The following is a 144,179-nucleotide window of genomic DNA, read 5'->3' as shown; positions in this document are numbered from 1 at the left end:
TTTGCTGGCCAGTCAAGCACACCAACACCATGGTCATTTTGCCAACTTTTGGTGCTTTTGGCAGTGTGGGCAGGTGCCAAATCCTGCTGGAAAATGAAATCAGCATCTTTAAAAAGCTGGTCAGCAGAAGGAAGCATGAAGTGCTCTAAAATGTCTTGGTAAACGAGTGCAGTGACTTTGGTTTTCAAAAAACACAGTGGACCAACACCAGCAAATGACATTGCACCCAAATCATCACAGATTGTGGAAACTCAACACTGGACATCAAGCAACTTGGGTTATGAGCTTTTCAAACCCTTCCTCCAGACTCTAGGACCTTGGTTTCCAAATGAAATACAAAACTTGCTCTTATCTGAAAAGAGGACTTTAGACCACTGGGCAACAGTCCATTTCTTCTTCCCCTTAGCCCAGGTAAGACGCCTCTGATGTTGTCTGTGGTTCAGGGGTGGCTTAACAAGAGGAATACAACAACTGTAGCCAAATTCTGTGACACGTCTGTGTGTGGTTGCCCTGATGCCTTGACCCCAGCCTCAGTCCATTCCTTGTGAAGTTCACCCAAATTCTTGAATCGATTTTGCTTGACAAGCCTCTCAAGGCTGCAGTTCTCTCAGTTGGTTGTGCATCTTTTTCTTCCACACTTTTTCCTTCCACTTAACTCTTTTAACATGCTTGGATACAGCACTTTGTGAACAGTCAGCTTCTTTGGCAATGAATGTTTGTGGCTTACCCTCCTTGTGAAGGGTGTCAATGATTGTCTTCTGGACAACTGTCAGATTGACAGTCTTCCCCATGATTGTGTAGCCTAGTGAACCAAACTGAGAGACCGTTTTGAAGACTCAGAAAATCTTTGCAGGTGTTTTGAGTTGATTGAGATCGTGAATTGGTGGGTTTCTGTTAAATGCGAGACAAATCATAACAATTAAAAGAACCAAAGACTTAAACTACTTCAGTCTGTGTACATTAAATTTATTCGATTATACGAGTTTCACAATTTGAGTTGAATTACTGACATAAATTTACTTTTGCACAACATTCTAATTTATTGAGATGCACCTGTACACTTGCTGTTTCTTTGGAATAGTTGGTGAAATGTACTAGTAATTTCTGAGCAAAAATTGTTTCTACATCAAATTTATTCGAGCTGCATTTTTGAAGTTAAGAGGCACATTTTTCCAGTAGGCCTATGTTGTAGCCAAAGCTCTGCATTGGAAATTTCAACCTAATCTCTTAATGAAAAAGATGCCAAATACATACCAATATCACTGCAGTTTCCAACAGAAACACTAGAGGCTGTAAAACAGCAAGCACTTGTAATCATTTTATGATTACAGCTATATATATTCCGCTTTCCGAACATAACAAGCTTGCTCAGTAGCTTAGCCGGCACGGAATTGGACTTAGGATGCGAAAACCTTGGGTACGAATCCCGTGAAAAACATGACTCATGATAAAAGGGCTGAAATATAAAAAAACTAGCTTAAATGGCATGCTTGCAATTTTTACGTCACATTCGCTTTGGTTCACAGGTTCAGGTTTAGGTGTAGTGCAGATGGTACGTTATTTTAAAACATCACAGCACATTAGAGTTATAGCATCACTTTTCAGGTCAGAACTACCGTTATGTCCGTTCATCTGTTCTGGGGGAAAAAATAACTCTTTTAGTGCCATTCTGTGGACATTTCACATCGAATATGTCACAACTTGCGAAAAAGTTCCCACAGGTACGTTTTCGTCATGAGATCAGGTTGGGAAATTTGGTTCACAGCTGATTTGAATAGAGTGTAACATTAGCATATTGCTAAGCTAACTATTCATTTTCTGTAATAAGCACCTTGATGAGCATAGAAATTTACATATGTAAATACTGGGTAAATATAACCTTATGTACTTGATGCACTGTTGCTATGTTGGGCTGGTCAGGATATTATTAAAAAAAACACAGAGCCGGTGTTAACACTTTTCATGAAGTCAATCTACCAACAGCTAATTTAGAGTTGGCTCAGCATATTTAATCTGGGATATGATGTTTAAGTAAAAAATGGCACACATCACCTATAAGTCTTTAGATTTTCAAACACATCACATCATCGAAATTGCATCTCTGTCTAAAACATTAAAGGATTAGTTCACTTTCATAACAATAATGCACAGATAATGTACTCACCCCCTTGTCATCCAAGATGTTCATGTCTTTCTTTCCTCAGTCGTAAAGAAATAGTTTTTTTTTTAGGAAAACATTTCAGGATTTCTCTCTTTATAATGGATATGGATGGCGCCCGAAGTTTGAACTTCCGAAATTCAGTTTAAATACACTTTAAATGGAGCTTCAAAAGGCTCTAAAGTCTAAACTATCCCAGTCCAGGAGGAAGGGCCTTATCTAGCGAAACGATCGGTTATTTTCTAAACAAATTGACAATTTTTATACTTTTTAACCTCAAATGCTCGTCCTGTCTAATCTCTGCACAGCACATGCAAAGTCTGTGTGATTCAGGTAAATACAGTTAGGGTACGTCTAAAAACTCCCATCTCATTTTCTTCCCTAACTTCAAAATCACCTTAGATCGCTGCAAAAGTACCGACATAGTGTTTACAAAGTGAACATACAAAGAAACTCAAACTCCCTTTACAAAAAAAGGTGAAAACAGCATTATAGGACGATTTTGACATTGAAGACATAAATGAGATGGGAGTTTTTAGACATACCCTAACTGCATTGACCCGGATTCTACTGACTACACATTCACTGCGCAGAGATGAGACAAGACGAGCATTTGAGGTTAAAAAGTAAATAAATTGTCAATTTGTTTCGAAAATAACCGATCGTTTTGCTAGATAAGACCCTTCCTCCACGGCTGGGATTGTTTAGAGCATTTTGAAGCTGCATTTAAAGTGCATTTAAACTGCATTTCGGAAGTTCAAACTTCGGGGCGCCATCCATATCCATTATGAAGAGAGAAATCCTGAAATGTTTTCCTTAAAAAAAATACAATTTCTTTACGACTGAGGAAAGAAAGACATGAACCTCTTGGATGACAAGGGGGTGAGTACATTATCTGTACATTGTTGTTATGAAAGTGAACTAATCCTTTAAAGGGATAGTTGAACAAAGTGAAAAATCTGTCATTAATTACTTACCCTCATGTGGTTCTAAACCCTTAAAGGATTAGTTCACTTTCAGAACAAAAAATATAGATGTAATTAATGTACTCACCCCATTGTCATCCAAGATGTTCATGCCTTTCTTCAATCGTAAAGAAATTATGTTTTTTGAGGAAAACTTTTCAGAAATTATCTCCATATAGGGAACTTCAATGGTGCCCACGAGTTTGAACTTCCAAAATGCAGTTTCAATGCAGCTTTAAAGGGTTCTAAATGATTCTAGCCGAGGAAGAAGGGTCTTAGCTAGTGAAACGATCGGCCATTTTCTAAAATGCATACCCTGTGTAATCTGGGTAAATACAGTTCCCAACTCATTTTCTCCTCCAACTTCAAAATTGTTCTACATCGCTATTTTCCCTTTTTTGCATGTAAATACTGAGTTGGTACTTGCAGCGATGTAGGAATGGTTGGAATCGTTTAGAGCCCTTTGAATTTCTTTACAACTGAAAAAAGAATTATCTGTAAAGTAAACTACTCCTTTAAGACCTTTGTTTATCTTTAGAACACAAATTAAGATATTTTCAATGAAATCTGAGAGCTCTCTGACCCTCCACAGACAGCAAGGGTCCTACTATGTTCAAGGTCCAGAAAGGTGCCTACCATGTTTTAAAACCATGTATCCTTTCCGCATCACCTTAGAGCCTTTCTGGACTTTGAATGTGGTAGGACCCTTGCTGTCTATGGAGGGTCTGAAAGCTTTTGGATTTAATCAAAAATATCTTAATTTGTGTTTCCGAAGATGAACGAAGGTCTTACAGGTTTGGAACAACATGATGGTAATTAATGACAAAATTTTCATTTTTGGGTGAACTATCTATTTAAGACAGTACTAGTGGAACATACAGGAAGGCAGTCAGAAAAACACACATACACGCACACAAAGAAAAGTCTGCCAGCAATTAAAAAGAATAAGAACTAAATCATACTATTAGAGCAAAACTTTCTGACAGTGTGATTCTCTCTGGATAACACTATACCTTCTTGTTCAGACCTGCATAATTCAATCTAATGCAGTTTCAAGACAACAGTTAAGCCTTCAAACACATCCCTTCTATCAGCCAGTTGTGAAGCCAATTAAACCAACCAAAAGAGAAATATAGTTTAATAAAGTCCTTTCTGAAGTGTCCAACTGTTTTAGAACAGAGAGAACAGAGAGATGGGAAGATTAAAAGAGATTGATAAATACTGCAAATTCATCACACACATACACACACATTTGTTTTTTTTCTTCATGGTGAGGACTTTCCATTTACTATTTCTTTTATACAAAGCTAATAATATTTTCTATCCTCTAACCCAGGGGCTTTCAATCTTATAGATTCAGTCAAACTCGAAGCCAACCCAAAGAACCTCCAGTGTCAAAACAAGTTTGTAGTATTTGTATAAATTTCATTATGAACATCAGTGTTACTGCATTATACATAACACTTAAAATATTGGTAATTTTCTAAAAAGAAAATACAAATGTATATACTTTAACCACAAATGACATTGGCGGAAATACCAACAAAGCGAACGTGCAAAGAAAGTCAAACACCCGTTACAAAAAAAATGTCAAAACTATGTTGAGCTAATAAAATTTTCTATCCTCTAACCCAGGTGCTTTCAATCTTATAGATTCAGTCAAACTCGAAGCCAACCCAAAGAACCTCCGGTGTCAAAACTAGATTTTCTCAATAAGTCTGTAGTATTTGTATAAATTTCATTATGAACATCAGTGTTACTGCATTATACATAACACTTAAAATATCACTAAAACAGGTAGTTGTTAAAATGTCATAAATTCTCTACATGTTTTATATAGCCTTCTGCAGCAAACCCCTTAGAGTACCTTCAGGGCCAGTTTAGGACTGCTGGCTGGCTTAATGTTTGTGATTTCAGGTTTTACTATCCATGTGGGAACACACAGCAGCCCACAGAAGGGCAATAGCAAAAGGCATTCATGATTATACTATGACAATACAAACTACTATAATAAGCATGTTGGGTCATAAACATTGTTTAAAAAACAATATTTTACACAATACACAAATTTCAAGTTAAATTTCTTTTTTTTTTTTTTTTTACATCTAAAACAAAACATTAAAAAATCTTTTTGTTTTCTAATATTACATTAAAATCCACATGATTCAAGCAGGAACATTTAAAGGATGATTTCAACCCTGATAATTTACTCACCCCCATGTCATCTAAGATGTTCATGTCTTTCTTTCTTCAGTTGACAAGAAATTAAGTTTTAGAGGAAAACATTCCAGGTTTTTCTCCATATAGTGGACTATAATGGGGATCAACAGGTTGAAGGTCCAAATTGGAGTTTCAATGCAGTTTCAAAGGGTTCTACACGATCCCAGCCAAGGAATAAGGGTCTTGTCCAACAAACAATTGGTAATTTTCTAAAAAAAAAAAATACAAATGTATATACTCTTTAACCACAAATGACATTGGCGGAAATACCAACAAAGCGAATGTGCAAAGAAAGTCAAACACCCGTTACAAAAAAAAAGGTCAAAACTATGTTGGATGATTTTGAAGTTGGAGGAGAAAATGAGATGGACTTTTTCACCCTACCCTACGTTTTTGAACCGGAGTACACAGGTGAAAAACGTCTCTAAGTTACGTATGTAACCATGGTTCCCTGAGAAGGGAATGAGACACCACGTCCCCTAGGGGTCGCTATTGGGGAACGCCGCAGCGTGACTCGTGTCTGAAGAATGCATATGAAAAAACTACATGAAATGGCCGGCGACAGCGTATGACGTCACCGCGACGGGACCGCCGCTGCTGGTGTGGCACTACCAGGCGTCACTGTATAAAGAGGCGCCGGTGTAAACACACATCCTCTTCGACGTCTGAAGCTTCTCGTCCGAAGCATGGCAAGAAAGTGTAGGGGATGCGGTGTCTCGTTCCCTTCTCAGGGAACCATGGTTACATACGTAACCTAGAGACGTTCCCTTCTGAGGGAACTCTCACCGCGTCCCCTAGGGGTTGCTATTGGGGAACGATTATACCCACGCTACCATGCTGAGGGGAGTGCATGCTATGACAGCCAGCGCTAAGCATCAATTCTGAGGAGAATTGCCCCAATTAGGACATGGTGACGGCTGTCGGAACGTTATCCCCCACGGCCAATGGCCTGAACTGTTACCCACTTACCTGGATGGGTCAAAGGACCCAGGGCACAGCTCAGGCTTGGAATCAAGCGATTCCTTCGGGGGAAACGGCTAAGTATTAACTTAGACTTATTTAGAACAGGAACTGTCAATACTACCGAGTCTAGTTCCCTCGGTGAACTGACTCAAGATAGAGACTAGCAGATCTGTCCTAGGACAGAAACCGTTCTAGCAGGGGTTACCCTCAGGTAACACACCCTGGATAACAGATGGTTAGGAGATATCTAAGGTGATATCGAGTGGAGTTGGACCCAGGGAGACCGGGGTTTTTAGACCAACTCAAAAAATGGGAACGAAGGACCGCGTAACCCATACCGTATAGGATTTTAGAGAAGAACCACTTATGTGGATTTTAGGAAGTGCACAGGGATTGCGTGCGCACTTACCACTATTGTGGATTTCAGAAAGTGCCCAGGGTTCAGCGTGGGACACTTACCCTACTAAAGGGGATTTTAGAGACAGTGTTTTTCCCTTTTAGGGGGTTTCACCGCTAAAGCGTACGACCGTACGACCTGTGGCGTGGAGAGGACGAACACTGCCGTAACCATAATCCATAGGATCAGAGGGGGAGCATCCGCCGTAGACTAGTCATAATTTTCTCTGAGAAGCAAAAACACAACTCACAGGCCTGAGACAGTATAAAGTTCCTTTTCTTTTATTAAAAGAAAAAATGGATCGTACTCACCCATAAGTAACCTGCATTTAACTCAAACTTAAACAAAACCTGTTTAAGGAGTTAAAATCCGGACCGTCAGTAATGGAGGTTCTTATGGGACATAAGAACCGCTAAGAAGTCACAGGTTCAAGGAGCGTGCAGGGAGCTTGTGTTGTTGGGGCTCAGACCTGGGCCTTCGTGGAATGAAGGACTTAACGGCAGTGATCTACCTAGTCCATAGTCACATAAATCCAGAAAGGCCAATGAGCCTGGGAAACTAACAGATCAGTGAAAGACCTCTGGTTTGTCCTCCTAAAAACAGCCCAAACCAACAGAGTGGGCTGTCTACTTAAAACCCTAACAGGGGAGACAGCACCATCTAGGCAAGAGCCTGAAGAGAACTGCTCAAAAAACCCCAAAGGGGAGCATTCAGTAAGCCAACACACCTCAGATATCTGTGTGTGTAGGAAGGACCACCAGAGGTGAAAACTGACCGAAAGCCTCCAGTCCCTAAAGGGGACGAATTAACACACAGCTAACAATAAGACTGTTCTGCCATAATCATGGATGAACTAGTCTCAGGAAATCACCCCCCCCCTTTTTTTTTTTGGCGGTTAATTAACTCCACAATCGCGACGCGCAGCACATATTCGGCTCCCGCGGAAGCTAAACATACTCCGCCCAAGCGCCGAATTCCTTCAGGAATAAAGCAAGCAAGGAGCCGCTGGTGACGCCGCGGATGCGTTAGTTAATGCCGCGAGAGGCAAACACACTCATGCAAAATGAGGAACAGAGAAACTCACCTCCCTCCTTTGCGAATGCGTTTTCGCGATGAGCCCATTAGTTCCCTCGGGAGCTGGATGTGCTGTAATTTACCACACCCACGTAGCTGAGAGTCGCGCAAGTGGGTATGAGAGCGTGCCTCTCCTTACAAACAAGCAATGAATGCACCGATTGCATTCTACTCTCTCAACAGCTCGGACCGTGTGAAAGTGCGGGTATCAGATTACCACACACGTCACACACAGGGCCTCCGGTGAGAGAATACATGCACTCTTAGACAAAGAGAAGCTGAAGACGACGAAGAGGATGTGTGTTTACACCGGCATACGCTGTCGCCGGCCATTTCATGTAGTTTTTTTATACGCATTCTTCAGACACGAGTCACGCTGCGGCGTTCCCCAATAGCGACCCCTTGGGGACGCGGTGAGAGTTCCCTCGGAAGGGAACTAATTGCGTATGACTGTGATTATGTAAGGTGTGAAGCCGTAGACGCTCAACGCAAAGCTAGTGCAATTTGTGGTTGAAAAGTATATATATTTTTCTCTTTTTTTTTTTGGAAAATAATTGATCGTTTGACTAGACAAGACCGTTATTCCTCAACTGGGATCGTGCAGAGCTATTTGAAGCTGTACTGAAACTAAAATTTGGACCTTCAAACCGTTGTTACCCATTGCAGTCCACTATGGAGAAAAATCCTGGAATGTTTTCTTCAAAAACCTTCATTTTTTTTCAACTAAACAACTTGAATGACATGGGGGTGAGTAAATTATCAGGACATTTTAATTCAGGAGTAAACTAATCCTTTAACTGCACAAATATTACATAATGCTATTAGTGTTATTACTGTGAGCTATCAAAAATGTTTTGTAAATTTAAATAAAGGTGAAAGAGAAAGAATTACAAATATTAGATAAAAAAAGTAATAATAAATATTGCCTTGGCAACTAACTGAAATAAGTTTAAACTGAAGTACTAAAATGACTAAAACTTGAATAAAAATAAAGCGTAATAGAATTACTGAAGCTTGAACTAAAATGTAAAATAAGAACTAATTCAAAATCTTAACAAATACTAATAGAATATAAATAATACTAAGTTAATGCTAGTCGATATTTTGAATGAAGACAAATCATAGATCTCATAGATCTGTGGTAATAATTTAATGAACATATATTGCTAAATGTCCTGACTCATTTGTTGAAAGAGTTCAGATGAGGCAAAGGTACTCTGAAATCCCTTGAGAGGTCTAAATGTGCGTGTGTGTGTGTGGTCGCATGTCAAGTCAGATGAGTGTCAGGCTGCACTTGAACATTTGGTCATTTAAATGAGGGTAATTATATATGATCTGACTCAAGTGCATCTGTATATGGGCTACATTTTCTCTTATGTATGTGTATGCGATGGTAATTATGTATGATTGGACTCACCCCTAAAAGCATCCACACATCAATAATTTCTCTAAAGGTCCCAAGACACGCTCATTCATGTTCACATTCATACACACATATCTATACACACAATACAGTAGTTCTATTTTCCTACAAAGAATGGAGTCTCTTATCAAAGGCATATTAAATCCGTGCTGGCACAGGGTCACAGTAAACATCACAATAACGTCATCCACAAAAAAAAAAAAAAAAAATACAGTGAAATATTGTGAGATTTGAAATCAACAGATCTTGACCCACATATAATATCGTGTGCAAAATAAATGATCTCTCCCCCACAGCACACGTATACACGAGACGCTCTCGTATTCTCTTGTTATCATTCACATATTCACAGGAGTGAGAGAAAGAGACATAAAGCCAGAGGACGGAAATGAAAGAGAATTATTTCTGCACAACATTCTCTCATATAGCTGTTGTAATATTTCAGACATCCTCGAGCAGCAACGTGCCAATCTCCTTTACGTGGAGGGAAAAGGAGAGTGAAAGAAAGAAAAAAGCAGAGGGAAGGAGAGAGATAGAGAGAGTAGTATGAGGTGTTTGGGGAATTTAGACGAGAGAACATAACAGCACTCTGCTCCATCTGTTATTCATGTTACTGTCTAATGTTGTCTGTCTGAGGCTGCCATTACACAGGCCCTGAACTAAAGCTGCATCTTGCCAGCAGTCGACTTATATAATGCCGTGCGTCCACAGCGGAGAAGTTAAGAAGAACTGTCTGGATGCAGAGACTGGGACGTAGCCATCTGCAGGATGGCACTTTTTGTTGGATCTAATGTGGCACCTGCAGCGCGGCGCAGAGCGATTTACAAGATACTTACATGAGTTTCAAGCCTCTAGGATGAACCCTCGTGCAAAGGGAGGGGGATCTGAGCCGTGTTCATCGGTCACTATTTTTCTTCATGCACAAGTCATATCGACCAGTCATTGACCTCTGATTGCTGGGGAAGGGTTAAAGTTAGGAAAAACATAAAGGCTATGATGGGTTGATAGGAATGTGGCTCAAAAACAAGCTGTGCAGGTGCAAACCCAAGTGCTGCTGACCCTGGAAATGAGGAGCGACTGCTATCACAGTCTGGTTCAATCAACACTGAGCCCTTTTGGAAAGCACTTAACCTCAGCTATCAACAGGTTGCTACTCTGCAGTGTATTGCACTGTAGCATTGTTTTGTTGATCTTAAGATATTAAAATGTTGTATGTGATGTCAAATATTTAAATTTAACAATTAATTACTAATAGAATTTTACCAACATCAACAAAAGCCATCTTTAAACTGCAGTGGTGGAACTGAAGCTCTATCTCCCAAGGCTTTTTTATCCATTCTGTCACAGATGGAGTTTTGTTTCCTTGCCACTGTCATCTTTGGCTTGCTTAGTTGGGGTCGATGACATTACTGTCAGATTGTTTGTGTTGGTTTTGCCCATTGTCTCACCCTGAAATTTATCTTTTTGTAGTGAGAATAACATTAATAGATTCAGAAAAGAATTTGGTGTTTAGTATGCACTGAAGATTATGCATGGAGATGACCGTGAGTATGAGGGATGTGACAGTGACTCGGATAAAGACATTGTAGACCGTGATTACACTCCTAGCATTTCATATTTCTTGTGGAAAAGCAAATGAACAGTATAAACTGTTATGCAGCAAATAATCCTGACAAAATGTATTTTTTCAATTGTTAAAAATGTATCATAAACGTACAATGTCATATATATGTAACATTCCAATACATTGGACAATTTAGCTTCCTGACTGAATCTAAGAATAAACATAAAATAGCATATGTAGCATATGTATAACATGTTGTATTTTGGCATAATCTGCTGAAATTTTATTCAGTTCATTATAAAAAAAATAATTTTATCTAAAATGTAAAGTTTAGGTATTTCTCCCCAGTACATTTCTTTTCTTGAAATTGAGACACTCACTAAGGAATGTCATTATTTCTCTGGCACAATTTTTTTCTCAATTTTTACACAAATTGTAGTGTTGATTGCATTAACCTCATCCTAATATTATTTTTAGAGATACCCTGCTAAAAAAACAACTAAAACCAGCCTAAGCTGGTTGGCTGACTTTAGCTGGTCAGAAGGCTGGTTTTAGAGGGGTTTTGGCCACTTCCTTAGCTGGTCAGGCTGGGAAACCAGCTGGAACAACCACCTAAAACCAGCTTGACCAGCCTAGCCAGGTTGTTTTTGAACTCCCTGTCTGTCCTAAAATGACCATGGAGGTCTGCTTGGAACTGTCTGTTTGTCCTGTCACGACCATGGAGGTTGGTTTTGAACTGTCTGTCTGCCTGCCTTTAAGTATTGTCTGCCTGTCTGTCCTGTTATGACGTTCCCCTGTCGGTGCAACTCCCTGTAATGGGTATTGCCATTTGGTGTGTGTGGGCTGTCGATCATCCACCGCCTCGGCACTCCACTGCTCCGGCTTTACCTCCTCACTCCATCCCTTTGGCTCTGTCAGGCTCCTCCAGCTCCACCTTGGTTCTCTGTCACCCCAGCTCCACCGTGGCCTTCCGGATCCCCCCTGTGCCTCGGTTGCTCCGCCTTGGTCCTCCAGATCTTCTGCGATGCCTTGAGTCTGCGGCTCTCTATCTCCAACCTGGGCTCCTCTTCCACCTGCTCCACCGCTGTCAGTCTGCCCCCTGGAGTCAGCCCTTCCTTCACCATGGCTCACAGCTCCCCCATCTCCACTGTGGCCTGACCAGCTCCGCCACACTACCTCGTCCCTCCGGCTCCGCCTTGGTCAGTTTTCACCTCGTCACTCCGTCCCACTGGCTGTGTCAGGCTCCTCCTTCCTTCCAGCTCCACCTTGGTCCTCTGTTGTTTCGGCTCCACCATGGCCTTCCGGGTCCTCGCCAGTGCCTCGTTCACCTGAGCCATTTGTTCTGCTTGGTTCTCTGGATCTTCTGCGTCGCCCTTAGTCTGCGGCTTTCCGTCTCCACCCTGGGCTCCTGAACCTCCTCCTGCCTATCACCATCCTCTGCCATCTCCTGTCCCTTCCTTCTCTGCAGCATGAGGTTGCACCTTCCAGAAGGGGGGCCATCTGTCCCACCTGTAACTGTTTGTACTCTGTTTGCACTGTTTTCACCGTTTAGTTTGTTTGTTGTCATGATTTCTGATTTGAGTTGGTCATCATTACATTTAGGTGTGTCTAGTTAGTTATTATTTGCTTGCGTATTTAAGTTCCAGTCTGTTCAGTTTGTATTTGTCTGGTAACATGGTAGTTGCGTTGTTGCCTATGCAGGGTCAAAAAGCTCTTGGATTTCATCAAAAATATCTTAATTGATGTTCCGAAGATGAACAAAGGTCTAATGGGTTTGGATTGCATGAGGGTGAGTAATTAATGACAGAATTTTTATTTTTGCGTGAACTATCCCTTTAAGAAAAACGATTAGATAAATATTTAATGTAATGTATTGGAAAATTAAAACTAACATTTTGGTCCCAAGCTGTCTCGCTCTTAATTAGTGACATATTAATTTAAGATAAATCTGCAATCTTGTTACCCACTCAGCTGCTCTCTAAAAGCATTTGGACATCAATAATTACTCTAAGGGACCAAAACACACATATTCACTCACATGCACACATGTAAACAAAGACACACATGCATGTATACACACTAGTAAGCGTCTGTTATCTGAAGCATATTAAATCCCGACTGAGCAATAGCCCAGCAGAACATGGCATGGGGTCACGGTAAACATTACAACAACAACATCAGCTGAAATAAAAACCCCACGGTGAAATATTGTGGGATTTTAAATCAACAGATCTTGACCCAAATGTAATATGGTCCGTGCAAAATAAATGATCTCCCCCACAGCACACACACATATACGAGACGCTCTTATATTCACTTGTTATCATTCACATATTCACAGGAGTGAGAAAAAAAGAGACAAAGTTGAAAAGGAAAATGAAAGAGAATTATTTCAGCACAAGACATTCTCTCATATAGCTGTTGTAAGACCTCAGACATCCTCCAGCAGATCTCAGATCTCCTTACACAGAAACTCTGTTACCTATTCAGGAGTATTTTTCTTTAATATAAATATATACTTCAGGGCTTAACTGTAAAACATGTCCCCGAAAAAACTACAAACCTCTCAAATAAACAGAAACAGCACATATAATATTTTGTGTTCCCAGGGTGAAAATCAACATTTTCTGAAGGCAACATACCTCACAGACTAGTCTGTTCATTTTAGTTTTTAAGAGTTTATTTTAGACCTTTTTGTACCACATTTGTGGAAATTATTTGTAAAAAGAATCTAGATGGCATTTCAAAATGAATTACTTTGTTGTGATTCGCACAGAATATTGCTACTTATAGTCTGACAGCTCACCTGGCCGTGGCATCTCTTTAAGGATAGCAATTTTAAAAATCTAGCAACTCATAATGCAAGATATGGAAGCACCACTAGTTCTCAACAAGCTAACAAAGCTCTGTGTTTCTGTCTAGTACATGACAAAATCATCCTTAGATTTGCACGCTTATGACCTGCAATAGCTTTTCCGCAGTCTTCCCCATATCTGCTCTTAAAACAGTTTTTTCAACTCAAACTCAAGTTTTAAAACTGGATTAAACTGATTTCAAGACTGGATTACACTGATTAAGGACTGATGCAATCCAGACGGGTCTGACTTTTCAACACCCTGTTGTTTTAATAATCATTAGAGTTTTTTACCAGCCTCTCAGGCCCTGTGAACTAAAAAGACTCCCTGCTATTCATTTTGCTCTGATATCTAGAGAGTGGAAAAGAGAGACTAAAAAGACTGACATTTGCTCTGTCCTATCTCTCCTTCTCCATGCACTGGTTTAAACTGATCTGGACTCTAGGGCCTGAATCTATCGATTTTTTTTTCTTTTTATCAGGGCAGGTAGAAGGAGGACTTTTACCAGGACATTGGCATTACATGGCCAGGAGCTGTTCCAAAAGATCCTGTGCAGTGCTTTGCTTTGTGTTTTGTGCTAAAACAACATTTTCACTACTGACTTGTGATCTCATACATTGGGCAAATTCTATATGCTTTTACATATCAACGATTCAGATTTAAAGGAATAGTTTACATTCATAATTTACTCACCTTTATGTCATCAATATGTTGTTTCTTTGTAGTTTTTCTTCTCCCAGACTCAGATCCAATGTGGTTTGGACCTCAAACTATCTTCAAAGTGTCTTCTTTTGTGTTCTGCAAGTTTGGAAACGACATAATGATGACAGAATTTACATTTTTGGCTGAACTATCACTTTAAAGGTCTTACATATTTGCCCTTTTTAACAGTGACTATCAGCGTTGTGCACTAGCGTCACTACAATTAGTTTAACTACATTTCTGAGTTGGGAGCTTTACTTTATTGATGAAGCAGCAGGGTACTGCTGACAAACACTATAGCATTAAATTTTCACTGACAATATTTCAGCGGTGAATTTGCTTGTCCAGTATTTTCGTCAGCTGTTTTAAATCAGAACTAGCAAATGTGAATCATTCAGACAGCTCACACTCAAAGTAATAGCATAGTTAAAAAAACACACACACAAAGAACAAAATGAGCACTGCATGAAGTGGATATTTACCTACAGTCCTCTGAAACCTGCAAATGCATTCTATCCTTTGGCAGAGATTAAGATTGTCTTCATTAGGTTCAACACCTGCATGCACAGCTTGTGAAGAATGACTCTGCAAGTAAAAACATTTTTAACCAATCAAAACACACAAAAACACTTCAAGTAACAAAAATAACATTATCATGTGCCCTATTCACCTTATTCTGCAATGCGGAATAAAGCTATTTTATGTAAATACACAAGACTTCTGATTGACTACAAGGATAACAAAGTGCAATAAATTGCAAAACTATTCACACTACAAACCAGAGTACTTATGAATATGATAATAAAGTAATATGATAAGTAATACTAGTTTACCATATTAAGCAGCATAACCAACATAGGTTTATTGGAAATACTTGCCTCTATATACATTTGTGCAAAATTTTAAAAAGATACCTATAGTCAAGCCCGAAATTATGCCATGACTGTCCACAAACCAAGAGTAGAGAGCTTCTGTTTTTCACTTGTTGAGTTGATTAAAACAGCTGTTCCCAATGAATCAGGGTAATTAGGATGCTTTAGAAAAGCTTGGACTATTTGGAATGGTATAGAACTTTGGATTTTCCCATAGACTGTGACAGTTTGCAAAGGGTATGAGTAATTTTGGACATGCCACTTTTTGTTTAAATGTAAATAAAAGCTGAGAAATATTTTTTTCCACAAAGATGTCTCTTGTACATCGTCTTATTATCTTTTGGGAGAAGCCTGTGTCATTTACGGTTAAAAAAAAAAAAACTTGCTGGTTGAATAAAAGTAACTTTAAGTCAGAATTTGCCAGGGGTATGAATAATTTTGAGCTTGACTGTATATGTTTGAAACACTGCAGTTTCCAGTTGAAACTAACACTACAGGCAGTAAAACTCCCGACAACTTTTATTCCTTTTCACACAAAGTATGATTTACACATACAGAGTTTTGATCAGTAAAGCCAAATTCTGATACTTTTAAATGTTGTTTCACATATACATCTACATATGCATGAGTTTTTTAATTCAGTAGGTTTGCTCGGTAGCTCACCTGATATGTCATTGAACTTGAGTGATAAAGAGCCTCATGAAACTATGGTTCGACAAAACAGCTCAAATCTACATAAGGAAATTAAACTAGCACGGCATCAACAAATGCATTTTTATATCACTTTTGCATTTGTTAACACTATCAGGTAGGTTTAGGCTTGGGTTTGTTGTAATATTTCCAACTTTATTAGTTAAATTTCCAATACGATACAGCACTAAACTTTAGCAACACTCCCCGGATATTTGAATTCTGAACAGCTGCAATACGTACCTCAAGCAGCGTAATAAAACCGGAGCAGTATGTGCCTGTAGCAACGTAATAAAAACATGCCACGGTCACATATTTGACGTGTGTTTAGCACCACTCCCTGGACATTTCCCTTTGCAACTGCTGCGAAACATGCAGTAAGGTACATAATTACCGGGTTTGCAAAAATGTATATAGAGGCGCGTATTTGCATGAGCCTGGGTAACAGACTATTTTTCAGGCCATGTCCATACTCCACATTCAAAATAAGGTGAGTAGATATGCAAATATAAATCTGATCTGACTTTACATCTGGTATTAGCATCTGATACCATCACTGTATTAAGGTACTGCCACAGTAGGCTGCTTTTTGAAAGCCAATTTTGAGAAACTTCTGCTGAGTCATATGAAAAGATTTTTTAGATGTGGTTGTGTTTGACAGTATGCACCTGGCAACTGGTTCATTTTTAACAATTCGCTTTCTCTCCTCATTAACACACACATCAACTGCCAACATAGATTTTTTTAACTTCTTTGGGGATTCTTTTGTAATAAATATTATACGAAATTACAACATAAAAATATAGTAAATATTAATCTAAAACATATTTTGCCATGTAGCTAGTGTAAAAATAGCTTTCAGTTCACCCAAAAATGAAAATTCTGTCATTAATTACTCACTCTCATGTCATTCCAAACCCGTAAGACTTTCGCTCATCTTCGGAACACAAATTAAGATATTTTTGCTGAAATCTGAGAGCTTTCTGACCCTGCATATACAGCAACACAATTACCATGTTCAAAGCCCAGAAAGGTAATAAGGACATCGTTAAAATCAGTAGTTCAACCATAATTTTATAAAGGTACGAGAATACTTTTTGCACGCAAAGAAAACAAAAATAATGACTTTATTCAACAATTTTATCATTTTTCATGTCTCCACCGCGTGTTCTGAAGAGTACCACGACTTTTCAGTCATTACCTTCAGCAAGTATTAAAACAAACACAACCCTGGCATTTTAGGCAATTTAGAAATCCCGCCCAGGACATGTCCGGGAAAAAGTGAGTATGAGTAAATACAATTTAACCTGAGGCACACAGCATCTTTTAAACTCCTTTTTTTAAGCCTACTTGTCATTATTTGAACGAATGGTTATAGTGTGAATATAGATGTATGGTTCTTACACATATTATTTTAGCTTTTCAATAACAGAGAGGCAGACATCACTCTCTCTCCGACTCTCTTTTAATCCATTGCACATCTCATAGGCTCTTCTTTTGATTTATGTCTATTAAGGTGCTCATATAGAAAACAACTTATTTATTGATTTGTTTTCCCAAAGAGCCAAAGTCAATCTGATAGTATTGATTCATGCTGCGCCTTGAAAAAACATTAGACTGCACAAACTGATTCAGTTCATTCTATGTATCTGAAGAATAGTACTCTTTTCTGTCTCAAATGACACACTTCTGAACTTCTGTCTGGAGCATGTGCATGTGTAAGTCTAAGAGAGAGTGAACGAGACTAAGTGGGTCAGAGAGTTTGTTCATTAACAGATGGTGTTTGCTTTCCAGTGGCAATAAACAAATGCACTCGGCAGAGCCATAAAGACCTGTGAATATTTGTGTGTCTGCATGTGTTTGTATTGCTAATATGCATGGATGCCCGTATATAAATGAATAGGCTGCTCTCTGATTAAGATTTTGAATGGCGAAGCTGCAGCGGTAATTGGAGAGCGAGGAAAAGGAGCGAGGGAGAGAAAGAGAGTCAACATTAAAACACAGAGAGAATGATTCCAAAACCCCATTAAAGACAAACCACATCTTGTGTGCAGTGGTCTTCATTATTCATTAATAGTTAATTTGCCAGTGTAATTGTAACTGATAGTTTGGTTTCAGACTGATTGTGGTTATTGCCCTCAAGATGTGTGTCACTGTTTTCATATTTGGCGAGTTTAACAGGAGATTTATTGTAACAGGTACCAATGAGTTACCCTTATTCCTAATCTTGTTGATTATAATTTTGTTCCGTAATAAAATAGATGTTTTATTCATCAATCACATAATTGCCACTACGATGGGTCGATAAGGCAATCAAAACAATGCGTAAATGAAGCATCTTTAGCTTTTCTAGTGACTTGACCTCTAACCATTGGGGAAACATCAGAATGAAATTGATCCCACTGTTGAGTAATCTGTACTGGGTTGCTTTTCAGAACATCTTTATCTTATGCACTTCAGATAAAACACCTGATTAAATGATTTTTTTGGAGCACTGGATGCAGTTTCTGTGATTTTAAAAGAGAAACATTTTGCATAAAACCTCCAACCTTGCTATTTGACAGACTCTCCTAGAACACTTCTCAACTTTTTCTCTTCATATATATGTCTAGGTAAAGCAATTCATAGGATAGTTCAATGAAAATTTGTAATTTACTCACCCTCATGTTGTTTCGAATCAGTTTGACTTTTACACATTACAGCTGTTCCAAAATGCCCAAAGTGCCTTGTGTTTTCACTACTGCTTTGTGAAAATTCATAGTACAAAAACAAACAATGCCAGTATTACAAAAGTGTATAAATCACTTGTTTTTCTAAAGAAACATTGCCCAACAGTGACAGCAGCAGGTAAAGTTCAGCGGGAGTCTGATGATCTGAAAAAGTAGTTTAAAGTTAACTATTAAAAAGAATAGCTTAACATAACTTCACAAATACAATATATTGTTTACATTGTTACTGCCTTGAGTTAATATTTTTGGAATAAATGTAAAATGCTTAAAAACACTAACTTGATGAGATTCACACTTGGCTTTAATAAATATAACATTGATTACATTGTTAATGTAAACATATTTTAAAAAAATCTTTATTTCTTTTTCTGACAGTGTAAGTAATGTTTATTTAACCAAGAAAACATGACTGGGACATGAATTCACATTTGATTAAAACAACAAAAATTTCAGAACATTACCACACATCAGATTTTTAAATACTTTTACATTATTGGTTCAGATTTAAAGGAATAGTTCACCCAAAAATAAAAATTCAGTCATCTTTTACTCACCCTCATGTAATTCCAAACCAACATGTGTTTCTTCAGTGGAACCAAAAGAAACAAGGTGTTAGGGAGCATGTTCAAAATGACTCATCTTAAGTTTTGTGAATGGCTTTTTGATGTATTATTTAAAATCATTATTCACTGAAAAATCTCTCACGGCATATTAAAATGTGTCACACAACCACTGGTTACAAGACACATGAGCATCACTGATGTCAAACTGTGTCAGGGTGGAATATTTTAAGCAAATAATGTGGTTCATTTGTGTCTGTTCATCACAAAAATAACATATGTGACTCTGGACAACAAAACCTGTCTTAAGTAGCACAGGTATATTTGCAGCAGTTGCCAACAATACATGGTATGGGTCAAAATGATACATTTTTCTTTAATGCCAAAAATCATTAGGATATAAGTAAAGATCATGTTCCATGGAGATATTTTGTAAATTACCTACCATAAATATATTAAAACCTAATTTTTTATTAGGTCAAATTAGATTAGGTTTTGCTTTGCTAAAAACTTCATTTGGACAACTTTGGACAAGGCGATTTTCTCAGTATTTCGATTTTTGTGCACCCTCAGATTCCAAATTTTCAAATAGTTGTATCTTGGCCAAATATTGTCCTATCCTAACAAACCATACATCAATTGAAAGCTTATTTATTCAGATTGCAATTTAAAAAATACCCTTATGACTGGTTTTGTGGTCCAGGGTGACACAAAAGACTTGAAATATTGGATGTGAGTTGTATGGATGTACTTTATGAGACTTTAACTATGCATTTTAGGGCTTAATAGCATCGGTCCCCATTGTATGGAAAAGAATTGCATAAACGTGCCAACACTTCTTTTTTGCACCAAAGAAGAAAAAATCCTATGGCTGGAATGACACGAGGGTGAGTAAATAATGACAGGTGGGTGAACTAACACTTTAAGCTTCAGACTTTCACTTGAGCCCTACCATAACCGCCAAGAGAAAATGCTTTTAAAAGTTCAGTCTATAATGTTGCCACTGACACGCTATTTTCAGTTCTGCAACAACAAAGGCTTTTTGTTGATCAGGGTAGACCTTTGCTGACCTTGTTGGAAACTCGTGCCCATGTGTTTACCAACAAAAATCCAGGCTCTGCAGTTTAAAAATGCATCACGTTGGTAGTTTGAGAATGTCTTTGAATTGTTTTTGAAATCCGGAGATTTGTTCTGACTGTGAACATTGCCCAGATAATGAGCCATAATGAAGAGAAAGAAAAAAAAACGCACAGATAATGAGCCGTAATGAACAAAAGAACATTGTCTTCGTAAAAACAATTAATCTAATATGGATTATTCAGTTTCAGGACAGTCAGGAATTTCATTGCTCTTCTCTCCCTTTCCTTTGTTCATTTTTTAAATAAATCCAACTAGTGTGAGTGTAGCTGCTTCATTATGTCAGTTTCTGGTCTTTCTCTCTTTCTCTCAGTTGACTGTTTCTGTGCAACAGAGAAGCCCATCCACTAGGACCAATGAAAGTACGCTCGTGTGTGTGTGTGTGTGTGTGTGTGTGTGTGTTTTCCACTACACACAATGGCAACTGCAGTGATAAAAGCTCTGCAGCACTCTCTTTCACATGTCTGCATAAGAGTGTGTGTGTGTGTGTGTGTGTGTGTGTGTGTGTGTGTGTGTGTGTGTGTGTGTGTGTGTGTGTGTGTGCAGGAGGAGGCCATTTCAGTGTCTGTCAGATCTCATCCCGGAGTGTCAGAGCTAACAAGCTCCTGCATGGACTGAGAACACTACAAATGGGACACTGCCTGGAGGCTGCGAGTCTTTGCACACGCATGTGTTTGAATGTGCATGAACATACGTCAGTCTGAAGAATGTGACATTAAGTGTCTATATTTGCAGCAGTATATTGTAAGCTGCAGAAAAGACTGTGTCTATTTGTGTTTGAGTATGACAGAAGCGTGATATACTAGGGATGTGAGTGGACTAAGAGTCATGAGCCGTATGTATATATATATATATTAAGTCATACCATTGTGAACCAGAGGAGTCTTCGAGGCTGGATTCATAGGGAAATCCTGACACAGTCTGCCCTAAAGTAAAAATGTCACAGAGGAAAGGGTTATTGATTTATTACCCTTGAAACGGTCAGAAAATCTGACAAAGCATTGACACAGCAATAAGTGATTAGTGAAATGCCAATTATCCAATACATGCAAACCATTCCCGTCAGTCACCTTCACATTGCGACTACACCAGGCATTCCGCCAGGAAAAGCTTCCTTTCAAAACACATACAAATGATTTATGAACACAACAAGGGGATGGAATCCTATTGAAAAATCTGATGCTGCAATTATTCATGTAAAATGACACACCTTTAGTGCATTTAAAAGACTGAGGTTTTTTTTTTTTGACAGATGATTGTCTTTGTTGAGAGGTACACAGTCATATCAATTGCATTCAGATGGTGAAACAGGGTGGTAATCATATTGAAAACTCACATGCATATAAACATGATAAATTGTAAATTATCAGTGAATATACGGTACCATTCCTCTACACAACTGTGAAAAGCTTAAAGTTTGGATGGATAGATGGATGGATAGATAGACTTCCATTGTATGTTTTTTCCATTTGTTTGTTTGACAGGTGATCTGACCAACCATAATGGCTAATCTGCCATTTTGTCCGACAAACAAACTAGACTGCTGTTGAAACAAGATACCTTCTGATGTTCATTCATGTTAACTAGTAACTAGTAGAAATGTAACAGTATTATCAATAGCGTGGTATTGCGATAGCAATACTGTCTCGATATTATCGTGATCACATGACGATATGAAACGATAGGTCTTTCAGGCAAAAAGTGTAGTTTTTAAAATATATTTAAACTATTATTCTAACTTAAAAGGTCTTTAAAGTTGTGCTTGGAGCATTATGCTTTGGCACAGTATTTGTCAAATAAACTAGAACCCTTCATCAAGCGTGCACTTCGTTTAGGCGATCAGCTCGTGATCCGGTATTTTGAGTGCCTCAGAACGGCTCAGTTCACAGTGAATGCACTGAACTTGTTTATTGCATATGCTGAGTTTAGTGCGCATTTGGAAACGCAACGGCCATATAGTTATGCTTTATTTTTGCAGCAGATGATTACAGCATTTCACTAGATTTGTAGTGAGATGCATTTTTGTAAGCCTGTTTTCATTGAAGCTGGAGCTTTCCATCAAAATAAAAGCTTAAAAGTGCAGTATGAATTGCTGAAAGCTAGCGGTTTAAATGGTAACGTTACTGAAGTCCAAATTCAAAATATCTCTTTCAAATGTGGAAATTAGGAAAGAAGTATTATAATTTCCCTACTGTAGTGTAAAGCAAAAATAATATACCTATGAAATATTCAGTGAATATTTACAGTGCAATAGTTTTACTGTCATAGAAATAACAATAATATAAAATGTATATTATATTTTATACATTATATTATATTTCTAATTTGTTTGGCTTCCTAAAACACCGATGTGAATGTAATTTAAACTGAGACAGTATACCGCAAATAAAAAGAGGGTTGAGTCCCCTTTAAATTTCAGTTACAAGTCAATTCCTTGACCTTTTTAAGTTGTCTTAGTTAAGAACATGGGTTGGAGCTCTTAATTTTGAACTTTCAAAGTGCATTAAATAGAGTAATTTAATTTAAAATGTACAAAATTTAAATTTTTTGCAAGTCTTCATTTGTCTATTTTAAATATCACAATATTTGTGGATGTCATATCGAGATATTATTGCACTGTGAGATTTTGATTTGTTAGATCCCTAATGACTAGTAAAGTGAAAGAGATGACTGATTCACAGGCCGCTTGAGCTGAGGCACTATACAGCGATCTGTCACGACACATTAAAGAGCCACAAAATGGTGTTTATTGTTTGAATTTCTTCTAAAATTACAACATTTGAAAGCTGAGACTTTGTTTCATACCAAAAGTAACCTGATTTTTCTTGTCTGTAGGCACACTGTCAGTTTCTTCTTTGCTTCGCAATGTATTTTTCACTGCATCAGAAAATTATTATTTGGAAAATGAGCATCACACATGCAGTAACATTGCGAATTGCATAAAGTGTTTATTCAACCTGAATGTGCTAATAAATTAAATCAGGTCAACTGAACAGGTAGGTCAGCTGATGAGTTGAGACAGTGACTGCAGTACAGTTCAATAAATCATTCTAGCTGTTAGCAAGGGTTAGAGGTCAGCTAAAAGTGCTGGAAAATAAAGATATCTGTGGCGCTTACGTAAATCCTCTGGGTTTTCTGTGATGGACAGAGCTAGGGTAATTTCCAGATCACCTTAATCGTGGTGAAAAAAGGAGACCAGATATTTCTGACCTTCCTCATGTCAGGCTGAACATGCATGTTTATATGTGCGTGTGTGTCCGTGTATAAAAGTGTTCCAGTTTATACAGAGAGCCAGTTGTAATTGTGCATATTTTAACTCTGCTGCATAAAGAGTTTTCCTTACCCCCTCTTGCTTCAAACACACGCCACTTCCTTCCCAAAGGAGAGGAAAGACATCTCTTGCCCTCTCTCTCTCTCTCTTAATATCTGTTTCTCTCTCTAATCATGCAATCGACAGGTTGTTTTAAATTAATCACAAATGCAAATCTCTTCATGCTTGCTTTCCTATTTTTTTTATCTTTTTCAAATTGCAGTTCACTATAGAGATGATTATGATGTTTACACAGAGATTCTAGATGCTTTAACATTTATAGATTACTGTTTATTGTGTCTTGCAACGGTTCAATACTAAACGTCTTATTTTCAAGTTTTAACTTTGAAATTAAAGGAATAGCTTATGGAAAATGAAAATTCTGTCATTATTTACTTTGGAGTCATTCGAACATACACTGCAGGAAAAGGCCATAAAAATAGAGCCCAGCAAACTGTGTTAATATGAAGGCATTTTCTGTATTGATTTTCCACAGGTGTTTTGAATTGCACATTGCAATTCATTGCAGTTTTAGGGTTAATGGAAATGTCTGTAAACTTAACAGATAATGTCCTAGCAGAAAATTAAGTGCTTTTTAGGTTTGTACGGAAGCCAGATTCTTTCACTGAGGAAACAACTAAGGTCTCACAATAGCGACCTTATTTATCACAGTTGGGACACACAATTGCGAATTTATTTCTTACAATGTGACTTTATTTCTTATTCTAAACTTATCAAATCTTTTTTTTTTTAATCTGAGGCAGAAGCTTCTATACAAACCTGTGTTATTTATTCATTGAAACACAAAAGGAGAAGTTTTGAAGAGTCTTTTCTACTCCAAGAGTTTTCTTAATGACCATTAAACTAATCCACAGTATATTCTGATGTGACTCATTCTGCTTCTTATATCCTTATGTTGTCAATCAATCTATTGTAAACAAGAATTTAGACTCTAGCAAGTGCCTTTATAAACTTTCAAATTGGGGCACAGATGACTCAATTTCCTGCAACACAATTATGCAGTCACACGTTAAGAAATCATTGGTATTTATGAACAATATTGCAGTATAACACACCATGCAGGGCCAATATCTTTCTGGATGTTTTTTTTTTTTAATCATGAATATTCTTTGTAAAATCTTCTTTGTTCTGTATTTCTGTCAGCTTGAGAGACAGAAGAAAACTTGAAAACTTATAAGCGAACATATCAAGCAAACTAAGTTTGATTTTAAAAAATGGTGAACTGTTTATATTTTGGTACATTGTGTAAATCACCCCAAAACCTCTACACTGTAAAAAATGATTGTGGTTTTTACAGTAAAAGACTGTAAAAATGGTATCACTGTAAAAAAAAAACTGTAAATCCCAGGATTCTCTGTGTTACCTTTCACACTTTGTTTTTTTTTTTTGTTGAAATAGTTTTTTATTCTTAGTTTTTTCTTACCACTTATGTTCATTAGAGTTGTATGTTACAGCTAATGTTGTTAAATTAATGTTTATTGGATTATTTCAGTATCATGTGTGTTACCATGATGGTGTTTAATATTTGTGTGAATGACACAGCACACCCTATGTTAGTATTTTCTTTGTCAGCTTGTGGAAAAGCTGCTTGTGGTGAGTTTTGGATCATCATGTGACTTTTTTCACCACCTACTTTTGGTAGTTGTCAGTGTATTACAATGGTACTAGATTTCAGTATTTCAATAGGTCATTACAGTATATTAACATTAAATCAGTTAATGAAATGCGTTTTTCAAATGTAAATTTAAGTTTAATTCTAATAACCTCAAATGTTCCAACTGTATTTTTTACCGTACTATACTAGCAACCACAGCTTTTTTTTAACCATAAATTGTATGGATTTTTTTTATAGTGTAGCTTTCTGTGAAACAAACTAAAACATAAAAAGTTAACGCTATAAAATCTAATTTGTATCCGCATTTAGATGATTCCATGTCAATCCACCTTGCTATCTTTGACACCATTTACGCCAAATGGCATTGATTATCATGTGTTTTCAAAGCAACTCACCACTTTGAATCTGCAGAGTTGATAGTGAAAATAAACAGCTAGAGTATACGGGAATAACAATCTCAATTTTCATAATCAAATGACCTTTAAAAAAGTAGTATGGGCCACTTATGTACTTTTATGGTATTTTTCAAACTGATACAGATGTGGTCACAATTTTCCCATTCACAATGGAAAGGTAATGCATACAGATTCTCTACAGTACATATACTACACAGTAGGTAGAGTAAATGATAAAAGTGTCTTTAAGGAGCGTCAGTCACTATTAAACTCATTTCTACTTCAAATTAAGACTTATCAGTGGTTATCATTTCTGTATTTCAAATCTGTCTCTCACTGATGTGACGGCAGGCGAGGTTATCTGTTTTCCTGCTTACATATTAATATGAAAAGATGCAGTCTCGACTGCTCCAGATGTCTCTGCTCGCGGATACCCTCGGGGCCATCGCTATACCCCGTGCGCGCACCTGTCACACACTCTGCTCCCGAGCTCGATCCAAGCCGGAGTGAGTGAGTGAGTGAGAGCGTGTCACTCAGCGGCTCCACCCCTCCGGTAACTACACCCCGCTCAGAACCGACCGAACCCGCACATCAGACACATTCACCATTATACAGGTATCCCCCCAACGTCACCACCGTGGCGAAAAGTTAATTTAGGTGTTTATGTTGGGATTTTAAAGGAACTTACGCGGACTTGGTAGGGTCTAAAAGATAAAAAATGAGAGGGAGGATAATTAAGATGAAGGATGTCTTGGGGTTCGAGTCGAGCTGGACGTACTGGACGCTGTTTTTTCTCTGTGCTCTGTTGCCGCTCCCAGCGAGCGCAGATATCACTTGCGCCTCGTGTTTCGCGCCAATACGCTGGAATGAAGCGCAGGCAAAGCCAACGGCTTTGCTCAGTCGTGATTTTGGAAGCTCACCGGACGACAGTCCTGATAAAAACTGGAAATGGAGACTTGACGGAGCTCAACTTTCCCCCGAAGCGTACAAAAAGTCTCCTTACGTGTCCTGGAGTGAGAAACCGCAGAACGCACACATGCCCAGAGCGGAACGGACGAGCCCAGCTGAAGAAAAAGACGGAAAAGTTTATCCAACATGGTCTCCAGAGGAAACCAAAGTGGTCAGGAGAGAAAAGCGCAGTCTGTTTCCGTCTGACAGCGCGACCGGTTCTCGGTTCGAGTTCAGACGTACCGGAGGAGTTGACGGTGCTGGGAAGAGCCCGAGGCAGAATGAGCCACACCTGATCACATCCACCTTTGCGCTGGCCGGAGATTCGGCTCATAATCAGGCCATGGTGCTGTGGTCCGGACACAACAGCAGCGTGAGTGTGAACTTTATCCAATATCCATACTTTGGTCATTGTTACTATGTAGACTTGTAAAGTTAAAACGGAGCAAGTGGGTCATTTTACCTGGTGTTTTGCATTGTGATGGCTTTGATATTCTGAAGTACTTCACACACGCAGGACTGCTGCGCGGCAGCTGCAAAACCAGCGCGCGCACGCGTGCGTCACTGTTCTTTCTTTATAGCAAAACCGAAAAAAAAAAACTTTGTTCATTAACAGAGACTCTGCAACCAAAAGCATATCATCCAAAGTGTCAGTAAAAAAGTGCACACATTCCCTGCTCAAGCATTTGACAGAGCACACATTAATAGGCAGCAGGAACACATCCATAAATGAAAACTAAAGGTCAGGCTTAGTATTAAAATTTCTTTTAGGATTATACGTATTATTGTAAACCACTGGTTTTCATTTACAGTCAAACCAACATTTATTCAAACATCTACAACAACATTTCTCACATTATCACAGTTTATTCGCTATATTTTAGAAAATGGTAATCAAATATGACAAGAACTGTTAAACTGTGTCAGAACAAATTCATCTTGATAATGTCAGATATAACAGAAATAACTTTGATAAAAAGGTATGTAATGGATTACAATCAAAAAAAAAAAAAAAAAAAAACTGTATGACAATACTATGAATACTATGAAGGTCACATTAGCAATTAAAGAAAAAACACTTAAGAAAAACATGGTCAAGTCAAAGTGTCTGAATAATTTTTGGGTCCCAAATTTGAAAGAATTTTTGGGTATAATACGTAACAGTTTACTTTATTTTGTTATCCTCACTTACATAAATAAACTTTAGTGTCCTGCACCCACTAACAAAATAATATAAAAAATTATATCTGGTGTCTGAATAATTTTTGGTTTGACTGTAACACCCATCCATTAATTTTTCAATTATTCTGATGAATTTAAACTATGTGTCTTTCATTTTCCTTGTCATTATAGAGCTGCTCATAATTAACTTTCTCTGAAACTCTTTATTTATATGGTAGATTTGATGGTTTTTAATGGAAAGATGGTATGGAAGATTTTTCTGGCGTCTCATGTCCTCAGTGTAGTCATTGTGTCTTGTTTGTGGTGCTGGGCAGCGATTAATCACGATTAATCACATCCAAAATTAAAGTTTTTGTATAAAATTAAAGTGTTTATATATACATGTGTGTACTGTGTATATTTATTATGTATAGATAAAGACACAGTATATATCTTGAAAATATTTACATGTATATATTTATATAGTTTATATTATATATAAATATATTTGATATATAACCATTACAGATTTTTCTGAAATATATACATATGCGTGTGTGTGTGTGTGTGTGTGTATGTATATATATATATATATATATATATATATATATATATATATATATATATATACACACACACATACATACATACAGTACACACATATAGATGATGTACACAAAAACATATTTAGGATGTGATTAATCATTGCCCATCACTAGCAAATATTTATTTCATAAGAAACAAATTTCATATAAAAAAATTATTGTTTCTAGCATCTCAAAACGGAGACATTTGCCCCATATCTGAATGTGTATTAATATTTGTGCTTCCTTACTACACACTATGCAAAAAGAGTAGGATGTCAGAATATGTAGTATTTATGAAACTGTAGGCAAGCAATACCCAGATGACCTACTGCATCTGCTGAGATAATGAAGTGTGCAGATACTAGACACTTTTCTGCCCATAAGGCCAAGGCAGCTGAAGTAGAAACGAAGGCAAAAGAATTGTGAGGCAAAACTTTCTTTTGGTAAGTTTCTTAAGATTTAATTGTCTATATTTAACATATTATTTTGCAATTGTTGTCCATAAATCACAGGTCAAAAGACTATGTCAGCATGATGGATGAAGTATGGAGATGCAGGACAGAGCCTTAGTCTAATTTTCTATCACCTGTGGTTTGATGCATACTTCATTAGGGCATCTGTTCTGGGATGCAGATGTTTCAGAAGAACCTGCCAATAAGTGTACGGTTCAGTGAGCGGTTCAGAAGAATGAATTGATATTACTTTAATATGACTGTCAATTATCTGCCTGCACCACTTTACTTTAAAAACAATCAATTTCTTTCATCAATAATCTACTCGCTGCATCTGCTAGATATCTACATCTCTGGCACTCAGGGTGCTCTGTTTGAATTTCTCCATATGCTGCTGTGTTTTGAGTGTGAATGACACCTATTTTTTGTAACCCGAACTCATTCCTTTTCCTTCACAATTTCTGTGCCTCATCTGAAATATAAATGACTGACTCTGTCAGCAGACTTTTAGATTGGCAGGGTAATACCTGCAGAATTTATGTGTGTGTGCGCGTTTCTGCAGTGCTGCTGATGCCATCGGTGTATCTTTTTTACCAAACCGCATGAGTGATGTTTTGCGATGCCACAGATGCAAACGGAACGTCAGAGAACAGATAGCATCCGCAAACTCTTTTTGCCTGTGTGTCTCTATCTCACCTTGGCGTATACACGTCTATTGCATTGCACATAGACATTCACTGTATTGATTTGATACTGCTATATATAATGAAGCACCAAATAGTTTAAAGAACAACACTCAATAATATATTAAAAAGAGCAATCATGACGTTCAATGAAAAATGAGGCCCATATGGTATTTTCAAAAGATCCGTTTAGGAAATGATGTTAGCGCGAGAAGAGATGACACCGGTAGCCTCTCAGCGGCAAGCAACAAATGAAGCCCTCTGTCATGCCAGTTTTCATCAAATGTGAAACCTTTCCCGTTGCTTCCTGTAGACACTCTGTCTTATTACCACACAAGTGATAAAGCTAATGTCTGGCCCTTCGCACCTCTGTTGTACCTTGCTCAATCACTGACACACACACATAAGGGCGCTGTTTATGCACTAAGACGCATGGGCGATAATAACGATGCAAATTCTTACTGTTATTATAGTGCAGCCTGTCTTAAATACCCTTGTTTGCTCCAGAAGGTGAGAGCAGATGGACAGATACCTGTAGAGTAGGCAGATACCAGGATACAGCTACACTCAAAGGTGTCATAGAGAGCATGTTGCAGCCGTGCATGTGTGTGTGATGACATCACGGAAGAATTAGAGATGAGGTGTTCCATTCAATTGTAAAGTGCCCTAAGAAGTGGACTTTACAGGTTATTACGCTATCTAAAAAGAATAGATCACCAAAAAATGACAATTCTGTCATCACTTACTGTCAATCTCCACACATAAGTCTTTACTTAATCTTTGAAACACCAATTTTTTTTAAATGAAACCTGAGGTTTTTGTCCCTCCACTGAAAGTACATGTATCCAAAAGGTTAAAAAGTCATTATAATCCATATTAATCAATCCTGTGAAGAGATGTGTTGAGAAAAGTGAAAAATCCAAGGCAACATGATGTATTTAAAGGGATAATTCATCAAAAATGAAAATTCTGTCATTAATTACTCACCCTCATGTCGTTCCAAACACGCAAGACCTTCATCTTCAGAACACAAATTAAGATATTTTTGATGAAATCTGAGATCTTTCTGACCCTGCTTTGACAGCATTGCAACTGACACGTGCAAGGCCTAGAAGGGTAGCAAGAACATTGTTAAAATAGTCCATGTGACATCAGTGGTTCAATCTTAATTTAATGAAGCTACGAGAATACTTCTTGTGTGCAAAGAAAAAGAGAGCTTTATAGCTTTATAATATTACGATTAAACCACTGATGTCACATGGACTATTTTAACAATGTCCTTACTACATTTCTGGGCCTTGAACGCGGTACAGTAGTTACATTGCTGTCTATGCAGGGTCAGAAAGCTGTCAGATTTCATCAGGAATATCTTAATTTGTGTTCTGAAGATGAACGAAGGTCTTACAGGTTTGGAACAAGACAAGTTAGTAATTAATGACAGAATTTTCATTTTCGGGTGAACTATCCCTTTAAGTTCTATCAACTATTGTCTTAATAATTGTACTAAATAATATTACTTTAAGTCAACTTGAATTTGTTTGTTTACTAAATGCAAAATAACTCATTTAGCCAATAAATTTGTCAGGACAACAGATTTCTTATTCAGCAAATTTTCTAGTGACACAATACATTTTTTGATAGCCATATATATAGCCGGTAACACTTTAGAATAATGTTCCGTCATTAATGAGTAACTACATAGAAACAAATGACTAATGCATTATTAACATTCTAGTAACTATGAACTAACAAGAAACTCAGATTAACAAATCAGTAAATAATAGCACTCAGTTGAAAGTGGTATTTCACTATTAGCTAATCAGTAACTATTTTCTTTTTTATATATTTCCCGGAGAACTACAAAGAGCTACTATATACAGGTTTATAATTAATTTGAATAATACTAAATGTATAATTAATTCTAAAGTGAAGATTGTGGTAACCCATTAGTAATTATTTAAGTATTACCAAATTTGTCAGAAGGAATTATTAATTATTTGGATCAGCTTTCTAAAGTGAAGATCATAACAACTCCTTAGTAATGACTAAAGTCATTGTAAACTTTTGAGGTTTTTGTAAGGTTTTAGATAGTAATACTTCAGATGGATTTGGTAACACTTGAGTCATTACTAGTGTGTCACCATGTTTTTCACTTTAGAATACTGATTCAAATAATTAGTAATTCCTTCAGAAGGATGTAGTAACACTTGAGTCATTATTATCCAAACCTTACATATACATCAAAAGCTTTCAATGATTTCAGGCATTACTAGAGAGTTATCATGTTATTTACTTTAGAATGCTGATCCAAATAATTAGTAGTTTTGGTAACAGATTTGGTAATACTTGAGTCATTACTAATGGGTTACAATGATCTTCACTTTAGAATTTTATACATTTTGCATTATTCACATTAATTATGAACCTGTATATACAGTATAGTTCTTAGTAGTTCTCCAGGAGAAATAAAAAAATACTGTAGTTACTGATTAGCTAATAGTGAACTTCCACTTCAAACTGAGCTCTATTTCTTACTGATTCGTTAATCAGAGTTTCTTGTAAGTAAATAGTAGTTACTAAAATGTTAAATGTTAATACATTAGTCATTTATTCCTGTGTAGCTATTCATTAATGACCAAACAGTATTTTAAAGTGTTACCATAGCCTTATAGGACACTTAAGATGTTAAAAGCATATCAAGAGCATAGTTTTTAATGTTTGTGCATACTGTAGGCCTTAAAACTTGACACAAAAACCTTGAGAATAGTGACAATCAAGAAATGTAAAAATGTGACACTTAACTAACAATAACAACAAAAAAACAACAAAAGTTTAAATGAAGTCAGCAAACATAATATTATGTAACTGCATAGTTTATTCATGCTGCATTGAATGCTGGAAATCAATTAAAAATGTCTTGCTCTAAAAACTGTTAGGAGAATAGTTATAAGAAAATTACATTTCCTAGTATTTGAGACTTTAAAGGTTTTGTAAACTGTAAAATATGTACAACCTTAAAAATAGAGGTTCCGAAAGGGTGTTTCTGCAGTGATGCCATAGAAGAACCATTTTTGGTTCCCCAAAGAACCCTTAAGTGAATAGTTTCTGAAAGAACCATTTTGAAGAAAGTTTTAAAAATCTAAAGAAACTTTTTCAACTACAAAGAAACTTTTTATGCATTTGAAAGGTTCCATGGATGTTTAAGGTTCTTCATAGAACAATTGGTGCCAATAAAGAACCTTTTCTTAAAGAATGTAGTTGCTTTTATTACACTGTATTTGATACAGTATATTTAATGAAACTAAATTAATTAGCAAAATGTTATATTAGACAATGCAACATTTATTATTCTGTTTAGTGCTTTAAAATAAGACAACTTATGTTAATTAAATGAATAATACATTTATATAAATATACTCAAGTTTTGTTCGTTTGTGGTGACGTTGCAGGGTATTGCAAATTAACGCATTTTGTCAAGTTAAGTGAACTTCAACAGTATGTAAGTAAAGAGAAGTGAACATTATAGGGGACCCTACTAACTGATATGCAGATATATTTTAGATTTTATGATCATACTCGTTTGGCTCATGCTGTACGCCTTTCAAATAGAGTAACGTTTGCATGTTGCTATATTTTGATGTTAGTGGCTTTAGCGACCAAATTGATCCGTAGCGTTCAGCAGTTTTCCTGAAGCACAGCGAGTGCGTGTGTGTGTGTGTGTTTGTTTTAGAGAGAGAGCAAGAAACTGTGTGTTCTGCTGAAAGCATACTCTCTTAGGCCTAATGTCACTGAAAGCTGAAAGCTTTCACTTTTGATTCACGGCAATGGAGAGGCTGTTTGGCCGCTTTCTCAATTGTAAAAACAATCAATGAAAATCCATAAAGATGATGGAAATGCAAGAGAATCATTTTGCGGCCCCTGCTACGCTTGCCCTTGGGTCCTGATCCATAGTTTGCCCTCCAAAGTCCACGATGACATTTTCTCTGAGAGGAGCCCCCGCCGAGCAAGAAATCATTGTGAAGGTGGGGTTTGTGTATTTTGTTGTCTAGACAAAACAGATCTTATGCAAATGCGGCTAAGGAAGCACATCTCCAGGGGAAGTCGCTCCACAGGAGTTTGATTGTGATCGAGCAGTGATTTTAGCGTTTTAAAAAACTCCCCGACCTGCTGTGAGAGAATCGCAGATTATGGCTGTACAATCATAGGTTGAGCAGGGCTTATTTTGTTTGCCTGTCTGTTGCGCTCGGGTTACATGTTGATGCTCTGTTGATGCCCTACAGGAAGATGGCAGTCAACTACGTCCAAGTGTGGGCTTGTGCGTGCGCCCATGTGAAACTTTCAAGGGTGTGTGCGCGTGTGTTCGTGTGGGTATTCATGGCCTGCGGAGAGCGTGAGGGATGTCCTTGAAGAGTTTGGCTGTCCATCCAAATGTCTACACATCCTCCAACAGTTTCACTCTGGAGTGACAGCCAAAGTGGTTGTGTGTGTGAGCGAGTGTATGTTCATTTGTGTGTGTATGTGTGCGCGTCCTCTCTATCTCAGGGCAGCAGAGTGGCTGAGCCTGTAGCAGTAAACACTCCGACTCGGGGACACATCAAGCCTGGTTAGTTTTAAAGGACTTTTTGATATTAGGGAGGTTTGAGAGGATGCCAATGTTTTAGTTTAGCAACAAGTCACTTTCTTCTAAAAAAAAGTTTCTTAGAAGAAAGTGAATTTTATTCAAAGAGTATGCATCCTAAAATGTTTAAGATGAAAACATTATGAAGAAGCAAATAAAAAAGGTTAACAGCTACCATTCATACACAAAAAGGATAAAAAAGTTATATACTATGTGGAAATGCTTGTAACAAAAAATGATACTGTTCAAAAAATTAGGCCTACAGTAAAACAGTAATATGTGAGCCTGGACCACAAAACCAGTGTTATTTACTTGGGAGAGTATCATATCGAAAACGTCTCTGTGAGTTGCTGCTGATACAGAATAATAGCGTACACTGTTTGCGTCCAGTGGATATTCTCCAACACTGCAAAAAAAAATGCTTTTCTTACTAAAAATTCTTCAATAAGGATTTTCTAGATGAGTAAAATTATTTTCCTGTTTTCAGAAAAAAACAAGTTAAAATTAAGTGAGTTTTTGCTTAGAACAAGCAAAATAATCTGCCAATGGGGTAAGCAAAAAAATCTTATTTCAAACAGAAAACAAGACTATTTTTCTTACCCCATTGGCAGATTATTTAGCTTGTTTCAAGCAAAAAAAAATTTGCGTACAAAGTAAAACTACGGTTAAACCACTGATGGCAGATGGACTATTTTGACGACATCTTTCATACTTTTCTGGACAGTCACAAAGCTCCCACTTTTACGGGTTTGGAACGACATGGTGATTAATGACAAACTTTTCATTTTGGGGTGGAGTAACCCTTTAAGTAGCACAGGTATATTTGTAACAATATCAAAATGACTGATTTTCCTTTATACCAAAAACCATTAAGATTAAGTAAACATAATGTTCCATGAAGATATTTTTATTTAATTTCCTACTGTAAATCAAAACTTAATTTTTGATCAGTAATATGCATTGCTAAGAACTTCATTTGGACAACTTTAAAGGTGATTTTCTCAGTATTTTGATTGTTTTGCACCCTCAGATTCCAGATTTTCAAATATAGTTGTATCTCAGCCAAATGTTGTCTTATCTTAACAAACCATACATCAGTGGAAAACTTATGTATTCAGCTATTGTGATATTATTGATATTTATTTATTTCAATTACTCCAGTCTTTAGTGTCACATGATCCTTTATGCTGATTTGGTGCTCAAGAATGTTGAAAACAGCTGATGCTTAATATTTTTAAAGAAATTGTGATTTTTTTCAGGATTCTTTGATGAATAGAAAGTTCAAAGGAACAACATTTACTTGAATGACATAAAAACCTTGTGTAACATAACTTTACTGTCACTTTTGATTAATTTAATGCTGAATAAAAGTGTTAATTTCTTAAAAGAATTTATTACTCAGATTCTCTCAGATATTTGAACACTAGTGTATAACCATGTTTTTTTGTTCCTTTATTCCTTTTCTGTAATTTGTTCAAAGATGATGAAAGATGTAAAAAGTTTCAGCAAACTTCTTTAATACAAAAATTAAGTTCTCTAAAGTTCATGTAACCTAAAGTAGAGTAGTTACCTCCTGTGACATCAACCTGTATTTATGATATTAGTTTGCTTCCTAAAAGGTGGATTTTAAAGCTTCAGTCCCTCTGTTATGGACAGCGAGTCATATCCGTTTACCTATGTTACTCTTAATAATGATATGAACAAGTGAATCTATGCTCATTCTGTCTTCTATAATTTGTCACCTAATGTTCAGAGCTGCTTGCATAACCTCAGGATTTATTCTCTCACACCCTGAAATCTCATAATCATTATTAGAATCTACCAGAGCAATGTGAATATATTCTGTTAAACTCTGTGTTTTACAGATTCATGTATTGTGCCACTAACTAATCATTTTAAAATCATATGATTTATGAGACACAGCTATTCTCAAACTATAAGATATCCAGTACCAATAAAAGTTTGAAACTGAAATAATTTGTCATTTGCTCAGCAAAGAGATTTATGTACAAAGTGGAGGGAAAGTGAAACAAACAGCCCTACTCTCAACCGGGGGATTATAAATATCTCAAATTAAAAAACTCTTTCAAACGTCAATGTACAAAATGTTAGAGAGTTTAGCAATCTTATATTAGAGGATTACATATACAAATCTAGTAGTGGTTCCTTAACGTCATCCTTAAACCTAAATAATTAGACTTCTTTTTATAATCCTGATCTTCCTTTCAGGTTATCCTGCTATAAGTGCACATTTCCAAAGTTCTGTCACTCAAATATTTGCTGAAACTCACAAACATGGTAGAGATAGTAAGTTCAGTCAAGTTCACATTTCTGACTGTCACTTTTTTAAAGGAAATGGCAGTACAACACTTTATTCCAATTCAGCCGTTTCAATGTGTAAAGTAGACTAGTTTTTTTGTACAACAGTAAATATTGCTCCTTTGAATTAGAAGGTTGACCAGTAAAAGATTTTACCAACACCAAGTTGGGAAAAACTCACTGAAAAACTCATGTCCTTGGTCTTTCCATAGCCTTTACATCTGTGGCAAGCCAGGCCAGGCCATGCATAGAGCCTACAGATGTGCAAAAGTGTGTTGAACAACCAAAATCCCAATAACATTCAAAAAAAAAAAAAAGAACAAAAAATGTAGAACTAGAACTAGAAAACTGGCCATAGAAAAGCTTAAAGGGATAGTTCACATAAAAATGAAAAATTACCCTATGATTTACTCACCCTCAAGTCATCCTAGGTGTATATGACTTTCTTCTTTCAGACAAATACAATTGGGGTTATATTAAAAAATGTCCTGGCTCTTCCAAGCTTTATAATGCCTGTGAATTGGTGTTCAGTCCAATAAGTGCATCCATCCATCATAAAAAATACTCCACATAGCTCTGGGTGTTTAATAAAGGCCTTCAAAAGTGAATCAAGGCGTTTGTGTAAGAAAAATCTCAATATATAAAATTTTATAAACTGTAATCTCTCTGTATTTTTCTGACCTAAATTGATTCACTTCAGAAAGCCTTTATTTACCATCCAAAGCCACGTGGAGTACTTTTTATGATGGAGAGATGCACTTTATTGGACTTCAAAATCTTGACCACTGTCCACTGCCATTATAAAGCTTCGAGGAGCCAGAACATTTTTAATATAACTCTGATTGTATTAGTCTGAAAGAAAAAAGTCATATACACCTAGGATGGCTTGAGGGTGAGTAAATTATGGGGTTATTTTCATTTTTGGGTGAACTATGCCTTTAAATGACAACTAATACCATGTACTATTAGATGTCATTTAAGCTGTTTATGCCTAATTTTCTTATCTTTTTTCATCTGTCAATGTGAACACGAGCAACCCAGTGGTAATAAATCATGTCCATGCATCCTGTCTTTTATATTAATAATTCTGCAATACTAATAATATTAGATTATAAAGACTGATGGAGGTTTATGTGGTACATGTAAGATTTATGATTTCTTGTTCCCAGATGAAGTAGCATCCACTGAAAGGGCACATTTCCATGTATCTGGATTTTTCTGGCATGCTTTGAGTTTAATTTAAACACAATGATTATATAATCAAAATAACTATTTATGAATTAAATTAACAGTAAAAATAAGAATATAAAGAACATTCACTTGTGCAAAACAAATATTGTAACTAATTTAAGATATTTTGTATACTATTTTAATATGTCCTAGAATTACATTAAAGGGATAGTTAACCAAAAAATGAAAATTCTGTCATGAATTACTCACCTTCATGTCATTCCAAACCTGCAAGACCTTTGTTCATCCTCAGAACACAAATTAAGATATTTTTGATGAAATCTGAGAGCTCTCTGGCATAGACAGCAATGCAACTAAAATATTCCATGCCCAGAAACGTAGTAAGGACATTGGTAAAACAGTCCATGTGACATCAGTAGTTCAAACATAGTTTTATGAAGCACAAGAAAACTAAAATAATGACTTTATTTAATAATTCTCCTCCAAATCACACCCTCTGCCATTATCGAGAGAAAACTCTGCACATAAACAGTGCATGCACTGCAAAAAATTATTTTCTTACTTAGTCTTGTTTTCTAGTATAATTATCTAAACATTCTTGAATCAAGATGCATTTACTAGTAGAATTATGTAAGATATTAATGCTTGTTTTAAGATTTTTAGCATTTTGATAACTTTTTTTAAGAGAACAAGACGTACTATCTCTTAACTGTCACCCCCCATTTTTTAAGAAAAGACATGAAAGTGCACTATCCAAACATTGTTGTAGTTCATTAACACTTTGGAATACAGATCTAAGGTTGGTCTCATTTTAAAGAAGAAAGTATCAATAAGTTATAGAAGTTTAAATTTACTGTTAAGAAAATGCACTGTACAATTTGTATTTAATTTGATATAAAACAAATATTTTACATAACAGGTTTTACCCTAAATTTGATATAGAATTGAAGCCTTATGTCTAAATAAGTTATGTTCCAAATTTGAAGTTGAGAAAAAAAATTGAGATTCCTGTGAAAGTTTATTTAGGGCGTTGCCATAAACAGTAACGGGGTACCACCCAAACTCCATAGAATTTTTTTAATGCATTTTTCTGTCACAAATTAAAAAAATTTCTGTCAATTTTACTTCTATCATTAAATACCACCACCACCAAATTTGGAATTCTGAGACTTAGACCTTTCCAATTATATGTTTTTTTGTCAAGATTCTAAAAAGTTGTGATTATAACAGACGTAATGCATTTTGTAATATGACACTTGACACCGCCACTAAGGGGGAGGAGACCGCCAAACGATTTAAAGTACCATTTCCATGGAACGTAATGATTTTAAAATGGTTTCAGATGACGATTCTTGGGATTCTAAACTTTCAAATGATATATAACTTGTCATGATTACTAAAAAACGATAGAGAAAAAGAACAATGAAAACGTTAAGGGGTTAAGTCGTTTTACTTGTAAAGTAAATTCATCTTGATTCAATAATTTTTAGATATTTATAATAGAAAACAAGACAAAAATACTAAGTAAGAAAATCATTTTTTGCAGTAAGGTACTCTCGATATTGGCGGAATATGTGATTTGGAGAATTGTTGTTTACGCAGGGTCGCAGAGCTCATAGATTTTATTAAAAATATCTTAAGGTCTAACAGGTTTGGAACCACATGAGGGTGCGTAATTAATGACAGAATTTTAGGGTAAACTATCCCTTTATGGTTCATTTTAGTGGATTTATGGGTGACATTGTGTTTTGATGGTCCAATCATTGAAGTATTAGTAAACTGTCTTTTTAATATCTTTATTTTGATTGTCTCCCAACAGATATTCTACTGACTGTAAATTACTTTACAAGTACATGTCAACTTATTCTACTAACCCGTAACCATAACAGTCTACCAATACTCTACTAATGAGAGTTAGTTGACTTGCAGTCAACAGGATTTCTAAAACAAACCGTCAAAATAAAACATCATAGATGTGGAAAGTCAGTTCCCTCAAATTTACAATAGTGTCAGGTGTAGTTTATCACATTAACTATTGCATGTTCCACTAGAAACATTTTGAATTATATATTTATTGTTTTAACAAACTACTTTGTTGTGAAATGTTTTGTCTGAAGTGTTTTAGTCTATATTAATTTCATAAATTAAATTAATCTTCTTTTTAATATTATGCAGAAAGATTAGAGTCCGAATATTTTTTGAGGCCACTGTATGTCTCAATAATAGTAAGATATGTGAAAGTGGCCATGCGCCCTTCACATTCAAATATATGCAGACCAGTGACCTGTTTCTCCCTCCGACGGGATTCGCGGTGACGGATTTATTCATTATGAGCTGCTATCCATGCTTTGTCACAGTACTGAATATTAATGAGCATGCAGATTAATTGTGGTTATTGTACACTTTCCAGGGATGTAGAGAGCAAGTGTCAGAAGTGACCTGGAGATGGGAGATGAGAGCATTTGTCATTGGTCTTTAGAGAGAGTGTGTATGTATGTGTGCTGGGCACTGATGTGTGTGTATGCCTGTGAATGTCTTTGAGACCTGTGTGTGTCCGTGTGTGTGTCTAATTATTGGTCTGTAGAGAGCCAGCTTGTCTCTCTGTCTTTTTAATTAAAGGCAGAGGCAGCGGAGGTCGAGTGGGTATCCAGACTCTAGAGAAACGCAGTGAAAGACATAGAGAAGAGCAAAGGAAGCCAGGGAACAAGAAACAAAGGAAGTCAGATCAAAATAAAATAGCATAACATAGAGGTCACACGAAATTTAGAGAGCAAGCTATTATAACCCAGTTCTGCCACAGAAAGGAAGTGACATCACAAAATCTGTGTTTAGAGAGAGCAGAGATACATCCAAGTCAAAGTTAAAACCCTCGAGTGTCTTTCATGTTAATGATGCAACCTTTTGTTTTAATCTGACTCTCTTTATTTTGACTTTGTTCGCATGACAGCTCAGCTCAGTCTATTTTTACCTCAGTGGCAAAACTTTCGCTCATATTTCTAGCCCTTTAACCCTAGTGACAGCTTGCGCTAATGTTCTGTGCCAGGTCTGAAAAATAAATCTCCTCTAAAAGGCTACATCCTTTTAAAAATGACTAACACCTCTGTTTAACATTGTGTGATGAAGGGCCATGAATATTTACCGCTTTATATGGGCCAATAATCTCACAGCAGGTTTTTTCAGAAAGCTAAACAGTGCATTGTTCATCTAATACTTTTAAAATCTTATTTTATTTTTTTAATTTCAAAGGCAAAAACAAAGCTTTTCTCCTTTTTTCATTCACATTTGTTTTTGCTCATTCTTCACATAATGTGCTGCAAGCATCTTTTGGTTTCTGAAATAAATGGTCTATCTTTGTCTTTACTGATTTTTTTGTTGTTGTTTCAGTTTAACAAAATAAAATGATGCATATAGCTAAACATTATATTTAGGCTGTGTTGAACTAGTTTACACAACCATTAGGGGGTGCAGTTTCCCTTGATTTTCCAAAAAAGAAGTGATTTCAGTTGATTAAAAATGCCATTGGTCCACAATTAGGAGCATTGCAAAAATAACCCATGTTAAACATATGCCTTTAAAATATGAAAAGCTTGTCTTAACTTTTAAGTAACCAGTTAAAGTGGTTTCCTTTTACTATGCATACTATGGTTATGTAAGTTTAGAACTCAATTTAGATGAAATCTCTTGCTTTATCACTGTATTATTATTACATTTTAATATGTGACCCTGGACCACAAAACCAGTTTTTTTCTAATAAATAAGCTTTAAGACAATTTTTGGCTGAGATACAACTATTTAAAAATCTGGAATCTGAGAGTGCAGTAAAATCAAAATTTTGAGAAAATCGTCTTTAAAGTTGTCCAAATGAAATTCTTAGCAATGCATATTACTAAACAGAAATAAGTTTTGATATATTTACGATAGGAAATTTACAAAATATCTTCATGGAACATGATCTTTACTTAATATCCTAATGATTTTGGCATAAAATTAAATGTGATAATTTTGACTTATACAATGTATTGTTGGCTATTGCTACAAATATACCCGTGCTACTTAAGACTGGTTTTGTGTTTTAGGGTCTCATACCAATATCAGTTTAATATCACTATAATTTGATTATCTAGGCTCATGTATCAGGTTTGATTCATCTTATAATGTTATTAGTGTTTACTTTTATTTTTTAGTCACTAGAAAGTTTACAGTACAGACAGAGCACCACCTATTTGTGTGGAGGTGCAGCAGTGGCTTTCTCCGGGTGAATAGTTGAGATCTGTATCTCACAGGGTACTTCAGAGGTTTTATTGTCTTTGAGGCAACCTGGACTCAGACAGACAGTCCTATTCTTATAGACAAAGAAACACTGAAAGCACATTGATTTTCTGAAGGAGAAAATGCTTCTTTCTTTAAAGGTAGGTTCTATTTACTGCTTTTGTTTTTGACATACAAATACACCCATACATCACATGTTCGCACCTGGTCCCCAAAGGCATTAGACTGAAGCTGTTTATTCACTCCTGTGTAAAACATCTTAGAAAATGCCTGGCACCAATAAAACTCAGCAAGACTAAAATAGAATGATTTGATTTACCCCTCACTTTTTAATGAAAACAAAATTAGTGTGTTTAGTAATGCAATTTAATAAGGTCATTCTACTAAAGTGTGAAGCATGTTTTATTGTTAAAGACATGGTTAACCCGAAAATAAAAATTACCCCATGATTTACTCACCCTTAAGCCATCCTAGGTGTATATGACTTTCTTCTTTCAGATGAATACAATCAGAGTTATTTAAAAAAATGCCCTGGCTCTTCCAAGATTTTTAATGGCAGTAAATGGGTGGTGAGATTTTGAAGTTCAAAAAAATTCATTCATCCATCAAGAAAAGTGCTCCACACTTTAACATTTTCAGATTTTAATGAAGATATTATTTGGTTATTTATGAACCTTTATTCAAGTGAGACCATTCTCAAAAATTAGTTTCAAGAGGATATTTTCAAGTCTGGCAACAAAATAAATAGTAAATAAAGTATGGCAAAACAAGTACCCAAAGTACTAACTAATGTCTTTATGATTTGTTTGTAAATGTATGTTGGCAGAAGCTCATGTGCCACTGATTCGTCAGAAAAATGGAGCATGGAACATGACTACAGATTTGAGGAGTTTTGCAACCAGAAGTCTGGAATTCATGCCCAGTTCTCTAAGCTGTAGAGAAGCTAGAGAAACAGTCAAAATAAACAAAAGAAAAAGTGAAAAAAAGCACAAGAATAGAAACAAAAAGAGCTCAAAATATGCACAAAATGTCTAAGTTTGGTTACACGTAAAGATTTATATGTGTGTGTGTGTGTGTGTGTTTGTTTGTGTGTATGCTTACATGAAGGTTTCTTTTTATATCATGCAGTAAAATAAACCTCCCAGCTGTTGGCAGTGTTATGAAGGCTGCTGCTCTCAGCAGAAACTTTATGCACCGCGCGTGTATGTGTGTTGCGTACGGATGTGTGCGCATATGTGCACCTGCTTGCGCTTTAGCTGGGGATCATCTCAGAGCGATGCGTACGAAGGTCATTTATATTCACACATGTATATTCATATGCAGATGTGTACTTGAGGATTATGTTTAAGGAGCTGGATAATGTACAGAGTTTTTATTATGGCCCTGTGTGGCCTCCAGGCTTTCTGGTGAATAAACACAAAATAAGATCCAGAAGTGTGTGAAAATGATTGAAAATTTTCAGCGAGGCAGAATCGAGCAATGCAATGATTTGTGGATTTTCCTAAGGCAAAGCAGTGAGCATTAATAAAACATAAATATGAATAAGTATTCTCCTTCTCTAGGTGTGTGTATGTGTGTGAGAGCGCACATCTTTTGCTTATTTGACTGATGAGAAAACGCCTCTCGCCCCAAAGCACAAACTCATTCTTGAAATTCATCTATTGTGTGTATTATCCCCATAAACTCTATTTCATGCTATGAGTGTCTTCAGTTCAAATCACTCTGTGAGAACTCCGACATACTTGCAGACAAAAACACTCAGTTTTTCATCATACCTTGATGGTTTATCATTAGAGTCTAAATCTGTATGATACCCTACAGCCCCAAATAAACCACCGGACACAAACAAGCAAATATAGTAGCACAAATGTATCTAAGATTTGATTACTACCGCTGAATTTATGATACTACGAATGCAACCTTTCCATTCAACATCCGCTTTTGCCCTGCCTCATTAAACTATTTTCAGACATGCGATGCATATGATAATACAGCGGTGTTTTATTAAAATAAACCACTTTAAAAAATCAATTTTACTTTTTTATCCCGTCCCCTCCCTCCATTTTGTAACATATTTTAATGCCTTGAGGTTTATTGATTCATACGGCAGTGTCTAAACATGATGCTCAGAGAGCACCAGAAGACAGATTGAGGAGGAAACACTATAAAAGGGAATGAAAAGGAGGGGAAAATGAAAAAGTGAAGAATGCTGGATTAATATTCCACACACTCCAAGCACACATCGAAACTGATTGTTTCAATTCCACTAGAGTTAAACTGATATATTATGCCCAGTCTGTTCATGATCACTGGATTTATGAGAGAATAAGGATTCCTCCGTCCTTTGTATTTTATTCAAATTGCGAGCATAAATTTCAGTTTGGCGCTAACTCAGGGGGTGTATTACAGTACACAGAAACAAATTAATGCCAAAAACACTGAGATATGAGCTGCAACATCCACCAGAGACAAACAAAAGTCACAATGTGCTGCATGACTCCTTTGAGAGCAGAATCGCAATGAACGTGCTTCTCTGCTCTCATAGAAACAGTATTCGGTGTTGTTCTTTGGGTTCTGTAGAATGTTCAGTGCTTTACTCTGACTGCATTGTGCGGTAGGAATGCCAGTGGAACAATAAGCAGGTAGTTCCATTTCATTTCACCATTTTAATTGAATTCAACTGAGTGTTTGAAAACAAAGTCTCTGACCGAAAACTGACACAGTACATATAGACTTTTTAATCACCTACCCGTGTTAATGTGATTTTGTTGTGCTTGGTTTCGGAAACAGTTTTAATTATGAGCTTCATCATTTGCAGTAAAATTACCACTTCAAATGGGTCTTCGTGTTTCCTTGATTGTTTGCGAATGCGGTCCCAGACTGCCGTTGGTTGCGCTCAGGTACGCGCGTGGTTTTGCTAGGTTATTTTTGCTTCAGACGACCTGCTGGGGAATCATGAGCCTCTACTAAGTTTTACTCTCCATAGGGTTGATTAGTATACCGGCACTAAAAAAAGTAATTTGGAAGATACCGTTACTTGGCCTAGTCAGTAATGTTCCACTCTTTAGCATAGTTTGGCATTTCAGGCATAAAAGTGAATGTGCTGATGTGTGAGATTCATTAAATGTGTTATGTTTTTTTTTAACACTGATAGCTGATAGCACTGGCTGATAGCTATGATTTTCAGAAATGAAATTTTGAGGAAAACGGGTTTCAAAGTGAGACAGGTTTTACTTTCACTTCACGGGTTTAACGAGAGCTGTCTGTCAAGTCAGGAGCGCTATACTGCATCAATACACAAACAGACTAACGTCTGTTTTCCGTTGTTTATCATGGGCATAATCTATCAACTTTTGATCACCCCTTGTATGTTTAGATAGCATGAATAGTGTACCTTGTAGTTTACATTAGAAAAGTGAGCTCAGCGCAACTGTTTGCGTATCTTTTTATATAACAGACTGTCATTGGACTCCTCCTCTTCAGTAACTTTAGTAACTAAATCGCTATTTTTCTGTACTAAACAAGTGAATTTTGCCAGTATATTTTCAGAGATGATAGACAAGTTGTTACAGAATAATAATTTAATGAAAAACTAAATATGTAGATGTAAATCAAATCCAGATGGGATTGACAAAAGTAAAGTCTCTTTACTATGTGTGGTGGGATTTCTTATCAAAGCTAAATATAGTGTTATTCTAGAAACATGACTTAAAGTGATAGTTCAAAATTCTGTCATTAGTTACTCACCTTCATGTTGTTCCAAACCCGTAAGAATTTTGTTCATCTTTAAGATGTTTTCGGTGAAATCCAAGAGATTTTTGACCCTGTATAGACAGCAACGCAACTACCATGTTTAAGGTCCAAAAAGGTAGTAAGGACATTGTTAAAATAGTCCATGTGACATCAGTTCAACCTTAATTTTATAAACCACGACAAAAAAAAAATTGTATGCAAAGAAAACAAAAATATTGACTTTATTTAACAAAGTCCCAGGCTTATATAGTTTATATAGCTTATGTTTGATTGGTTGCAGCTGTGTGTGTGTGTAATTAGTCCAATGGATGATGGGAAATGTAGTCCAGGGTGATATGCAACAGTCTGTGTACTGAGAGAGTCAATTTAATGACAGTGCGACATCTGGTGGCGAGTGGACCAGATTTGTGACAGTACCATGACGCATACATGTGGTGCCGCTGATGCAGTACTCACCATTCTGATGTAGACAGGGTTAAATTGGGATTTCTAATGTGGGGTGGGGTGGGGGGATCTATATAATATATGCTTTTTTTGCAAATATAATTTATTCTGAAGCAATATTCTCATCAGTTTTTTGCATTGTTTGTTTTATATTTAATCTAAGGGTATATTTACCTTTAGAGAGGGCATTTTCCCCTAAACTCATTAATACTACTTTTCATTTAAAATTCTTACATTTGATCTATAAACTCAATTACAATAATATGATTGCTGTTATCTACATGTTACCAAATTAAACCATTTACACTTGAAAAATACAACTGCATTAAATAATGTTATGAGATTGTTTTAAATATTTTTTTGAATATACAAATAAGAAATGATACTTTTAAACTAAATTAAAATGCCATAGGTGACGGCAAGTGAGCATCTAATGAGTGAGTCAAGGAGTCATTTATTCCAACGATTCGTTCAAATGGCTGATGCATCAGATGTTTATGCATGGGCTAACGGAACTTTGACTCAACCAATTGTTCTTTAGAACTTCCGCATAAAGATAAGGCAGCTCGTAAACTTCCGCTGAAGCTCATTTTATATGTGCTATATATTAGGTGGACACTCTTGAGACTGATCTAGTGCCTCGTTCTTATTAGAAACTGAGAAAAATTATAATTGCAACATTATAAACAATGTTAGCGGCATGAACATTCAGTTTCAAATTATTTAACAACATATAATTTAAATGCGGAGCCTGGTAATCCCGTACTCTCCATATCTGCATAGTTGTACATTTAAATGCTGACAGCTAAACACTATCATAATGTGTTTAGGCTAATGTTAGCAAGCTAGCGATATTTCTCTTCCAGGACATCGTATTGTTGATAATCACTAACTTGCCTTTATAGTCATGAACACATTTTTAAAATCTTGCAATATTTCAAAGCCTTTATTATTTTCTAACTCTACAGCTGTGAAATAAAATGTACTTCAAGGACTCACTTTTCATTCATAAAAAAGGCATCGGAAAAAATGACTTTTCACGGAAAACAATTTTTTTTTCTATTTTTGGCTAAAATAATATGGAATTACCCATATAACCAATAGATGGCAGCAGAGGATTATTTATTATGCAGCTGCCTTTTAAACTCCCTATATTTTTCAAGACGTCTTGCTTTTCGATTTATTATAAAATTACTAGTATAATAAATTGTAGTAATAAATACCGCCCTTAAGTAACATTATATAGTATAGCAAGTGCAGAAAGTCATAGCTCACACACAAACAGCCTATAAGGGTGAATTATTTAAATACTAATATATAGTTCACTACAAATACCTTAAATATTTATGGTATAATAATTAAATAATGCACTCAATATGAATCGATAGGAATTTGAAATATTTTATAAAATTGAATAACTACTTTTAAGTTTTATCTTGAACTGTAAAATCTATTAAATAGCCTATATTTAACCAACACATACTTGTTACTGCTGTAGTTTTGTTACTCTGAATTTAGTTTGAATCATTTAAGCTCTTTTTATTTACATCAGCTTGTCATTTGTTTGGTCCGGTCATTACTGTCAATCATAGCAATGACTCGTGCATATTTAGCCGATTTACTCGCTAATTTTTTTAAACTGGCATTTGTCATTCTTGAAACGGTGTACATGGATGTTTGGTCCTCTTGGACAAACAACACTTTTCTTCGATTGTGAATGGATTATGTAGAGAAAACGAACAAAGTACGCTCATATTATGGCACAGTACAGTTGACCGGAAATGACTAAGCTGGCTTGTCTAAACAAGGAAGTATTTCGTGCATATGGTCAATTAGTTTAAAACACAGCATCTCACAGCAACCAGCCAATTCATTGCTGAATGATTCAGTGTCTTTATTTGGAATTATTTTCGCTGCTGAAAAAGAACAAAAGCAGTCTGCAATACATGCTTCTCAAATGTAAGTGACCTAATATTATTGTACTTGCTTATTGAACTGTTTATTGAACTACTAAACAGTCGTGATGGTGAAAACGTTGTGTGATGTCGTCTAACTAACTGTATTTTAAATGTAAAAACTTTCCATTTTGAATGCGTGGGAAGAAATTGTTGAATAAAGTAATTTTTGTTTTCTTTACACAGAAGGAGTATTCTCGTAGCTTCATAAAATTACGGTTGAACCACTGACATCACATGGATTATTTTAACAATGTCCTTTCGACCTTTCTGGATCTCGAACGTAGTAGTTGCGCTGCTGTCTATGCAGGGTCAAAAAGCTCTCAAATTTCATCAAAAATATCTTAATTTATGTTCCGGAGATGAACGAAGGTCTTAGGCCCCGATCACACCGAACTCGTCTTTTAGTTCTAAAAACGCGAGGCGCATAGCACTGCCTTTTTTTTGGTGACTTTTAAAAAAAGAGCAGTGTGCTGCGGTTTTTTATGTTGCTAGGCAACAACCAAAACAGCTGTCCTGTCAGTCAAATCAAAGAATTATAGCGCGAGCGCTCTAAAATCTTTGTTTTTTGCTGTTAATTAAACTGTCATATTAGTAGAAACCCCAAAAAATACAGCTCCGGTTTACCCACGACAGACACCAAAAGTTTCTCCTCCATTTCTTGCAGTCTCCGGACTTTTTAAGCAACGGTAAACTTTCGTCACCACAACAGAAGGCCCGCCTCTCCATTCATTCGATTGGACAATGGAAAAAACGCAAATGACGTCAGGCGTTTTTCCGCTCAGAGTTGCTTTTTTTTTCAACTTCAGGTGCTCAGAGCGCTTCTGCAAAAACGCGAGGCGCAGCAGGCGGCGAAAACGCGAGGTGCCCGGGGCGCATAAGCAGCGCGTAGAACACTCACTGCCAACAGAAAACCATTCAAAAAAGGCGCCTCTCACTGCAAAAACGCGTTCGGTGTGATCAGGGCCTTACTGGTTTGGAACGGCATGTAAGTGAGTAATTAATGATAGAATTTTCATTTTTGGGTGAACTATCCCATATGTAAAATTGTTATTTACCCATTGCAGCTTTGCATTGGTTTAGAATTTGCATTTCCTGTGCATTTTGAGAAACTGTAGAATTGTTGCAGAAATTAGCTTTTTTGTATGCATTATAGTCATTATACCCAACACATACCCATTATTAAAGAAATGGATGAGTTAATGTGTTAACTGCAAGAAATGATTAGATTAATCATGAGTTATTGACACTGGACCTATCTGACAATCCTACAGTAGTTTCATTTCATTTTGCCTGAGGCTGTTTATTTGTTGCTTAAAATGTTGATTTAGTTGAGGTGCCAGAGGCTGGTATTCTACTGAATTTTAATACTGATGCAACAATACTTCCCAGTTCAAGCTGCATGTAGTTAAGCCAAGAGTGGTGTCATTTATGTTCTGTGGCTGGGAAACTAGAAAACCTCACAGGCCTTATTCTTTTCTGAGAAAAAAAAAAAACACTCATTCTATAATGGCTTCAAAAGAAAGATAGAGAAGGTAGGATTTTCAGTCAACAAATTGATTTAAAATGTCAACCTGTCCCATTCCATATATTATTTCATTTTTAAAAAGTTATAGCTTAAAAGCTGAAGTTTACAAGTGTATCATGATTTCCCATGAGTGGATTTTAAAAGGCTCATGGTCCTCTTTGAGAATAGCCTTGAGTCTTCTTCAAAATGTCATGGTCCACAACAACATAAATAAAACAGAATAATTTTAGTAAGGTAGTCACTTGGAAAATAGTAATCAATGGGAAAAATGGGATAAACAAACAGTTTTATGCTTATTTGTGCCTTTACTATAAATAGTTAGAAATTTATAAATAGTTAGAAACCTCTAATAAGCTTATATCAATATGGCAACATATGTTCAATGTGCTTAGAGCACTGCACTTTTATTAGTTTCTGAAAGTCTTTAATAAATGAGCATGCAATCTGTATGTTGTAATTCTGAAAAAAAAAATCTGCATTTCTGTGGATTTCTGCAGGCACAGATTCTGATTTAATTATGATTAAAAAGACTAATAAAATAAGGCATTGTTATTCAAGCCGCTGGGTATATATTACTTTGGCTAGATTAAAATGACTTAAACAGAATCGATTTCGGATCTTATTGAATATGGCTGAAACACAGTGTACATTAATTTTTGAATATTCTGAATTATTTCATTGTAGTTTAATATAATCACATATTTAATTACATTCTAACAATTTTAAATATTGAGTCCCAGAATAAAGGTTCAGGAGACACCATTTGTCTTTTTAATGTTAAAAATAGCTTTTGTAGGCAACTTAAAGAAAAAAATCTGGTTTATATTTAGTTTAAAACAATAATGTTGTTCTTATTGCATGTGCCTTTTTTACTGTGTACACCTGATGTCTTTTGTGCAATATGAAAATATACAGTTGAAGTTTACATACACCTTGCAGAATCTGCAAAATGTTAATTATTTTACCAAAATAAGAGGATCATACAAAATGCATGTTATTTTTATTTAGTACTGACCTGAATAAGATATTTCAGGAACACTTTACAATAAGGTTCTTTAGTTAACATTAGTTAACATGAACTAATAATGAACTGCACTTATACAGTATTTATTAATCTTTGTTAATGTTAATTTCAACATTTACTAATACAATATTAAAATCTTGTGAACATTAGTTAATGCAGTGTGAAATAGCATGTACAGTAACAAATGTATTGCTCATAGTTAGTTAATGTTAGTTACCTTTCTTTTTAGTAAACTCTGTGTACACAAACAATGTTCTCAATGCTCGAGTTAATGTGTAGAGACCCAGGCGATACTTCAAGCAAAGTGTCATGGTGTGTCGAGCCGCCTTAGTGTTGTAAAAATATTGATTTTGATGCGCTCAAAGTAGCTCCCCTAGCACTCCCATTCACCGGCCATTTGACCAAAAAAAAACAAAATCACGGTCAATCTTAAAAGTGGCTCTTTCGTCGTAATTATGCTTTTAGATAAAAGTTTGACTCGTTTACAATCCAAAAAACACCCCAGATTGCATTTTGGCGAAAGTTTTCCTTTAATGCATCGCGTTTTCTTCTGGAGTATCAGTGAGTATTTGAACCTTCAGTAATAGTTGCATATTAGTCCCTCAGTTGTCCTCAGTGTAAAAAAATTAATCTCAAAATCATATAATCATTGTTCGAAAAGGTTCAAATACACAAAAATGCTGAAAAACCAAAGAATTTGTGGGACCTGAAAGATTTTTCTGAAGAAAACTTTTAACTGTTCAAGAAACTCATGAACATCTATCACAAAAAAATCATCAGTATCAACAACACAGTATTAAGAATCAAGTGTATGTAAACTTTTGAAAATTTAGGTCAGTACTAAATACGGTGCAAATCTAAACTTTTGACTTGAACTGTACTTGCATGCCGTACACTTTTAGTCAATCCTACTGTTTTTTTAATGCTCATATGCACCAGAATATTTGTCTTGTTAAAAAAAAACAGTGGTATGTCTTGCCGTTTCAGTCACAAAAGCTGCAAAAAGTATTGTCAGCTTTCTCTGGAAGAAACATCTGCTATGTTAGTAGTACCATACCATCTGTCCTTACTGTTCTTATTGTTTTTGATTTCACTGCTACTTGTTGTCACTGTCAAGTGAGCAGCCTTCAGTGGATACTGATTGGTCTTAGCAGGAGTTGTTTCCATGGCATCACGCAGAGCACAACAAAATGGCCATACACAGCACTATAAGCTGCAATTTAGATAATCATATTTCATGGGCAAATGCAATAAAGTAAATGAAATAGATATGGGAATTATGGAAATGGAAATGTTCGGTTGTAGGATTCGGCGTGTAATACGGATTTTATGACACAGCGGCTCTAGCTGAGAAAGACAGGAATGTTGAGTCTTCAACAATGTTGACATGTTTCGCATGTAATGAAACATTTATTTCAGAGAGAACAAAAGGTAGAGGAACAAAAAAGATGAATGTAACGGTGAAGCTTTTTCATGTGTCTGAGGTTAGAAGAATAAAGCCACTGAGCAGACCTCAGCGTATTGACTGTAATATGACAGTAAGTCATTCATGTTTAAACTGAATCTGATCTTAGCTTGAACATGAACTGATCAAACCCACCATTCATATGCAAATGTAATTAAATCTGCATAACATCGCCGCACATATTATTGACCTCATAGAAACGGACAATAGAAACCTCGACTTTGATATTAATATTCATTTTCAGCCCCATGGACACCGGTCTCTCTCTCTCTCTCTTTCGCTCTTTCAGGAGATGTAATTAGTTCTAGTATCACGGTGGTTTTGCTGGTTCAGGAAGCTGAGTGAGTTTGACTGGGGTCCTGCTCTTTCAGATATGCTGTATTTGGATATGCTAATAGTTTGTCCTCTTCTGATTGGTTAATTAACCTCAGATGAAAACGTCCCGTCACAGGTGGGGCCGTGAGAAGTGAAGGTTGCACACACACGCGTACGCAAACACAGGACCCCGTTTCGCAGTGTGAATAGTCACAGATTGCCAATAGCTGGGATCGGTTTTCCTTTAACAGCTGTGTTTGCATCCGCATCCCTTTTGTGAATTATTACTCGATTTTCTTTTAGGTTAATGACAATACTCCTGTTGACTGAACTCTCATTAGGGAACAATCATGGCGTGTGAAATGAAATATTGGACCTTTTAGACTAATATTCATTAGTGTGTGGACGCGATACTGAAGACTGTGTTCTCACACAGACGCGGTCGCAAAGGGACCACTTACTGTCTGCTTTTGATTCAAAGTCTCTCTCTATCCCTTTTCTTTTTTTGTGGTAAAAACTCACAGTGGAAAGACAGATGCTCGTTTGTTCTGTTGTTTATAAGCGTGTGCTCAGAATGTTTTGTCAGGTGGGAAGAGCAAAGCATTTTACCTGCCACGTTTCGGCGTGACATTTGACAGCTTGAGCGTGTTTGTGTTTTAGCGTATGTGTGTACAGCATCATGGTTTTTTTCCCCTCTCTCTCTCTTCTGTTCTCTTCCCCTGATCATCATTACCTCCATCAGGCTGTCCTGGCTCTGAGTGCATTGCCTCTTATTCTGCTGTCATCTCAAGATAATAAAATTCACACCTGATATTTACTCTCATCCATCACTGCGAGGCTGCCTGACAGACATTTTATCATTTAGCGTAGCACATTAAGAGCGCTGTAGCTGGGGAAATCTGTAAATGGAGATTGCTGGGTGATTTGTTAAATGTCTGCGTGTTTTTCTTTTAGGTGATCCTGATTTTGACAAAACTGTTCGACTTTAACCTGGGAACCGTGACGGAGAGTTCGCTATGGAGGTAAACCTACTTCTGTTAGAAAACTCTGAGATTATTAAGTCTTTTGAGCATCAGTGCTCTTGTATCCCTTGTAGAAACAAAAGACACTTTAGTATACTTTTGACACGAGTACAGCAGGGTGAAAATATGTCTTCTTTTTGTGGATTTTTGTCTAAAATGTGTAGGTTTTGGCTTTGTTTTCCTATTGTTTTCATAGTTTCTAAAGGTAATGACTGAAAAGTGTTGGCCAATCGTGTTGTGCAAGAAGGTGGGATCTACAGAGAACGGTCAGAGTAATGCAAATACGTGTACATATAATCTATGAGGACTTTACTGAGCATGTAAATAGGAAAACAAATTTAAAACAGATATTTTAGGCAATTTAGAAAACCCAGCTGGGATACTGTACTTTAAAATAATATACTTACATGCATACTAAATGCATATATATAATTGCATATTAACCACAATTAAATTAATTATAGTTTAATACTTTATATTAAATGCAATAAGCTTGACTTAAAGTACATGTTTTTGACCCTTAAAGTAGGGTTTAAGTACATTTAATTACTCCTGTTATCCTTGAAATATGGTTAACGTCTGTTGCCGAATGTACTGATAAACAACTAAAATATACATTAATGTAATTTTGACTGACACTTGTTTAGCATGTATTTTTAATGATCAAGTGGCAGTTTAGTATGTAACACATTAAATTTAAACAGAGTATCAAATAAAATGCTACAGTTTTAATTAACTAATTATATTACAATTATTATATTGTCAAACTGTTTATAATTATTGAGTATATACAAATACTGTATATAAAAATCAAGTACTTCACATGTGCTTTAGTATGTTAGTCAACATGTAAAAAATTATTATTAAAGTTCATTAAAAAATTATTATTAAATTTATAATGAAAATAAATTATTAAAATAATGATTTAAGTTTACTTTAAAACTGTAAAAAATAATATTACATGAAAATGTATTCTTTAAAGCAGTGTTTCCCAAACTTTTTTTCTGGGGACCCACATTTTAAAGTCGATAAATCCTTGTGACCCAATAAACATTAAGCCCATATAGTTCATATATCACGAAGAGAATTTATGCATTAACAAAATATGTGTGATCATTTTTAAGGTCATGCTTCCACTTAACTATTTAAAAGAGATACAGATATTTGACAAAGCACATTTTTTTATTTAAGTAAAAAGCAGATTTGCAGAAAATGCTGTTTACCACAAACACAATATTTATCCGTTATTTTGATTTCAAATCCACAAGTGCTTTTTCAGCATTGTGATCCTCTTTTATCACAGTACACTAATACAGTAACAGACATTTTCACGTTTAAACTCAAAAAACAACATATTATTCAATGCACTTGACTTCTAGATTTGTATATTAAGTTGCTCAAGCAAGTTGCAACACATTTAAACACAACATAGGGAGGCTATAGCTTCCTTTTCTAATTGAAATTGGGCTATCAAAAAATATTTTAATTAAAACTTACCACAGACAGAAGCAGTCGGCTCTCATGCTTTTCTTTCGCATTAAATCTTTATTAAAAACAATGCTTTAAAGAACTTTTCTGCCTGGACAAGTGCACGTATTATGTTGCCTTTTTCTTTAAAACTGCACTTTTCCTTATTTTAAACCTAGCCAAAAAGCCACGTGTTGACTGTGAAAAAGTGGACTTCATTTATATGCATTTATGGGACATTTTCGTGTCAATCCATGTTCATTTTTACAGCGAACAATGCGCTGTCACTTTAATTCAGCACATGCAGCGCTTGCAGCACAGCAAAAAAATAGACTCTGCCGAAATGATCGCTGCTCTGCTGCAAACGCACTGCTTCTGGGACGCACTGCTGGACTGCAACCGCGTGCAGTGTGAACGCTCCAATCCGTTAACATGGGTGCGGAAAAAATACGCAACGCATACGCACTGCAGACGGAGTATGAAACAGGCGATGCAGAGCGCAGCTAAAGAACAACAACAAAAAAAAGAAAGCAGAAGAAGAAAACAACGAGCTCCCTCGTGCGGCTAATAGGTGAACTACACATAAATTTTAATCAAGAGTATATAGCGCACTGAAAAATAGTGCTCGACTTGGCGACCCATACAATATTTCCCGCGACCCACTCGACCCCGCCTTTGGGAATGACTGCTTTAAAGGATTAGTTCACTGTCAGAATAAGTCTTGATAATTTACCCCTATATCATCTAAGATGATCATGTGGGAAAAAATAGGGTTTTTGAGGAAAAACATTCTTCACCATGTAGTAGACTTCAGTTATGCCCAAAGGGTTGAAGGTCCAAATTGCCGTTTCAATGCAGCTTCAAGGGGCTCTACACAATCCCAGTTGAGGAATAAGGGTCTTGTCTGGCAAAACAATCGGCCATTTTCAAAAAAAAATAAAAATGTATATACTTTTTAACCACAAATGCTCATCTTACATTAGCTTGACCAGAATCATGTACATGTGAGGTGTAAGCACCGATCAGGTGTTTACACAGCGAACGTGCAAAGAAAGTCAAACGCCCTTTACAAAAAAGGCAAAACAATGATGTCGGATGAATTTTAAATTGGAAAAAAATGAGATTGAGTTTATCGCCCTACCCTACCTTTTTGAACCGAAGTACAAGACAAGCAAGATGAGCAGTTGTGGTCAAAAAGTATATAAATTGTTAAATCGTTTTGTTACCCTTTGCCTCGGCTGGGATCATGCAGAGCCCTTTGGACCTTGAACCCATTGTCCATAATTGAAGTCCTGGAATGTTTTCCTCAAAAACATTTTCTTTTCAACTGAAGAAAGAAAGACATGAATATCTTGGATGACATAGGGGTGAGTAAATAATCAGTAAAGTTTTATTCTGGAAGTGAACTAATCCTTTAAGTACACTTAAGTGGTCTTTTATTTAACTATTATTACCGTATATTATCTTCAAGTACAGTTTTTTTAATATATGTATAATTTGAAGTATACTACAAGTGCATGTTCAAAAGAATTAAGCTCACTTCTTTTTCACAAAGTTCATCATTAATTACTGTAAATGCATAATCCTCTGTTGTATGCCTTCTGTATGTAAAGTTTGCCATTCCTCATGGGTGTGTGTTACAGACTCAATATTTTTTACTCGGTATTTTATAGTGAGAGCACAGGGACCATTTTGTAACAGTGCTAGGAAAAGGGCAGAGACATAAAACTTGCATTCTTTCAACAGTAACTGGTGTGAACCTTCTAACTGCTACAGCACTGCTGAACCAGCCTGAATAAAATGATCTGATAACGCAGTGGTATTAGTATTACGCTTCCAGCCCATTACAAATCAACACACATTCTTACATTAGCCACAAGTGCGTTAATGGCAAGCACACCGGACTATATGTATGGCAAAGATCTGGGATGAAATTCTGCTCGGAAGCACTTTCACTGACCATTGCTGATATGCCCCGGGGTGAAGTACTTAATCCCTGTCTTCTCCTGGGACGCTCTGTACCATGACCCAGCTCTCTCTCTCTGTCATAGTGTGTAGACAATGGAAAGAAAAGAATTGCAAGGTAGCTGTGTTAGCCAGGCTTGTACATAGAGAAAGAAAGCACTGACTGTACATTCTGTCACCTCACTTTCTGAATTTTCCCCCCATTAATTTCGACTTCACATCACAGAGAACAATCATTTACTCATTTATAAACCCTCACTATTCACAAAACACTTTTTTCTGCCTTTTTACAAGTTGCTGAGAAGCTCGTCGTACTTTAGTATGCTTTTTTAAGTTTCAGATTAGACTGCTGCGGTGCATTTCTCTCTGGCTGTCTGAAAGGGTCTGTTTAAAAATTCCCTCAACTGGGGCGTTTCTCACTTGAGCATTTCCGAACTATTTTATCCATTAAAATGGCTCCCAGTGAAATCTACAGTTCACTGCGATTAAAGTACCTTTAATGAAATTTAAAAACCCTAGACCCTCAATTTTTTAATGGGTAACTGGTTCTGTCTGAACTAGTATAGTCCTTTTACTTTCATGCTCCTGTACTGTACTGTTCAGATGTGTTAAGATTGCAATGAAAGTGGGGTTTCAAAGATGATGAATTGATGATTCTTGTCCTTAAAGGGGTAGTTCACCCAAAAATTAAAATAACCCCACATGATTTACTCACCCTCAAGCAGTGCTAGGTGTATATGACTTTCTTCTTTCAGACGAATTCAATTTGAGTTATCTTAAAAAATGGTGTTGAGGGTTTGAGTGGAATGGGTGTTGAGATTTGTATAGGGACAAGTCCTGGCCAGGATTTCTATATTTGGCTTTGTTTTCCTGTTTTCATACATGTTGAAGGTAATGACTGAAAAGTAGTTTGACCAATAACATGCAGGCACGTGAGAAGGTGGGATCTACAGAGAACGGTCAAAGCCGTTGACTTAAAGCAGTGCTGCGCAGACCGATTGGTGTATGTAAATAAAGTACTGCGAGAGCGATACAAAAGCATAAGGAGCTGTCTGCTCTTTATAGCTCTTGCGGATATCATACAGTGATCTGTCTACACAGCACAAACAGCCAAAATCTGGATATTTTAGGCAATATAGAAATCCTGGCCAGAACCTTTTGGCTTATATCGAAATCCTCCAACATTTTTCTTTACAAATCCCTGTTTTGTACTTCTAATTCGTGAACCGTGTTTTGATTTGCTATCTCCACTGTGCTTCCACTCTCATCACTTTTGCGTTCATCTACAGTGAGGAAAAAAAATATTTGATCCCCTGCTTATTTTGTACGTTTGCCCACTGACAAAGAAATTATCGGTATAAAAACAAAAAAATCCAGAAAAACGTGTTTCAAAAAAGTTGATTTGCATTTTAATGAGTGAAATAAGTATCTGATCCCCTATCAGTCAGCAAGATTTCTGGCTCCCAGGTGTCTTTTAATGAGCTGATCTCTCTTAATAGCCAGCTGCAAATATGGCTTGACCCCAAAAAAATTCTAACAAAAGGTTTCTCAGTTGTTTACAGTAGTATCAGATGTACTTAAAACATACTAAAAGTTTACCAAAGTTTGACTCCAAGAAAGGCCCTATTTTCAAAATGGCGGGCATCAGGTCCTTAAAATGAGCATTACTCCTTTGTATTTCTCCTAGACCAGGAATACTGGTGCCATACATGTTTTGGCCATCTAATATTTTAATTAGCATATTTGCATGATAGATACAGGTGCATCTTAATAAATGAAAATGTCGTGGAAAAGTTCATTTATTTCAGTAATTTAACTCAAATTGTGAAACTCGTGGGGAAGACTGCTGATCTGACAGTTGTCCAGAAGACAATCATTGACACCCTTCACAAGGAGGGTAAGCCACAAACATTCATTGCCAAAGAAGCTGACTGTTCAGAGTGCTGTATCCAAGCATGTTCACAGAAAGTTAAGTGGAAGGAAAAAGTGTGGAAGAAAAAGATGCACAACCAACCGAGAGAACCGCAGCCTTGAGAGGCTTGTGAAGCAAAATCGATTCAGGAATTTGGGTGAACTTCACAATGAATGGACTGAGGCTGGGGTCAAGGCATCAAGAGCCACCACACAGACGTGTCACAGAATTTGGCTACAGTTGTCATATTCCTTTTGTTAAGCCACTCCTGAAACACAGACAACGTCAGAGGCGTCTTACCTGGGCTAAGGAGAAGAAGAAATGGACTGTTGCCCAGTGGTCTAAAGTCCTCTTTTAGTCCTCTTTTTGTATTTCATTTGAAAACCAAGGTCCTGGAGTCCGGAGGAAGGGTGGAGAAGCTCATAGCCCAAGTTGCTTGAAGTCCAGTGTTAAGTTTCCACAGTCTGTGATGATTTGGGTGCAATGTCATCTGCTGGTGTTGGTCCACTGTGTTTTTTTGAAAACCAAGTCACTGCACTCGTTTACCAAGAAATTTTAGAGCACTTCATGCTTCCTTCTGCTGACCAGCTTTTTAAAGATGCTGATTTCCAGCAGGATTTGGCACCTGCCCACACTGTCAAAAGCACCAAAGTTGGTTAAATGACCATGGTGTTGGTGTGCTTGACTAGCCAGCAAACTCACCACACCTGAACCCCATTGAGAATCTATGGGGCATTGTCAAGAGGAAAATGAGAAACAGGAGACCAAAAAATGCAGATCAGCTGAACGCCACTGTCAAAGAAACCTGGGCTTCCATACCACCTCAGCAGTGCCACAGACTGATCACCTCCATGCCACGCTGAATTGAGGCAGTTATTAAAGCAAAAGGAGCCCCTACCAAGTATTGAGTACATATACAGTAAATGAACATACTTTCCAGAAGGCCAACAATTCACTAAAAAGGTTTTTTTTTAATTGGTGTTATGAAGTATTCTAATTTGTTGAGATAGTGAATTGGTGGGTTTTTGTTAAATGTGAGCCAAATCATCACAATTAAAAGAACCAAAGACTTAAAATACTTCAGTCTGTGTGCAATGAATTTATTTAATACACAAGTTTCACAATTTAAGTTGAATTACTAAAATAAATTAACTTTTCCACAACATTTTAATTTATTGAGATGCACCTGTAAGTGATTACAAGTACAGTGAGTGACCATTTTAGAGGGTTCACACACAGGCCTCTGTTTGGGCTAATTCAGAGTTGTTTATGACCAAAGTTATACAACTCCAGTTTAAGGAACTTTTGGGTGCAATAACTTTTACATTGAATGTCAACTGTTTTAGCAAAAAAAAAAAAAAGCTGTATGTGTCCAAAAACACGTACTGAATAGGAGTTACATGACATAGGCTAAATCGTTTACATCTCTGTTTCACCCCAAACAAAGATAAAACCTTACAGTAATCTCACAAAATCATGTATTCCATAAGTATGTAATTAGACAAGTCCAATGGATTTATCGACCCAGAAAACATGGGGTTAGACACCAAGAATACTTATCCAGGTCAAATAATGAAGGACTTAGGATATTTTAAAGGTTTTCTGCCCATCTTGGACGCCATCTTGAAAATGACACCTTTCTAGTGGTCAAACTTTGGTAAACTTTTAATATGTTATTAAGGACACCTAATACTACAAAAAACAGATGAGAAACCTTTTGTTAGAATTTTTTAGGGTTAGGTGTTTTTTTTTTCCATATATGCAGCCGCCCATAAAGGGAGTGCTCATAATCTTAGTTTGTTACCTGCATAAAAGACACCTGTCCACAGAAGCAATCAGTCAATCAGATTTCAAACTCTCCACCATGGCCAAGACCAAAGAGCTGTCCAAGCATGTCAAGGACACGATTGTAGACCTACACAAGGCTGGAATGAGCTGCAAGACCATTGCCAAGCAGCTTGGTGAGAAGGTGTCAACAGTTGGTCTGATTATTTGCCAATGAAAGAAACACAAAATAATCTCCCTCGGTCTGGAGCTCCATGCAAGACCTCACCTCATGGAGCCTTAATGATCATGAGAACATACACAGGAGGATCTTGTCAATGATCTCAAAGCAGCCAGGACCATAGTCACCAAGAAAACAATTGGTAACACACTACGCCGTGAAGGACTGAAATCCTGCAGTGCCCACAAAGTCCCCCACTCAAGAAAGCACATGTACAGGCCCATCTGAAGTTTGCCAATGAACATCTGAATGATTCAGAGGAGAACTGGGTAAAAGTGTTGTGTTCAGATGAGACCAAAATCAAGCTCTTTGGCATCAACTCAACTCACCTTGTTTGGAGGAGGAGGAATGCTGTCTATGACCCCGAAAACACCATCCCCAGCGTCAAACATGGAGGTGGAAACATTTTGCTTTGGGGGTGTTTTTCTGCTAAGGGAACAAGACAAAAAGGGATTGAAAATGGGTTGTGGATGGGTATTCCAGCATTCCACCCAAAACACACGGCCAAGACAACAAAGGAGTGGCTCAAGAAGAAGCCTAGCCAGTAACCAGATTATTATTATTCCCCCGGACCCATGCGGAGTACTTTTTATGATGATGGATGCACTTTATTGGACTTCAAAATCTCAACACCCATTCACTGCCATTATAATGCTTGGAAGAGCCAGGACATTTTTAAAATAACTCAGATTATATTCATCTGAAAGACGAAAGTCATATACACCTAGCATTGCTTGAGGGTGAGTAAATCATGTGGGGTTATTTAAAAAAATTTTGGTGAAATATCCCTTTAATTTAATTAAAATATTAATTATTAAAGTTTTTGGGACAAAACTAAAATGATTAGTGCTTTATTCAAACTAGCTTAATATTACAAACATGTTATTATCAGTTTTAGTGGAATATAATCACCTCTCTGCAAATTGAATAGTTTTCATTTACTCTATTATAGTTTTGTGCTTGATTTTATCTCTTACTAAAGTTGTGGTTTACACAAAAACTCTATAAATACCACCTAAATGGAAAAGGAACTGAACTACAGAGTAATTGTAGCCACAAGCACAACATGATCATCATCAGTGCAGCTGATAGTTGGATGGACTTTTGTCCATTTTAATTAAAAGAATAATGAAAACGATGTTGCAGTAATTAAACAGACTACTTGATATGTTTTGGGAGATATGTAATATGACATCATCCTTTATCAACATGCCATCACTGCAAACACGCGCATAGACACAAACGCTCACGCACACACACACACACACACACACACACACACACACACACACACTGCAATCACCTTGAAGGAAGGCTTTGTTTAATTTCTTTTTGGCTGCAAGCCCTGATGAGATTTCCTCTCCTGGTGTGTGTCACTCAGAAAGGGAGGTGAGCTGGGGGGGGTTACAGAGAGAAAAAACAGAAAGCCATTATCAAACTTCCACAAACAGAAATGGCATAAACAGGAAATGAGGAAGACGAAAGTAGAGGAATGGGAGAGAAGGAGGAACAAAGAGAGAGTGAATGGAAGAAAGAGAGAGAAAGAGAGAGAGACAGTAGCGGAGGGAGGGATGTGGCGGCATGTTATTAAAAGAGGTGAATGTTAAAGCTCAGCTTGCAGGCTGTAGTAAATGATGTCGGTAATAACAGTATGAATGATTAATGAATGTTGCTGTTGGCGGCATAAAAGGAGAAAAAAATATGAAGACAAATCACGGCTCATTCAGAGGAGCTAGTTAATCACACTCTCCTGTGTTTTAAAATAAAGATACATGCTTTAAAAAGTATCCAGCCTGCCCATGCGATTGTTAAATCACACACGCGTACCCAGGCGTATTTGTCCTGAGAGGAGGAGTAATGTCCTCTTGAGTACAGAGCACGGGAGAGAGATGGAGAGGGAGGCTGACCGGACCAGAAACGTCAGAGGAGCTTTTTAGGGCAGGCACTCAGCGCTGTTCGAGGGCGCTCAGAGAACCATCTTCCTCTTCACCTGTGCCGCTACAGCTTGCACAACCCAAATAACCTCAACAGCTCAGAACGGCCGTGTAATTGTATCCGATGGTAAAAGTGTCAGAGTATGAGCACTCTCAGCGCATTCAGAGACGAGCACTCGAGGAGATAATGCTTCAGATGACACATACACATGTGCTTCTCCAGCAACTGTCTGGCCTAAAACCATTAGCGTTATTATACTTGTAAGAGTACGGCAGACTCTCCTGTCTCCTTTCGTACCTGCTGGAGAAGAGACAGTGTTAATGAGTTCCGATGGAACGGAGACGTGCGCATACACAACAGCTTCGGTTAATTACGCCAATGACTTCTGAAAAATCTCAGCTTCGCTGCAGATGTGGCGCGGCGTGCTCCTGACACGTCGAGTTATAGCGCTCGTGTGGAGGATGCGGGTTCTAACATGGCCCATGATGTTTCCTGTCACCCTTTATTGTGTCTGTCTAATAAAAAGCCAAAAGACCGTGTCCATGTGTCCATATTATTTTGAGTTTTTCTACTAACCGGCTGTGATGGCAACAAGGGACGGCCAACAAGACATTTTGGCTGTTTGGTTTCTGTTTCTGTCCTGCTGGGTAGCAGTGACATCAAACTGGTGCTAAATCTTGAGCCATATAGCTGATTCAACATCACATATGTGACCCTGGACCACAAAACCAGTCTTAAGTCGCTGGGGTATATTTGTAGCAATAGCCAAAAATACATTGTATGGGTCAAAATTATTGATTTTTCTTTTATGCCAAAAATCATTAGGAAATTAAGTAAAGATCATGTTCCATGTAGATTTTTTTGTAAAATTCCTACTATAAACATATCAAAATGTAATTTTTGATTAGTAATATGCATTGTTAAGAACTTAATTTGGAGAACTTTAAAGGTGATTTTCTCAGTATTTAGATTTTTTTGCACCCTCAGATTCCTGATTTTCCAATAGATGTATCTCGGCCAAATATTGTCCTATCCTAACAAACAATATATCAATAGAAAGCTTATTTATTGAGCTTCCATATGATGTATACGTCTCAGTTTTGTAAAATTTAACCTTATGACTGGTTTTGTGGTCCAGGGTCACATATGTTTTTAAAGGATTAGTTCACTTCCAGAATGAACATTTTTTGATAATTTACTCACCCCCATGTCATCCAAGATGTTCAGGTCTTTCTTTCTTCAGTCGCGAAGAAATTAAAGGATTCTTCCACTTCCAAAATAAAAATGTCCTGCTAATTTACTCACCCCCATGTCATTGAAGATAGTCATGTCTTGTTGCAAAATTTTGTGAGGACAACATTCCAGGATTTTTCTTCAAATAGTGGACTTCAATGGTGCTGAACAGGACAAGATGAGCATTTGTGGTTAAAAAGTGTATTTTTTTGTTGTTGTTGTTGTTGTTGTTGTTTAAAAATGGGTGATCATTTTGCTAAATAAGACCCTTATTCCTCAAGTGGGACTGTTTAGAGCCCTTTGAAGCTGCATTTTTAACCTTCAATCCATTGAGCACCATTGAAGTCCACTATATGGAGAAAAATCCTGGAATGTTTTCCTCAAAAAACTTAATTTCTTTGCAACTGAAAAAAGAAAGACATGACTATCTTGGATGACATGGGGGTGAGTAAATTAGCAGGATTTTTTAAATAATCCTTTAAGTTAATTAAGCTGAGGAATAAGGGTGTTATCTAGTGAAACAATCTGAACATTCATATACTTTAAATGCTCATCTTGCCATTACGTAATCACGTTGGAAAGTCACACACGGTTAGTTCTTTGTCTGTGTACTTTGTTTAAAAAAAAAAGTAGGGTAGGGTGCAAAACTCCATCTCATTTTCTCCTCCAACTTCAAAATTGTCAGACATTGTATGCTTTGTAAACACTGGGTAGGCCTTCTGCCTATGACACGTTGCGTGATTATGTAATGCATGAGGTTGTGCTAGTGCAACACAAAAGCATTTGTGAATAAAAAGCATATAAATTTGTATTTTTCGTAGAAAATAACCGATCGTTACGCTAGATAAGACCCTTACTCCTCAGCTGGGATCGTGTGGAGCCCTTTGAAGCTGCATTGAAACTGCAATTTGGACCTTCAAACTGCTGGCCACCATTGAAGTCCACTATATGGAGGAAAATCCTGGAATGTTTTCCTCAAAAACCTTAATTTCTTTTTGACTGAAGAAAAAAAAGACAAACATCTTGGACGACAAGAGGGTGAGTAAATTATCAGGACATTTTCATTCTGGAAGCGAACTTCTCCTGGCTCTTTTGTCGCTTTTGCACTTTCAGTGAGGACAGAAAAATTACATAATGCCGGAAACTTTTTGTGTCACATCCGTTTAGGAAAAGCTGAATGCCTTAAAAAAATCCTCAGCTCCTCTTTTGTGTTTTTTACTTTGGTTTGTGCTTTGTTTGAAATCGAATGTCTGTGTGGGTCAATGACACACGAGTTTCCACGAAAGGAAACAAAGAGAGAAAAGGAAACATCTCAAAAGTAAGAAAAATATAAAGACACATTTTAAGTGCCTAGAAATTTACTCTTTTATTGCATTCATATTATTTTGAAAAACTTCTATGTCATTTAGGTAAAAGCTTCAGTTTAATGACTCATGGTGTAACATTTTTTCTTAAACATGTTTTTCATGTCAGTGTACAGCTTACTGGTCTAAATCATTATTTTGGCATAATAAATAAGCTTTCCATTGATGTATGGTTTGTTAGGAAAGGACAATATTTGGTTGAGATAAAACTATTTGAAAATCTGGAATCTGAAAAAATCGCCTTTAAAGTTGTAGAAATTAAGTTCTTAGCAATGCATATTAATAATCCAAAATTAAGTTTTGATATATTTACTGTATGAAATTCACAATATAACTTCACGGAACATGATCTTTACTTAATATCCTAATGATTTTTGACATAAAAGAAAAATCAATAATTTTGACCCATACAATGTATTTTTAGCTATAGACCTTTTTCCTGAGTAAACGATGAGCGCCGCCATTACGAATTCTAACGTCAGATTGAATGCTTTTCTGTTCCGGTTTCCATAGGAACCCATTCAAATAGCGTCCATCTGTTTTTAATGTAGCTAACGTCCGCTGCTTCGTGTCATCTACACACTCATTAAAGTGAGGCACTGACAAATGACGGTCATTGCGACATTGCCAAGTGATGGCGCTATGGAGCCATGTGCTTTTTAAAAACATTTCAATAGGTTTAACATTAGTTTATTAGCTCGGAATATACCCTAATTTGACTAGAAACAATGCAGACCAGAAATGCAAAGCATTCTTTCAGTTAAGAGTCGGACTTACTTCCATCTATTGCTGCACATGTGATACTTAAGACTTGTGGTCCTGGGAGACATATAGTTTTTTTTGTTTTTTTTTGTTGATTCATGTAAAAGGGATAGTTTACCCAAAATGAAAATTCTGTCATTAATTACTCACCCTCATGTCGTTCCAAACCCATAAAACCTTCTTTCATCTTCAGAACACAAATTAAGACATTTTTGATGAAATCCAAGAGCTTTCTGACTCTGAATAGACAGCAACCCAACTGATACGTTTAAGGCCCAGAAAGGTAGAAAGACATTGTTAAAATAGTCCATGTGACAGCAGTGGTTCAACCATGATCTTATAAGGCTAAGAGAATACTTTTTTTGCACAAAAAAAAACTAAATAACGACTGTATTCAACAATTTTTTCACTTCCTAGTCAGTCGTGTCAAAGACTGGCATGGAAGAGAAGAAATTGTTGAATAAAGTCGTTATTTTTGTTTTCTTTGTGCATAAAAATTATTCTCGTAACTTCATAAAATTAAGGTTGAACCACTGATGACAGACTTTTGGATTTCATCAAAAATATTTTTGTGTTCTGAAGCTGAATACAAAGGTCTTACGGGTTTGGAATGGCATGAGGGTTAATAATTAATACTTAATTTACATTTTTTGGTGAGCTAAAAGAGCTTAAAGTGCTTAAAGTAAAGTCATAGATAAAATTATGAGCATCACATCAGTGATCTTTGTATGTATTTGTAGGTCAGTTGATTTTGGGACAACGTATGAGAAGCTGACGGATAAAGTGATGATCAGAACGATGCTGAGCTATCTGTACGTCTGTCCGACCAATAAGAGGAAGGTGAGTGTGTGCAAATGCATCAGAGATACGGACGTATAAAACTGTCAGAAAGAAAATATCAAGCTAATATAATTCTTCCTCGTCCTCAGATCCTGATTTTATCTGATCCAGAGGTGGAGAGCAGTTTACTTATCAGTTCTGATGAAGGAGCCACTTTTCAAAAGTTCAATATTAACTTCTATATCATGAGTCTTCTGTTTCACCCGACTCAGGAGAATTGGATACTGGCCTATAGCCATGATCAGAGGGTAGGTACACACACACACACACATACGCACACACACTTGCACCGCCTCAAGGGTTTCTACTTCTACTGAACAATTAAAAGCAGATAATGTGGATAATTAAGTGTGAGCAAGATAATTACCTTTGTTGGCTGTAGTTAGGGATCTTACAGGGAATGTGTCTATTTCTCTTTTGGCTGCAGCTTTATAGCTCGGTGGACTTTGGTAAAAAGTGGATTCTTGTTCATGAGAGAGTAACTCCGGGGCGATTCTACTGGTACGACTTACACACACACTCACACACACACAGGCCGAGTAATTTTTTTACTGATCATCAATCTCATATAACACGCCTACAGTGCAATTTCACACTGAAAATTAATCTGACTGCAAGAATATACCTGCATGCGCACACGCACAATCACACACTGAAAATTAATCCAATATTAAACCCACTCTCTACATCCAATACACTGACACTGATAAACTTACATACACACACTTTATATGTCTCTACCTTCTCTCTTTTTCTATCTACTTCCATCTATCTCACTGCCATGTCACTTCCTCTCTCCCCTGTGCTACATATTAGCGTATGTGTGGAATTTTGATCAGGTTTTATATTTTAATCCCATCAGTGTGAGTTTGTGTGTTTGTGTGAGCTGTAGTCAAAATAGCTGGTTGCCTGTCACATGCTCGATGAGCTGTGGAGACAACCAACAACATGTCTTCACCCCTGGGTTTAACGTCCCTATGCACACACACATTTCTCCTTTCAAAAATATATATAATACATCTTTTCTATGCTGCTTTGTACTGCGACACACACACACATACATACACTGTTCTGATTGTGTTTGTGTCGCTGAAGCCCTGCTGTGTTGGATTTGGTGACTACAGAAAGGGAAAATGGAAAAGTTTAACCACAGACTATAATAGGTCTCAGTATCAGACTGGGTTCGAGAGGAATGTTTAACCCCCCCTTCAATTATCCAAGTCTGAGTTTAACGTCTGAATGGGATTGAGAGAGATGTTGAATCTCAGACAGATAATTGAAAGAGGGGTTATTTTCAGACTGAAATTTTGAGAAGTGCTTTAAAGGAATAGTTCACCCAAAAATGAAAAGTCTGTCATTAATTACTCACCCTCGTGTCGTTCCAAACCTGGAAGACCTTTGTTCATCTTCAGAACACAAATGAAGATATTTTTGATGAAATCCGAGAGTTTTCTGACCCTGCAAAGACCAGAATAGTAGTAAAGACATTGTTAAAATAGTCCATTTGACAGCAGGGGTTCAATTGTAATTTTATGAAGGTATGAGAATACTTTGTGTGCAAAGAAACAAAAATAACGACTTTATTCAACAATTTCTTCTCTTCGGTGTCATACAGTGTATGCGGTTCAGTTTGTTAACATTAGATAATGCATTAGGTATCATGAACTAGCAATGAACAATACATTTACAGCATTTATTAATCTTGTTAATGTTAATTTATACACCTACTAATACATTTTTGATGTTTCAAAGATCTGACAATAATCTGGAACAATAAATGATGTGGGAAAAGATTGTAACTTCACTATACCTAATGCATTAGTTAATGTTAATGAATTAGAACTTGTTGTAAAACACTATTTTTTTTCTTAATTTTCTTGTCTCAACAAAACATTTTTATACTATTTAATATCTCATCTTGAGTTGTTAAAAATACAGTTAAACTAATAATATTTTAAAATGTTATTACAGTTTATACAACAGTTCTTTCTGAGCCTTGAATCTGATTGGCTAATAAGACTGCAATATTAGAGTCCAACAGAACTCCAACAGCCGCTACACTGTTTATAATTGTATCACTGCGCATGCAGTACTCACAGCAAGTGTCAGCGGACACCCCAAATCCACCATAATTTTACAAATATTACTGTTTTTGTGTCACGGAATGTAGTTTTAAGAGGTTTTGAGACAAGAATGTACTTGTTTATAGTTCAAATATGCAGTTTGTTAAAGTGCCCCTATTATGCCATTTTAAAGGTAGTTAATATTGTTGTATTAGTCTATTAAAACAGGTTTACATGTATGCAAGTTCAAAAAACACTTTAGTTTTCTCCAAAATTAGATATAATTTTACCCCGTTTCTAAATGATTCGTAAACGACTCGTGTGAAGTAGTTCGAAGAATCAGTCTCTCTAAACCCCTCCTTTCCGTGAGCCCTCACTGCTGTGATTGGTCAGATGGCGCAGTCCTTTTAGATTGGTCTACCGCTACAGCGCAAAAACGAAACGCCCATTGGCATAACTGAATGACAGCTGCGGAGACCTGTTAATGCATAGAAAAGATAGCCTCGATTTTACCCTATCAATTCGAGCCGGAGTCTGACGATGAAACGGTTGAAGTGGCACATAGACAAGAAACTGTTTCGTAAGCACGACTGGAGCAGGACGTTTCTCACTGGGTGTCATATGTTACCTGTTAAAAGTGCTTGCAATTTGCTTTTGTAAGCGAACCGGGCACACCTCTACGTTGTGAACTTCAACACTGTATAATGCATAACACTGCGTTAAGCCATCGTTTATCATTATCATTACTTAAACTAATAAGGCAGACAGACAGTCAAGCTGCATCAGTCACAATTTTTAGACTACATTGCACTCACAGCTGAACAACAGAACTACAGAAACGCAAGTTAGCTGGTTACCAAGACATGAGCGGGGTTCTTACACAACATAACGTACACAAAGACGTATTTTGAATGATCGCTAGAAAATACAATCATCAATTATTAATCATACTTACAGGTAGAAGTTCAGAGGAGCAAGCCGGTCCAAATAAACTGGGCACTGATCCATTTTTTAAAACCAAGCGTTTGGTGAATCCCGCGTTGTAACGTTACTCCCCAAGATTGGAAAAGCAGTCATCAGTAAAATGATGCGAACACAACACAAGACTGGAATTGTACTGCTGAGGTGTTGTTGAAAAAATTAATGTTAACCACTCATTCTTTGTAGATTACTCTTTCGGAGGGGCATATAAAACAAATTTACTCTCACAGCGCAGAATACAGCGTCTTCTTGACATGATGTAATCCACGTGAAAATGGTACTGTTTGTGGGCGGGCAAGTTGTTCGCGACATAGAACGTGGGCGGACATTATGCAAATGTGTAGTTCATGACATGTGGCCGTAACAGAAAAAGATTCGAATTGCTGACGACTCGTTTAGGCGAATGTGAGCCGACTCTGCACTGTCGGCGTCACAACTTTGCAGATAGTTTATGTTCACATACAGCTACATGACACACTACATGAAATATCATATTTGAAAAGGCATAATAGGGGCACTTTAAATCTAAACATTAGATATAATTCGTTTTGGGTAAATCTAACGGGCAGTCCTTGATCTCATTAATCTATTATTTGTTCCAGAGCAAATAGTTTTGGCAAAATATGTCAATTCAATGCTGTATATCAGAGCGCTGCCTATGTACTTTTGACTGAATTGCCTAGTAACTTTTATGATGGCTGTTGTTGTTGTTTATTAAATATTATTATTTAATAAAAAATATATTATATAAATAATAGTAGTATTTAATTAGTGTTTAGTATTTAGAAGCAAGCAGTGTGTGTGTTTGCGATGGTGATTTTAGTTACATTGTTCTGTTAGATTGCGACAAGACAGTTTTTACGAGTCAGCAGTAAAGAGTTTTTATTGAAAAATAAACACAGTTATAAACAGAAGTTATTTTTAGTTTTAACATCAGCTTGACGCAGCTATCAAATGTACTAAGCAGTGCTGTCGACAGAAATCACTCTCATCAGATGAAAGGATATTAACGTTACAACAAACATAATGTTTTCTTCAGTGGACATTCAAACTAATGTTTTATTGTGAATATGAGATTGAGCTGAAAAATGAATGCTGTATCAGATTCAGGTAATCACACTTGTCCAGTGCATCTCTCTCTCATAATACTCTACTACACATAATAAAGTCAGCTTTAAAATAAAGTAATACAATAAGCTTTCAATAAAGCAACTCAAAGTTCCTTCGTTACTATGTCTAAAGTTACGTTTTGGAATTAGTAACAGAGGCTTGAGCTCAGCTGTTAAACTGTCAAACTGAGATTTGAATCTGTGGTGGAAGGAAGTAGTTCTGCACAGAAGAGGGTTTTTAAAAACACTTGTTGTATAAACACAATATCACACTTGTAGACGTGAGATATAACTGTATATCGGCACGCTGTGATTACCTACATCTACGAGTGTGATATTGCCAATTTAAAATAGCTATTTTCTACATTTAATGTATTTTAAAATGCAACTTATTCCTGTGATGCAAAGCTGAATTTTCAGCATCATTACTCCAGTCTTTAGTGTCACATGATCCTTCAGAAATAATTTTAATATTTTGATTTGCTCCTCAAGAAACATTTTGAAAAATATTAGGAAAAAAAACTTTTTTTGTTAGGATTGTTAAGAATAAATATGTCTTTTATAAAATCATAAATGTCTTTACTGTCACTTTTGATCAATTTAATGCATCCTTTTATTATAATAAAGGTTTTCATTTCTTTTAAAAAAATCATACTAACCCCAAATTTTTTAATCTTAGTGTACATATGCAGTACTGCTGCATCGTAGTGCAAATTGGTTTTACTTTCATCAGGAGCCCACTCCAGCTGATATATCTCAATGTCTGTCAGTGATGGACCACTTCCAAATCACAGTCTGACACTTGAGATTGGGGCTACAACTTTATCTTTAATTTCATTGCCTGCCAACTCGAGGGACCATGACTTTTGCAGTTTGCGGTTGACCATAGTAATGGTGAGCAACATGCCGTTTTCAAATCAAGATCACGTGAAAGCGTTTCTGTCAAGATGACAAGAAAATTACATTGTGATCTCAAGAAAAAAAACCTTTTAAAGGAGTTTTATTGTCAGAACTGATAGAGAAGTTTAGAATGAAGGAGTTTAATATCAGACATGCAATGACAGATATGTTCAAATTCAGACTGAGATTAATAATAATCTCAGATTGAGAGTGTAAATGGGGCTCTGTAGAGGTGGAATATCAGATTTTTACTGAAAGGTTTAATTTTGGATTGTAAGAATGACTTAATATCAGATTGTGACTGTGTTCAAACTGTCTTAGAAGAAAATATGGATAACAAAAGACAAGACGTTAGGATGATTAAAAACCTCAGAAAGAGGATATGATGTGCGTCACAGGTGAAAATAGGTAAGAAATGAAAGTGTGTACACGACGGAGAATGGTTTTTCTGAGTGAGCCGTGTGTGTGCAAGTGTGTTTGTGTGTGTGATTAATTGCTATCAGAGCAACAATAAGGATTCACTGGAGACAGACTGTCTCCTACTGGAGCAGTGGAATTATGCTGTCCATCACTACCCCTCCATCCTTCCCCTCTCTTCTTCCATCACTCCATCACTCTCATGCTATTACCGTACTCATCCGTCCGTCCCCTGCTGGCACCTCCTTCTCTTTCCTTCCTTCTTCATCTCCTCTCCACTGGAGCCCTTCCTGATTGTTTTCCTCTCTTCTGTTCTTTTTTGTTTTCTGTCTTTTCTTTTTTCATTTTCAGGGCGCTGAGTGGTCTGGATAAAGAGGCAGACCTGGTGCACATCGAGGCTCGAACTGACAGTGGACGTTAGTCTCTTTCTTTTTCTTCTTTTCCCTCTTTTGCTCTTCCAATTTTGTCTGTCTTTCTCCTGCTTTTTCGCTTTCTCTCTTCCTCCCCTCCTAGCGCACTCACCCTGTCTTTCTTACTTTGTCCCCAGCCTCCTATGCTTTTTTTTTCTGTGTCGCAGTGAAAAATGAACAGATGAATTGTGGACAACAGTAAATTCAATAGTAAATGGTTCTGGCTTGGTTCTGGCAGACTGTTGCGCTTATGTTTTATCCTTGTGGGACAGTGTTGTGCATTAAAGTCTATTGATATGAGCCTGACACAACACAACAGGCCCTAAGCTACAGACAGTCTAACAACAACAATACATTTAAATGTGTTATGAGTGATGCAGTGGTTACAGCAAATTAAATTTGAAGCACAGGCAAATGGAGAAGGTGGCAAAAGCTTCTTTAGTTTCCAGGCGGTAATAATCAAACACCTTTTAAAACAAGGCTTTGAACCAGTTCTTTCAATCTGTTCAACAGAACAATTTAATAGGCCATCTTATCTGTCCATGCCTTCAAAGCAGAGCAGGCATGTGGATTCAGAGTTGGGCAAAATTCTGAACGGAAGAATTGGTTCCTTTTCAATTCATGAGCTGCAAAATGTCCACACTCTGAAGGAAGCTGAATTGGAATGACAGGAAGAGGAATTTAGTTAACTGCATTTCAGAGGGTGTCACTAGATCCTTTTAACAGTAGAATGCCCCTGTAAAGATTATTGATAAGTCCTCATACAGTGGGTACGGAAAGTATTCAGACCCCCTTAAATGTTTCACTCTTTGTTATATTGCAGCCATTTGCTGAAATCATTTAAGTTCATTTTTTTCCTCATTAATGTACACACAGCACCCCATATTGACAGAAAAACACAGAATTGTTGACATTTTTGCAGATTTATAAAAAAAAACTGAAATATCACATGGTCCCAAGTATTCAGACCCTTTGCTGTGACACTCATATATTTAACTCAGGTGCTGTCCATTTCTTCTGATCATCCTTGAGATGGTTCTACACCTCCATTTGAGTCCAGCTGTGTTTGATTATGCTGATTGGACTTGATTAGGAAAGCCACACACCTGTCTATATAAGACCTTACAGCTCACAGTGCATGTCAGAGCAAATGAGAATCATGAGGTCAAAGGAACTGCCTGAAGAGCTCAGAGACAGAATTGTGGCAAGGCACAGATCTGTCCAAGGTTACAAAAAAAATTCTACTGCACTTAAGGTTCCTAAGAGCGCAGTGGCTTCCATAATCCTTAAATGGAAGACGTTTGGGACGACCAGAATCCTTCCTAGAGCTGCAAACTGAGCTATCGGGGGAGAAGAGCCTTGGTGAGAGAGGTAAAGAAGAACACAAAGATCACTGTGGCTGAGCTCCAGAAATGCAGTCAGGAGATGGGAGAAAGTTGTAGAAAGTCAACCATCACTGCAGCCCTCCACCAGTTGGGGCTTTATGGCAGAGTGGCCCGACGGAAGCCTCTCCTCAGTGCAAGACACACGAAAGCCCGCATGGAGTTTCTAAAAAACACCTGAAGGACTCCAAGATGGTGAGAAATAAGATTCTCTGGTCGGATGAGACCAAGATAGAACTTTTTGGCCTTAATTCTAAACGGTATGTGTGGAGAAAACCAGGCACTGCTCATCACCTGTTCAATACAGTCCCAACAGTGAAGCATGGTGGTGGCAGCATCATGCTGTGGGGGTGTTTTTCAGCTGCAGGGACAGGACGACTGGTTGCAATCGAGGGAAAGATGAATGCGGCCAAGTACAGGGATATCCTGGACGAAAACCTTCTCCAGAGCGATCAGACTGGGCCGAAGGTTTACCTTCCAACAAGACAATGACCCTAAGCACACAGCTAAAAGAAGGAAGGAGTGGCTTCACAACAACTCCGTGACTGTTCTTGAATGGCCCAGCCAGAGCCCTGACTTAAACCCAATTGAGCATCTCTGGAGAGACCTAAAAAATGGCTGTCCACCAACATTTACCATCCAACCTGACAGAACTGGAGAGGATCTGCAAGGAGGAATGGCAGAGGATCCCCAAATCCAGGTGTGAAAAACTTGTTGCATCTTTCCCAAAAAGACTCATGGCTGTATTAGATCAAAAGGGTGCTTCTACTAAATACTGAGCAAAGGGTCTGAATACTTAGGACCATGTGATATTTCAGTTTTTCTTTTTTAATAAATCTGCAAAAATGTCAATATGTTTGTGTTTTTCTGTCAATATGGGGTGCTGTGTGTACATTAATGAGGAAAAAAAATGAACTTAAATGATTTCAGCAAATGGCTGCAATATAACAAAGAGTGAAACATTTAAGGGGGTCTGAATACTTTCCGTACCCACTGTATGCCATGTTTTTTCTATCAGCTGTTTAGAATCAAAGCTAGCAATGCCAGATTTGCAAATGAATCACTCCTTTGATTTAATCAGTCAAATGGGTTTGCCTGAAACTGTTCATGATTCAGTTTGATTCATTTAGACAGTTCACTCACACACTGCAGTGGTTTCTCGTTTGCAGTGATTTCTCACACTGAAACAGTAAAGGGATATTTCATAAAACAGAAAACAAAAAGAACATGGATGAGGTGAATATTTACCTAAAATTAATTGTTGAAAACAAAACTTGAAAACGTCTAGCGTTTCTCCATGACAAAGCAGCTCTTTATTGCGTGTGTGCTGTGAACAACTTTGTACTGCAGGTAAAGACTTTTTATCTCCTTTTATGTCAAAAACAATATGTAAAAAAATATATGAAACAGCCCTGCACATATGTAATGCATTCTGGGAATTGAAGTGTTCTTCCACTCCAATTTATTGAAAATAATGAAGTCTCTATGTCTATAAAGCTTTAAACGTCAAGGCTTTTAAACTTTCAAACAGCTTTCAAAAGGCTTTGTTAAGACAAGACTAGCTTTGTTTTCCTAATTTAAAATTACAATTGAATTCCTTGAATTTCCATTCATTTTAATTCTGCTTTACATGTACAACACTGATTCTTTAGATTCTCACAAACACTCAAAAAATAGCTTGTTCAGTGAACTTAAAATTAAAGTAAACTTTTCCACGCAATTAGTTCAGGTTTATACAACAAGACTAATAAACAAGTTCAAGTAAATAATATTAGGTTGGTTTAACAAAACATAATTTGTTTAATTGAACTTGATTTAGTCTTGTTTTATGTACCTAAACTAATTGCATGGAAAAGTATTTACTTAATTTAAATAAGTTCACTGGACAAGCTTTTTTTTTAATAATTAGCAAAAACACATTAACGATAAGATCATTCATAGTTGTAATATACCATTAGAGTTAAGCAAAGAAGATTGATCTCAGAACTGGCGTTAGCCCATTTTTGCTCTTTGCATGAATCATGAGGTCAATGAAGCTGCCAGCACCCTAACGGTGTGTTCACACGGGGCGCAAGCGTCAACGCTTCCCATTGACTTTGAATGGGTGACGTCAAGCTTTGCCGAAAGGAATTGTGGATCCGTCGGCGGCGCTTCACTCGCGTTGCTCGCGGCAGAAGTTGAGAAATTTTCAACTTCTGCCGCGAACAACGCCAGTGAAGCGCCGCGTCAGCCAATCAGATCGCTCTATGCAAACACAGTGGCCAGGCGGCAGCCAATCACGTTCATCTTGTTCAAGAGCAGCATTTTATTGGCTGACGCTGCTATGACCATAGACGTCAGCCACGCCTTCCGTTAAGCGTTGACGCTTGCGCCCCGTGTGAACACACCGTAAGCATGAGAACTATTCTTCTGCACAGTGGTAACCTCAAAACTTCTAATCTCCAAACCTCTTCTAGAACTCAAAAATAACTCACCATTACATGTATAAGAACTCTAACATGTCATTTTCTTTAAAAAAAAAAAAAAAAAAAACCTTTTTTGTCAACATATTTCATTCTTAATGTGACCCCATGCAAACCATGCTGGGAATTACATACACTTTTCAGTTAGTTGTATAGTCCCAACACAAAATTATTAAGCTCAATTAACTTTTACAAATTCAAGTAGACTGAACACAATGGAAAAAAGTTAGATAAGAAAATTTCAAGAATTTAGTTGCTTCTGCTTATTTTAATCAAGTAATTTAAACAAGCCTTTTTTTTTTGAGTGAAGTCTATATTTGTGTTATTACAAACCAGGGGATCTTCTAATTTATTGTGGCTTACTGGATTGATAATAGAAATGTGATGAGAAATCTTTAAACAAAATAGTATTGATTGTGTGATTGAAAGTGAGATTTGAAATAGTTTTTAAAGTTCTCTATGAACATTGTAAAGATTAGTAAGAAACTTCTAAACCCAGTATCCATTAATATCATGTAAAAATAACTCCTTTAAATTTGTTCTCAAAACATATAAAAAAATATTAAAAAATAGTTATGTAAGATGTTATATCTTCTACTCTTCATTTTGGTTCAGTGTTCCCTGCAGGGTTGCAACACATTTTTCATTTCAAAGTACTTTTCCAGACTCAAATTTCCAAACCTCTCAGTATTTCAGACCATATATAACATAAATAGTTCATACGACATTATATTAGGTATATATTACAGTCATGTGTAAATATTTCTATTTTCTCAGGGTTTATTTAATTGATATTCTCAAAGTGACAACGTAAGCCTATTTTCACCACTGAATAAAAAATAAAAAAGGTAATTGCAACTTTTTATCTCAGAATTATTTAGCAATTCTTTCTCATTTGTTCTCAGAACTGTATGATATAAACCTGCAATTGCAAGTTATAAAGTCAGAATTGTGAGATATAAACTCGCAATTCAGAGAAATTAAGTCAGAATTGCGAGATATAAACTCGCGGTGCTGATTTTTTCTCAGAACTGCAAGTTTATATCTCGCATTTGTGACTTTTTTTCTCAGAAATGCAATTGCGTGTTAAGTCAGAACTGTCAGATAGGAACTCACAATTCTGAATTAATTCTCAATTAAAATTGGACATAATAACTTGCAGTTGTGTTTATATCACAATTCTGAGAAAAACGTCAGAATTGCAAGAAAAAAACAAAGAGATATAAACAATTGCAAGTTATGAAGTCCAATTTTGAAGAGAAAAAAGGACTGATATGTTCTCAGAATAACGAGATATAAACTCGCAATTCTAAGTTTATAACTCACAATTGTGAGTTTATATCTTACAGTTCTGAGAAAAAAGTCAGAATTGTGGATTTTTATCACACAGTTCTTTTTGTCTTCAAATTGTGAGTTTGTATCACGCAATTCTGGGAAAAAGTCAGAATTGTGAGATAAAAAGTTGCAATAACATTTATTTATTTTTTATTTAGTGGCAGAAAGGGGCTTCCATAACACACAGATCCCCTAAAATACATAATAATAATAAACAGACTTTTGCATGCACACAAGAACATTTTTTGTGCCCTTGAAAAACTATTCACATGCGCATGGAAATTTTTTGCATGCTTTTGCATTACAATTTCTAGTTTTCTATAACCTATTTTCTTTGTGCATCAGTGCCATCTTACTTTGAATAAAATGAAAGCATGGATGCACATAAATTATTAGTGATCAGAATTTGGATTTTCTTATGGTAGTACCTCTAATATCAAGGCCTAATGTCCAATTTAGCACATCCTCTGTGGCGACAGAGAAACCGTGACACGAAATGAACTGATGGCATAATACGGCTGTGTGCATTGCTCTATTTGCCAAGTTCAAGGGTCTATAAAAAAGTGTTCCAAAATGTGGCTTTTGTTAGGGCAGTATGTCATATTTCAAGGCCTTAGGTCTCTTTACTGCATACTCTGTGGCGGCCAAGAGAAACAATACAGCGAAATGGGCTGATGGCACAATAGGTGGCTCAGTGTGCATTGTCCTATATGCTAAGTTTAATGGTGTGTAAAGAGGCTGTTTTTTTATTTTTACAAAGGTCCTTGAGGCTACAGAGCTAAGAACGTTGTGAGAAGAAACCTGCGTTTTGCAATATGAAAAAGTGCACCTTGAATTCATTCAGTCATGCTTAACAATCACTAAAGAATCTCTTAACAGCTGCCATGAAATGTATTTTTGTTAAATTCTTATTTTTCTATGTATAAAATAAAACGGTAACACTTTACAATAAGGTTCATTAGTTAAACATTAGTTAATGTATTAACTAACATGAACTAACCATGAGCAATACATTTATTACTGTATTTACTAATCTTTATTAACGTTAGTTAACGGAAATACAGTTGCTCATTGTTTGTTCATGTTAGTTCACACTGCATTAACTAATGTTAACAAGATTTTAATAATGTATTAGTAAATGTTGAAATTATCATTAACAAAGATTAATAAATGCTGTATAAGTCCAGTTCATTATTAGTTCATGTTAACTAATATGGTTAACTAATGTTAACTAATGAACCTTATTGTAAAGTGTTACCAATAAAACTAACTGGGACAAAAGTCTAGAAAAGCAAATATTTTTCCAAACAGTGCTTTTTTTTAATACTTTCCCAGTCCTGGAACACTGTACCTAAAACTGATAAAAAAGTTAATTCTAATCTGTTGTTTCTTTGTTATGCTTTTATTTTCTTTGCTTTCTCCTTTCTGTCTTTCTCTGTCTTTTACTCCCACCCCCTCTTTCTCTCCCTTCTGAGTGAGGATGGATAGCTAGTAGAGAGACTGATAATGGAGAGCACTGATTAATTTGGCTAGACATAGAGATGTGTGGGAAGTTTGTGTGTAGGTTCTAGATTGTGTTTGTTGTGTGGGTGTGTGTGTGCCAGCGAAAGTGAGAGAGATATTGATCATCTGTTTTTTGTTTGGTGTAGATCAAGGCGTTCTTGTGCACAAGCGTATCCTGTGTTGATAAATCTGTGTGTGTCTCACAGAAATGCAGTATATTACCTGCAGAGCACAAAAGTGTTCAGAGGAGGGTAGGCAGTATCCATTCAGTGGCCGAATTGACACCAACTCGCTCGTTGTGCAGGACCAATACATCTTCTTACAGGTATAGTTGCGTGTGTGTGTGTGTGTGTGTGTTTCATAAAGTACATAAGTTTATGTGATACCGAAAAAGCCTGTGTGTGTGTGTGTACCTGGTATTCATCACGTTATGGGGACCAAATGTCCCCACAAGGATAGTAATACCAGTAGATTTTGACCTTGTGGGGACATTTCTTAGGTCCCCATGAGGAAACAGGCTTATAAATCATGCACAATGAGTTTTTTTGAGGAAGTAAAAGTGTGCACAATCTCCTGTGAGGGCTAGGTTTAGGTGTAGGGTAGGTGTAGGGCCATAGAAAATACGGTTTGTACAGTATGAAAACCATTACGCCTATGGAATGTCCCCATAAAACATGTAAACCCAAAATGTGTGTGTGTGTGTGTGTGTGTGTGTGTGTCACGGTAATCTCTGTCTGACTCTTTTTATAGCCCTCCTTTTATCTCTGTCAGTACCGTGTAAGTGAGTGATAACCATTGAAACCAGCCTCTCCATCTTTAACAGCGGGCCAGGGGAGGACAGGACACTGTTCTGAGTGAGAATCCCAAACCTGGACCCTCCTCTGTCAATACAAGCGACTTTCTTTTGACTTTTGTTGCTTGAAGCTGTTGGATTTGAGTTGACAGAGTATAATGAGGTTATTGATTCAAAAAGTGCAGGAACAAGAGACTGTCTGACACCCCACACCTCTCGCAGGAAAAACACAGTGTAGCGCCATCCTCACCCTGTAAAAGTGGACAAACACACACACACACACACACACACACACACACACACACACAGCCTCATTCTTTGGACATCCAAGCTCTATTGACACTGGATCAATCGAGGCATTAGAGCTTTAATGCACTATGTTTACAGCCTAATAGCTACAATCTACTTGATAAGAGTGTGTACAACATGCGCGTCTGTGTGGGTCAGGTTTTGCTCAAATTCAATACATTTACATTGGACTTTTTCAGTCTGGCCAAAACAACAGTTTCCAGCCAAAATGATTTTTTGGATTTTTGTGACGTTGGACTGAGAGAACTAGATATTGTGACTGTATCTTGGCTTTGTCCGACATGTGTACGTGTTAAGTGGGCTAAAATTGGCCTTGAAGTATTTAATCCTTCAAATACTTACAGTGCCTTGCGAAAGTATTCATACCCCTTCATTTTTTCCACATTTTGTTATGTTGCTGCCGTATGTTAAACTGCTTTTTCCCACATCAATCTACACTCCATACACCATAATGGCAAAGCAAAAAACAAGTATTTAACATCTTTGCAAATGTATTAAAAATAAAAGGCTTAAATAATTCCACTGCGTAAGTATTCATACCCTTATCTGGGCATGAATCTATAAGTCTATAATCTATAAGTTGAAATTTAGCTCAGAGCATTCATATTGCTTGTAGATGTTTCTACACTTCAAGTAAAGTTAATCTGTCGCAAATTCAATTGAATGTGTATGATTTGGAAAGGCACACACATCTTAATAAAAGGTCTAACAGCTGAAAATGCATATTGGAGCAAAAACCAAGCCTGAGGTAAAAAAAAAAAAAAAACTGCCTGTAGAACTCAGAGACAGGTTTGCATCAAGCCACACATCTAGGAAAGAGTTCAGAAGAAATTCTGCTGCATTGAAGGTTCGCAGAAGCACAGAAACAACCACAGCTCTTCCTAGAGCTGGCCTCCTGGCCAAACTGAGCAATTGATGGAGAAGGACCTTGGCTAGAGTGGTGACCAAGAATCTAATGGTCACTCTAGTTGAGCTCCATGATCATATATGCAGATGGGAGAAACTTACAGAAGGACAAAAATCACTGCAACACTCCACTGATTTGGGCTTTATGGTGGTGTGTCAAGACTCAATCCTCTCCTCAGTAAAGACGCATGAAAACACACTTGGAATTTGCAAAAAAAAAATAGCTAAAGGACCAGAAGACTGTGAGAAACAAGATTCTGTGGTCTGATGAACTTCAATTCAAAACATCATGTTTGTAGGAAACCAGGCACTGCTCATCACTTGCAGAGTACCATCCTAAAAGTAAACTGTGCTGGTAGCAGCCCTATGCTGTGGGGCTGTTTTTCAGCTGCAGGGACTGAGGGACTCGTCAGACTAGAAGAAAAGCTCAATGCACCAAAATATTAAGATAGCCTTAATGAAAACCCAGTTTAGAGCATTCAGAACCTCAGACTGGGCAGAAGGTTCACCTTCCAAAATGGCAATGAACCTAAGCACACAGCAAGAGTGGCTTATAGACAACTTTGTGAATGTCCTTGAGATGTCCAGCCAGAGCCTGGGCTTGAACCCAATCAAACATTTTTGGATAAACCTTAAAATGTCTAGCAGACCCCATCCAAGCTACCAGAACTTGAGAGATGAAGAGGTGAGGCGAAGATTGGCAGATAATTGCCAAATGTTGATGTGCAAATCTTGTTGCATCATATAAAGACTTGAGGCTGTAAAGGTGCTTTAGCTAAGTAATAAGTTAAGGGTATGAATACTTATGCAAATGTACTCATTTCAGTTTTTTTGGTTTGTCATTATGGTGCATGGAGTGTAGATTGATGTGGAAAAAAAGAATTTAAAACAGGTTAACATAAGGCAGCAACATAACAAAATGTGAAAAAATTAAGTGGTATGAATACATTTGCAAGGCACTGTATATTGTGACAAGAGTTAAACCCTCTGGCTTTTATTTTGTGGAAACTGCAGTTTTGGTGAAAACAGGTTGACAAATGTGTTTTCATTACTAATCAAGTAAAATGTTGTAATTATCTGTTCACAAAAATGTTAGAAATTATGTGAACGGCGCATGCAGAGATAGAGTTTACTGCATTTATTATTAATTAAGCCACTCTGAAACACTGGATCATGAGCAATGAAAAGTCCACTTTATGATAGACAAGCAAACATGGGTTCTGACTGGTGTGAAGTGCTGATCTGTTGTAAATCCTTGTAAATGTGCTTTCTCTGACTTTGTGTGTGTGTGTGTGTGTGTGTGTGTGTGTGTGTGTGTGTGTGTGTGTGTGTGTGTGTGTGTGTGTGTGTGTGTGTGTGTACCTGGTATTCATCACATTGTGGGGACCAAATGTCCCCACAAGGATAGGAATACCAGTAGATTTTGACCTTGTGGGGACATTTCTCAGGTCCCCATGAGGAAACAGGCTTAAATCATGCACAATGAGTTTTTTTGATGAAGTAAAAGTATGCACAATCTCCTGTGAGGGCTAGGTTTAGGTGTAGGGTAGGTGTAGGGCGATAGAAAGTACGGTTTGTACAGTATAAAAACCATTACGCCTATGGAATGTCCCCATAAAACATGTAAACCCAACATGTGTGTGTGTGTGTGTGTGTGTGTGTGTGTGTGTGTGTGTGTGTGTGTGTGTGTGTGTGTGTGTCAGCTAACCACAGCAGGAAGAACTACATACTTTGTGTCCTATCAGCGAGGGCCCTTCAGGACCATACAGCTCCCTAAATACTGTCTACCCAAAGTAAGATACATGACACAGCACTAGCTGTCACAAATAAGTTGTCAAATGAAATGTGTGTGGCTCTAACAGCTGTTCTCTGTGCAGGACATGCACATTGTCAGTACAGATGAGGGGCAAGTGCTGGCAGCAGTGCAGGAGTGGAACGAAAATGACACCTACAGTCTGTACATCTCTGACACACCTGGAGTTTACTTCACCCGCTCGCTTCCAAACCTCCGTACCTCCCGCGGCCTCGCGGGAAACCTCATTGTGGATGTCTACAAGGTCTGTGAATATGATGGGGCTCGCCAAATAAGTTTAAGTCGTCGACCATCTTGTACACAAATGCATATTGCGTGCAGTTAGGGAAACTTTTGTAATTAAAACGGCTTTCTCCAGGAATTTGTGAAAGTAGAACAGTGAACAGTGCAATGCAGCACAAACAGCAGTGTTTGAAGTTATGCCATTAAATGCTATGAATACAAAGAGAAGAGGAAAATCTGATAATGAGAATAACTCAAAACATACAGAAACTGAAGTGTAAGCAAAAATGCAAAAAGAAACGAGGCGTATCTGCAATAATGTAGAACCTGATATCCTTTCCTTCTCCTCCTTTCCATCGCTGCAAAGAACACAGTAATATCTATAATTGTTAAAAAAAAACAGTGCTGATAATACTTCTCTAATAATAATAACCCGAACAATACAAACACCTTCTTATTGTTTTTATTATTATTATTTAGGGCTATCACTAACAATAACGTTGGTGATCGAGTAAATGGTTGAATATTCTGCTACATGATCTCATGACGAAAAGCGGAGCTGTGGGAATATTTTTGCAAGACACAAAATTACCCCAAGTTAAAAATGTATTAATAGAAAATTGGCTAAATAGATTTGGTAAACGCTCCAGTGCGTATTTGTGTTTGCACTCTAGAGAACATTAAGTTTCCATTTACTTTACAACGTGTTTTTGTAGCGTTAGTAGCAATGTTGAACACCTCTGATTGGCCATTCCGTTCAAATTAGTCAGAATTCACCAACGTCCGGATTTTGTTCTGCACACTCGCAATCCTTTCACTGTAACATGATGTAAATAAGAGGTTCACTGATTGTAAAGGAACTTTGTGAGATTGCGATAAACTTAAGTGACACCTTGTTAATGATTATAAAGAAAGAGCTATTTGTGCACTTTCTAGGCTAAATATAATCTGTACAGAATTTGAATGAAAGTTTTGGTCTTCAAGCTGCTAACAGCCATATACCCTGTACAAGCAGCAAAGTTTCAGGAGTTGTATATAAATCCCTCATCCCTCACATAAATGTGAGATTGATTTTTGAATGGGAGAAAAATATAATTGGTCAAAATAGATGTTCATCAAACCGTTACAAACTGTTCATTAAGCAAGTGCCATTAGATTAATAGAAAAATGTCACAATATTTTTTTAAATGTGGTTGCAATTGTTTATACAAGTAATGACTAGTATAAACTAGTATTATAATATATAATCTTGCAGTAATCGTGCAGCATATATTCAAATGAATGAGAAGGTGTGTTCAAACTTTTGGTCTGTACTGTATATTTTTCTGTTTATTAAAGTTTTTACTCTACATTTGTGCAGTTTTCAGTGGGTTAGTGATATTTTTTAAATATATATAAATTAATATAAATAATTAATTTTTTTAAATGGGTTTTTATACAAAAACTGCTTTTTATGTAAAATTCACTTTATAAAAGACCCACATTTCTAACTTTAATTCATGGGGATAACATGGATAATTTCACATGGTTTAGTGTAAGATTTTGGAAAATCCAGTTTTAAAAGTAAAAAAAACAACTACAAATAACTTTTACCAGTAGGTGGCTGCAGAGCTCCACTATTTGCTATTTGACCACCTGAAAGATATTTTTTCACAAGTTTTTTCAGTTGAATTCATATCTACAGTACAGAACAAAAGTTTGGACATACCTGAATGAGAAGGTGTGTCCAAACTTTTGGTCTGTACTGTATATATATATATATATATATATATATATACACACACACACATACACACACACACACTTTTTTTTTAACAAAACAACCCCAAATAAAAATTAATTTCTGTTGTGGGAATTCTCACTCCAAATTGAACTCAAAAGTTGGAAGCCCTGAGTTTGCATATTTAGAAAGATATTGATGTATTCTCCTGGTGTAGGTTTATAAATGAATTACCTTATAAATCTGATAGAATTGTGCACATTGTTCCCAGATGAATGTTATAAGCAACTCAGACTCACAGCATATGCATAGATCGAGTTTGAGATGGTCCACGAATGTAAATGATAACTGTTTGTGTGGAGCAGCATTTACTGTGAACCCGCAGTGCAGGTTTAACGGAATCACAGCCTTTGGGAATTTACAATAGCACTATGCTTTATTATGATTTTTAAATGGTTTTATTATTTCATGCAGCCTTAGAAAGCGGTCCAATAGAGTGTTTCCACGGCACGTCATCAATTGGCCATATTGGTGGCACTGAATGCAAACAATGCCACTGAACGGAAAGGAACTCGCAAATTTTGCTGATTATTGCTGCTGAAAATAGTCAATTATTGTCATGACACAAGCTTCTCTGTTCTTTTTGTATTCTATCTATTTTTAGGCCTCTAACACTAGTTCGCTTTTCCTTTTTTATTCTATCTATTTTCTTTTTATTTATTATATAATTAAAAAAAACTTGCTATGTGTACTGCGTTAGGCTAAATGAGACTTGTCATAGCACTTGCATGTTATTGCTCTTTTGTTGATTTTGATTGCTTCCATTGTCAATGGATAAAAGCGTCTGCTAAATGTCTAAATGTAAATGTAAAAAAAGCCAAAAGTTATAACAAATCACGGAGAAGAGTGCAAAAAACTGTCTGAGCAACAAAAGGCATTTGTGGTTGGCCAACCTGAACCAAATTTCAAGGGCAAAAATCTTGACAACATGTGTTCGTTCTTCTCATTTCCAGTCATGTAGGTGAAATATTGAGCTAATATCTTAATTAATACTGCTTGTACATATCTTTACCATCAATTAACTTGAGTTTGTTAAAAAAAAATTGCACCCTTTCCTGTTTACTAAGTCCTTATTTATATGATATAGCAGCTTCCACACGTTTTTTCCGTAGTTTAGACAGCATAAATTAGCGGAACATATTCAGTAGTACATTAACCGTGCAATCAATGCTGTTGTTTACATCCGAGTATCTCCAATATGACCACGCATCCAAGTAACTGACCAAACCCTTTATAATGCTTTTCATGGATTCTCATCCATGGTAAATCGACATTGAGGAATTGAGGATTTTTTTTATTGAGTACTGTTATTATTATTACTGTGAACAAAGAAAACATGGAAATCCAATTATTTGAGTTGACTTGCTTTTGTCCTGTGCTGTAAAGGTGGCGGGTGTCAGTGGACTGATCATAGCCAACAAGAAAGAAGACGCACAGATGAGAACATATATCACCTACAACAAAGGCCAAACCTGGAGCTTACTACAGCCTCCGGCAAAAGACACCACAGGACATGACATCAACTGCAACCTGGTGAGAACCACTGGACACAAATCATCCAGATACACGTATCCTACTAAACATGAAGACGTTGCCAAAAAAGGCATCAGTCACCAACATAAAAGCAGGTGATATACTACTTAACATAAAACTATCAATAATGTTAATCCTATTACAGTGACACACCCACTATTATTAAAAACAAGCACTCCATCAGAGCCAGTCACACACACTGTATTCATTACATTACACTCAGACACACGTAGTTAACTATGGACAGACGAAAACAAGACATTACAGTGTTGACACGTTTTTCGTTTGATGCATTTTTACAGTGGAGCCCTGCTGAGAGGAACTCCTTTAGTCTCAGTGAAATGAGGGTGAACCGCCAGCTACCAAACAATAGCTCTGAATTCAGTGCTTTCTGATGGTTTGATTAAGACACACTACCTTCTCTGTATCTTGTAATGACTTTCACTGATGTTTTACACTGTTCTGGAAGATTGGTGATTTCAATTAAGACATACATTGAACAACTGGAGTCCATTTATCAGTAGATCTCAGAAAGTCTTAATTACTTTTTTTTTTTTTTTTGCTGCTGCTGCTGCACCAACGTGGGTTTTGAGTTTGCACACATGTTGTCATACTTTAGAAAGACAAGATGAAACAAGTTTTTATTCCAGTCCTTGTGCTCTGGGTATTTTGGGACTTATTACTAACTTTAAACAAGAATTCAGACGTTTGTACAGATGGAACAAAAGTTTGCTGCTTACTTGCATAGAAAATTAGTTTTGAATCACTAGGTGGTTGATTGCATTTAACTGTACTGATTTTTGACACTGTATTGACACTGAATTTTAATTGCCGTAATTACATTATGATTTTCCGAAGCTCTGAAATCAAAGATTTGATTTTTCGTTTAGAAAAAAACTAGGTCATTCTAATTGTAAGGGATACTAAAAATACGGACGAAAGCGTGGAGATCCGAAGCGGATTCATTTCCACGGCGTTTGAAAGCTGATGCTACAGTCGGTTGATGCAGGGGAGATTATGTAGATAGATGGAAATGTATTGAAATATTATTTAATGCTGTGAAATGTTCTAATTTTCAGCCGTCGTGCTCCCTGCACCTTCACCTGCAGATGTCTGAAAACCCCTACACACCTGACACCATCTCCACCAAACACTCCGCTCCAGGGATTATAGTGGCCACAGGTGTGTGTGTGACTGTGCCACTTCCTTTATTGTTTTTATGCTTGTGACATCTCAAGTCCCCCAGGAGTTTCTGATAAATTAGAGTGAAGAATGGGTATAAATGAGCATGCTTTTAAATGCAGATGGAGTTTAAGTGGCCAAATCACAGCTTTCAAGTTGTTACATCTTTGTGTTTTTCAGCGGCAGAGTTTGGCATGATTGGAACGAAAACTCATTTCACTCTGTTCTTCTGCTTGTCAGATTCATTATGAAGTTATCTTCAAAACTCAAGCCCAAATAGCTTTCTGCATGTGACTAGATAGATTCTCGCTCAAAAAGTTAGCCATGCAGAGCACGCAGAAAATATGACCGGTGTCTTCCACATTCATAATTGCCTGTCATGTCCGACAGCTGTTCCGCAATCACTTTCCCATGCTCAGAGTGTATAAATATAGGATTTGAAAAATATGTTTTTTTGTCACTGACAGCAGCTTTACCAAACGTTCTTCATCAGGCGTCTTGATGATTGTGGTCTTTGAGGGCACTCATACCCACCAGACAATATGCACCAGGAATTTATCAGGAATCATAGATTATATATTTAAAATGATACTGCTGTGCAGTGGCAAAATGTAACTAAACAGTTGTGGTAGTCAGTTGTGTGTTTCATAGACCAGGGGTTTTGAAACAGGACCTCCTTAATTAATTAATTAATTAATAGAAAAAGGACTGCAAAGGGAAAAATACTAGTTTATAATATCAGTTTTTTAATTTGTTGTCTAAAGACTGGTCCAAACTCATGAGATTACTAGTGATTATTTTTTTAATTTTGCAATTAGCACTTGTGAACTATTCTTTTAACAGCACCAGCTTTTAACATTAAGAAAAAGATCTGCTTATAGTTGTTGGGGAAGAAAACCCCAAAGTGTTTTAGCTATTTTTTTAAAGACACAATTTGCTTTGGTACAGTCAGTGACCATTTAAAAGCAAATTATTTAAACAGCTTTTGATAAAGTATTTCTTTTTTATTTTTTGTCATTACAATGCCACCTAATACACGATGCATGGAAAAGGCCTTTGCTCAGTTACTAATTAAATGTGTGAAAACTCTACAATCAAAATTGAATAGTTTTGCCTTTGTATTGCATTACAGATCTTTAATTGTATTTGTGTTATTGCTTGCTTGTGTGTTTTTTTTTTACCAGTATGGATTATTTTCTGTTTTATTCTATTGTAATAAACTGCGATAGAACCAAATCTTATCCACCAATATATCTCCAGCAAAAGCATGGTGACTAATAATTTGTCTGTGAGAGTTACAGCAGTATTTTCTCTCTTAGGTAACACTGGGCCCGAGCTTTCCTTCTCTAATACAGGAATGTTCATCTCTTCTGATGCCGGCAACACATGGAGACAGGTAAACCAGTCACCTGTTCACAGTCACCTGCCTAAAGGAATAGTTCACCCAAAAATAAAAATTGTCAATACACTAAAAAATGCTGGGTTAAAAACAATCCAATTTGTGTTATTTGGCAACCCAGTGCTGGGTAGATATAGGACAAAACACATGCTGGGTTACTTTGGGTTAAATGTTTTTACCCAACATGCTGGGTTGTTTTATTTAAGTCAACTATTGTTTAAAATGATTATATGGCTGGCTTAAAATGAGCTATACATTACAAATCACACAGAATTATAGAGGCAACAGCAATAATCAAAAGATAAACATTTACTATTAAGCAAAAACACCCATGGACAGAAATATGTGACCCTAGTTGTCCAAATGAAGTTCTTAGCAATGCATATTACTAATCAAAAATTAGGTTTTGATATATTTACGGTAGGAGATTTACTATATATCTTAATGGATCTTTACTTAATTTCCTAATGATTTTTGCTGATAATTTTGACCCATACAATGCATTTTGGCTATTGCTAAAGTCTACCAGTCTACAAACAAAAATAACCCAGTATGATTTAAAATGTAATTATTTTAATGAAATCCCAGAGCTTTCTGACCCTGCATAGACGGCAACACAACTGACACGTTTAAGGCCCATAAAGGTAGTAATGACATCATTAAAATAGTCCAGTAGGTTAAACTGTAATATGAAGTTACAATATTACTTTTTGTGCGCAAAGAAAACAAAAATAATGACTTTATTAAACAATTTTGTCTTTGTCAGCACAGCAAGCATGTGTAGTACAGACAGGGAAGAGAAGAAATTATTGAATAAATTCGTTCTTTTTGTTTTCTTTACACAAAAAATATTATCGTAGCTTCATAAAATTAAGGTTGAACCACTAATGTCACATTGACTATTTATCTATGTCCTTACTGCCTTTCTGGGCATTGAAAGCACCTTACTAACTTAAACTAATAAAGGAACAAAGAAACATTAGATTTTTGTCTTTTTTTTTTCTTTAGATTTTTGAGGAGGAGCACAGTGTTTGGTTTTTGGACCACGGAGGGGCTTTATTAGCTGTTACGCAGTCTGCTGTACCAACACGCCATTTATGGTAAGACAAAATACTTCTTAAAAAACATATTTATAAATGCACTGCCTTGCAAATTTTACTGAATAACATCAATACACAAATCAGATTTGTGATGCAGCCTGGAATCAATATTACATTGTGTTCATTCATTTAGGCCAGAGAAGAACTAGTCCCCTGACTATGCCTGGTTTATTCCAAGATTTTATTTTTTAATTTCTGTCACCTTGCCATTTTTGTTGCCTTTGGCTTGCTTAGTTGTGGTTTATACAAACATAGTGCAGACAAAACAAAACGTGAACTGAACTATTATCTATTATCTTCTGTAGAGCTGCGAGAGCTGTGTTTTGCAAAATCAACACTGTTATTAAATTGAACTAATCAACATTTACTGACTTGAGTCGAATAACTACACTATATTCAGTACTGAGAAGCTGCTTCGAAACAATCTCTGTTGTATAAAATGCTATAAAACTTAAGTCATGAGTTGACACAATATATGTGTATAATACAGAACACTACAGAGATTATGGCTGTTTGAGTTCATTGCAGTTTATCTCTAACTTTTGGATATTTTTTATTCAGCCTAAGTTTTTGAAGTTCCCTCATGCTTAAACGTCAGCTTTGATATGAGGACTGGCAGATATACAGCAGGCAATAGGTCTTATCATATCAAACATTTGGAATCCTTTCAGCGAAAGTGCCTGTCATGGCTTTGTAGTGCAGGTGGCTGTGTTTGCCAGGGCTTTTATGCTCATGTTGGGGGGGTTAAGGTTTAAAGCAGAGGTGGGATTCGGTGGGCTTCCGTTCACATGTTGTTCCTGCCACGTCACACGCGCGGCTTTGATGTGCTAAGCTCTGAAACGTTGTCAGGATCAATTAGGCTGCGGAAGATAATTTGTATCCTCCTGTGGGTTGCTGTTAGAACTGAAGTCAGATGTGTGTGCGGGTGTTCAGCCGTCAACTTGGGTGACTTTGACCCATATCTACAACAACAGAAACACTAAACCAAAAAATCTTTCTTTTCTACATAAAAAGACAACATGAAGAACAGACGTTATACAGATCTATACAGAACAGTAAGCTTTTAAAAGCACTGTGGAAATATACTCCACCATTCAAAAGTTTGGGTCCGGTTTTTAGGATTTTTAATGTTTTTAATATAAGTATCATATGCTCACCAAGGCTGCATTTATTTGATCAAAATACAGTAAACAGCAGTATTGTAAATATGACTGTGTAAAATAACAGTTTTCTGTTTTAATATATTTTAAATTGTCAATTTGATCCTTCAGAAATCACACAATCCTTCAGAAATTATTCTAATATTGGGCCATAATATTGTTTCTGCAATGCGGAAAACGTGGATGGAAGTACTGAAATCTGTTTTGTACCTTTGTAATAAACTGATAACCACCAAAAGCAGGTGGTGTTGAGAAAGTCACTTGATGAACCAAAGCCCATCACAAGCAGTTTTTAAATACTAACATATATAAAAGGTAAGTTTCTACGGAAAAAAACATCAAATGTGAAATTTACCGCTGAGAATTCTGGGAAAGTCACTTTAATTCACTGTAAATTATACATTCCTTTTCACTTGAAAAACTGTATGCTACCGTAAAATTACATGTAATGTCTAATACCCTTAACCAATTAGTAGATTTTTACTGTAGCATTTTTACAGTATTTTACCGTTCAAATCACAGCCATTTTTTACAGTGTAGTGTCTGTGAATATTAAGCTGCCAAAATACTATTTAAATGAAACCGGCATGTTTCTTTGGAGAAAAACTATTGTCATATCAGGGCTTTAAACTGAAACATAAAGGTCTTCACAGAAACTTTTCAAAATAAATGTTCTGTTTAACTTGAAAATACTATGACAAAATTACTGAATGTAATGATAGAACTACTACTACTAAAATTTCTTAAGTAACATATACCAGAAGAAATTATTTACCAGAAAAATGTAAATACATAAGACAGTATTTCTGGAAAAAACAAAAAAAATAAAATAAAATAATGCATTAATTATTTATAAAATCAATTCATTAGAGATGCTTTTGATTATTAAAATTTAATGAAACCATTAAAATGTAGTGCAGAACATTAATGGAAAACAGAATTTGAGGGAGAAAAATCATGTATTTCAAAGGGCCTTAAAAATGTCATTTTTGTTAAACTTTTAATAAATTGCTGTTAAATTGTATGTTTCATGATTTCAATTAATTAGACATGTTTTTATTAATATTTTTGGTAACACTTTACAATAAGGTTCATTAGTTAAACATTAGTTAATGTATTAACTAACATGAACTAACCATGAGATATACATTTGTTACTGTATTTACTAATCTTTATTAGCGTTAGTTAACGGAAATACAGTTGTTCATTGTTTGTTCATGTTAGTTCACACTGCATTAACTAATGTTAACAAAATTTTAATAATGCATTAGTAAATGTTGAAATTAACATGAACAAAGATGAATAAATCCTGTATAAGCGCAGTTCATTATTAGTTCATGTTAACTAAGGTGGTTAACTAATGTTAACTAATGAACCTTATTGTAAAGTGTTACCATATTTTTTAATAAACCAATAAAACAGAGAAAAATGTAAATGGTAAAAAAAAAAAAAACGGAATCCAGAAAAATTTTATCTGGAAAATAAAACAGTATTTGGGAAAAAAACAAAACAGATTTCATAGGGCCCTACTGTCACAGGGAGTCAGACTGAGACGTGCGGATCCATTCGCAGCATTTATTCCAAACAAACAAACACAAAGGGGCAGGCAGAAATCGTGGTCAAAACAGGCAGAAAGGTCGGGGCTGGCAGCGAGAATCAAAACACGGGAAGGAGTCCAGGAATCAAAAACACAGGAAATCAAACACGGGAATAAACGCTCGGAAATAATGACCAGAAGGAACAATAAGACTTCGCAGAGTGGCTGTGTGTGGGAGAAGTCCATGAAGTGTGGTGCAAGAGTTAATGATGACAGGATAGACCAGATATGTGACACCTACTAATATGCTGATTTGGTGCTCAAGAAACATTTTTGTGAACCATTTTTCAGGTTTAAATGACTAATAGAAAATGTAAAATAAAATATGGCATTTATTAGAAAAAAATCTTTTGTAACACGGTAAATGACTTTACCGTCACGGTTGATCAATTTATTGCATCCTTGCAGAAAAAAGTATTAATTTCTAAAAACAAAAAAAACAATAGATGTTGTGTTCTATTAAAAGCCAATACCAATATCCAGACAGAATCTGTGTACTAATACTCATGTGTGCTGATTTAATGGGATTTATGCAGAACTCTGCAGACTCAGCAATGTGAGTTGCAGTTGGTTATTGAAAGTAATTAAGAAAAAATAACCAAATTATGCTGAAATGAGGCATAGTTCACCCAAAAATTAAATTTGATGTTTATCTGCTTACCCCCAGGGCATCCAAGATGTAGGTGACTTGTTGCTTAAGTATAACACAAACAAAGATTTTTAAATCAAACTGTTGCAGTCTGTCATTGTCATACAATGGCAGTCAATGGGACCCATGGCTTTGAGAGTCAAACAAAACATACACAGACAAAACCAAATTAAGCTTGTGATGATACATTGAGGTCTTAACACACGAAACAATCAGTCTGTGCAAGAAACTGAACAGTATTTATATCATTTTTCACCTCAGATTCACCGCAATGTCCAACTGTCCTAAACGTGTTCTAAAAACTAATTACGTTTGGTTGCGCGAACTCATCCAGGAGTGTTGACTTTGCACCGACTCCCAACTTTTGAGCCTGAAGTTATGGTTGCTTGCTCTGCGTCACATGCCGGCTGTTGTGAACGCACTCAGGACAGTTGGACATTGCGGTGAATCAGAGGTAAAAAATAAATAAAAATAACAAATACTGTTCAGTTTCTTGCACAGACCTATTGTTTTGTGTGTTAAGACCTCAGTATATTGTCACAAGCCACAGGGTTTAATTTGGTTTTGTTTGTGTATGTTTTTTTTTTTGTGATTCTCAAAGCCCCCATGACTGCCATTATATGATTGACAGACTGCAATGGTTTGAGTTAAAAATCCTCGTTTGTGTTCTACTATAGAAACCAAGTCACCTACATCTTGGATGCCCTGGGAGTAAGCAGATAAACATCAAATTTTCATTTTTGGGTTAACTATTCCTTTAATCTAAACAAAGAACCCCAAAAAAACAATAAGCTCAGGTTAAACATTCAATGCTCATAGAACAAGGCAAACAGGAGGGCTCTAAATACACAAGAATAAATGTCATGGACACAATCAAGTCTGTTAAAACACAAGACTTTCGTAGAAAGAACAAGATCTGAAAACAAAACACACTGAGGAGCCACTTACCCAGAACTAAATAAAAATAATGCAAAGGACAGAAAGGAAGTAGAATAAAGAGATGCAACATAAAAGAACAATGAAATGCAAAAGAGACTGCATGTGTAATGAGACATAATCTGCATTTTACATGCTAATAATGATTAGAGAGTAATGTAAACACAAGTGGGGTATGGTGAATAATTTTGTCTTGATATTTTTCAATGAGCATGTATTAGATTTGATTTTAATGTAATTATGCAGATGTAGCCCACATTAAATGTTAATGCAGCGACTCCACAATGACTTGTTTTTGTGGATCCGCTAAATATTCTCAGATGACTGGACAAATGCATCTTCTATTTTTATGTCTTTGTCAAATGCGCACCGTACAGTATATTAATCAGAATGTGAACCTAATGTGCTCTCCCAGTGAAATGATTTGTGAAATGTATGTGTGTCTAGGATTAGTTTGGATGAAGGCCGGCAGTGGGACAAACTCAGCTTTTCGTCTACACCCCTATTTGTCGACGGGGTTTTGATGACTCCAGAGGCCGAGAATCGCATCATTACGTAAGAATCATTTCATCTCGTCTTCTCAGCCACACTGATCTAAATAGTCCAGGAGGTGTCAGTAATGAACCTTCACATATGGGGATCATTATTATCAGACTAAATCTTTTCATTTGCATGTCTGCATGCCTGGACTATGATCCTCACACTTATTTGTACTGAGAGCACTTCCTTCTCGGCTTTGCCATAGCGCAATGTGTCCTCTTTGATTCTTTAGCGATTGTTAAGAATGTAAAAGTAAACCCATCCTGTTGTGCTTAAGCATCTTTTTTACTCGTAGATTCTTCGGGCACTTTAGTTACCACTCCGACTGGCAGTTGATAAAGATTGACTACAGCTCCCTGTTTGGGCGGAAATGCACAGACGGAGACTTTCAGACGTGGCACCTGCATAACAAGGTTGTCACCTCACATTTATCAGCAAGCCTTACTGTTCGGTCTCAACCGCAAAGCACTAATTCACTCACTCAACATTCAACATGAGTTTCTTTTGGCACTGAATTCGCTAGTAATTAGGGCGGCACGGGAGATTATTTTCACCTCTGGGGTAACATGCCCAAGCAGAATGGAAATTAATGGAGACGTAATGGATTTTTACAACAGATCTCTGCACATAATATTGGTGGCATGTTGTCCATCAGCCTTGACTCGCACTTGTGGTTTTACGGAGTTTCAGAGTCAGCATTTATTGCATGTCAAATCTGTTTCCTGGGAAGCAGTTTTTGTTTTCTAAAATTCATACTAACTACTCCAGCCATCCTCAGCTAAGCAGAAGTAACTAGAAAACTGAGTTTTTGGAGGAAGAAACATGTCCATACTTGACTTCTTGTCACTATTTCTGCAGAATTGGGCTACTTTTACACTGTTGCTCTGGGTTGTTTTTTATTCCGCAGGTTAAAGCAAAAGCAATTTCGGAGACCCCAATGGAGTGGGAAACCACAGAAAATGTGATTGGGCTAGTTTTGAATAGCTATTGGGCTGGTTTTGTTTCACAGACATTTCTTTTGCATTTGTGAAAATATATACACTACCAGTCAAAAGTTTTTGAACAGTAAGTTTTTTAATGTTTTGAGTCTCTTCTGCTCACCAAGCCTGCATAAAATAATTGTTTTTTTTATTTGAAAATTTTAAAATGTAAATTATTTCTGTGATCAAAGCTAAATTTTCAGCATCATTACTCATTACTCAAAATGTTCAAAAACATTTTTTTCCACATTATTATTATTATCAATATTTAAAACATTAAATTTTTTCTGAAGTAATTATGCTAAAAATTCAGCTTTAAAATCACAGGAATTATTTACATTTTAAAATGTATTCAAATAGAAAACAGCTATTTTTAAATAGTAAAAATATTTGGTAACACTTTACAATAAGGTTCATTAGTTAAACATTAGATAATGTATTAACTAACATGAACTAACCATGAGCAATACATTTGTTACTGTATTTACTAATCTTTGTTAACATTAGTTAACGGAAATACAGTTGTTCATTGTTTGTTCATGTTAGTTCACACTGCATTAACTAATGTTAACAAAATTTTAATAATGTATTAGTTAATGTTGAAATTAACATTTAACAAATATTAATAAATGCTGTATAAGTGCAGTTCATTATTAGTTCATGTTAACTAATGTGGTTAACTAATGTTAACTAATGAACCTTATTGTAAAGTGTTACCCAATATTTCAAAATTGTATTGTTTTTGCTGTACTTTGGATCAAATAAATAAATGCATGCTTGGTGAGCTGAAGAGACAAAAAACATCACAAATCTTACTGTACAAAAACATTTGACTGGTAGTATAGGTATTTATGTGCACTTCTAGGGTCTTATTGAAATATTTTTTCCCTAACTTTCATTTTATGTTTTTCCAATTTTTTCTGGATTCAATGTTTTGTTTTGTTTTTTCATTTTAACTTTTTTAGACTCTGTTTTAATAGTCAAGTTAAAAATATCGATCAAAAAGCATGTCTAATTAATTTAAATCATGAAATGTATACAATTTAACAGCAATTTAAAAAAAGCTTAACAAAAATTTACTTTTTAAGGCCTTATGAAATACGTTTTAATTTCTTTTTCAAATTCAGTTTTATTTTTTTTTTGTCAAATTCTTTTTTTTCCATTAACTTTCTAGATTCCATTTTAATGGTTTCATTACATTTAATGGTTACATTGCATTTCTAATTAATTGATTTTATAAAGAACTAATGTAGGCCATTATTACTTTATTTTTCTTTTTTCAGAAATACTGTGTTGTCTATTTATATTTTTCTGATAAATAAATTCTGGTAAATATTTTCTTCTAGTAAATATTCCTTAAAAATAATGTTTTAATAATAATTGTATTAGTAGTAGTACTATCATTACATTAAGTAATTTTGTCACAGTTCGTTCAAGTTAAACCAAACTTTTATTTTGATGGGTTGCTGTGAAAACCTTTAAGTTTTTGTTTGTTTATGATATGACAATAGTTTTTATTTCTCAAAAAGAAACAGTGAAATGCGCATGAAATAATTTTCAGAACAGTTCTAGAGATTATGTTTGTGCTCATGTACTCATAAATTGAGGTGGCAGCGACTAAAAGCACACTTCAGTATGTGCTTAGTAAACAAAACTGCGCGTCTGCGCCATTCATTCACATAGAGACACACATATTTCACATGTTCTACACTACATTTACTATTATAGCTTTAATAAAAAAAAAAAATTAAAAAAACAGAAAGGTTTGACAGCCAGATTCCAATTAATCATAATTCAAATGATTAATTAATACTTTAATAGTATAATACTATTAAAATAACACTTCCATGTGCAGTTTGGTGACTTTGACTGGTATTAATGTGCATTTCAGGGTGAGTTGTGTGTGATGGGAGAGAGACAGGTGTATATGAAGAGAAAGCCTGGCACACGCTGCACTCTGGGTCGGGAATATTCTCGAGTTGTTTCAGCTGAGCCCTGCATCTGCACCCTCTATGACTTTGAGTGGTGAGTCACACGCACGCGTACGCATACGTGCACACACACGAAAACGCAGAGCAGCTGCTTTTCCAATGGAGGAAATGAGTGACAGTAACTCTTGCGGATCAAAGGACTCAGCGTAGCATGCAGAGAACAAAAGCTGCAGGGATCCAACCAATTATACAGATTAATTAAGTGGCATTTAAATGTAAAAAAACAAGGTTTTTCCCCTCCGTTTTTTTTTTCAGCGCAGTTTATGATACTCTCGCAGTCGCTACATTAATTAGCTTCCTCTTAAGGACTCCTGGTTTTACATCAGTCTGTCGTAATCATATCGCAGTACTGATGGAGATGTCTTTACAAGCCCACCCTGATGCACATGAAGACACATTCCTGCGCTGATCATAACGACGACAAATCTCGCTTGTACCGCACACAGGCTCCATTAGAGTCGTCTGCTCTTAGGCAAATTACACGTATGAATGAGAGGCGCGCAAAATTAGCATAATGTCAAATGATTAATTATCTCCAAATGAATAAGTAATGAATATTTAAATAGTGAGATAAATGTGGCAGTGATCTGATTAGCCTGAAGGAGCTGGTGTTACTGAGTTTAGCCCTGATCTGATCCCCTTCAGCGGTTTTTACCTTGTAAATGTATTAACTGATCACAACTTAAGGCTAACGTGCTGCTAAAATGTTTGCTCAGCAGGGTTCCTATTCAGGTACAAATAGGACTTTTGATGTTGAACACAGCTTCGCCTTTGAGCGTAAAACTTTTCCTATTTTCTACACTTCATTTACTATAATAGCTTCAGTTAAAACCAAAGACTTGACAGCCTAATTTCAAGTTTGAGTTGTTTTTGGTAACTAAAACTTTTAAAACTAATTTTTGAGAATTGAAATATAGCTAAATATAAAATTTATTATAAAATGTATTTCATAAATGTTCCTGAAATAAAAATTTATGTTTAGGTACTAAATTACTAAAACTAATAAAATTCAAAATATTAATACATTTTATATACCATTGAAGTCAAAAGTTTACATACACCTTGCAGAATCTGCGAAATGTTAATTATTTACAAAAAAAAGAGGGATCATACAAAATGCATGTTATTTTTTATTTAGTACTGACCTGAATAAGATATTTAAGTCCACAATAGAAAATATTAGTTGAATTTATAAAAATTACCCTGTTCAAAGGTTTACATACATACTTGATTCTTAACACTGAGTTGTTACTTGAATGATCCACAGCTGTGTGTGTGATATTTAAAATATGATATTTAGGCAAAATAAGAAAAATGTACACCTCTTCATTCTGTTCAAAAGTTTTTACCCCCTGGCTCTTAATGCATTGTTTTTCCTTCTGAAGCATCAGTAAGCTTTTGAATCTTCTGTAATAGTTGCATATGAGTTCCTCAGTTGTCCTCAGTGTGAAAAGATGGATCTTAAAATCATATAGTCATTGTTGGAAAGGGTTCAAATACACAAAAATGCTAAAAACGAAAACCAAAGAATCTGTGGGACCTGAAGGACTTTTCTGAAAAACAGCAGGCAGTTCAGGACAAACAAGAGACTCATGAACAACAACAACATGAACTCACTAAACAAATAAAAAAGCAGCTGTGGATCATTCAGGTATCAACACAGTATTAAAAATCAAATGTATGTAAACTTTTGAACAGGATCATTTTTTATAAATGTAACTTTTTTTTTTCTTGTGGACTATATGTAAACGTCTTTTATGTGAAATATCTTCTTCAGGTAAGTACTAAATCAAAAATAACATGCATTTTGTATGATTCCTTTTATTTTGGTAAAATAATTAACATTTGGTATATGTAAGGTGTATGTAAACATTTGACTTCAACTGTAAATAATACTAAAATAGCACTGTTCTAAGTGCAATTTGGTGATTTTAACTGCTAAAGTACTCAACAGATAATGTGGCAATAGATGTGTAGCAAGTTGCACTAATCTTTTAAAATCTTTAAAGTGATATTTAAAGCAGATAATGGAGAGTAAACTTTTCTTTTCAAATAATTTAAATAAATGCTTGGTTCTAAAATATTTCACAAGCTGGAAGTTGCTCATGTAAGTGCAATCTCTATAAAACTATTTTTTCAGCGAGTCCTTACAGCAAATGACTGGAAAGGTCAAGGAAAAATCATAGAAATATATTTGTCGGAAAGCGTGGGAACATTTGATGTAGCCAACACAAGAACAATACAGTGAAAATATAAAAAGTGGTTTTAGTAGATTCTAAGGTATGTGAGAAAACCATTTGAAAACCTTTATTTTACTGTGTATGTAAAGTGCAGTCTATACAGCATATATCCAAGCCATCTCTCTCTATAGACTGCTGTTGCATCATAGAGGGGAGTTTAACCAAACTGAATAATTGATGTGTTTTTATCATTTTCCCTGCAGTGATTATGGGTTTGAGAGACAGGCCAGTGGAAAATGTGCACCTGCATTTTGGTATGATGTCAGTTTGCCAGCGCACACCTGCAGCCATGGGCAGCGCTACCGCAACAGCACAGGGTAACAAACACACACACACACATATACACAAATGCACACACAATGCAGTATGATGCATATGTCCAAAATGAGTCTCTGTTTGACAGCCTGTTTGACAAGACTGTTTGAATGTTTGTGTATTAAACAGAGGGTGTTTTCTTTTTGCAGGTACAGGAAAGTGCTGTTGAATAACTGTAGAGAAGGTTTGAAAGATACACTGAGTCCCAGAATGCAACAGTGTAAACCCATAGCACCCAGTGGCTTACAGCTGAGCACCATCAACTCTCAGCTCACCGCTGTACTGGGAACCAACATCACTTTCAGAGTAGCATTGCAAAATGTGAGTCAGCAGGTGCAGAGACACACACAAATTCATTCATATAACAAGGTGTTTAGCTTCAGATGAATGGTTCTCAAACTTTGAGAGTAAAACTAATTTCCGAACCACCAAAACTCCAAGTCTCATAAGGAGGTCTCATTTAATGTCCTTTCACCAATTTTGCCTTGTCCCACTAATCCAAATCTTTGCTAGGCTGCTGTTTTACATTTCAGTGAAATTATTTAGACTGCTAGTAATAAACATTCCCAACTCACAAGGTTAGAAAACAATTTGCATACACTACTGTTAGATTTTTTCAGTTAATACAACAAGAATGCATTAAAGGGATAGTTCACCCAAAAATGAAAATTCTGTCATTAATTACCACAGTTCTGACTTGAAATGCTCTATTGCAGGGTTCCCCAAATCTTACTCTGGAGGTGCAATGCGCTGCAGAGTTTAGCTCCAACCCTGATCACACTCACCTACCTGTTATTCTCTAATGATCCTGAAGACCTTGATTAGCATGCTCAGGTGTGTTTGATTAGGGTAAGAGCTAAACTCTGCAGGAAAATGGATCTCAAGGTCCAGATTTGATGATCCCTGCTCTATTGTAAAATAACATACCATCTGCACTACACCTAAACCTATCCGATAGTAAAAATGGAAAGTGAACGTGACATAAAACGCAAATCGCAAGCATGCTAGGGGTGTAAATCGGAGCCTTCAAGACGATTCGATACGATACCGATTTCTTAAGCCAACGATTCGATTATTTTCGATACTTCAGAATTCCCTGTGATACGATGCGATTCGATCTGATTCGATTCAATACTAGATATTTTTACATGATATCTATTAAGTTTCAAATAAATCAACAATAGTAAATAATTTGCCTTTTATTGAGAATACAGAAACAGTATTCTATTCACATAATGTGTATGTTCCACTAAAGCAGTTGTGCTCAATGCACTGCAAATAGAACAGCAAATATAAGTTACTGCATCTACAAAGTGCAATCAGATAAATTGTAATAAGAAAAAAAAAAAAATTATAGTGCAGGTCTACTATGGCCAATTAGCCTATTCACAGTTTTAAAAAAAGTTTCTTTCATACAAAATTGGTTACATTTTGAAAATACAATTTGCATCTTATTAAGAGGTAATGGTCACACATCCTCTGCAGTAGATGAACTGCAAATAGAATACTACTCCACAAAATCAGTTCAAAATCATCGCTCTTGAAAGTCAGACAACAATGTGAGGTCTGTGAACATGAACATCATAGATGGACTGTGAAACGAAAGTAACGCGTGTGAAGAAGAAGACAGTGAGGTTAGTGCCACCCGCAGCTTAGGAGTAGGTAGTACGCTTAATACATCGGAGCCATAGACAGTAAAAGAAAGGTCGGAACGGATTCTAAAAATAGACAAGTGAACAAACAGGCGGCAAAATAAACACATTAATCGATATTCTTGTGGACGAATCGATGCATTGAATCGGCGGCTGCATAATCGATGCATCGATACGAATCGATTAATATTTACACCCCTAAAGCATGCCATTTTTAGCTTGTTTTTTGATCTCTCATCTTTCAGCTCTTTCATCGTGGGTCATGTTTGTCACGGGATTGGTACCCAAGGATTCCATATCCTAAGTCTAATTCCGTGCCGGCTGATCTACCGAGCAAGCTTATTACATTTAGAAAGTGAAACATATGGAGCTGTAATCAAAACGGTGTACGGAAACGATGTGAAGTGGTTGTTGTTTTATCGAAACTGCAGTGATATGTACTTATTGGTACGCATTTCGCATCTTGCGAAAATGTTCCCACATGTTCGTTTTTGTCATGAGATCAGGTAGCAAATTGATGTTAACAGTAATTGTTAAAATGATCATTTTATGTATTTAGATTTATCCTTTGTTTTAATCAGACCACCAGCCATCTGTGAACCAAAGTTTGAGAACCAGTTTTCCTCTCCATCTCAAAGCCATTACATGCAAAACCATAGAATATCTGTCTTTTTTGCCTTTTCTCTGTAGGGTGACTCACTGTCTACAAGTCTCCATGTGGACTTTGGAGATGGCATCTCGGTGTCATACTCCAACATAAGTCGCCTTGGTGACAGCATCACACACACGTACAGGGTCGCTGGGATATTCAGGGTCACCGCACGTGCTCAGAACAGTCAGGGGTCTGACAGCAGTTCGCTCTATCTGCACATCACCAGTATGTACATGAGCACACACATATATTACAAAGAATTTGAATTCTCTATAAGAAGTCACTGCCTTCACTATAAAAAACTCTGTCCTGTCAGGCTAAATTACCTCTATGCCACTGACTGCACATCTAGACAATCTATTTCAGAACCAGCTTTCGATGAAGGATGTGTGGAAGAAAGAAATTGCTGTTGTGTTCAGTGCTAAATGTGATCATTATTGACTTTATATTGTGTCTGATGAGATATCACGTCCGATGTGTCATGTTAGGTCCCGTGGAGCGTATCTTTCTTTCGGCACCGGTGGTCGTCATCAGAGGAAAAGAGGCCAACTTGACAGCCGTGCTGTGGCCCAGTCAACCCAGGACCGCTACCTTCTACTGGTGGTTCAATAACAGCACAGAGGTTCAAACGCTGAGTATATAATAAATATATATATATTTATATACATGTGGCCCAAAGGCCCAGAACGGTTAGGCAGCTATTCCAGTATTACTTTTGACCTCGAACAAAACAAAGGCTCTGCCAAAGATATTGTGGTTACCAGGGTCAGATCGGTAAACCTGTTATTAGGATGGATTCGGATTGGGGTCAAAAAAGTAAAAAGCAAAGCCACGTTTGGTGGGGAATGTACTGTGACACTGTGTATTTTCTCTTTTGCAGTATGAACACCTGCTACCAAAAGAAAAAGAATAAATGAATTCTAACTCTGTCAAAACAGTTTTTGATGAATGACGGGCATAGCTGGGAAAACACAAGGGGAAAATGCTGCCAGCTCAGAAATTTGGCCAAGTTAAAAAGCCCAGATAAAATTTTAATTATAGATAGCGTGTCACAAGGTAGAATTTTATTGGGCCCTTCAAATATTTGGGGTCACTATGATTGTTTTGTTTTTTCTTTTGTAAATAATGCTACAAAATATTTCAAGAAAGTGCTGATAGATTGATTTCTGAAATATCATCTGACCCTGAAGAATCAAGTAATGAAATTTAGCTTCATATCATAGGAATAAATGACATTTTAAAAATATATTCAAATAGGAAACACATACTTCTACTGTATTTTTGATCAAATAAATGCAGCCATGGTGAGCATATTAAACTTCTATCAAAAAACGTTACAAAATCTAACCAACCCACACTTTATGTTGTTAATATTGCTGACATATTAAGTTTTTACCTTTGTTTCATCTCAATCACCAGACTTCATTTTGACATCATTATACTGATTTCTCGTGAAGGTTTGGGGTGGATTTAAACTACATCTATTATCGGGATATGAATCACTATTTTATGATGCTTTTAAACATCACTGAATTATGTCCCTAATCACACTATGAGATCATTCAGTTCAGGTCTGTTTAACATTTCTGAGGTGAAACACATAAAAAGCGGCAGAGCAGCTTTTAATGACTATGCATCTAAGTTCTAAGTAGAGTTTTCCTGCTGGACACCTGCCAAAGGGTTGAGCCGTTTAAAGGCATTTAAAAACTCACTTGTACAGAAGCTTTGTTTTATAATCGAATGTTCTGTTTAGATTCTCTCTGTAAAATAATAAGTAGAATATTATTATCTGCTCATTTCACCCAGTGTACCTTACTCCTATATATGGGCCATTCTACAGAATTGGTGCAAACTGCTGTCTCACAACCAAAAATCACCTTTAAAAAGCATTTAAAAATTCAAATCTTAGATGTTTACTAAGATCATTTTATCTATTGAAACCCACAATAATGTCCTGCATTTTTCATGTCACTACCGAAACTAGTGTTTTAGTCCATTGGCTGACACAGATTTTAACTACACCCCTACATTTATGATCAGGAAATATTCCTGTGTCCCCCTCTCTCATACACTCTTAAAAATAAAGGTTCTTTATTGGTGATGGTTCTATGAAGAACCTTGAACATCCATGGAACCTTTCTAATGTAAAAACGTTTCTATATAGTCAAAAAAGTTCCTTTAGATAGGTAAGACCTGTTTACTGAAAGGTTCTTTGGGGAACCAAAAAAGGTTCTTCTATGGCATCACTGCAAAAACACCCCTTTGAAACCTTTATTTTTATAAGAGTGTAGCTACAAGGTGTGAGTAGGCACCATAATTTATAGGTAAATGTGTTCAAAAGTCAGAAAATCTGTGTGTAACTTTAAGGAAAGTCACTAATGAACACCTTTTTTGGAGTTATTCCATAACATTTAGTTTTTATATGTGTACAACTGTTCAAAACTGTGCTAGCTAACCATGTGCTGATTAGCATTTTTGAGCTATTTTCAAAAGTATCTAAAATTCTCACTAACGAAACAGTCACGACTAAAACATGTCTTCATTGTCTCGGTAGTGACAAAAGGGAACACATAATTCTTTATTTGGGGAAAATTTGAGTACAGTTATGCACATTTTTAGTACTTTAGTATGTTTTAGTAGTGATTTAGTATAGTGAGTTATAATTATGTAATGTAATGTAGTCGCTACCAAAACATTACTGTCACTACTAAAAATGTGCTGTCACTACTAAAACATGGGATGTTTTGCCAAAAATAAAGTATACTGAACTATTAACTAAGATGTTATGATAGTGTTAGATTCAATATATTTTTAAACTAATGAATCCTTAAGTCTAAAAATCTGTGTGATCAACTTTTAGCCTTTTACAAAGAAAAATTGGATTCAAAATGCAACAAATCTTAATCACACTTGAAATATTGTTAAAATTGTAATTATTATTACCTCAAAATCTTAATAGGTCAATATAACCTGTCTTATTAAATTATATATTACGGTGTTTCAGTAGTGAAAAATTTGGGGAGAGGACAAATATTCCAAAACTTTCTGAAAATGCAATATAAGATTTAACTGTACAATTACTAGAAATGTGTGCCTTGGATATTATAGAATTTGCATACATACAAAATTTGTGGGGAAAAAATAATTTTTTCAGGACGTTTCCAACTCTGACTTTTAATATATAGTCAGACTAATGAATTCTTAAGTTTGAAATCAGTATGATCAACTTTTTGCCTTTTACAAAGAAAAATTTGATTCAAAATGCAACAAATCTCATAAATCACACTTGAAATATTGTTAAAATTGTAATTATTATTGATTTACCTCTGGAAACTTTTTAATTAAAATAAAAAAAATGTATATATACAAGGAAGATGTAAGCAAAATACTAATAGGTTAATATAACCCTTCTTATTAAATTATATATATATTACTGTGTTTTGGTAGTGACAAATTTAGGGAGAGGACAAATATTCCAAAACATTCTCAAAATACAATATGAGAATTAACTGCACAATTACTAGAAATGTGTACTTTGAATATTATAGAATTTGCATACCTACAAAAGAATTTTTTTCAAGATGTTTCTAACTCTGACTTTCAATATATATTCAAACTAATGAATCCTTACGTTTGAAATCAGTATGATCAACTTTTTGCCTTTTACAATGAAAAATTAGATTCAAAATGCAACAAATCTCATAAATCACACTTGAAATATTGTTAAAATTGTAATTATTATTGATTTACCTCTGGAAACTTTTTAATTAAAACAGAAAAAAATGAAGATGTAAGCAAAATCCTAACAAGTCAATATAACCCTTCTTATTAAATTATATATATTATGTGTTTTGGTAGTGACAAATTTGGGAAGAGGACAAATAAAAAAGACAATTTTTTTTTGTAGACCGTAGAAAGGCCCATATATATATAATACAGGCTTTCAGGATTATTTTAGGGTAAGCCAAACAACACAACCCCATTGTAAGCAACAAAAATGTTGCCCAGTTTTGCAGTCCAGGTTTGTTTTATAAGCCAGCTGTGGTTGCTTTTAATGTTTAATAAAGTAATAATATACAACAAAGAGCACGTCCAGGCAAAAAGCAGCCCCTCCAGTGTGTTAGCAATATTAAAAAATATGCTCGTAAATAATTTAAGTGAAGTAAATGCATGAATTTAACCCATTATACGCTAAAAGTACAATATTTTCGTATTCACCACTTAAATTTCCATGGAAAACAAGGCAGCAAAATGTAGCTGAATGATTGTTTTGAATAAACATTAATGTTAAAATGTCTTTTACAAAAGCCAGTCTATTTTAGTGCCACTGCCCAACATGTCCATCATGTGCTGGAACAAAACAAAAGCACTACAAAAATTAAATCAACGAGTCCTGTTAAATTGCAAGTAAATCTTACGAACAGAGCAGCTTGTTAAAAAACACTAGGAAAAAGCATGAAGATCCTTAAGGCCAATATATCTATGGAAAGCCCCAAGATCAAAAACATGACAAGTGAACCGTGAAACACAGCGGGAGTTTGGCCATATAGGGCTGTAACTGGTTTCTGCTATAAATGATTCTGCCACTCACACATCAGTCAGAGCTGTGATTTGCTTTCCGGGTTTCCCTGCGCAGTTAATCCTGGACCCAACGTCTCGTATGTGTGTGTTTCAGCCGCTGATCACACTGGAGGGAAGCGTTTCGCACACGTTCACGCGAGAGGGACCGAGCTCCGTCACCGTTCAGGTGTCGGCAGGAGGCACAGTCCTACAGGATGTGAAAATCATCACTGTCAAAGGTGAAGACCTCCTGTTGTTACGAACACCGCAGTGTTCTTTGAGATACAGAATGTGGTATTTTTAGTTTCACAGAGGCATATTCGGAATTAAGAGGAATTTTGAGACATCCGACTTTATTCTCTCATTCCCAGAGTTCTTCCGTTCCTTACTGCTGTCGTTCTCTCCGAACCTGGAAGAGCACAACCCGTCCGTTGCCGAATGGAGACAGGACGTGGGGCGTGTTGTCAGGGCAACGCTCTCTCAGGTATACGACCTTAAAAGTCCATCATCAGTTCCTGTTGGAGTGCTCTGTTCATGTCAGTGAACTGCTGAAAGGAACTCATGAAATTTCTTGAAAGGCTGCTGATAGCTCACCACGCTTCCTCTCTCTTCAGCTATTCTCTTTCCTCTCTCTCAAACGCTGCTGGTTTAAAGCCTGATGGCTCTTTCTGGGCTCTCCGGCGAGGTTCGTGTTTGGCTGAGAGGCTTTACGTGCTCTCACGCATCCATCTGATTTCCCCTCAGTCTGAGAGCGAGAGATAGGGTAATGTAGCGCTACTGGCGCGAGTGAATCACAGGAGTTCAGAGTGAATATTGATGCGGCGACGGAGAGACTCTAAAGCCAGTCAGCCAATTAAAGAACAGAGCCAAAGAACTGCTCTGCAGAACTCCATTACAATGAGTCGCTCAAGCACAAATATAATGGTCTCCCAATACCTCTGGATTTTCGACTCCAACAGAGGGCTTTCAATGCGGTTACACAACATCATATCATAAATATTACAAGCATCTCGAGATTCGCTGGAATGACTTATTATGATTTGCAAACATTAACTGAGATATTATTAATGTGCAATCGGGCGTGAAATGATTGACTAGCTTTTACGCATGAATTAGATCCCGTCATGAATGTTGCATGCTGATAAAATTTGTTTTAATTTAATGTTTAGCGGCGTATGCGAAATGTGTGTGTTTTTCTGCAGGTTTGCGGATTCCCTGAGGACCAGTTGTTGGTCTCTGTGTTTCCTGGATCTCCGACTGCCGCTGAGCTCTTTATCCTACCCGAGACAAACCAGTCGGCATTCAGATCACACACGGAGGAACAGCTTGATAAGGCGAGAACCACACACACACACACACACTGAAACAAAATGCTTTGTTATGATCCCCCAAATGACAAGGTTTGATGATTGATACAATCTGTTAAAATAACCTATTATGATTTTCTGATGGCTAAATAAATTATAGTGGCAATAAAAATAGGCTTTATTACTAGCGAATAAACCTGCTGAAAAATACATGCACTTATTGAAAAATGTCATGGGCTGAATTGTAATGCCCAGCAACCACAAAGAGAAATAAAAACTCCAGTTAAATTTGCACTCGACAATAATTCAAATTTATGCTAAAACCAGCTATATTTTTTTATTGCGTTCTCAGTTTATGTAGGGTTATGACCTACAGCTTTCTGAAATTAAAAATGAAGTATGATCATTTTAAATGGCTTACAAAAGATTCATATTCACAATCGTTATGCAAATAAAGCTTCTTTGCAGCCTTTATAAATATTTTTTTCAAATGTTTGGGGTCAGTATGATTTGTAATTAATACAATTATTAAGCAAGGACGTATCGAATTGATTTAAAGTGACAGTAACGACATTAAGTTACTAAAGGTCTTAGTTTCAAATAAATGCTGTTCTTTTGAATGTTCAATTCATCAAAAAATGCTTCCACAAAAATAATAAACAACTGTTTTCTACATTAAAAATAAAATAAAAAGTATGCAGTTGAGGTCAAAAGTTTACGTACACCTTGCAGAATCTGCAAAATGTTAATTATTTTACCAAAATAAGAGGGATCATACAAAATGCATGTTATTTTTTATTAAGTACTGACCTGAATAAGATATTTCAAATTAAAGATGTGTACATATAGTCCACAAGAGAAAATAATAGCTGAATATATAAAAATGACCCCGTCTAAAGTTTACATACGCTTGATTCTTAATACGGTGTTGTTATCTGAATGATCCACAGCTGTGTTTTTTTGTTTAGTGATAGTTGTTCATGAGTCCCTTGTTTGTCCTGAACATTTAAACTGCCAGCTGTTCTTCAGAAAAATCCCTCAGGTCCCACAAATTCTTTTGGTTTTTCAGCATGTGTGTATTTGAACCCTTTCCAACAATGACTGTATGATTTTGAGATCCATGTTTTTACACTGAGGACAACTGAGGGACTCATATGAAACTATAACAGAAAGTTCAAACACTCACTGATGCATCAGAAAGAAACATGATGTATTAAGAGCCAGGGGTGTAAACTTTTGCACCGAATGAAGATGTGTATATTTTTCTTATTTTGCCTAAATATAATTTTTTTTCCATTTAGTACTGCCCTTTCAGAAGCTACGGAATATACTTACATGTTTCCCATGTGAATAAGTAAAATTCACCTTGATCTACAAATTCAAAAAGCTTTCATGCATCGTGTTCTCTTCTGAAGCATCAGTGAGCATTTGAATCATCTGTAATAGTTGCATATGAGTTCCTCAGTTGTCCTCAGCGCCAAAAGATGGATCTCAAAATCATACAGTCTTTGTTGGAAAGGGTTCAAATACACGAAAATGATGAAAAAATAAAAGCTGAAGGATTTTTCTGAAGAACAGTGTGCAGTTTAACTGTTCAGGACAAACAAGGGACTCATGAACAACTATTACTAAAGAAAGAAATCTTTTGACCTAATGTCTTTGACTAAATGTCCACATGTTAAAATATTTAATATGATTTTAGTAATTAAAATGATTATTTACACACATTTACTGCTTTAATGTTGTAACATTGCATATTAAATATTTTATATAGCCTAATTATATAATTAAAATAAGGCTTTTCCACTTTTCTCTTTACTATTTTAGCTTTTCTATTTCTCATTTTCACTGTCACCGTTATCATTCTCTTGTTTCAGATGTCGGAGGTCTTCATGAACGCTTTAAATCAGAACCTGATCCAGTTTGATCTGAAGCCTGACACACGGGTCACAGTGTCTGTGTCTCAGCTCACACTGGGTAAGACCTGAACATAAGTTTCTGGTTTTAATAGGTTTTAATAGGACAATCCATTGTCTCTGATGACCCAAATTGCATACCATGTCAAAATTAACCAAATTTCGCAAACTTGAAAATTAAGATTTCCAAAGTAAAGTTTATTAAGTATGAGACTCTAGAAGAATATTAAAATATCTTGAAAACTTTAGAGTTACAAGCATGCAAACTTTGAAAAAATAATATTTATGGCAATAACAGGTATGTACACAATATACAATGTACATCTAGTTTCAAAATTTTTTGTTCTTCAGATATTTCTCTTTAAAAGAAAAATGTATCAGCTGTATGGAAAATAATGCATATTTGGTTTTTGACCACTGAAAATGTGTACAATGTACTAGTTTACTCATGATTCACATCTGTGACATTTCATATTTTGGCTTTCAACACTATATATGTTTGTCTTTCTAAAGAAAAACTATTTTTAAGAAATGTGACTTTTTGAGTTGAAACAGAGTGACCTATACACAAAATGCATTGCACTGCTTCTGTCTGTGGTTATATAGGGCTTGTTTGGCACTGCTGTCTGTGGTTGAGTTGCATTAACCGTCTACCGCATTGTGTTCTGCATTTAATTGCCGTTTTGCTGGAGTAAATTACAGTGCTGTCTGCGCTTATGTGAGGTGACTTTATGCTTCTGTGGTTATATAAGGTACACTACATGATTACTGTGCTGACGATCCATTGTGTCAAATTCCTCAACCTTCTCTTGGTGCTAGAAATCCTAGAGAACAGATACTCCACCCTGAAGTTGAGATTAATATTGATAATGTGGAGCCTGTCTGAGCATGACCAATATAGTGAGTTGGAAATGACATTACAGGATCATAAAGAGTGTCTCTCTGCCACATATAATTCTACCCTTTTCAGACACGGCCATTTGTCTTCATTGCTCCGAACAGGAAAAGGTTCAGATTGCCTCCTGCATTCTGCCGAAAGGTCACAATCATCATGCGTCAACCCTCAAAGGGCTGAAGGATGGACTGCAGTGTGTGTGTGTGTGTGTGTGTGTGTGTGTGTGTGTGTGTGTGTGTGTGTGTGTGTGTGTGTGTGTGTGCGCAGTGAACGAGTGAGACAGTTTTTAGAATTACTGAAATGGATATGCCTTTCACACATCAGACACGCTCTGAGAGACAGAAAAGACATTCGGGGTAGACAGACTTTGTTTTCGCAGTTAGTTGTTGTTGTTGTTATACCAGTAACATATACTTGTAATATAAAGTATTATTATATTCTTCCTATGTTTCTATTTATCAATGATCATCTTGATAAAAGAACAAGATTTAAAATCATTTGTTTACAGGATATAATCACTGAAGCATTTTCATTTTTTTCGTGATTCTTTTTTATTATTATTTTTCATAAAGTTATATTACCAAGAGTTATAGTGAAAATTTTTCAAGTTTAATAATGATAGAGCAGCTAAATCTCTAAAATTGATTACCTTATTTTATACAATGATTAAATGATTGGATCATTTTTATTTGAATGAGCATACTACATTATGAAATGGACATTACATTAGGATTGAAACAAATATACCTGTATCATATTTGATATATTTTCAATATGATTCGTTTTTTTAAAACAATATATGAAACATTAAGCATAGTAACTCATGCAGGATTCAAACAGATACTGTAAAATCTAATTCCAGGACTTTCAAAGACTTTTCAAGCACTACTTTGATTTTCAAGGACTTCAGACAGAGAGTTCACTTATCAAACAATGTCTTCTCTTTCAAAATTAAAAAAAGATTAAAAAAAAAAAAATCAAAAAAAGATAAATAAATAAAAATATACTAATAAAACAAAATGGCAAAAATAAAGCGAAGCACATGCAAAGTATGCAATGATGTCAACTTATAAAGTACATGTCCTTTAAAATGCACCGTTATTCTGGCAGCAACAGCTGTGATACCAATTTAAAATATATATTATATATGATTGTACACATTAAAAAAAGGGTTTGATTTTGACATTGGCAGTCAAATTCAAGTACTTCAAGCACTTTAAGAACCTTGTACAGACCCTGTAATTATCCATTTTATAATATCAATAACTATTAATATCATAATATCAATAACTAAGTTATTCTTGCTGTTATTTTTTTTTTTTTAAATATGTTTTCCCAGCAAATATATTTGTGCATCGTCACACAAAGGCAGCCATTTTGGAAATTATATTGAAAGTCATATACAAACGTTTTTTGAATAAGTATTGATCATGCATGATAATGAGGCTTTAGAAAACTATCCATCAAATATGCATACAGAATTATAGGCTTTATACCCATTTGTAATATATAACTATATTTTATATCTATTATAAGAACATACAATTGAATATAGAGCACATAGAAAGCATTTTGAATGCATTTGCCTTCCTATATCTGAAAAAAAAGCATAGCACTTGCAAAGCCAAGGTCATGGGTTTGATTCCCAGGGACAGCAAATGTAAAAATGTGTACCTTGAATGCAATGTAAGTGACTTTGGAGTCATCTGCCAAATGCATGCTTTTTATTTAAAGATTGTGAGATGAGATTGAGTTCTGCTGTGTAACATTGCCTGCAGCACCTCTGGTGGACTCCAGTGTTCTCCCCAATGGCTCTGCCATGCTATTACTGGTTTCTCTGGGTCTGGTGGGATTGGCCATTCTCTTCATCTACAAGTTCAAACGGTAAGCCTTGCCTCTGCAAATCTCAGTTCTGTTCAACAAATCTGGGCTAATTATACACTGTCATTTTAATATGCCCTGGAAATACTAAACAATGCTGACAAATGATTACTTTTTAGTGCCATTAGTGACTGTTTCATCTTGATCTGGTCTACTTGGACTAGAAACAAAAATCCATTCTTGTTGTTTTTCTACAACACTAGTAAAATCCCATGGATCCATGTGGAGACAGAAGACACTCATGAGAAGGAGCCTGAGATGATCAGCGCTGTTGGACAAGAAAAGAACGGCACCCGTACAACAGCCACTTCATTCACAACATGCAGCGCACACACAACACACACACCATTTCCCACCAACACCGGAACACACAACAGCTTCAGCCATCTGCCACCTCCAAGAGATCTGATGGAGAAAGAGCTGGCTCACAACACAGGTGAGAAATGTAATTATCCCAGACAATATTTATACTAGATTTTCTAGTGTCCTTGTTGAATCTGTCTGCTTGGTGAGTTTCCTAAAGTTAGTTCATCCAAAAATTAAAATTAGCTCATTATTTACTCACCCTTAAGGCATGTATATGACTTTCTTCTTTCAGACGAATCCAATCGGAGTTATATTAAAAACTGTCCTGGCTCTTTCAAGCTTTAGAAGAGCAGTGAGTGGTTGTTTCTGTTCAACAGTCCAAAAGAAGTCCAATAAAGCGCATGCATCATAATAAAAAGTGCCTCACATTACTCCAGGGGTAAATAAAGGCCTCCTGTAATGAATCAATGCATTTTTGTAAGAAAAATATCCATATTTAAAACAAATGAATCAGTTCTCTCTAGATTGTGCTAACTGTTGTACACGGAAGCAGTTCCGGCTTTTTTTTTTCTCGTTGCGAATGCACTGCTAAGCAGTGACAAACACAGAGGCCAAGAGGAGAGAGTAAAAAAAAAAACACCATTCATGAATTAGAAGTACAAAAGGAGGATTTGTAAATAAAAATTTGAGGATTTTTGTACAAGCCAAGCGGAGACTAGTTTTTCTTTACAAAAGTAAGGAAACTTTGCTTTCACGAAATCAGTGGCGCATTCACTACACGTATATGTCCTACGTTATCCGCCCAGAACGGCTTACACACATGACAGTTAGTGCAAGCTAGAGAAAAGTGATTATTACATTTTAAAATATAGATATTTTTCATACAAAAACGCATCAATTTGCTATAAGTGGAGCACTTTTTATTATGGATGGATGCGCTTTATTGGACTTCTTTTGGACTGTTAAACAGAAACACCCATCCATAACCATTACAAAGCATGGAAGAGCTAGGACTATTTGTTAATAGAACTCCGACTGGATTCGACTAAAAGAAAAAAGTCATATACCTCTAGGATGCCTCAAGGGTGAGTAAGTCAATTTTCATTTTTTAGTGAACTAATCTTTTAACAACTGTTGTGGAAAAATAGAACACTTTATTATACTTCTAAAAAGCATACTTTTTATGGAAATAATGTTTTTAAAAGTAATATAATTTAATATTTTTGAGCACTTAACTGCATGTTGTTTATAATTGAATGAAAATCTATTGTAGTTTATATTAAATGCAATTGTGACCATGGACCACAAAACCAGTCATAAGGGTCCATTTTTTTTTTTTAACTGAGATTTAACTGAGATTTATACAAGCTTTTTTTGATGTATGGTTTGTTAGGATAGGAATATTTGGCCGAGATACAACTATTTGAAAGTCTGGAATCTGAGGGTGCAAAAAAAATCTAAATATTGCGAAAATCGTCTTTAAAGTTGTCCAAATTAAGTTCTTAGCAATGCATATTACTGATCAAAAACTTTGGGTAACACTTTAGAATAGGTAACACTTATTCACTATTAACTATGACTTATTAGCATGCATATTACTAGAATATTATTGGCCATTTATTAGTACTAATTAAGCACATATTAATGCCTTATTTTACATGACCTTATTCTACATCCCTAATCCTACCCAATACCTAAACCTAACAACTACCTTACTAACTATTAATAAGCAGCAAATTAGAAATTTATTGAGGGAAAAGTCGTAGTTAATAGTGAAGTAGTGTTACCTATTCTAAAGTGTTACCAAAGTTTGATATATTTATGGTAGGAAATTTACTAAATATCTTCATGGAACATGATCTTTACTTAATATCCTAATGATTTTTTGGCATAAAATCAATCATTTTGACCCATACAATGTATTTTGGCTATTGCTACAAATATACCCATGCTACTTAAGGTTTTGTGCTCCAGGGTCACATTTAGTAAAACCTAAGAGTGTCCATTTAATAAAGATAATTTAAAATATATTAACTTTAAATGTAATATCAAATAACACGCTACAGTAAAGTTATACTTAAGTACTTTACATGTGATTTAGTATGTTTGTCAAAATAATTTTACATCTTTAAAGCATGACAAAAGATTAAAACTACTATTAAAAATGTGCTTAATAGAACTTTTAATGTGACATTATTACAAAGTGCACTTAAAAGTCTTAAGAAACATGTAGCCTCTTTAAAGGAACAGTCCACCCAAAATTAAAAATAACTTACCCTCAAGCCATCCTAGGTGTATATAACTTTCTTCTTTCAGACAAATACAATCAGAGTTATATTAATAAAACTCATAGCTCTTCCAAGCTTTGTAATGGCAATGAATGAGTGTTAAGATTTGTGTTGAAGCAAAATAAAGTGCATCCATCCATCATAAAAAGTGCTCCACATGGCTGTGGGGGGTTAATAAATATTGGTGTACAACAAAGGAAAACCAGTCTCCATCATTTTTTTTTTTTTTTTTTACAAATCCTCGTTTCGTACGTCTAATTTGTGACTGGCATTTTGTTTTGCTCTCTCCACTGCGCTTGCACGTTTAACACTGGTTTAACTTACATCATTTTTATGCTGGATGGATGCACTTTATTCGACTTTCAAAATCTCAACAGTTATTCACTGCCGTTATAAAGCTTGGAAGAGTCAGGAGATTTTTGAATGTAACTCTGATTGTATTCGTCTAAAAGAAGAAAGCCATATACACCTAGAATGGCTTGAGGGTGAGTAAATCATAATTTTAAGCGCACTTGTTTTTCACATGGGAAAGTCCTTCTCTGTCGTCTTTAATGTTCATAAAGATGCAATTTGCACTCAAGGAGCATGAAGAGAGACGTGCTTGTTTTTGTGTGTATCTGTTGTTTGTAAGCGTGAGGTCAGTGGATGGACCCCAATTCATTCATTCTACTTTTATTACTCTGCTGTCAGAGTAGGTGATTGTCTTCTGTGTGTCCCAGGACTTTTTGATTCACAGTAATCAAGGACTGATCCCATGACACTGAAGTGGAAAGCATTGATCTCAGAGTTGCCCTTGCCTGTTGGTTGCAATTACAGTGATTTTCTGCTTTTGTGTGTGTGTGTGTGTGTGTGTGTGTGTGTGTGTGTGTGTGTGTGTGTGTTTAGGAAGCCTTGGGGTTGGAGAGCGGCAAAGGACCAGACAGATTCCAAACTGCACCAATGTCTGAAATGATGAAGGAAGGTTTGATGATGATATCAATTGTATTTGATGTATAATTACTTTTATTCCCTTAACTTTTCCTGTTATTGTGGTGCTTATGCCTTTTTATTATTGTGGTGTTTTACATTTGAGCTCTATAAATGAACAATTCCTTAAGTGGTAATGAAGGTATTTTTAATTAGAGATGTAAATGAAATCAAAATCTCTATTGAAAACTAGAATTATATATTAAATCAGCACTTAAGGAGTAGTTTCTTTCACCCCAAAACAGTTCTTTCTTAAAACGATGATCAGCAGGGGCACCAAATTCCTTTTATAAAAGTAAAAGATCATTGTCCGCATGTTAACATGTAGATATATTAAGATTAACTGCCTCACATTTGTAAAACAGCTCACTTTTAGAGTTCCCAAGTCATATATGTTACGCTTTCATACAGAAAAATCAGTATTTAATCATTTGGAATATGCTTATAGCTTTATGTATGTTTCTATTGATGCTTCCCTCATCTGACTCAATGTTAAGAGGTCATACGGAGCATGGTTTTAGAATCGAGTAGATGTACATGGCACAAATAGAGGTTGGTACCTTCATCTGTGTAGAAGCCTCATCTGCTGAACGTGTCCATTTGTGCCTTGGCAATGTGTATTACTATTGTAAGATGGCAACATATTCTTAATTTGGTTAGTATTCACAATATATTATTCCTAGAGGTATACTCATTTGGAGCGCATGTTTCATTGCTACTAATAGCTGACAGCCAGTTTTATATTCGACTGTGAACTGAAAGTCACTTTAATCTGAATAAATGTATTTTTACATTAGTGACTGCCCAGTGCTCACTTATTCTTTACAATGGATTTTCGTGACATTTCTATAAGAATTGAATGGCCTGTGTATCCCAGTTTCTCAAGGCAATTTCCAAACACCTATCATCTTTTCATTCCTCCAGTAAATAGCCTACAGCAGATGACATGTGACACCAAAAAATCTTTAATAGGATCACGTTAAATGAAAGGATACAAAAGAGATTCTCTGCGGAAATGAAAGTAAACAGTGTGATTCAGCGTAATCTGCATTTTGCACCATTCCAGGTGTATTTTTTATTTTCTCTCAGTTGCTTTCCTGTGTTGAATTATTTGCTACTTGCCAGTCACTGTCAGGTTGCATGAGTGGGAGCAACATTCTTATTCTAGAAAGCATCTTGAACAAAAACTTGAAGTGATCAATTAGTGATAGTGATGATTTTGGTACATTTTTCCAGAAGCGAAACACTGAAAATTTGAACCATATACACTACCAGTTAAAAGTATTTGAACCAAGCCTGCATTTATTAGAAAAAGAAATATTTTTACTATTTTAAAATAGCTCTTTTCTATTTGAATATATTTTAAAATGTAATTTATTCCTGTCATCAAAGCTCAGTTTTTAGCAATTCTTACTCCAGTCTTCAGTGTCACATGATCCTTTAGAAATCATTCTAATATGCTGATTTGCTGTTCAAGAAACATTTATTATTATTATTATCAATATTTAAAACAGTTGAGTACTTTTTTTTAGCAAGGATCCTTTAAATGTATCAAAAGTGATGATAAAGACATAATGTTACAAAAGATTTCTATTTCAGATAAATGCTGTTCTTCTGAACTTTCTATTTATCAAAAAATCTGAAAAAAAAAAATCTACTTTTTTTTGCAGCAAATTAAAAAAATAATTGGAGTAATGATGCTAAAAATTCAGCTTTGAAATCACAGAAATAAATTACGTTTTAAAATATATTCAAATAGAAAACAGCTATTTTAAACAGTAAAAACATTTACAAATTTTACTGGTTTTGCTGTACTTTAGATCAAATAAATGCAGGCTGGGTGAGCAGAAGATCATTAAAAAAAACAAAAAATCTATTGACTAGTAGTGTATCTGAAAAAGGTTAATTTAGTCCATTTTTGAAGTACACAAAAAGTTATTAATAAGAAATTAATACATGTATTCAGCAAGGATGCATTCAATTGATCAAAGGTAAAATGTAAACTTTTTTCCAAAATAATGCTGTTCTTTTGTTTTTTTTCTATTCATCCAATAATTCTGAAAAAAAAAAAAGGTTTTCAATAAAATATTAAGCAGCACAACTGTTTTTAATACTATTAAAAATAATAAATGTTTCATCAGCACCAAATCAGCATATTACAATAATTTCTTGACACTGGAGACTGGAGTATTGGCTGCTGAAAATTCAGCTTTGTCATCACAAAAATAAATTATTCAACTTAATATAATAATATTCAAACAGAAAGCAGTAATTGCGTGAAATATTATTACAATTTAAAATGACTGTTATTAGTGTCCGTATTTTTGATCATACACTAAAATGCTGGGTCAAATACAGTCCAGCACTGGGTGAAATATGGACTTTAACCCATCCTTCTGGGTAGTTTTATTTTAACTCAACTATTGTTTAAAAATTACTACAGCTTGTTTAAAATGAACCCAAAATCAGACACATACTGTAATTACTAGAGGCATTATGTTTATTTATTAACATATTAATAATTCATTTACAACCTATTTGGGATTTATTTTAAACCAGCCATTTTAACCAATAAGCATTAAAACCAACCACTGGGACAAAACAACCCATTCGCTGAGTTTATCCATATTTCACTCAGCGCTGGGTTGGTTTAGAGTGATAAATGCTGTCTTCTTTCAAAAACTTTACAAAATCTTATTGACCCCAAACTTTTGAATGGTAGTGTACCCAGAGTTAACAAGACAAGACAAATATTTCATTGAGCAAATTCATTAATCACTCGTTTTGACAGAAAACTCCAAATGGAAATGGTTCAGCACTCTGAGAAGGACACAGAGAGTGCATCTGGTGAACAAAACAGGAAATAAATAAAAGTCTTCAGTATGTTACGGTTTTATGACTCCAGGATCTGCTGAAGCTGTTCAAAGACTCGGTACACAAAGGAAATGCAAACAGGCATCTATTCAATATCCAGCAGTAAATGTGCAGCCTGCTGGTCTGGACAAAGGCTGTCTAAATATCCTGCACCACGGTAGCCTTTAGAATGTCATATTTTTCATCATTTTAGCTCTCTCGCTCCCTCTCTCTCGCACACACACAGGTACAACCGCAGACGACTCAAAGCATTTTTCAAAGTTTGTACGGTTGCATTTTGAAGATTAAAGTTGAGTAACATGGACAAAAGAGCACTCTGCATGAAACAAAGTTAGCTTTATGTTTTCCAGAGAGCCCTAGCGGTCATGTTTATGTGATATGGGTTGGATGAGAGCTTGAGTGATTTTAGTAAAGCACAGAGCTTTTTCCTCCGCTTCCTTTACAATCTCATTTACTAATTAACGGTAAAGGAAAGAAAACACTTGGATGTCTCATCACACTTCCTACACTAAGTGTTTTTGTATTTTGTTATGATGGCCCTACTTTAAATTCAGTCAATATTCACATGTGACCGGCATAATTGCAAGTTAATGAGACCATACGCAAATTGTAAAACTACATGTCCCTTGACACTGTACTTCACATTATTGTGCAAACTTGTTTTGCAATGTTTGATTAAAAATGTCCCGCTCTGCTCAACTTCAACTAAAAATAAATCATGTATTCTGCCAGATTTGTTTGCGCATTAATGGATCTGTGTGAACATTAATAGCTAAAAATTAATAAGGCATTATTATACAACTGTCAAGCAACGGAGCGTTGCTAGAAAATTCAGCTTTCAGACTTGCAGTTAATGTATTTCAACTTCCGTATAACTTGTGGGAAAAGACAGACAGCTGTCACTTTATAAAGTCTGAAAAATGAATCTTTGTCAGAGTGATTGAGCTTCGGCTGTCAGCGTGTGAGTATGTGTGCGCATTATTTCTTGTGTGTACTTCCTGTAGCTGACGGACTGTTTAGGTTTCAACCTTTCCTGCCAGACTCATCACTGGCGTGTGCGAAAAAGATTTAACATTTTCCAAAGGTCATCCTGAGCTTTCAGAGATGGAGAAACATTGATAAAGTCAGAGGGATTATTTAATGTCTGATGAATTATTAAAAAGGCCTGTTTTGGTTTGAGCACTCCACCGTCTGTCATTACTTACGGAGTTCACCTCACACATGACACATTCATCAAGCTCGTTTCACTTCAGTGCCATTCTGACTGGCGCAATTGTTAGAAAAACAATCGTGTTCATTTTTTTCATGCGCGATCATTATTCATGACCTTTTAAAAAAAAATACAATAAAATGAGATGTTGTCACGGAGTTGTCAAAACATATCATTAGAGCAGCAGGAGACTTTGCGTTGCCTGAAATTTTGACTATATATATATATATATATATATATATATATATTACATACTAGGCATTAATATATAAAGTGAAATATATTTGCTTCACTTAAGCCAAATATAACTGCCAGGCTTCAAATTTAGATGCCAACTCTCCTCCCAACTGGATAAAATCCAACCCAGAGACTGATATAGGAAATATCCTTTTCCATGGTGACCTTCCAATAGTGAGACTTTATGAAACGCCATTCTGTTTTATGTGCTTCATTAAAGGATATTAAACGAGATGGTTGTCCTTAGTGATATCAAACTAATGATTATGCTTATATTTGCAGGAACCTCCTCTCCCCTCAGACATTACTGAATGACATTTTATTTGTTTTGCGCTAATGTGACCATGTTTCACATTTATTGCTGCTAATCTGGGTATCTAGAGATCTGCGGTGTGATTTCATATTCTTACGGAATTCATATCCTACTTTTTACTACTAGGCGTCTATTGCAGCATCAAGATTCCTAATGTCCATTAAAGGGATAGTTCACCAAAAAATGAAAATCTGATGTTTATCTGCTTACCCCAGAGCATCCAAGATGTAGGTGAATTTGTTTCTTAAGTAGAACATAAAGGAAGATTTTTAACTCAAACCGTTGCAGTCTGTTAGTCATATAATGGCAGTCATTGAGACCCATGACTTTGAGAGTCAAAAAAACATACACAGACAAAACCAAATTAAACTCTGCGGCTCGTGACGATACATTGAGGTCTTAACACACGAAACAATCGGTCTGTGCATGAAACTGAACAGCATTTCTATAATTTTTTACCTCTTATCCACCTCAATGTCTAACTTTCCTGAGCACCCTCACAACAGACAGACTGCTTTTTTTCTGTTTGTGTTCTACAGAAGAAACAAAGTCACTAGGGATGCACCGAATATTCGGCCATCGAAAATTCATGGCCGAAAATGGCCCAAAAGTGCATTTTCGGTTTTCGGCCGAAAGATTTTTATCACCGAAACAACACGGCCGAAACAGTATGTTGACGCAAACAAACCGCAGCCTGCACGTGCTTGTCTGGAGCAACACGTGGACGTGTGGACGTATTTCAGTATATCTGAGAAAGACCCACGGATAGCGATTTGCAAAACTTGTAATGCCGAAATTTCAAAAGGGGGTGTTGTCTGCAGTCGTGCGTGCAGCCAGTGATGAGAGCAGAGATCGAGACAGATGTAGCTTTCAGTGAGTGAAAAACAATGGCTTTACGTTGGTGTTACGTCACAATATTTTAAAGATATGTCTTTTCTGTATACTGTATTTTTATAAATATTTATGTTTTAAACCATGGAGGTGAGCCAATGGATATCACACAAGCAACGGGAAAACTGCGCAATATGTTAAAGTGAAAGTAAAAACTGACAGTGCTTTCAGCATCTGACGTGCATTCTCTCAGAGACAATGAGAGACGGTTATACTTCATATGCTGATATTAATTTAGTCCCCTAATATTTTTCTTGTGCCCCGAACATGGTGGGAAAAAAATAAAAAGAAACGTATTTTGTGTAAGGTTTGTTTTTGAAAGTCTTAAATAAAGCTCTTAATTTTCATTGATGCCTGCAGAGTTATTAGGGGTTAAGAAAGTCTTAATTATAATTTCAGGTGGTCTTAAATGTGGGGACTGAAAGACAAGAATTGCGATGAAACTTCAAAAGGCTATCCATTGAATAAATATGAGCGAACACTGCTTTGTGTACTACCATTCTGACAGCACCTCCCGCTGGAAGAGAAACACGTTATAAATGTGAACTGATGGATCCACAAGATAATGTGTTATAAAAATTTAAACAATTAAACAATTTAAACAAAGGCCGTAAAATATATGTATATGTTATTTAAAGGTGCAGTGTGTAGATTTTTGCGGCATCTAGCGGTAAGGCTATGAATTGCAACCAACGGTTTAGTCCACCGCTCACCCCTCCCTTCACAGAAGCTACGGTGGCCGCGCAGGATTAAGATTGCGTCATTTTAGACAGCAAAGAATAATGAGGTTTCTTTTAAAACGTAAATTAGGGAATTATATTTACTTAATCATTCAATAAAAAGATGTTATTGTGAATATTACTGTTACTTGTTCATCATTGTTTCAGTGTTTTTCACAAAGAACAACAGTGATGAAACGCGATCTGTAGAGCAGTTTGTCCGTTCAGGGCTACTGTAGAAACATAACGGCGACTTCCATGTGAGGGGACCCGCGGTGTATGTAGATATAAACTGATAATTCTAAGGTAATAAAAACATAATGGTTCATTAAGTAAGGTATTTATACACCCCTGAAAACATAGTTATGTATATTATATTTCATTTCTGTCTAGAGATCATCTTAAATATTACACACTGCACCTTTAAGTAATATAATATTTGATTGATAATAATTGTTTAAATTAATATAATTGATTTATTCTTTGAAACTTTAATATTAATTTATGCAATTGCAATGCCTTGATTTTAGTAAGATTAGTACACAGTCATAGCCATAAATGCAATGGTAACTAATAATTGGCATAATTCTTTCGGTGTTTCAGTTTTCGGCCTTGATTTCCTCTTTTTCGTTTTTCGGTTTCGGCCAAGAATTTTCATTTCAGTGCATCCCTAAAAGTCACCTACATCTTGGATGCCCTGGGGGTAAGCAGATAAACATCAAATTTTCATTTTTGGCTGAACAATCCTTTTAATGTCCATTTTTAATAAAGCATAATTTAATTTTTTACATTATATGCAGTTGAATCCCTAAGAGATTCTCAACTATGTATGTAAGTGAGAAAGCATGCACGTTTTTGCCTGCAAGAACATGCTATTCATTTTCTGATGTTTAAAACTGTTTTCATAAGAACAAAATTACCAAGTACATCTTTAATTAAAGTGAAAATGTGTGCGTAACACTTTCACACAGTTCTCTACACCTGAGATCATTTCATCTGCATTATTCTCCTTTTAATTTTCACTTGCATAATCCTTGTGAGTTTAGAGATTTGCTTGATTCTCATCGGGAATTGATAACGGAGAGATTAAAAATATTGACTTCAGATGCCATAATATGTGTGCAAACAGCCTATAATTCAGCTTCAGTTCCCTGTGTGCATTTTGTATTTGATATTCATGCTGTGCTGGTTTGATCTCCCAATCACTTTGTATCAGTGTTGTTAATAATAAAATATATATTGTGGTTGTATTTGCCATCATTGTAAATTATGCATTGGATTATGCATTATGTTTGAACATGATAAAGCCAGCCACATCAAAGGGAAAAAGTCACTATGCTTAGCAAGTTTTCAAATGCATGCAAACACAGTTTTACACACACACAATCCCATCAGTGAAAAGGCCAATGTGGCTTTGTACTACTGTCGTATTACATTTGCAATTTGCAGAAATGCAAAGAAAAAAAAAAAATGCTACCAACCCCTGTTGAGTCTGTTATCTATAAACACTCCCAGCTGAAGTTAAAGATAAAGAAAAACAGATGAGTGTAGCTGACCATTAGTGATTTTGTTACTTCTTTTTGTAATGCATCCTTAATGTAATTTATTGCAGCATATCCAAAAGAAATAACTAATAACTTTTTGGGATCTTTTAAGTGAAGCATCAATGCAGGAAAAACTAGATCAGAGTATACTACCATTCAAAATACAATTTATTCCATAAACTACTTTTATTTCACAAGGATGCATTAAAGGGCACCTATTATGCAAAATTCACTTTTACATGTTGTTTGAACATGTATGTGTGTTGGCAGTGTGTGTACACAACCACCCTATTATGATAAAAATCTGAATCCTCAAAATTTTTGAATACTCATAAAACATAAGCTGTGTTTTTTGCTGTCACAAAATACAGCAAACTAATATAAACGTGATTTCTACACAGACATAATCAACTGTGTTTTTGTAACTCATGTGTTTTTAACATGAACTTGTGTGTGAAAGAGAACTTAGTTTAGTACTCAAATGCCGAATGATAGCAGCTTTATGATTGCGTGCTTCAGATGTGTGTGTCCAGAAAAATTTATATCAGAAATTTAAACTGATATGGCTTTAAAATGCGTGATTTCAATGCGATGTATATGATAATCAAAACTAAATAGATGTTTTTTGGCAGAGATCTGAAATACGAGCTGAAATTGCACAGTCTGTTTCTGCTTCCATTCAAAATAGGCATTTTCAAAATGATATAATAAATGATCTGTGGGGTACACTTTCTGGGGACACCTGAGATTTATATTACATCTTATAAAAAGGGGCATAATAGGTGCCCTTTAAAGAGATAGTTCACATGGAAATTGCCTCATGATTTACTCACCCTTAAGCCATCCTAGGTGTAAATGACTTTCTTCTTTCAGATGAATACAATTAGAGTTACATTTAAAAATGTTCTGGATCTTCCAAGCATTATAATGGCAGTGAATGGCTGTTGAGATTTTGAAGTCCAGTAAAGTGCATCCATCCATCCATCATACAAAGTTCTCCATGTAAATATCCATATTTAAAACCGCAACGTCTAGCTTCTGCTTATTGTCGTACACTTGTTCACGAAAGAGTGGTGTTCCAGTGGATAAAATAGTTTGTAGGAGTAGCGTAAGCTCTGGTGAGAAGAAGTTACAAACGTGAAAACGCAGACATAAGAAAGTAAAACAAAACACCAGTCATGAATTAACTTTCCTTCACTGTAAACAAAGCTTGGTTCTCGTGAAACTAACATATTCTGACCAGAGATTACGTGACGCCTATGTCCCACATCATCCGCTGGAATGCCATTCTCTCATGCACACGCGTACGATATTAAGCTAAAGTTTTAAAATATGTCTTAAAGGAACCGTATGTAGGATTGTGACCAAAACTGGTACTGCAATCACTTTCAAAATACTGTAGAACGGTGTATCCCCTCCCGCTCCCCCCTGACTCGAGGTTGCCAGCTAAGCTGCAGGAGTAGGCTGCAACAAGGAGCTTCAAGTGACGAGTCCTACACAGTAATTTGTTTTTCTTCTGTTAATTATGTTTATGCTTCACAAGAGATGTTTTGCGAAGTAATTATGTATCGCAAAAATTTACAGTTGGCGATTAGCCAAATATTTCGCAAAGATGTACTGTAATACCACAGTTCAGTCGGAACATAGATTGTTTTCATACCCTGCTAGTGGTGCGATATAAAGCTTTTTATGAACGCATTTAGTACTGCCGACCGTGGGAAATCCACTGTGTACGGAAGCAAAGTTAGCCAAACATAGATGAATCTTACTTGTCCAGGAGAAAATCAGCAACGTTGGCGTCAATCTTCAAATTCTTCTCCGTTTTCAGCCGTCTCCATCTTTCAAAGGCATCTCCTATACCAATCCTTGTTTTATTTCGGACTTTGTCACAATGTATTTCGGATTCATAACGAGGTCTTTTAGGTTTGTAACGCTATACATGTTTTATCCGACACCGTTCATAGCTGTAACTAGAGCAGACAGAGCTGGCAACCCGTCTCACAAAACTCTACTGACTTTGTGATTGGTAGATAGCTGGAGGGTGGCGCCTCAGACCAAAACACAAAATGACAACAATAACATCAGTTGAGGGCTGCAACTCTCACTTTTAAATGACAATATCCTGGCCGGACCACTGTTGTCAGTGATATAAGTATTTGAAATGAACATGATTTCTTAATGTCTAGTGACATGTCAGGGCCATTTTATGATTAACTGACATAAATTTCTTACATACGGTTCCTTTAAATATGGATATTTTTTCAACACAAGCACATCACTTCACTTCAGAAGGCATTTATTAACCCCCGGATCGGTGTGGAGTACTTTTAATGAAAGACACCCATTCACTGCCATTATAAAGCTTGGAAGACCCAGGACATTTTTTAATACAACTTTGATTGTATTTGTCTGAAAGAAGAAAGTCATATACAACTATGGCTTGAGGGTGAGTAAATCATTCGGTAATGTTCTTTTTTTTTTTTGTGAACTATCCCTTTAAATTGACCAAAAAAAAAAAAGTTTTGATATATGTGACCCTGACCACAAAACCAGTCTTAAGTCGCTGGGGTATGTTTGTAGCAATAGCCAAAAATACATAGTATGGGTCAAAATTATTGATTTTTCTTTTATGCCAAAAATCATTAGGAAATTATGTAAAGATCATGTTCCATGAAGATTTTTTGTAAAATTCCTACTGTAAATATATCAAAATGTAATTTTTGATTAGCTATATGCATTGTTAAGAACTTAATTTGGACAACTTTAAAGGTGATTTTCTCAGTATTTTGATTTTTTTGCACCCTCAGATTCCAGATTTTCAAATAGACGTAACTCTGCCAAATATTGCCGTATCCTAACAAACCATACATCAATAGAAAGCTTATTTATTGAGCTTTCATGTGATGCATACATCTCAGTTTTGTAAAATTTAACCTTATGACTGGTTTTGGTCACATATTTATGGTAGGAAATTTAGAAAATATCTTTATGGAACATGATCTTTACTTAATATCCTAATGATTTTTGGCATAAAAGACAAATCGATAATTTGACCAATACAATGTATTTTTGGCTATTGCTACAAATATACCTTTGCTAATTAAGACTTGATTTTGTGGTCCAGGTTCACATATAAGTTCTCGTTTATGTCCATTGCACAGGTCATGTCTAGTTACATTACCAGTTTTACTACTTATGGATAGGAACTGAAATATTTGAGTAATAGTAACAGTGCTGCCATCCTTAGCAAGCACGACTAATGATGTCAAGTGTATCAGGTTGTGTTTATTGACCCGGAAACAGTTTAAAGACTTAAATCAGGACCTCTGGGTCCAGGTGCTTCAGAACAATCAGGGCCGACCAGGAACCCTGGGAAATAAACAGCGGCCCTTCGTGCTCTTTTATCATCATTTCCAATACATCAAGCAGCTAGTTATCGCCAGTGTTTTTATTAAGTCTGCGGTTAATGTTGAGTGTCCGCTAAGTGAAAAGGCTCAGTGATTAATGCAGGAAAGCACTGTTCTCAGATCTGTGGACTAAAGAACTCATACACAAAAGTGCAGTACACAGGGACAAAGAGGGGTGAATCCATCCTCGCTAGTGTTGAATTTCTCTACTGACTCCCCAGTGTGTCACTGCTGAGGAGGAGTCCGGTCTGACTAATGACTGTCTCTAACGTCCTATACAGGGACTGGTTATACTCACACACACAAGCTCAAAGCATCACTGCGGATGCATATCCTCACGCACACGTGTTAACTCCTACTCTGTGACTAATGATGGTGTCTTATGGCCCATACAAGGGTCAGTAAATCAATTACACATTCTAATAAAGAAGCAGACACATCTCTCTCAGCCTGTCACCACTGATATATTACACATACTATGAGCGAGATTGCATGTGCGTGTGTATGTGTGCGTTAACGCTCCACTGAGGCCTTTCAGACTCCCACACCACAGTGTGGACTTATGATGGAATTATACTGAATAATAATGACAACTAACTACCAACCTAAATCACTTCAGTGCCATCAAACTGTAAAACTAACATCTGCTCACTGTTTATAAATCATCTTTAATTAGTGCTGAAAAATGATGTACATTTCATGTGTTCATTTAGACGAATTTCATCTACGCAAGCGTGAAAATCAAACTGCTACTCTTTTTTCACTGCATAATTATTAGTTTTAAAAGCATAACAATACTGGGTTACTTACAGACAGCAGATGATGCATCCAACCAGGATTCTCTCCACTTCTATAACCGATTCCTAAAAAAAGAAACCACATATTATCATCATAAACTATTGTTTGAGCTTAGAAATAATTGTCTGTTTTGCAGTTCCAATTCAGTGACCCATTGAAAAATCATTAACTGGAAAATATCAGTGGATCTATGAAGAAGAAGGACAGATTACACTAGCTTTTTGCAAAGGAGGCTGATCTTTCAAGGCTATTTTTTTCCAAATTAAATTAATGCATTTGACACATCTATATTAATTTTACAATTTTATTTAAAATAAAATGTATTCTTGTAACGTTGATTTTTTCTTTTTACTCTTCAGTGTCACATGATCCTTCAAATATTATGCTCAAGAACCATTTTTATTATTAGCAATAGTGAAAACAAATAATTTTGTGTAAACGCTTGTAATAAACATCTAGTCTGACAAATGCATGTGCCAGCTTTAATTTTTAACTCTTTAAATGTGACCCTGGACCACAAAATCAGTCTTAAGTAGCACGGGTTAGAGCTCTTCACAGAGGACCCGAGACCCGAGGACCCGGGACCCGACCCGGGACCCGTACGGGTTCGGGTCTATATTTTAAATGGTTAGCCGGGTCCGGGTCGGGTCCAAATCTATTACTTCGGGTCCCGGGTATGTTTAACTTGTGTGTAATACCCGAGTCGATCGGAGAACATCGCACCTTCCAGTGTCAGTCACCACTTTGCACGTGTTTTGTAACTTGCATCTTGTAAAATTATGATAAGAAAAGTGTGAGAAGGAAATAAAAAGAAGAAGAAGATTAAATAAATAAATAAAAACGCGTGTCGCGTGACCGCAGCAGCGAGAAGCAGAGCGCAGGAGGAGTTAACGTAAACGGACGGTCGGTGACGGTGATCATGGATTCCTTCAGGAGTGATGTGAAATAAAAAGCCTTGCTCATTTATTTATTTCACATGAGCAACAAAATATGAGATCGAAAATGAACAGTCACATTAATGTTGTCTGTGATGTTTACACTGCATTAAAATAACGCGCATGAAATGTTTCTATGGCAACCAGAGCTGGCGACTTTTACCAAAGACCAGAGCCATAGAGAAACTCTGCCAAATACTATAGAATACCCTTAAGGCCTTAAAGGTACTTTGCTTTTACTCTGCCATAGTACACATAGCATTCTTTCTTACGTTTATAATAATACGGAAGAACCATCTTGTTATATTTTAATTTTTTGGTCAGGCTCGGCTCAGAGAGCACAGTGATAATAGAAAATATGGTGGAAAAAATACACTCTTTTCAGAATAAGCTATTTACGCTATCAAGCTGTCTCGTGCTATACGTGCGAATTCCTCCTTTAAGTTTCATAAGATGACCACTAGGTGGAGCTCTAAACATATGTTTTGTATTGCTTTATCTTACTGAAGAAGATACTGTTATTGAAGATGCACGCAGTAAAGTTTACCGCATTCATTGTTTTGTGCCTTTTTGGAAAAAAAAAAGTTTAATTATAAATTAATAATATTAATAAATAATAAATTAACTAATAAATAAAACACTTGCGCCGAGTCTTTATTACAATCTGCAAAAGTAGGCTATCGTTATTGTAGTTCAATGGTCATTCGTCACCGACCGTGACCGCGAGTAGCCTGCCCTAAATTAAAGCTGGAATAGTGGATTAAAAAGGGTCTTTCTGTCGGCAAGAGAGAAGAACAGCCTAACATGTAAATGTACTGAAGGAGGTCTGTATGCAACGCTACTAACAGTAGTTTACGCCAAAATAGTTTTGTTTTTTTCCTTCGCAACTTATTTATAGTTAATAACAGTTTGCTGTGCAATATGTGCCGATCGGGTACAGTCGGGTCTGTGTCTTCCCAGCCGAGTTCGGGTCCAACTAGTACATTTAAGGTATATTTCGGGTCTTCACGGGTTCGGGTCCCACTTTAAAATAAAATACGGGTCCGGGTCGGTTCCGTCCAGGACATTTACGGGTCTCTTCGGGTTCGGGTACGAATTTTTGGACCCGTGAAGACCTCTAGCACGGGTATATCTGTAGCAATAGCCAAAAATACACTGTATGGGTCGAAATGTAAAGATTATGTTCCATTAAGATATTTTATAAATTTCCTAACATAAATATATCAAAACTTAGTTATTGTTAAGTAATATGCATTGCTAAAAACTACATTTGGACAACTTTAAAGGCGATTTTCTTAATATTTTGATCTTTTTACACCCTCAGATTCTAGTTTTTTTGTGGCCAAGATGATGTATAAATCTCAATTAAAAAATTTTGACCCCTATGACTGGTTTTGTGGTCCAGGGTCTTTTTACATCAGAAAATGTTGTGTGAAAATATAATTTTCTAGTTTCTAAAATCATTCCTACTTGCCAATGTTGTCCAGCGGCAAAAGCTTGCATTTCCTTTAATGCTTAGAACTAATGGTATTTTAATAGAGTTAAGCAGCTTGTTTACAACTTAATCTCATTTAATTATGTTTGACTGAGTCCTATCAAACTTGGGTTGTTGAATGAACAAGCAGTGACATCTAGTGACACCAACAGCAATATATCCTAATTTCTAAAAGTCGATACATGACAGGTTGAGAAACGGACAATGTGTCAGGAGTATGTAGTAGGACTATGTCTTCTAAAAGACATAAAACCAAGTAAACATTAAAAAATCACTATATTCCGCACAGGTCACAGTTCAAATGCGATAAAGCCAGAAACCGAACTGTGTCTTGGTTCTGCACTGATTCAAACCTGCCAGCCTTGTTAACAATGCACTCATCAGCCGTTTGCATATTCACAATCATTGCCAAAGGTGAGGTCATTCACCTCTTCTGATGTCAAACTATAATAGCGGTTTGGTACACATGTTGTCAGCAACACCACTGTTTACTCAATCCATCGCTTTAGGGCATTTCCCCCTCATTCTGAACCGCTGCAATTCGTATATGACTAATACGCTTTGGGTCATGACTGCAATGTGAAGTAATGAGCTGCCAACCCCTGTAGACTGTGTTATCCATAAACAATCACAAGCGAAAACATGTTAGTTTAAAGGCAGTGCAGCTGAGGGCAGCGGATACAGCGAGCGGGCATGAGAAATTGCGGTTTTCTAGGGAACGAGAATTACAGTAAGGTCGTGGAAGTCGTAATGTGCCCAGAGCTCGAATAAACTACTAACCCATTTAAATCGGAACGCTTGATGTATTACAACAAAGTAACCAGGTTGCAGACAGCAGGCTAGACTAGACAACAAGCTAAAAATGACTTTTTTGGTGCAGATGTTGAGTTATAAATGTCGAAAACTATAATTCATGCATTATTTAGCATTTAATCAATTCAATATGTGCTACTTTCCAATAACATGTTGCTCTGCTGAAATGTGCACAGGGGAGTTTTGCCATGAAGTATTCCAACATTTTTCATGCTTCCAACTTCAATGCGTTCCCGTGTATTACGCATCACAGACACTCATACACCACAAGTTGGCGCCAGAAAACGAGAACATGTGTTCTTAGTGCAAATATGGCAAAAAATTTAAAGTATATGCGAATTATGCAACGTAAATCCTGTCAAATGTTATCGCAAAACAAACCCTGACAGGATGACTAACTTATATATAGGACTTAAATCAACCTGGTTAATTTAGCTGTAACAACCGTCTGAATGTACATTGGCTTATTAAACAGCGACTTGCCTTATAAGTAAACACATATTAAAGCTCATTAAATGAATAACTGTTAGTTAACCCAAAAATTTTAATTATTTTATCACTCACCTTGCACTTGCTCCAAACTTGTGTGAGTTTGTTTCTTGTGTTGAATGCTTCCGCGAAGAAAACCGTTCAAGTCCAAACAGAAAAGGAATAACTTACTGCACATCTTTTCACCAGAAAAATAATTACGGGGACATGAAATTTTGATTTGAGAAAAGACTGTTTTAATATCTTACCTGTTTTTTATTCATATATAATCAATTACAACGTACAAGACGGTCCTTCTATCCACCTTTTTGCCGTTTGAGCGGGCGCGGCCATTTTAAAATTTAGGGTGTACTCACACTAGGCACGGTTGCTGTGAACCGGGCTCGAGTACGATTGTCCCCCCTCCCCACTCCCCCTCTGGCCTGCACTCACATAGGGTTTCAGCATTCGTGCCGGAGCACGCTTACGTTATTATGTTGCGATGGTTTCAGGATAAACAGGAAGAGCAACGCTCGCGCTGAACGCGAAATAGTTTACTTTGTGGATAATTATTTTAAATCGTTTGGTCCGCGGTGGTCCACAGCCCTCTCACAGCCTATTATTAAACAGGTCTTTCGTCTTTGTGGCACGAAAATTTCCGCGCAATCTTGCTGTTCGTACGAGGAGGTTTTTAATTACCAGCTGAAGTGCAGCAAGGACTTTGCAGCTTTGATTATGGACTATAAAAACGTTGATTACCTCGCAAAAACGCGACATCACGCGTCCTGTTCCGTGCTCCAGCACGGTTAGTGCTCACACTGCATGCGAACCGCGCCCGAGTCCAACTGAACCGTGCTCTGGCCCACCTCTTCCAAGCGGGCCAGGGACGGCTAATCGAGCCGCGCCCGGGCACGGTTCGGAGCACTCACACTAGTCAAACGAACCGCGCTTTGGTGGTCAAACGCACTCGGGCACGGTTCAAACTGCCTAGTGTGAGTACACCCTTAGTGAATCTAGCTTCCGGTCTCATCTGTGTCCAGCTCTTTTTAATTTTGCTGCTTGATATTGCAAATCAGTGTGTCTTTTCATTATTTTAATGTAATATCTTAATTATGAACATGTTATACCCCTGGAAAAGGGGAGAGAATTAATCATCCACACTCAACGATGCTTCTCCACTGCCAACTTTATGCATAATGGTTTTTGATAGCAATCAACAATAAACAATTTTTCAAAACAGTGTTGTTTGCATTTTTTTCTTAATTCACAATTTTCATGGCATTTCAGGATTATCTGAAAACCTAATCATTCTTTTTAGCAATCTATTAACTAGTACAAACATTTTAAACGTTTAAGTATCCTTTGCAAATAATTAATATCACTATACAATGATTAGATGTCTCAAACAAGAACAATTTAAACATTTAAATATTCTTTTCAAATAATTAATATCACTATGCAATGCTTAGATGTCTCAAACAATCTGTAAATCAACCCGTGGACACTAAGCGGACAGAATTACATGTTCATTAACATACATCTGAATATGCACGACATCAACATGTGGCCTCGCGCCGTCCAGACTCAATCACATTTTTAGGCATTTTAATCAACGTTCACTTCCTATATTACTGACATCTGCACACTCTTAAACATTTCACAACATCAACTCACACTATTTTAACGAATAATTAATAAAGCAAACCTGGAAAAGGGGAGAGAATTAATCATCCACACTCAACGATGCTTCTCCACTGCCAACTTTATGCATAATGGAGAAATGACGCGAGTTCTCCCCCTAGTGTTGAACAAGGCACTAGTAATCGATTGCACATTTTATCGGACTAAACTAATTGATCACAGATCAACGAACACTACTTAAATAAAGTATTTGATGAACCTTTTTAAATGGATTCAAAATAACTTCTTTCAATGTTTTTACAGTATTTATGAATTTCTTAATATAATTGTACAAACATTTTTACATCCTTCACACACTCCCCTACAAAAATAAATGTCGTCTCGACATTATCTTTCATTTACACAAGAGTCTTTCGGTCCCTTTTGTTTGAGTGCATGAGCTCTTTTTACTGTTCAGCATTTTAACAGTCCATGGATTGTATCAAATTTGATCACTTTGTCACAATGTAACAGTTGATGAAAATAAGTCCATAAGTGTCTCAATGTGAAAAAAATTTAGAGGCATGAAACAACAGTCCATCTTTTCCTTGCATTTCCAAAAACCCAACAGCCTCTCAAAAGCACAGTCCATAAAGAAAACAGTCCATAGTATTCTCAAAATTTGAGAAGTTCAAGGAGTGTCCAAGACAATATTCCTACAACAAAACAGTCCATCAGTTCTCCAGATGTCAGACTGTGATACTGCAAAGAAACTTTTGGTTTCACTTGAAGTTTGGTTTCAGTGCCAATTTAACAGTTCATGGCCCCTGATTAGTAGACTCCATATGCAAAGGGAAACTGATAACAGTATTGCTGAACTGGTGGCGGCCATGTCAACAGTCCATGAGCAGACACATATGGTAAATTCTGCTGTGGTGTCTGCAAGATTCCATTCAACTGTTCAACATAAGTAGGTAAACCCAACTTATCATAAGTGAGTACTCTTGGTGGGCGTCTTTCTCTCCTTGGCAGCTGGTGAGTTTGCTCTTTTTGACCCCCTTCGTCACTTTCAGCAGATGGCGTGTCAGCAGGAAGGTATTCATCTGCAGGTAAAATGGTCGCTTGTTCTTGGTCACTTTCAGCAGATAGCATGGAATCAGGAAGGTGTTCATCAGCAGGTAAGTTGATCTCTTGTTCTTGGTCATTCTCCATGAATGACAGTGAAGCGGGAACTTGTTCCACAGCCTTGTTTGAATGCTCATCAGGCTCTGTGGTAGGTAGTGGTCCCTGATTTTTAGATCCAATAACATAGTTTGGTTTAAATACTTGCGGTGATACATGGTGAAAGTCTAATTCATCTTCACTTTCCTCATCAGATTCAACATGGCTGATTTGAGGCTTTTTCAACTCTTGTTTTCGTTTGATCGTTGGAGGCGGACCAGTTTCAAAAGGTAAGAGGTCACAAGGCATTAGTAAGTTGCGATGGAGGACTCTGGATCGTCCCTTTCCCTTCTCTGGCTTTACTTCATAAATGGGAAGCTCACCACTCATCTGTCGCACAACTACATGTATGCTGTCTTCCCAGAAATTGCGAATTTTACCAGGGCCTCCCCGTGGTGTTAGGTTCTTTACCAGCACACGATCGCCTGGTTGCAGTGTGGTGCTCCTCACCTTTTTGTCAAAGTTCTTTTTGCTCCGGTCAGCAGATTTTTGAGCACACTCTCTTGCGATTTTATATGCCTCTTCCATTCCATGTTTCCATTTCTCCACATACTCTTTCCGATTACAGGTAGGAGCTTCTGAATTCAGTCCAAACAAAATGTCGACAGGCAGTCTTGGAGACCTTCCATATAGTAGGTAAAAAGGAGAAAACCCTGTGACTTCTGAGCGGGTACAATTATAAGCATACAGCAATTTATTTAGAGAATCTTTCCAGTTAGATTTTTGACTTTCTGTGAGCGTTCTTAGCATTTGTAACAGTGTTCTGTTAAAACGCTCAGCTTGGCCATTGCCTTGTGGGTGATATGGGGTCGTTCTCGAGCCTGTGATGCCGCAGTATTTTTGGAGCTGTTCAAACAATTGGTTCTCAAATTCTCCACCTTGATCATGATGGATGCGAGAAGGGAAACCAAATTTTAAGGCAAAATCATTAAAGATGCGGTCTGCAGCTGTTTTACCTGACTTGGAAGTAGTGGCGTATGCTTGGGCGAATCGGGTGAAATGATCTACTACTACAAGTATATACTCAAAGCCTCCTTTGCAACGATCTAAGTGGAGAAAATCAACTGAAATCAATTCAAAGGGCTGAGTGGTCATAATGTTTGTTAATGGGGCTCTTGTCTCATAACAAGGCTTTTTCTGCTTTAGGCATCTGCATGTTTTCGTGACATAATACTCAATGTCTGCCTGCATATGTGGCCAGAAGAAACGTTCACGGATGAGTGAGAGAGTGCGATCTGTACCTTGATGGCCCATTTCATTGTGAAGTTCTTGTAAGACAGTTCCCTTATATTTCGTTGGCAGGACTAACTGGGTGCGAGTGGAAGTGGTTCGGTAGAGAAGACCATCCTGATTGATAGTGAGTTTTCCCCACTCACGAAGCAGGCATTTTGTTTTTGGGCTGTGTGCTTTGAGCTGTTTCACTTTTGGTTTTGTTCCAGACAGTTTGTATTCATATACAGGACCGATTTCATGGTCATTCATTTGAGCCTCTTTGATTTCATTTACAGACAAGGGAGTTATTGACGAAACTGCTGGGCATGTCTCAATAGATGAACAGTTGGTCGAGACTGACCATGGGATGCTGGGTCCCTCTTGAGCTTCTACGGCTTGAATAGTTGCACCTATTACATCTGACGACAACTCCTCAGAGCACTCCTTCATCATTGTCCCCATGTCAAGGGGCAATCGGGACAGCGTATCAGCATCTATATTTTCACGGCCCGGGCGATATCTGATTGTAAAGTGGAAATCTGCCAATTCGGCCACCCACCTGCAACCTGTAGCATTCAATTTGGCAGTTGACAGGACATACGTAAGGGGATTGTTGTCACTATATACAGTAAAAGTTGGGGCATAATACAAATAGTCACGGAATTTTTCAGTGATTGACCACTTCAAAGCAAGAAATTCAAGCTTGCCTGAGTGTAGATGGTAGTTTTTCTCAGCAGCAGATAGCGTACGAGATCCATAAGCAATCACACGAAGTTTCTCATTTTGCTTCTGATATAATACTGCCCCTAATCCTTGAGCTGATGCATCTGTATGCAGTATAAAAGGCTGTGAAAAGTCAGGAAAAGCTAATACAGGGGGCTGAAGCAAACAGTCAATTAGTTGTTCAAGAGTACTCTGATGGAGTTCGGTCCAGGTAATGGGCTTACTCGATGGAATACCAGATTTTGTGCATTTTGTCTTTGAGTGTCTCTGGCTATTTTTCAGGTGAGCATTTTCTTCTGGAGTACTTTTTAACAGGTCATACAAAGGGCTAGCTATGCGAGAAAAATCTCTGATGTATTGTCTGTAGTAGCTAAGCAGACCAAGTATTCTCCTCAGCTCACCAATATTCTTTGGGTGTTTGTCTTTCAGGGATCTGACAGCTTCGGTGTCTGCAGGATCCACTTTACTTCCCTCTGCAGAGACGATTCTACCCAGGTAGCGGACCTCAGGTTTGAAAAACTCACATTTACTCGGCTTAAGTTTGATGCCATGTTGCCTAAGCCGCTGCAGCACTTTCCTTACATCTTGGACATGGTTTTCAAAGGTTTTACTAAACACCAACGTGTCATCGAGGTATGGAATGCAAATCTCATCTCGCAAATCTTCTAGGCACTCTTCCATACATCGCTGAAAGGCCGCAGGAGCGTTCATCAGCCCAAAAGGAATACGCACCCATTCAAATAGGCCCCAGGGTGTCACAAAAGCCGTTAGATGCTTACTTTTCTCTGACATGAACCCTTGGTGGTAGGCCTTCCCTTGATCTAATGAAGTAAACCAGGAATTACCACCAAGGCTGTCCATAATGTCTTGCACCCTTGGAATTGGTTGTCTGTCTGGGTGAGTCTTTCTGTTGAGGTCTCTATAATCGATACATAAACGGAGGCTGCCATCTTTCTTTCTTACGCAAACAATTGGAGATGAGTAAGATGAGTTGGACTTTTCAATCCAGCCTTGTGCTATGAGGTCATGCAAGTATTCTTTCATCTCACGATACAAAGGCTTTGGCACAGACATGTAAGTGCGATTGACTGGCTCATCATCTTTAAGTGATATACTCAACTGCAAATTTTTGATACACCCAATATCGTTGTCTGACTTAGAAAATGACTGGCACTCTTCTCTTAACATTTGTTGTACTACCTGCCTCTGGTGTTTACTCAGGTGGCTGACATCGACTGGCGGGTCCCACTCATCAGCATTGGTGTTTTCCTGACAGTTATGCACAGCCTGGGTGTGATGCACCCCGACGATGGTAGGGTTTGCTGGCACCCTGAACACATTAGCAGGGAAGACACTCTTGACAAGCTGTACTGTACCAATCGGTGTCTGGCCCATCAAAGTGATATCATGATCAGTGTCATTGTATACTTCCAATGTAATATTTGTTGGAGCCTCTCGTTTCAACCTTACTAAACTTTCTGTGAATTCGAGCCCACCCGCCCAGCAGGGATTCACATCAGGTTCAAAAATGAGTGTGCTGTCCTCTTTCACTGGCTGCATGTATGCTCGGCATGAGACCTGCAAAATACTATGTTTGGGAACATTAACATGCCCTTTCATGGTCTTTACTATGTATTCACACGAGCTCTCTGCACTTACAAGCTTGATGAATGTCGGGACTTTGTTCTTCTTTAGGCTGGGGAATGCAGCTTTTACAGTTCTCTCAAGAATGTGTCCCCTCACAGTACTTGGCTGGATTTGTTCCATGGAGGTCACTATTTGTTCTATTACATTGAACCCGATGATAGGGTGAGAGAGGTTTTGCCCCCTTGCTACAAGTATGGGAATGACCAGTTCTGTATTGTGAGATGTCTGTGACGCTAATTTGAAGGTCACTTCAACATAGCCAATGTAGGGCATATCAATACCATTGGCAGCCACAAGGTTCAAAGTATTTGGAGACTCAAGTATGTTGGAAACATCCCTCAATGGGACTTCTGATAAATATTCCTGTTTCCACAATTCATCAATGACACACACCTGAGAACCTGTGTCCCACAATGCTTGAACTCTATGGCCCTGCAGGTAACATTCAATGAGGCACTGCCTTCCAACTAGTGATGTCACAGGGGAATGCTGGTTTACTTGGTTGCTGGAGGAAGTGTAGGCACTTGTGGTCATGCAGGAATTTGACACTAATATTGGTGAGTTGCTACAAGTTTGCTTGTGTTCAGCCCAATGGTGAGTTTGGCATGTTTTAGAACAATACAGTACATTTTTACATCTTGAGCACTGTTTCATTTGCTCCTCTGTTCTTGCACAGGCTGCACATCTTTGGGACTGGCCAGTAGATTCAGTTACTCCCTGTCCCGCGGAAGTAACCTCTCTCCATTTAAAGGACTTTCTCTTGAAGGCTTGATGCCACGAATCCTGCATCCTGCTCGGAAGTGCTCACCGCTGCCACACCTAAAACAATGCAAGCAGCGTTCCTCTGTTCCTTGTTGCTGACAACTAAAGCATTTTCTTGCTTGTGAACGAATAGGGGGTACATAGTATTGCTGGCGTATATACTGGGGCTGAAACGGAGTATTTAATCTCATTTGGTGGGTGGTCGGTGATGGCCAACATGGTTGCACTTGACACTGTTCTCTTTCAGGGACTTCCTGTGCAGGGAGAGGATATTGAGGTGAGGTAAAAGCTGGTCGCTGCAATGATTCTCTGATGTGAGCTATTTCAGCGCTGAGTGTTTTTAGTGAAGCTACATCAGTTCTCAGTTCTTTCAGCTCTGTCAGCACATTGGAAGATGATTTTGGTACACTTTGAACTGCAGTGGGTTTCTTGTTGGTGGTTTCTCCACATGGCTGAACTGCATGGACAACAGTCGTCATATGCTGGACACTGGTTTTCCTTTTCTTTTGTCTTTCTGCCTCATTAGAGCAAGCAATGTTTAATTTTTCCAGCAGGGTCTCATCTGTGGTTTTCGTGTCGAGGAGGAAGGGCTGCATGTCTACTTTGATGCTGTCACTTTGGAGACCGGTGAGTACTGTATGTAAAAACATACTTTGGACTAATGCTGGATCATATTTGAGGCCTGATTCAGCTTCTTGCGACGCAAACAAGATTTTCTGGCGTAGGTCCAGGGCACGCATAAGGAAATTCTGTGGTGTCTCTTTGTTACCTTGGCATTCAGAGGTGAGTTGCTTATAAAGTTCAGTTGCACTTTTTTCTTGGAAGTGAGAACGCAGAACTCGTCTGAGTGTTGGTAGGGTCAGGTTTGGCTTTCCTTCTAAATAACTTCGTAACTGTAAACCTGGAGAAATGGCACGAATTACTGCATCAGTAATCTCACACTCTGGATAGCCTCTGCTTAGACCATTCTCAATCTGGTGTGCCAAACTTGAAAAGGTTAATTTTTCTTTTTGACCCGGATCACCAATTTGTCCAGAAATTTTGAAATCTTTGCGCCACAGTGGACTTGACTGAGCGACACTCATTGAATGCTGGGGCTGGGCAGCAAGTGGTAGTTGAGGTGAGACAATGGTTTGTTTTACGTTCACATCTTCCAATTTTTGAATTTCACTCAATTTTTGCTTCATTACACTTTTCAGCTCATCTAACTCTCTTTGCAATTTATCTCTTTCAGTAACTTCGCTTGGGCCTGTTGTGAGATTTTCAGTGACTGTATTAATTTCGATAATTGTATCTCTCAGCCTTAACAGTTCGGACACGCCGCCATCTTCTAGCTCTGTCATGTCTTCAAGATGTTGGAGGATGTGAGAGATCAAGGACATACGAGATTTAGATAGAATCTTCTCTCGATCTGCCACATTCAGGAACTCACAAACACTTAGAAGCTTGTCTCTGGATAAAGGATTTAGCAAAGCGATAACCTCAGCTTGCATTTCCTCGAGCACTGTTGTCTCCATTTTGACACTAAGGTGGACCTTCTCACTGAGTAGTGGCTTACTTGAGACCGACTGAACTTGCCTGTTTCACCTGTCGTCTCTTTCTTGCCTGTACTGCAGGAACTCTTTCCACTTCACTGTTGACCTGGGTTATTTTGGGGAATGTACTGCATCAGAAGCCGTCTGCCAGGTAAGTGACGACCACCCTCTGAAGAGTATATCCCAGCGGTGCCTCCAAATGTTATACCCCTGGAAAAGGGGAGAGAATTAATCATCCACACTCAACGATGCTTCTCCACTGCCAACTTTATGCATAATGGTTTTTGATAGCAATCAACAATAAACAATTTTTCAAAACAGTGTTGTTTGCATTTTTTTCTTAATTCACAATTTTCATGGCATTTCAGGATTATCTGAAAACCTAATCATTCTTTTTAGCAATCTATTAACTAGTACAAACATTTTAAACGTTTAAGTATCCTTTGCAAATAATTAATATCACTATACAATGATTAGATGTCTCAAACAAGAACAATTTAAACATTTAAATATTCTTTTCAAATAATTAATATCACTATGCAATGCTTAGATGTCTCAAACAATCTGTAAATCAACCCGTGGACACTAAGCGGACAGAATTACATGTTCATTAACATACATCTGAATATGCACGACATCAACATGTGGCCTCGCGCCGTCCAGACTCAATCACATTTTTAGGCATTTTAATCAACGTTCACTTCCTATATTACTGACATCTGCACACTCTTAAACATTTCACAACATCAACTCACACTATTTTAACGAATAATTAATAAAGCAAACCTGGAAAAGGGGAGAGAATTAATCATCCACACTCAACGATGCTTCTCCACTGCCAACTTTATGCATAATGGAGAAATGACGCGAGTTCTCCCCCTAGTGTTGAACAAGGCACTAGTAATCGATTGCACATTTTATCGGACTAAACTAATTGATCACAGATCAACGAACACTACTTAAATAAAGTATTTGATGAACCTTTTTAAATGGATTCAAAATAACTTCTTTCAATGTTTTTACAGTATTTATGAATTTCTTAATATAATTGTACAAACATTTTTACATCCTTCACAAACACACTGGTTTGTAGTGCAAACAGTTTTAAATAAACTAGTTATTTCCCTATAGAGTCTAATGAACTGGAAGTCTAGCTCATAGGCTTACTTCCCCGTTGAAGAGGTGGATAGTATCAAGATGAACACTTCAAGTTAATGTAGGCTTACTATTATTACTGAAGTCCTCCCAAAAATGACACCAGCTGCTTTTACGTCACGGTTTGGTCAGTTATAAGCCGGATAAGCAGCCATATTGGAGATACTCAGATGTAAACAACAGCATGGACTCCATGGTTAATGTACTACTGAATACGTTGCTCTGCTAATTTATGTTTTCTAAACCTTAGAAAACGTGTGGAAGCTGCTAAATCAGATAGAGAAGCACTTAGTAAGCAGGAAAGGGCGCAATATTTTGTTATTTAAAATTATTGGTAAAGATAAGTACGAGCAGTAGTAAGATATTAGCCTAATATTTCACCTGCCTGACTGTAAATGATAAGAACAAACACGAATGTTGTCAAGATTCTTGCTCTGGAAATCCTGGTTTAGTTTGGCCAACCACAAACGCCTTTTGTTCCTCAGACATTTTTTTTGCACTCTTCTCCTTGATTTGTTATAACTTTTCGCAGTCTATACTACTCTAAATGTTTTTCTTGGTCAGCCCAAGTACATTAGTACAGCCCAAAACATGACAATATTTGACCATTTCAGGCAGTAATAATCAGCAAAATATGCAAGTCATCATTCATTTCAGTGGCATTGGTTACATTCAGTGCCGCCAATATGGCCGATTGATGACATTCCACTCCATAGGAGAGACGTGAAAATAGGGCCAGCCTCAAATACCTGGATGAGCAATCATTACATAAAGCGTTGCTATTGACGAAGGATCATTACTAGGGAATAACTTACTTATCAGAATGTTGCGACTAACCAATCAGAATCAAGCATTTCAGAAGCCGTGAAATAATAACTTGTAAACTTACCGTACATTCACCCATGTCGTAATTACCATAATTAATAGATGACAACCCAGCACTGTTCATGTGTTTGAATTAGGTATTATGTGTTTCTGTAGCAACTTTATTAATGCCAACATGAATCAGTGTAATTTGAGTAATGAATAGACAAAACCACAAAAGGCCTGCAAATAACAGTTGTTATGCAAATGCCTTGTTAAAGAGCACCTATTATGTTTTTTTGCTTTTTCTTTTTTGATTTTATGACATCAAATTATGATTTTCATTGATGTTGGGGTTGATTGTTCCCCCATAATAAAATAACCATAATGATAACTATAGTATATTAGCATCCACAATGTACAATAACAGTCTGTTTATTGTAAGATTGCTGCAATTATGTTGTCTGCCAAGGCTTGAGCTCTTCAAAGTCAGGTGGAT

General features: G+C 36.5%; 1 protein-coding gene across 1 annotated transcript; it reads left to right on the top strand.

Annotated features, from left to right (window-relative positions):
- The first annotated feature begins 26,232 nt into the window (after positions 1–26,232).
- On the top strand, positions 26,233–118,093 carry sorcs3b (sortilin related VPS10 domain containing receptor 3b). Its single transcript, XM_073826654.1, has 27 exons — positions 26,233–26,971; positions 53,317–53,384; positions 66,768–66,867; positions 66,957–67,115; positions 67,295–67,368; positions 72,689–72,753; positions 79,636–79,754; positions 83,141–83,230; positions 83,315–83,494; positions 86,639–86,785; positions 87,865–87,967; positions 89,287–89,363; positions 90,375–90,466; positions 95,256–95,363; positions 95,644–95,761; positions 98,220–98,353; positions 100,763–100,876; positions 101,024–101,195; positions 103,217–103,403; positions 103,667–103,800; positions 107,854–107,977; positions 108,110–108,222; positions 108,941–109,072; positions 110,923–111,022; positions 113,635–113,740; positions 113,941–114,173; positions 117,217–118,093. The coding sequence occupies exons 1-27, from the start codon at positions 26,369–26,371 to the stop codon at positions 117,276–117,278; spliced, it is 3,714 nt and encodes a 1,237-aa protein (XP_073682755.1). The 5' UTR covers positions 26,233–26,368; the 3' UTR covers positions 117,279–118,093.
- Positions 118,094–144,179: the final 26,086 nt, after the last annotated feature.

The sequence above is a fragment of the Garra rufa genome, chromosome 21 (assembly GCF_049309525.1).
Source record: "Garra rufa chromosome 21, GarRuf1.0, whole genome shotgun sequence".
In the NCBI taxonomy this organism is placed as follows: domain Eukaryota; kingdom Metazoa; phylum Chordata; class Actinopteri; order Cypriniformes; family Cyprinidae; genus Garra; species Garra rufa.
Note: the sequence above shows the minus strand (reverse complement) of the source record. Positions and strands in the feature narration are given on the sequence as shown.

Coding starts and splice junctions, on each gene's coding strand:
- sorcs3b (XM_073826654.1), top strand. CDS start 26,369: ATGAGAGGGAGGATAATTAAGATGAAGGATGTCTTGGGGTTCGAGTCG. Junction 83,231..83,314: donor CTAAATACTGTCTACCCAAA/GTAAGATACATG, acceptor TTCTCTGTGCAG/GACATGCACATTGTCAGTAC. Junction 103,801..107,853: donor GGTTCAATAACAGCACAGAG/GTTCAAACGCTG, acceptor TGTGTGTTTCAG/CCGCTGATCACACTGGAGGG.